We start from the raw sequence: 144,179 nt of genomic DNA, 5'->3' as shown, positions 1-144,179 counted from the left end.
AACAAAAAGGCGATCTCTCACCCAGGAAACACACAGTCGCAGAAGAGCAGGGGCCACCCTGTAACCATGGCAACCGTAACGCTGCCGCCTGGAACAACGGAACGTAGCTGTCAAACAAAACCCAAACAGTCCTGACCCTGCAACAATATGAAACAGGGAAGTACCACCGTGTAATCCATTTATTTCAACAATGTAACTGTATTCTAAATACCACCTTTTTAAACGGTAACTGTAACGGAATACAGTTACTCATATTTTGTATTTTAAATACGTAACGGCGGTACATGTATTCCGTTTCTCCCCAACACTGCATCCTGATAGCTAACAGTTCTCAGGGTGCCATTGGCTAGTCAGTGGAGTGGAGTCTGAGGTGAACAGTTTGGTCAGAAACATGTGCATTAACTGCTGAAAATAATTTTGTATGGGTCTACCAGTCCTGTTTCTCCCTGCCTGAAGAAACAGAGCTGGTGATAATCCTGGGTTGATGCCCTTCTATGATCATACCCAACTTTCCATATGATTGTGCCCATCTTTTGGATCTTTTGGAGACTACGGTAAGGGACACTCAGGAAGGATAAAAAGAAAGCAGCAGTTGTTAGCCACCACCTGCAAAACCATTTTTGGGAATATCTTATTGTTGCTTCTCCAGTTTACCTGTTATCACTAACATTTGCTACAATACACTTATGCTTGATAACAGGACAACTATCAGTAAACAACGCAAACAGTTTCCAGTATTTATATTTTCATCAGTAATTGGCTGTAGCGCAGGAAGCACAGCAGGTCACCTACTAATCGGAAGGTTGGTGGTTTGATCCCCATCTGCTCCAGTCTGCATGCTGGAGCAGACCTAATATCCTTGTGCAATCTCTGATGTATGACTGTATGAATGCATGAGAATGTTAGATAGAAAAAGCATAGAAAAAAGTGCCTGTATGAATACGTGAATGAGGCAATTTGTGTAAACCGCTCATAGTAGAAAAGCAGTATATAAGAAAAAAATTCTAGTATTGGGAATTAAATAAAAATTACTTTCTAATTAAATTAAGACTGCTTATTGCTGTTGCAAAAAATGTTAGCACTACTTTTTTGGTAATATGAATAACCAGATTCAGTTTTATTCATCAGTGCAGGTGCACAAAAAATGCTTGTCTCTTGTGAATATGTAGCTTTTTCATTACAATGATTGAAGGTGAATCTGTGAAAGTTTATTCTGCAAAATGGCCACAAATTCCTTTTGGGTAATTATGTCAAACTGAGTGAAAGTACCCTGATGTCATTCAGTATCATATAAATTAAAATCTTTTGTACCCAATGTACCCAACAGATTGTAATAAATTTCTTTTATCAATAGTTACAACTAGGACATTTAAGAAAGCAGAGAAGTATGTTGAGGGAAAACATGGGGAAGGAAAAAGAGGAGGTGTATACGAAAGGCGACAAGAAAAGAACAGAGGTTTATATTAAACAGGCTCACATACATAAAAGGAGGCTCCAGGTATCTTGAATAGCAACCATGTCTGTGACGCTGAATTCAGTAACTTAACACCCGTCAGATGCTACTTCCTGAGCCTCTGATTGTCTGTGGCTTATGCTTAAACATGCTGTTGTGTGGAAATAAACATGTGAGGACAGTGTCTTAAATGTCATCTTGATTTCTGTGATTTGGGTGGTGGAAAACCAAAACGTGGTAAAGTGTTAATTGTATCTATATTTTTAAAATTAAAAATATGATTATGATCTACTGAATAATAATAAATTATTTTATTTCTCATGTGTTCAAACATTTTATATCACATGCAATCAAAATACACAGATTAACTTATTTACAGAAATTGTTTGCAACTCATATCCAGTAATCCTACAATCTGATTACCGTTAAAATTAGGTAATTTAAGGGGCAGGTGTAAGTAGTGCAGCAAATGTCTCAGGCAGTAGAAGAAAACAGAAAACTGTAGCATTCAATGGAGTTTTCTACACCTACCTATGCTGGCACTCATTTAATGGGTTAATGCGTACACTGTATATAATAAAAGGAAGATTTTTTTAACCTCCCTTCTCTTTCAACTTTTGTTCGATGTATCTAATCAGTCTTTATTGCCAGATTATTGATCAACAGACATGTATCTGTATTTATTTGTTTGTTGTAGAGCCTTTTTTCACTGATTTTAGAAAATATTCGAATAAAAAGACTCTGGACATCAGATTTGCTTGAGCTATAAGCCACCATCATTCAAATGAAGAACAAAGCTATTTGGGGAATACAACGTGTCCCATCTCGGTATTATGCATGAGAAAAGAAATGTCTTGGTTTGGGATGACCGGTATCTTTTTACAACAACCTACGCAAGACTCAAATGTCTTTTTCTTTATTCATGGCCTGATCAGGCTTTATAAAGAAGTCAGCATAACACAATAGCAAGAAAAACTTGAAGACGACAGATAGAATGGGCATGACTGGTAATGTATCAAAAAAAGCCCCAATTTTTTGTAATTTTCTTTTCTGCTTTTCTTTGTAATTGCATTGATAGAAATGTATAAAATATATATAAATAACATATTTGATATATAAATGCTCATATTTGTTTTTACTTGTTAACGTTTGTTCCATCTGTATATACCATATGCGTCTTCAGTCATCCAGCGAGGTGTGTGGGGTCTACTGCTCTGGCCCTATATTCTTACTGTAAGCATGCCACTAGACTGTACAGAAGAGCCGGGCAGCCTTACTCGCTGCCCCTCCATCTCACAAGAGAAACTTCTTGACAGAGTCATCCATCATGCTGAGCTCATCTACCGTGTCTCAGAAGAATCGTGTTCTTTATTTGTGAGTAACTCCAAAATAAATCTTTGCTCTTTCACTTTTTTAATGTAAAAAACAAACAAACAAGCAAACAAAACAAACAAACAAAAAACCCCAAACTGGTTTTGATTGTTCACCAGTGCTTCTGTATTCACATGCTTGAAAAGAATATTGGCGGAGCCTAGAATGAGTTATAGCTCTAAATCACTTCTCACACTAAGATGACTTAATGCAGAATTATTTTGTCACTAGAAAGAGACTGTAATCTGAGAAAATACCCCCCCCCCCTCTTTCTCTCTCTCATATATATATATATATGAGAGAGAGAGAGATGAATGCAAAATAAGCACTTTGAAAAGCAGTGCTATAAAAACATAGCCCTAGGCAAAGGCCACAGTGATAGCAATGCAATGTTTTTTTTTTCATTTGAAAAGAAGTTTGCTATTACTTTTTATACAGAACATAAGTGCAATAAAACTAAGACATCAAGGTGGGAATGATACTATTTATTTGCATGTCAGAGGTAAAAAGCCATTGCTCACCAGTAAACATCTTAGTCCTTTAAATCTACATTTTTTAATAATTTGGTAAATGTGAAGCTTTGAACTTTGTTGGCTGTTTGACGATAATGCCAGACCTGTGAAACTTTTAGATACTGAGTATTGGTTGCATGACCATTCCCACACTGCCAGTGTTCAGAGCAATCTTCTCTCTCTTCTGAGTAAAAGATATATTTAACTGAAGAAGCAGGTCTACACTGGGGTAATATGTCTGTGATAATGATATACTGCAACAGTAAAAGCACAGGTTTGGCAGTCTGTTAAATATCCTTCACTTTGTGGCTGCACAGTCAAAATGATCTTTGAAATGAGACTTTTCTAAAAAATATGCTGCACAGGATCTACAGCGAAGAGTTTGCTAGAGAACAAAATGTCTCTGTGGGGTTTTCTCTTGTGGTAAAGATTTTGTCATTGCTTTCCTGATTGATCTTTTTATATAAATGGTTGAATATCTGTTACCCCTTCTTCTGTAGACAGTAGTTCTTAGGGGTTAGGATTAGGCCGTAACTATTTTGTCATACTGGCTGAAAACAAACCGAATTCATAAGCAAATATAGAAGGTAATACTGGTGTGTATGCCTATCATTTTAAATTTGAAAATTAAACAGTGCCTCTCTTTCTTTCTTTCTTTTTTACCACCATTTCTGCACGGGCTACAGGAAGAGATGTTCATCCCACTCCCTTTGCGACTTCAGAGTAACCAGGCTGGCTTTGCATGTATCACCAAAACATTACCAATCCCCAGCTCCAAAAGTGAAATTGAACAGATATCTGTAAGCACACTATGGCTGAATACCACTGTTGTTTCTTTTTTTTTTCTTTGCTAACATCATAATGTGTAAAAACTGCTTTTATTTGCTTGTTCACGCCTTTGCTTTTATGTATTGATGCATATATATTACGTGCTTATAGAGGCGCTTGCATGTTTTTGTGGATTTGAATGGATTCAACAATCTGTCTGCTTCTCGCACATATGTGAGTGAGAGTGTGGAGGATTTGGAGTGTTGTTAATGCATTATTAGTGTTGTTGCACATGCACATCCTTGAGCTCAGTTAAGCCTCCCCTTCTTTTGCAGTTTGATACATTATGTGATGTTTGCAGTAATTGCATTACAAGAGGTTTTGACTGCTGTCTAGCTACCTATTTAAGACAAATACCAGCTTGGTCAGTAGGGTGGAAACTAGACTGAGCTGCTTAGCAGGCCTGTGAAGGGTGAATTGGCTGTTCTGCAATAATCACCCTTCAACTAACAAAGGCCATAGTATATAGCAGCAATTTCTTCACAGGATCATTTTTAGCAATATTGAAACTGCTGGTTAAAAGTTATGTCATCACATAACAGTAAATGTGATCTTTGAAACAGCATATACTGCAACCTCCCATTTTATGAGTAATTTATCCTCTGCTCTTTCTGTTGGAATATTGCCTGCTCTGCCATTTAATGGCCATTTGTATGGTGGTCATTTGCACATACTTTAGACTCTCTTCTGCTTAGGGAGATTTAAGGAGGCTCACATGCCATTTCAGGCTACTTTTGTTGCTGAATGGTTTGTAGTTAATGATCCATTTCTTAAAAGAAGTACTATATATATATATATATATATATATATATAGACACACACACACACACACACACACACACACACACACACATATATATATATATTCTTTGAGGCAGACTGTAAAGCATTTCTGTCCTGCAGGATAAATGGTTGCTCCACTCTGTGCTGATGCTGGTTCAGTCATGGATCGAGCCCTTGGTCTACCTGCAGACGACACTGGATCACTACGATCATGCTCCTGAAATGCTGGTCAACAAGACAAAATGGGTTTCTGAGAAACTGGTCAGTCTGGAGCAAGGGGTGGTTGCCCTCATTAAGAAGGTGGGTCAAATCACATATCACTCACACACAAGGTTATGTTTTTAATCCCTGAGGAATTTCTATAGGGATTAATAAATATATAGATAAATAAAGATATATATGCTGGGGTCTATGCTCTATGCAAAGATTCCCCTGAGACAATCCAGTACATAACAGCAGGGTGCAAGATTGCGTTATGCCATAACCAAGCTGCTGGCGTAATCCACATTAACATCATGCAGAGTACGGCCTGGAAGTCCCAAGGTAAGAATAACCAAGCTAAGAAGGAATGACACCTACGATTTCTGTCCAGAAGAGCGCAATCTTCAAAACAATCATTTTCTTATATCCTTTTGTTTGTCTTTTTCTGACTATTTCTATATGCTTGCTACACAGATGTTGGATGAGGGGACATTTACCACAACCTACAATGAACAAGGCCTATTTCAGTATGATACTCTGCCAGATATGCTGGAATCTGTTATGAGAGACTATACCTTACTCAGCTGCTTTAAAAAGGATGCTCATAAGATGGAGACTTTCCTCAAGCTTCTTAAGTGTCGTCAAGCTGACAAATACAACTGTGCATAAAATATAAACTGCAGCTAATAAATAATACAGTGCTTAGCTTTAAATTAATTCTTAAGGTTGGTAGTGTGCACTTCAAGATATGACCATGCCTTAGGCGAATCAACCTTGCTTGTAATGCAGTGCATTCCTTATTGATTGTTTTGGAACACCTTCACACAAAAGTAGATGTAATGCTTTGCCCTTTCTTCAACATACTGCATTTTATATTCTTTCCCTGCTTAGTTGGTATTTTAACCTTGCAAAGGAAGGAGAGAGCAAACTCCCAAAAGATTATTTGTGTGTCGAGTTGTCAAAAAAATCTGCATATCCTGCCATTGATTTCCATTTCCTTTGTTCCTGACTGGGGTTTCTATTCCTTGCTGGGTCTCGCAGTGTTGTGACTATTCTCACAGCCCCTAGAGTACTGAGTGAAACTCTCGTTTTTTTAATGGAGCTGGTTTTACTTCTGCGTTAGAGAAATGAAACACTTTCACCAAAAATGGGAGTCAAACAGAGAGCAATCACTATTAAAAAAAGAGAGAGAGATTTTTGATTAGCAAAAGAGCGGATGAGACGGAGACAAAATAAATAACAGTCGAATTGAAAGCTGGCGCTCTTGAAGGAGACAGGAATTATTCTGTGCCTAAATGTGTATAATTTAACATGGATCTAACATATATAAAGAAATGTGCCTTATTCACTTCAATTGTTCTGGGAATAAAACATTGAAATCTATATTCTTAGATGTTATGAATCCAGAGAATAAAGATTACCTTTCTCTTGTGAACAAAATAACCCAATAGTGTACTGTCACAGCTTTTCTTCTGTTCATTTAAGAAACCAATAAAGCAAGACAAAAAGCATAAAAAAAACATTGTTTTTAATGTGGTCGTTTGTGTGCTATTTTTTTGAGAGAGTGCATTAGACGTGGATGTGTGGCTCATTGGTTTTTACAGTCAATTCCCTGTTATGCGTCGCTTTCTGTCTTAACCCGATGGCCACGCTTCAGCATGTAAAACTCAGTCATTCACTGGTGAGGCATCAGTGTAGCGTGCTCGTTCTAGCTGGGTCCAAATGTAAAACTGCACCACAAAACTCAAAAATACATTGCACGTGCCATTTCCTCCGCATAAAATGGTACTCAAGAAGGAAGATTTGTACCTCGTATATTTCCATCTGTGTGCATTGAGGAAAAGTCAAGTCAGAATTTATGGAGGAAAAAAAATAGATCATACAGAGCATAAAACAAATTGATTTGGTCCCTTCTTTATTTAAAACATTTTGTTAATTGTCGGCTTAAATAGCTACTGTTGCATGTGATGCTGTAGAACTGGTGAAATTTATTTCAGCCTGTTAATAACGCAGCTGACATATCATTTTCCATCTGTGAATCTTTGTCTCGTTCCTGATTGCAACCAATTCCAGCCAAAGCCTGTGTGGCCCAAAATAGACAGTGCTCATCCCTTGTATCCTTGAATAAGAAGCAGTGGAGGGCAGCAGAGGAGATAAACCTCTTGTTGTTGCTCTCATCCTTTCCTTTCTTTCTTTTTTGCCCCTTTTTTATTTTACCCCTGCCTGTTACCTTTGCTTTTAATTTAAAATCTTGCATGACCTCTTTCTTTTTTCCATTTAGTCTTTCTGTTTTTTGTTCTGTTCTTGATTGCAGAACAGATACTAACTCACTGCCTTTTATCAACTTCTCAGATTGTTTCAGGCCATCAGAGTCTCTGGATTCCAGAATGCTGTTATATTAATTTCTATGATTAACAACTTGTGGTGCAAAACACATTTTATGTGCAAACGGTAATTAATGCTAATGAGCATTAAATATCCATCCGTGGCTAAAGAGAAGAGTTGAGTCAAACTACTTTAGACATATGTGACAAAATGAGCATGTACGTTTCCACCTTTGTGCCAGTATAAACCATTTTAGCCATGAATGTGCACTGATGCTGCCGGCTGTTTGGTTTCAGTACATAACTTTCGCTGCTTGAGTTTGATTGAAAATGGACACTTTGTCTGGGTGCACTGTGTATGGAACTCAAGGCTGCCTTGAGATGGCAAGCGTCAAAGGTATGTCATCCAATCAGTAGTTTCTCCATTTGAATCCCATTTAGTTGAAATTAACAGTTGGAGCTCAACTCATTCAAATCTTAATCGCATCTTTATCAACATTTGATGAGTTCCAACTTATTCATGTGGCATTTAGAACATTGAAGAATGTTTAGATCCCTTTTTCTGTGGCCAGTATGTGTAGCTCATTTCTGAAATCAAGTTTCTGCATCATGCCAACAGTCCAGATTTATGAAGAAATAAAATGATTAAAAAAGTATAATTTCTAAATGCCTGTTGCAAGACTTTTAAACCCTTTGAGTATAACCAAAACTATTTTCTTCAGAATGCTTTTGGTTCGTTTCAAATCTGTTGTGATGGTGTACACAAGAAAAACTGCACACTATGCCCTGTCCAAATATTTATGGGCCTGCCTGCTTGTGTATGCTATTAGTAGACACAGCCAAGTAGAGTTCAGATTACTAGCCAGAATTCATTCTGGACAGCAAAAAAAAATATTAATAATAAATAAATAAAATTTAATCCAAACCACATTTGGAGGTCGTTTGAAATGCAATTCTAAGGCTGTTTCTTGGCCTGTTTCAACCACTCAGACTTCAGTGTGTCTTTTTTTATCACTCTCAATGAGACATGCAATAGCAATGTTAAATGTAGATTTTTTTTAAAGTCCTTAGCAGAGTCTAAGATGCTTCTAGTAGTGGACTATGTAAAACAATCTGGAGAATAATAAGCAGTAGACGGAGAGATAACTTACAAAAGCCAGTTTCCAATAGACACTTGCACTAGACTGTGCCCCAGACTGCTGCTCAATATATAAATGTAATTTACACCTTTTCTGACTTGAGTAACAAAACTGTGAAATATGTCTTTTCCCCACTCAGTTCTACAAAATTCATTATGGAATAATTCATTTTTTATTGTTTCGATCAAATCCAAATTTCAAAATCTAGACTAATTTCAATAAGGAAAGCTTGCTTGGAAGAACTGAAAACGATTTCTTGACTTACAGGATTTAATTAATAACCTTTTTGGTAATAAGACTCCAATGAACCATCATAGCGATGGCAATGAGAGCAATGACAGGGATTAGGATGTGGTTTCGGCAGTCTATGTGGATGCTGGTAGTTGTGAAGATGAAGGTTGAGGGTAAGGCAGTGATGGGGAGGAAGAGGTGGGTTGCACGAACTGTCTGAAAGGCAGCATGAAAGAAGAGCACTGAGATTTGCAGCACACAAAACAGAGGCTGATTGGGTCATAGAAGGCAGGCAAGAAAATGACTGGACAGAGTAATAATGTCAGTATTGAGTTTCACAATGTGGGGAAGAGGAAATGATTCAATCTTCCGTTTCAGATACAGTGTTCACTTCAATTCAGAGAATGTTATGTGAAGAATAGACAGATGAGCGATTACAGAATTTCCTTATAGAACTATTTCAGCTTCATTTCATTTCAGTTTAAAAAAAAGATTAAAATATACTATTCACAATATAAACTGCAGCTACATTTCCTCGAGGCAGCCCTGGTTTCGATTGAGTGGCTGTAGTCTTTGCAAAAGCTGTGTGCTTGTATTTTTCAAATGAAGGTGTGGACTATTTTGCAGAATGATTGGCTGTTAGCAACATACTGGAAAAGACTGTAGAATTGACTTATCTGGACAAAAGTGTTCTGAAATATTCTGAAACATTTTCTTGCTCTTCCATAGCCTTTTCCACGGCAAAAAGGCAGGCTGTAACTAAAAAATGATATTGATTTGTTTGAAAGCTGGTGGTTCTGCTGAGTAAGGCTCATCTGTTCCATCACCACCATCTGTGGGGGTATATGGCATGGAGAGTACCAAGTGAGCCTTGGTGATGTGCGTAAGGCACGTGAACAGCTTGTGCATGACCAAAAACTAGATCCTGAGCCGCCAACTCTTTTCATATTGCAGTACCAGCAGACATTACATTTGTTTCTCAGCTAATTCTTCAGCTTATATTATGATGTGCTGCTTTTATTTATTTATTGTTTTTTTTTTTCTTGGAGGGCCCTCAGAAAAGAGTTGACAGTAAAAGCTCATGCACCTGCACGCAGAAAACTGACATGTCATATGTAATAACATCTAGAAGTTGAAACATCCATCAGTTAATATTGCTGCAATGCATCACAAGCCCTCCCCCCATTTTTATTATGTATTTATTTATTGTGTGGGTGTGTGCATGCCCTCACCTGTATGTACATTTGTGAAGATACGTAGGTGATCTTTCTAATATTCACACCCCTAAAAGGCCTGGACAATGCACCACTATGAGACCCAAAAACCAAACATTTAACCAAGGATGAATATGCAAGCACAGACAACACCAGGCAGTGTGGTGGACTCTGCTGTGAGGAGACATCCACTCCCATCAAAACCACCCAAATCTGAGTTCAAATTTCCCAACGAAGAGTCCTGATGAGGTGATTCTTGTTATTCCTGATATTACATTAATCCTACTTAATCGACCATCCTTATTATAAGGATTTTTTTTTATTAAAAAACAAATCAAACACACATTTTATAAAGTGTACATGAAAATATAAGCATATACATATAAGCAGAAGTTACTAATCTTGAGCAAAATCCATACATTTATCACACTCTCATTATATTACACAAACCAGCTCAGTTTTCCACCATCGAGATTAAGACAACAAAACAAGTGTAATTTCCATATTTTTATATTGTTGATTCTGTCTTTTCCACTCCAAAACACTAGAGGGCAGTAGTGCTCTGTCATAGACGTTTTCTTAGTCAGTAGATTTACGTTTTGAGCGACTGTGCATTTTATGGTATTGAGCATTATATGCAAATTCAGACAAGGAAAAAAATAAACTAATTAAAATCCCCACTTTATTTGGGACCATGGCAACCAAAGTAACAACGTTTACTGCTTTTAAGTAATCACTGTTTGTTCTTTTTTTTTCACAAGATAGCAAAGAAACCAGCCTTACATTCTTCCAGGTAAGATTCTTTACATTTAAGTGTAAAAACTGTTTTGTTTGTTTGTTTGCTTGTTTAAATCTGAGATGAGGATTTTTCCACAAGCATTTTCTTTTCTTTTTTAAACTCGTCTCAGGTTTTCTCTTAACACTTTCGTGTCTTCTAATATAATGCCTGCTTTTCCATCCTCTGTGACCATATCAGAAGATGTAAATCAGTCGGTGGCTGCCAATAGTGAATCAGGTGTCAGCATAGAGAGGTGGTGTCATGCCGTGTGGGTGGATGTCAAAGCAGGATGTGGTAAAGGGGGCCTAGTGTCAGCAATGTCAGGTTCAGCTTCCTGTGGCCTAATCACTTCAGCATGGGGGCTGAGAGGAGATTGGGTAGACCCTGTTCTCCTCTCCAGGACCGAGTCCAAAGCCTCACCTTGTTTGGCTCCCGACAACACCCAAGTAATCATGGGCGAGGAAAAACCTTGTGGCCCCCACCTACTTCTCAAGATCTGAGGCCATAAATATTTAGGATTGGCTGTAAGTAGTAAGAGAAGGTAGGGAGAGAAAGATGTTAGTGAAGGGGAAAGAAGGGCATAGGGATGAAGGGAGGGGTGTTGTGCTGGGGTGATTTCACAGTCTAACTATTATAACCTGAGGAAAGGAAATCTAGACTGCTGGGATGCATAAGTGGAGCAGAGGAGACAGAAAAGGAGAGACGACGAAAGGAGCCTGAAATGTAAAAAAAAATAATACTGCAAGCAGGTAAAGAGAGGAAAAAGAGGCAGTCTATCTGAAATTTGTCAACCACATAGAAAAGGAAAGTGTAAGAGAAATGAGAGGGAATATACAATCGAAATGACCAGGATGTGAGAGCAGCTCTTAAGTGTGACATGCAGGAAAGTAGGTTGAATCTAGAGAGAAAATGAATGACTGGAAGGCAGGTACACGGCTGGAGGAGTTAAGGCTGAGAAGTTGTGTTGGCTTGATATGAAACCGAGACTTGAAGTATGAAATCCTTGAGCCTCGAATGGCTCAGCTGGCTCCCACACTGTTGTTCTACTTTCATTTATGGCTCAAAATGACGGCTTGGAGAGACCTAAAACAGTCTCACAGCCACTGTATGATCTCCATGTAGTAACAGCTCAGTGCTTCTCCGCCGTTCTCATTTTCTCTGCTGTAATAGTGTTCCTAGGCGGTAACTTAAACTTGTCACTAAAATGGTCTGCTTTTTCATTTATACAAAAACAGGGAAAACAGAAAGAAGAGGAGGAATGTCTTCCCTTTGCATCTTCCCTTTGCATCTCAGCTGCTCAAGATGAGTACAGATCTTAAGCAGGAATGATACTTTGGATGTTGTACACAAGTACAAGTGCCTTTAAATTACAAAATTTGAGTTAATGTCTACAAATGTTCACACCACAGAAAACTAATGGGAATTGGTCCTCAAACAAAACAGGCAGGCTACTGATCCTGAGCTCAGTACGCCTATAGGTTGTGTATATGCAGTTTAAAAAAGGAAAAGTTTAAATTATATATACATTATTCCATAACAAAACTTAGAGGAAGCACATCCATAGAAAAGTGAATCAACCTTTTGTTTTTATTTGCTCAAGCATTAAATCAGTGCATCATTATGCATTATGCTTCCTTGTGCAGACACAAAGGGAGAAGCTGGCAGATATTACACCATGAGGAAATTAGCTGAATACTTTGGAGACTGTTCAGAGACAGGCTGATGCTATGTGAGCTCTGTGGGGAAGCGCCCATCAGTCGTCCCAAACTCGTCTCTCCGCTGAAGCAGAGAATCACAGATCTGTTGTCCTACTGAGCTTTCCAAAGTTGTGAAGACATGGAGAAAATGTGTGCTAAAAATAAAAAAAAGCTCCGGACAAAAAGCTAAAAAGTTCACTTTTACACTAAACTTTGTCACAAGTGCTATTGGAGGTAATTAGTGCGTGCTGCTATAAGATGCAAAGTTTTGGTTGTCCATCTGCTGCAGAAAATTGCTCCTGAGATTCACTGAATAGTCTTACGTGGGCAAGGAATCGACATCATGTAGACTCTGTACTAAAGATAGTTGATCCGGGTGCATCAAACAGATTTTATTTTCACGTTCACCTCAGTTAGGCGTCGCATTAATCTGGAGTTATGTTTTTTATCTTAGTGGCATAAATAACTCAGATTTTGACTCTCTTTAGCTGGGCTTTTGTTCTCAATAAATCCTAAGGGAAAATCCTAGCACTTTAGCTCCACTGTGCTCACTGTCTGTTTGGTGTAGCGCAGGTAGTGCAAAGAAGATTATTAGAAGTTTTTCACAGAAAAAAAAAAACTTCAATGAGCCTGCTGAGGACACAGTCAGGAAATGGCTCTCATACAGTGAAGAGAATATAACTACACACCTCTTTTCAGGTAATCAGGTTTACGTGGTTTAATATTCCAGTTCTTCATCTTCACTGTTCTCGCCTTTGTATACTTAATTCTAAGAATGAAGGCGGCAGTTCTGTTCAGGCTTCAGCACAGAAAAGCTGATTGTAATTGAAGTTCACAGTTTCTGTTATAAAGGCACTGCGATGCTCCGAGTCACTTCCACTCATCAGCTTACCGTGGATATAATGAGAGACGAAGGGAAAACATCTGAGAGGACTGCATCTAGACCAGCGGCTGTGGAACAAACACCCTCACTTTCAGAAAAATGAAGAAGGCAGACAGATGCCAAAAGAAGCTGAGCTTAAATCAGTGCAATTTCCTCCCTTCATGTCTCTGGCCAAAAGGACCTTTGAGAGTTTTCTACCTCTTTTCCTTTTTTTCCCTTTTTTTTTTTGGAAAAAGAAAAAAAAATCTGCTTTGAGATATACTGTAAATCACAATGCACAGGGAGGGGCTGAGCTAGTAAGAGAAAAGGGAGGCCTGTGGAAACACATTTATTATTTTCCTGCCAGTGTGCGTCTGCTTATGTTTTTCTTAGATCAAGACAGAGTCCTAAAAAATCTGGTGCATTTCCTTCACTTCAGGAAGCACTTTCATAACTTCAAATATAATAATTTCCTTTTTGGAAAGACGCAGAGGATTATCCGTGTGTATTTGGATTTCATTTATCCGTTTTCTTACCCTGAAAGAAAAGGATTGAAGAAAAAAGGGGGCGCTCCCATACAGTTAATGGTTGGACCTCTGGCCTCTGATCCTAAATGGGTTTTGATAGGTGTGGTGAATTCAGTTTCAGCTCAGGGATTATGATTTACCGCCTCTCTGGTTTGGCTCCAGGAAAGCAGCACTCACATCCTCTGCCTATTTTCCTGTTTGTTTTGCCTCCCCGTGATGGCAGAAATAGTGAATATAAATGGCGTGCCGAAGAAATCCCTCCCTTCTCTGACATATGGCACTATAAAGAAGAAAGACTGAATTTTATTTGAAATGGAAGTGCAATCCATTTCAAATACACTAAAGTGCATTGATGAAAATCTAAAAGATTTGTATGGCATGCCGAAAACTCGAAGAGTTGAACACTGAAGTGTCCTTAAGATTATTCGTGTTTCTCTATCAGAAGTGTTGGAACAAGGCTGGCTGGTAAAGACGCTTTGTTTGATCACATGGATTGTTTTAATTCTACATAGCAAGCTTAAATGTTTTGCTAACTTTGTAGCTTTTATGTTTGTTCATTAGCAGATTTGGACTCTACTTTTAGCATTTTATATAGTCCTCATATTTGCCCTTCATGTACCTGCTTCAGACCCTGTCAGAAGAATCGGCTACCAGGTGAATTAATGACACCGTGTGTTTGAAACACTGATGTGATTTTTATTTAAATAAGGAAATAAACCTACCAAAACCACAAAAATAAACCATATTTATAATTATTATGATTTCCCTTACTTCAATAATGACACAAAGTGTCTTGTTTACAGGGAAATGTGTTTTTAGTTTTAGTTTGGAATCTCCTCAGTTATGAAGTACAGCCAAAATATGTGCAACAAGAATAACTTTTGCCAATCCATCCAAGACGTCTTGAATTACAATGTTCACTTATCATGCCCCCACCACCCAGTACTTTCTCACATTTGAGGCTTTCCCCCATAATCTCTGTAGCTGGTCAACTATTTATGCAGTTTTGGATCAACAGACCAAGAGAGTGTTTTTATTTTCATGCGACAGACTTGAGGTCAGATACTTTTTGAGAATAATAGCAGAGTGAAATGAAAGGGCCCGTTTTATGAATAGAGGCATTACACCAGCTTATGCATCAGAAGCATTTGGCTGTTGTGAAACAAACGTTTGAGATAGCATAAGGTAAGAGAAGATCTGAATGGAGGCAGAATGAAGTAAGGACAAATTTACTTAGAAAAGTGCAAAACAGGACGAACAACCTTGGAAATGTATGTGGTGTATATCCAATTCAATTCAATGGTATTTCTATAGTCCCAAATCACAACAACAGTTGCCTCAATGTGCTTTACATTGTAAAGACCCTACAATAATACAAAGAAAAAAAGAGAAAACTCCAACAGTCACATGACCCCCTATGAGCAAGCGCATTCGTGACCTGTGGGCCAGAAAAACTAACTTTTAACAATATATATGCCCTGCTGAACTGAGGACAAGGCTCACACAAGTATGTGCAGAACGATGCTTATTTATGTTTGCTTATTTATACTTATTGTTTGCAGATTTGACATTTGACACTCCTGTCTCCGATAAGCTGACAATAAGCCAGCTAAACTACAACAACAGCTGATCATAACCTAACATTATGCCAGCTAATGTTAGGCTCCAGAGGCCCCAAAATCACACTTTCACTCTGAAAAACACTGTTTTTATTCATTTTAAGTGCCTGTGTCCAGTAATGTTAGAGCCGCCTCAATGATGGTTCACTGTTTTAACTAACAGTGGCTAACAGCAACTAACTAACAGTGGCAAAAATAGCAGTACTTGCAAACAGAAACATTCAGAATATCCTTAACAACTCGCCCTACATATTCACAGCTGAGAATAAGAATGGACTGACAACCTACTACAAACATTACACATAAAAGATGGCCAGGGTGTTTGTCCCACCCCAGCCACCGTACCTAAGATTATGCACTTCAGTCTACACATTGTTACTTTAAAGAAATCAATATTCAGTGCTAAAATCATTAAATACACCTGCTAGTGTTTCCATTTAGTTCCTGCAATATTTTTACTTTTGTATGAAAAAATGCTGTTATTTCTGAAGCACAAGACACTACATTTTTAACACAAAACAATAATTGGAATTTCTGAGTCTATCTTGCAAGTTTGTCTTGAAGCCAGAGAAGTTTTCTCTCTAATAACACACTTATTTCCTCGCCATTCTCCCCACAGAGAAAACTTGATGAGAAATAAGTCGAGTGTAGTATTACAGCCTCATCTAATGGAAACATTATTGGGATGTGATACAGCAGAAACAGCAGCATTCAGCAGCATTTCCAAGAATCCATTTCAAAGCTCAGTTTACTCCTAATCTAGAGATAATCCTTGTCAGTCAAGAGGCGCCCCATTCACCGAATGAGAGCATGACCAGTCATTGTTAATTTTTACAGCTTTATCATCTATTTATTGGAGAAGTCATGAGAATATTGTGACAATGATGAATAAAAAATCACAACTGAAGTCATATATTATGAACTAAGTCGAGTAGCTAAACTCATGACTTAGGGTAACAAGGCTAAACAAATATAAACACCTCCTAAAGGCTGCATGCTGGAAATGCATTTGCAGTAATAATTCCCATAGAAAATATTTAACAAGAAGTTATTGAATAATGGTAAAACTGTCAAGCAGCTCTTCTTCACTGCTCCTTGTGTCTCCTTAAAAACATTTAAAATAAGCATAGCATTACTGTAGACTGGATTTTTATATGCTGCATATTTGTAAATCATCCTAGCTGGAATAAGAGAGAGGTTGACAAAATGAAACAGGACTGTAGAAAGGTGGGGCATTGTGATTTTGAAAGTGTTTGTGTGGACGTGGACAGGATGTGAACAAAGTTACCCACAGTGTGTTCATGTGCATGTGCCTGCCTCCATGTCTGACTGTAAATCAGAGATGGAGTGATGGCAAATTGTGCAGCCACACCATATGCAAGTTTAGCAGCTTCTGCTTCAGTATAGCGTACTGTTTAGTATACATCTATAGCTGTCAACAGACATGCACATATACTGTACACAATTTGACATCTAAAATTCTTCAGTGGCATGTCAGAACTATGGACATATACAGTAAGTGTCCAGTATATTTGATCCTATACAGCTTTAAAGCTGTATAAAAATTAAACTTCTGCTTCAACGGATTTTGAAGCTCACCAGTGGAAGTTATGGTTTCATGCTCCTCTATTCTTTATACCTACAAACAACAATCAAACAAAGAAAAAAATGCCAGCTTTGTGCAGTGGCAAATGCCACAGCTGATTCTATTAGATCATTAGCAACACATCCTATAGTTTTTAGGAACTCCAAAGCAGTGCGATTACAAAATTACATGGAGCTCATGCATTTACATTGCATTTATGGTTCAAGGTAAAGTTGACAATAACCTATTATCAAAATGAGACATAATAAAATATTATTTAAATCTGCAAAGAAATTAAATGAAATATAAAAATCTCCACTTTGAACTGGCGCAGCTTGCGACCTTGCTCGGGCCAGGCAAAGCTGCCATGGTCCCTCACTTGTTTTTCTTGTCTGCTATTTTTTTTTCTTTCTTTTTTATCCCAAATGTTATCCCTCTGCCCTGTCCTATTGTTCCAGCGACACAGTGTGAACACAGGTTCTTGGATTCCCATTCAGTGAGGCGAAGGACAGCATTCCAACTCCTTGCCAAGACACCTTATCTGTGCCTGGCAGCCTGCAGACAGGAAAGAGCAGTAAGTGTGAGGGAGGGGGGGGGTGGCTGGGGAGGGCAAAGGCTAGAGGACACAAATGGAAAAATACAAAAAAATACTTGGTGGAAGATGCACAGTACAGGTGAAAAATATAAAAAGAAAATATAAAGTTATATGCAGAACACCATGTTTGAATATTTGGACTGGTTTATTCAGCTTTGTTGCATTTGTTGCTGGATAAAATTAGACAGCAGATTACACATTAATGAAGCAAAGTGGAAGAAAAGATGAACAACATGTGCTGGCACAATGGCAAAGTATGGAGTAAGGGTGCAAAATACTGAGCTGAAACTTACACAGTTGTGAGGCAGCATACACACATACATGTACTGCACTATAAGCAAAACAGCTGTCCCAGTGTCCTGTTCCACACTGCTTACATTAAAATCAATGACAATTGTACGTGTTCTGTAAGCTGGTGGACTGAACTAAAAGCACCATTCTTTAGGTTTGCCCTTGCTTTGGCAATTTCAAAACAATGTTGCTGCCAAGTGGTGACTTTTAAAAGGTAAATATCTTATTATAGGTACAAAAACAAGCTCTTGTTTGGCACTGGCATGATTCACTGGTTCCCTCTGTTTAAAAGTGATAGGGGGGATTTATTTGACTTTCCAATTCTATGCTGATGTCTTCCTCTTGTTTGTTTTTCTTCGCTTTGTTGCTGAAGCATAACTTGACTTTAAATTGATTTTTAGGTGAGAACATTGAAAGTTCACAATTTTGCTTTAGCGCGAGCTTCGAATTGTTTAATTGTGTGTGTGTGCGTGTGTGTGTACATAGGTAACAAAGGACAAAAAAAGGCAAAATCTTATTATTTTTGAATGAGTTTTCCATGAATTAAGGGGACCAGCTTTATGGATCACATGAAATAATTCAGATTCAATTTCCACATTAATATTTTATTTTTTATTGGAATTGCTGAAACTATCTGAAATTACCTGATGCAACTCACTACCAATTCTGGTTTTGATTTGCTCTCTGTTTGTTGTGCTGTGAGTAGTGAATTATGGATACCAATCTGTGGCATCAAGACAAATCGTTTATTGCAAATCACACACCGGCTTACTGCATAATACTGTATACATTACTGTCTTGAGCCACCGATTTCTTTAATTTTGTTTCCAGGGAGCCAGACCTTCTTATCATTTTTAAGGTGGCCCTGAAAATCAGTTCTCCAGGGTTTCTGAAGCTATTCCAGTGTGTTTTTTTTTTAATATTGGCTGCTTTTTTCATTCAGAACTTTGAGGAATGTGTTTTTATTTGTTTGTTAACCCACTTAACTCTGACCTAGGATTCATTTAAGCAGAGAAAATGAACTAAGGGATGATGACATAAAAGATAGGAGAAAAAAAAAAGCTATTTTAAATTGCATCTTTAGGTTTTTGTTAATAGCAGTTTGTCGCAAAAATACAGTTTGTTTTTTCGAACATACGAAAAAAAGATGAAACAATTTGACAGAAAAGAGCACATACTGGACAAGCATAACAGCTACAGCAAATGAAGAGTGTATGTAAGTCACGTCCTTAAAAAACAGGAAATAAATCCAGCAAAAACCTGACACGGGACCTAAGAGATGCATCTGGCCCTTCAGTTGATCCATCTACTGTTCACTGAAGCCTCATCAGAAATGGTCTCAGTGGAAGGTTGGCTGTCAAGAAGCCATTCTTAAGAAAGGGAAACATGCCAGATTACACAAGAACTGGACTCAAAATCAGTGGCAACATGTCTGATAGAGGGATATATCCAATTTTGTAATTTTTGGTCAATGTGTGCCGAGGAAGCCGTGAGAGAGCTCCAACACTGTGTGTCTACAGCCATCTGTAACACACTGGAGTTTCTCTAATGGTTTTGGGGTACATTTGAGCCAAATTGATGGAATTATGAACACAGAAAAAAATATTGTCAGATTTTGATCCACCATGCCCTACCATCTGGAAAGTGTCTAATTGGCAACAGCTTAATGTTTCTGCATGACAATGATCCCAAACACACTGTCAATGCAGCAAAACATACCTGAATAGACAACACTACCGGTCAAGACTGGATTCTCCAGAGCAAGAATCTCAATGCGACTGAATCAGTGTGAGATCATCTTAACAGAAAATGGAACAGAAGGCAGCAAACATCCAAAGATTTGCTTTGGATGTCCTTCAGGAAGAATGAAGAACTATTCCTGAAGACTCTGAAGAAATTTTGCCTAAGAGAGTTCAAAAGGTCCCTTTTGTAAGACTTATTTGTAAGACCTACTTTATACTGGTACACATTCTGAACCACATGTCCAAATCATGGTTGAGGTGTAAAACTTCATGTATTTGAAAAAAAAAAAGAAAGAAAATAAAGTATGAAATACAGTTACCTACAGAAGCTTGACTGCTTCATCTAGTGTATCATCCTAAGTGCAAAACTTCAATTAATGTCAGCGGACTGAGCTCTAGTTGCTCGATTGACATACTGTTCCTATTCCACTGTATGCTGTAGGCACACAGTTTAGAGAAGCACTGCAGGAAACTATCCACAGTTTGAGTCACAGATATTACTGTATATGAACATCAAGGGCAGGAAGGCCATCAAAAGGCCTTAAGTAACCCCAGTGTTTCCCACTTGACAGTGGCTATTCTGACTCAAATCCCTTCCCACACTAATGTGAACCACATCCTCAGGAAATGTTTCAGTAATAATAAAAAAAATGAAGTGAAACAACGTAAATAGCATATTTTGTTTTGTTTTTGCTTTGTTTTCTCTGGAGTAAGCTGAAAGACATAATCTGGAACGACACTGTAGTGTTTTTTTCTTCCCCTGTGATTTTTCAGGTGTTCCATTTATCCATCTATTGATGATTACCTATTAAGTTTTCCATGCCACCCGAGCACAGGGATGGTGTGTTGCAAAAACTCTGAAGTTAATATACTGAGTCAAAAACTAGAACTGTCATATGAGATTTATCATTCATATTTATATGTTAGTGATTAACAACACTGCAGTTAGAGCTGCAATCATTATTACTTTTTTATTTATGTGTTCATGTGCATGTGTTAAATTCATAAAGGGAAAAAACAGAGTGAGAAGAGAGAAAGAAAACAGGTTTGAGAATCATTAAAGAGCCAGAGAGTGTGATGGTGAAATCTAGTATCCAGCTGGTTTTGCACCATCTGCTGTGCTAATGCACTGATACATCATCATGCAAGTGCGAAGAAAATAATTATGAACCTCAAACACTCAATTTGTAGTTACTGCAAACGTCCACTAGATGACAGTCATGTTCCTTTAATGCTCTCTGCTTCAAAGAAAAAAAATGACTTGAAAGATGGGCTGAAAAGAAAAACTGTGTGTGTGTGTGTGTGTGTGTGTGTGTGTGTGTGTGTGTGTGTGTGTGTGTGTGTGTGTGACAGAGAGAGAGGGAGACTGTTTTAGATGGTCCTGCAGTATGGTATGTTGATTGCACATGGCTCTTTAAAAATTTCAGTTTATTGCTGTTTAATTTCTTCTCGTAGTTTTTTTTTTTCCTGTTGTTGTTGTTTCATTGTTTTTTTCCGTTAGATTGGAGTTTCACCAAACAGTATCAAAGACCTGAGCTCTGAATAACACATAAACACTACTGTTTGAACCCAGTCTGCTTAAGCTCTGGTTCTTGTGTAACAGAGGTGTCCAACTCCAGTCCTTGGGAGCTACTGTCCTGCAGCTTTTAGATGCATCCCTACTCCGAGACAGCTGAATCAAATGGTTGGATTACCTCTTCAGCATGCCATCAAGTTTGGGAAGAGCCTGATAACAAACCATTCATTTGATTCAGGTTTGTCGGAACAAGATGCATCTAAAAGCTGAAGGACAGTAGCTCTCGAGGATTGGAGTTTGACACCCCTGATGTATAAGATTACTAGCAGTTTGCCCAACAGTGTGACACTACTGGTAACAAGTTTTATTTGTTTTGTTTTTTTGCTTAAAACTCTGAGGCTCTAAAGGCACTTGTGCTCAAATTAAATTGTGCAATCTTTAACTCTGTAATTACTCAACTTACTTAAGGTATTACAGGGAAATAAGTTAGATTTTTAAATCACCTTTTAGAATGACTTTATTCAATCAGTTCATCTGACAACAGAGCTCAGTACAGGTAGAAGGGGCATCCAGCCAGCAGACTGCAAACGTGCTCTCTCTGCTCAACCATAAGTTCCGTTATAGGAGTAACTGTGGTTCAGCGGTGGTACCATGCTGGCAGTCCATGAGCAGCTATGTGTCAAAAAGATGTGGTACAGTCAGTCTGTGGGACACAGACTCATACTCGTGCTGTCGTTGGCCTATTAGCCAGCCATTTGTTGTAAAATTTAAAGAAAAGAAGAGAAACCTTACATTAGAAACAATGAAGTATCCACTGCAGCCAATGTTCATGCTGTATATATTTATTTTTGATGGGTTTTTTTTCACACTTCTCCCATTCCCAGTAAACTCTGCTGTCGCTTCCTTTCCTGGTTTGGCCCACTAGTCGACCAATCACAGTTTACATTATTTTGGCATCGTGCAATTTGCATTTGGAATTTTGGAGGACTCCACGGGAGCGTATTTGTGCTGGTTGAAAACTCTTCGCTGTATGCAAACACATATGCACATTTATGAATGAAGAATTACATGAAAACTGTGAATGGATCAAAGAGAAACATGTTGGAAAGCACTCTGTAGAACACTGAAGGTTAGAAAGTCTGATAGAATTATTCTTTCTTATCAGACAGGATGGGTTAAGATCAGATAGGTTTTAGGAAAGTAGGGGTCAATGCTGCATATTTGCCATTTCCTTTGCTTCCCTCTGTCCTTCCTTCCTTCCTTCCTTCCTTCCTTCCTTCTTTCCTTCCTTCCTTCCTTCCTTCCTTTCACACTTTCTCTTACCCTGCTGCTCTTTCTCTCAGTGGGACCTCGTGCAGACTCTACCCAAACACTGCCCCGTTGTTTAGGGCTGGGCAAGCTCTCTGCCTGACCACTCCCTGGACCTAATCGCCTCAGAGTTCTTTCCAAATTGCAATTACTGATAAACAGAGTTGGCTGATGGGGACAAGTGATTGTGCAGGCCATAGCTGGCAGTATCTGGCATCAGCCTAATTGTCACAAACAATTTGTCTCATTTCTTTACTCTTGCTAGTATGATTCCACTGAGCACACTTGGGGAGCAAACCAGTTATGAGTATGCTCATTTGGGACTACTTTGAAGTGTTCTCTAGTGTTTCTCAAGAATACCCCCCACCCCCCACCCACCCTGCCCAATCTTAGCAGTCTGCATTTTGGGATTGTGTTTAAACAGAGTCCATTTAGAGTTATTTTGATTCATCATCGGAGATGGAGGGGAAAATATTTAGTGAGCAAGACACAAAATGTAATGTCTGCTCTTGTTTCCCTTGGATTCTGCATGCAAACTCTTTTCATTTCACTAAATAAATAAGTTTCATTTATGCATTTTCATCATGGAAAAAGAAATTTACATTCCTGCCGGTGAATGACTGCACATCTGGGAACTCAGTGAAACTTTATCCTATTATACGCTCTCACCCATCCCTGATCAGGTAAGTTCCTTGCTAAAGGGTAAATGCCAACGGGTACATTGCCATGACTCAAGAATTTTTCCTACTGCCAGGCTAAACCGACAACATTCAGTCACAAACCCGTTGTTCAGCCTTTTAAACTGCCATGATCCTCTATTTAGAATTATATGAGCCCCGCAGTTTCACAAGGCCCTGTTTTCCCCAGATGTGAATTTAAACAAGTATGCAACATGAGAGTTAAATGTGGCTTTCAGAGTTAGTACTGGTGCACATATTCTTGAGGTAAATGTTTTTTTAAAAAGGGAACAAAAACCTTTCAGCATGTCTTTCTAGGTATGTTGTGGGTGGGTGCATATGTGTAAGTGAGTGATGGGCTGAAGATGATTAAAGGGAGGAAGTCATGACCTTGTTTGCTCCTCTTCCCTCCTGAGTTATAACCTCAGCCAAGCCCAAATCATCCCTGTGCAGAAAAGAAAGAGGAAATGACCCAACTCAAAAAGGAAGTGCTGCAAGGTGACCAGTAGCAGTCTACGGGGAGGTGGGGATGGTATGCTCTCATTGTTGTGTGTGTGCGCACATGTGGCAGAGAGCCCTTGATTTGTGTTGGCCCACCTTTGGTTCTGCTAAACCACTGTTTCAGCAGTTTGGGGCAGGAAACAGCTGTGGAGAGTGAGGCTAAGGTAACAGTCTGCACACAGCCGTTTGAGGGTTTTCAGTGCACTGCTCGCCAATATCAATCAAATTGCATGAAGCTTAGCTTTTACTGAGCTGGAAACCCACAGAATTTTAGCACATTCACACAGACACAGGCTTCAGCACACTGTCAGTAATGCTAGAGTATAAGATGATGGTTGAATTATTTTTTTTTTTTGGAAAGTCATCGTTTTCATCTTAGCGAGTGAAAAATTGGCACTGATGTTTTATTTATGTATTCATGTCATGTTTTGAAGTTGAGAGCCTCCTGAACGAGCACCCAAGCATCCATATCGAGCAGACGAAGAGTAAAAGTAACATGAGGATAAATGCAGAGTTTAGTGACACAAGGACAGAGTCATCGGAATATTTTGAGCTTCACAGCTTGCGAGGAAGACGTGTCACTTTATGGGTAAATTAGTCACACCCCTCGCACAGCCAGCCACATCACCACAATCAACTGGGTGGCTTTTCTGTGGAATTTTGGCCTTGACAGTTAACATGTCTGCCACTAATGAAAACCATAATTTTGTACTGCTGTGTGTGTGCGCATATATATATATGCATATGGATCTGTATGAAATGGATGTAGACAATATAGACATTTGCCATTTTCTCCTGAAGCATAGCCTGAAGCAATTTTCATTTGTATGCCCATGTATTTCTACCTGTAGCTAGTCCCTGCCAAAACAGTGGCATTTAGGGTATGCAAGTCCCCAGAGCTTGCTGTCAGCTCTGTCAGGTTAGGGTGAAATGCGAGACTTGAATCAAGCCTGTAGGCAGCTCAAGCATTCACAGATGGTCTAGTAACAAAATAATCAAAACAGGCTCAGCTGTCTTGGTCCAGTGTTATTCTGAATGATTAAATGATATTAAAGTGAGAGATTCTTTTTGCTGCAATGTACTTTATGGATTCTAATTACATTTTCAAAGCCCTTGCCTGTCATTGACCTTCTGTATACAGGAGTTGCACAAACGCAGCATTTTGGGATCCAACTTGATAAAAAGCAGTGACACAGTTAGACGCAAACAAAACGTTAGAGAATCTCATTCAAACACTAGGTGGCTTTAATGCCTTCCTGACAAATTTGCAAAAAATTAAAGCTTGTTAGAAAAATAAAAACTTTAATTTTAGCCTTATAATCAGAATCAGATTAATAATTGATTTAATAATCCCAGAGGAAATTATGTGGTCACAGTTGCTTCAAGATAATAAAACCAGTCACCAACTTCACAAATTTAAATATTACAACATATTACAATATTACAAAATATAAAAACATGCTCTAGTAAATACAAATAACTCTAATTATAAATATCCCAGTATACTGCACAAAATTAAAATACATATAGTTGGAACTAATGATATGAAAAGAGGGACATCTTTTCATATCATATTATATAAGCTGAATCCATGTACGTTTGCCTCTATCAATAAATCACTGCACCCATTTCCCATTTTTCAAACAAAAGAAAAGGAAACCAATGGTGGTTGAAGACGTTTACACAGTACTATATGTCTTATGCATCTAATATGAGTGACCTCGCAGTCAAGCAAGATCGTGCACTTGCTCATAAGCTCACAACTCAGGTCAAGTGAGTTGCTGTCCTGCTGGTTATGACCAGCAGCAGGACGTGGTTAACCACATGAATGCATTTTCAGTCATAATGTGCCTCTCATGAGGTGCAGCCTCTTCAGATGTAGAAACACTATATGTAATTTAGCCAATATCATTTCAGAAATCACTGACGATCCATCTGTTCTGTTCTTTACGTATTACGATGTGTTTTGTTTTTTAAAAGTGTGTTCAACCCAAAGACTGGTTGACTTGGCATCTTTCCCCATGTCCATGACCTCCATGTAGTCCTTGTAAAGCTGGTGCAACAAAAAGGAGACTCATGACCCCATGAAGCAACCAGGCAAAAAACTTCATAATCCCTTTGAAATCCATTAACTCAGACTTGCTTTGTGTTCCAGTATTCCTTCAACACTCTATTTACATGTGTATAAAAAGACATTTTCCTATTAACTTCATTATGAGTTCTTTTCTTGAGCTCAACATACATACATAACTGTGCAGCTACTTTTCATCTCCCCGAGCAAAGCCGAGCAGAGACCTCCGCTGCTTGTCATCTGGATGGGTGGCATCTTGTCTTCTGAAGATCTGAAAGTTATGTTAGAAAGATTGGATTTGACAGAGCGATGCCTCATTCATGGTTCAGCTCAAATAAAATGATGATTTAATCTCTAACAAAGAGATTTTAAATAAATATTTTGCTCATTTTTACATTACCTCCATTATTGATCAAGTGTCAGTTCAAGCACAGTTTGAGACTTAAAAAATAAGTTAAACCTTTAAAATAAAAACATGAATAACACAGCAGCTCCCTATTTATGATGACTCCTTTTTTGTCACAAACCATTTGTTTTACCAAGCTGAAGGACAGAAACAGAGGAAATAACTTCAGTTTTTGCACGTTAAAAAGGAAGAGGTGTCATTTCCCAAGTTTTGTTACCATGTGGCTGTTTGTTGTTGTTTGTAGCTTTTGTTTTTTCAGAGAAAAGGGGCACTGTTCCTCAAAATCTGTTAACAAACAGTTCATCTGTAGCATTTTTAATAATCATCTGACTTTAACTTAAAGCAGCTGTAAGTGGTATTTATAGAATGATCTAAAATTTCATTGTATCTGTTATGCAGCTGCTGGGAGTACATCTGGCAAGCAGCCTGCTATACCTTGGAAGCATAATTCTCTCTCTCTCTCTCTCTCACACACACACACACACACACACACACACACACACACACACACACACTGGCTCTCTTCATGTTTCTCTGTCCTTTGTTTTTCCAAAAAAACAAAGTTTTCCCTGAATGTAACCTGGAAACAAAGTAAAGTATATGGCAACGATAATTCCAGAACTTGCAAACTCATCTGGAATATGAAGCTAGAGTAAAAAGCTTTCTGAAGGAAAAAAAAAATCATAGGAGTGAAACTTTGAAATCTATCCAGAAATAGCAGAAAACGACAAGCAACTAGCACTTTTAATGGTGCGGCACAGCCTTCTGTTCAGTAGTCTTACTTTAACTATTCTTAATGTTTATATTTTATACATTGATCAGCCACAACATTAAAGCAACAAAAAATAGCATACCGAAGAACAGTGCTATTGATCAACTTGTGACCATGCAGTGTTTCATTGCGAAATATTTGCATTTACATGAAATTCACCCTGACCCTATCCCCTAAACACCCACCCACAAAAGGACCCTACAACAGGCTTCTATATGGCTTGTGGAGAGTCTCAGGTGTTGACTCAGCCTTCAAAAACGCCCTAGATTAACATCTCCCTAAGCATCCATGGGATGCACCAGAACAAGACTCATCCATGGAGGCCATACCCTGAAACCCACACGACCCAAACAATCCACTGCCAACATCCCGATGCCAGGGCTACAAGACACCCTCAAACCTCCTATGGCCATAGTCTGACGGGTCAGAGTTGTGTTTGCCGAAAGATGAGGACCTACTGTACAGCATATTAGGCAAGTGGTTTCAATACTGTAGCTAATCGGTATGACCTGTTATTTAGTTCATAGCAAGAACATACTGAGTACATTTAAATCCTTGTATATGTCCTGTCATGAGAGCAGACACTCTAAAGAGCTTTTTCAAAAAAGTGTGTCCAAGTTGTAAATTATATGGCTGGGCTTGGTTTCTAAACTCTCCTGTGGGCCTCTATCACATTTTTATGGATTACAGTTCCTTAAAGTGAAATTCCATGCAAAGCAGAATTCAGACCAGCCATGGTAGACAATTCAGCCTTGAATGGTAGATAATGTGAAAATATAGGCGGACATAACAAATAAGCGATTCCCCTGGGCTTTAGGCTGAATATGTAAACGTCAATCATTGCAGTTATAGTCGTTTTTATTTTTTGAAAATAGTCTTTTGAGAATTTCTGTGTGTGCTTTTCATCCAAACCTAAATCCGAGGTCGACCACAGTACAACCACCCGATATTGTCTGCTTCCAGTGTCTTGTTCAATGGTCCTTCTGCAGGGTGAATGTTTGCTGTCTTAAATCCCACACAGTGTTTGTGGATTCAGTCTTTTACTGTTGATTACATAGTTTATTGAAGTTATCACAGATTTTTTTTTTTTTTGGGGGGGGGGGGGGGTTGTAAGTCTTACTTTTATCTTCCTGTGGAAGATGTGTTATCTTTGATTGAGCTCGATTTTCTCATTTCGCCAGCTATAAACAAGGTAAAGATAAAACAAACATAAGTGCTTTCTGGGGTGGGGTGTATATCACACACATACCAACATATACTCATATCGGTGTATAGAGAAAGTCTACACAGCCATTCTGTTCTCTATAGTCTAAAGTGATAAAAAAAAAAAAGAAAAAAGAAAAGAAAAAACAGTGCCTGGACACTCATAAATAACAACAACAGCAACAACACACACATATGGAAACACAGCATACCAAATAGGTCTGATTTTACAGTCTGTTGTGTGTTTAGTGAAGAGTATTTGGTTGAATCCCCATAAAGTCACGCTACACCCTGCTCTGTGGGATGCCACTCCCTCTAATAGGGCTCCCTCTGGACAAAACCATTACAGAAGAGCCTCAGACACATTTATATAATGAATGTATATTAATCGGCAAATGGGGGTGGGGGGTGTTCAGGATGTAAAATTCTTCCACTTTATTTCAATTCAAATAATAATAATTCAAATAACTCAAAATCTTTATCCTCTTGGTGGTGTGTGCAGAGCAGTGTAACATGGTCCTCGTGTGAGGCTCATTGACAGTGTGGTTTAGGCTTTGGCTTTCTGTTATTCAAGCAATAGTTTCAGTTTTGTTGTGAGGTTTTAGTGACTCTTTTGACTCAATTTGCTTTGGTAACAGACGTTTATGTTTGCGTCGCTTTGAATCTCTGTTAAACATTTCCTTTTTTGTTAATTAGGCAGTTATTTTTGTCAGACACCCTCTGATTCATTGTCGACTTATCTGCAGAGGGCTGTGACAGAGCTTCTGAAGAATGTACCCTGAATTTTTGAACACGTGGCCCTGTCTGACTTTGTTGAGTGTTAGCATGGCATGTTCCAGTGACTTGCACATTTGGACCTCGCTGGATCGCAGTCTGTTTCTGTTGGAGGACTGGGCCACATATTTGAGCCACATGTGTGTTTGAGACAGAAACCCAAATGAAATACACATTGGGACGCAGAAGTGCTGCGCATGCAGTTGCATTCCTGGAAGCCGGCTCGCAGGCTGACAAAGGAGGGGATGACTGTCACAGCTGAAACGGTATACCAGGAATTATCTGATGGACACTTTATTGTTATCGTTTTATTCCCTTTTAAAGGGTTTGGAACATTTGCTACTGTGTCTGTTTTTCATGTCTTGCTGCAGTAACCCTTATTTTTTGACAGAGGGCAGCAGTAAGCCATTAAAAAAACAGAAGAAGAAGTAAAAGTGCTTCTCTTTGGTCTGTTACCAGAGCCGCATGCCAAAGACAAGCCATGAACTTAAGCTGATCACACTCTTCCTAATTTGTCCAATTTAAGCTTGTTTGATTCATTGTTGAAAACTGTCTGTCTAAGGGGAGCCAAACCACCATTTGCTCCATCTCCAAAGCATAGTTGAAAGTCTGCCAGCCATATTTGGTGGTTGCCTGCACATTACTGCATTGAAACAATATGTCAGTTTGGAGCATGACTTAATTTGAGCAATAAGCAAATATGCCGGGTAAACCATCCTGATGTTGTGCAACAAAGTGCATGACAAGGGGAGTATCAGGGAGTTAAAAGTCACCATCAACTTCTTGTCATAACGTTTTTTTCTCTCTAATCTTTGGGACTGTTGTGTTGGCCTTTTGAGAATTTTTTTATTACTTCAGCATTCCATATAAGAGATTCTAATGGTCCTTATGTGTCCCATTAAGACTTTACACCATCCCATAGAACCAAACTGGGAAAGTAATTTTCTCTGTGACAACCTGCAGTAGAAGTTCTTAGGTTTCCTTCTCTTAAACTCATGAAAACGCATTAACTCACAGCTTGACTTATAGTTCATGTCATGCACTCTTGATTCAAAATGCTCCGGCTGCTGTCAGTTAAAAAAACCTTCAAACTCGAACAGTTTCAGTTTTAGTGGAAGCTTGGGCAAGTATGAAAGCGCTTGTGCGTGGAGTGTAATTGAACTCCGTGGAAATTTTTCTGGGTTTTTGCAAAATCTGAAGAGAAAAAAAAAAATCAAGATAACACATAAGTAGATAGCGGGACACTACTATGGTATGTGTTACAGTGCGGTCTAATGGAAAAATGTTTTATCTCAACATTTCATTCTGAGCTCAGCGTCCTTGCTGACCTGCTGTGTAACTAATAATGTTTTTGATCAAGATGAATATTGTTTGCCTTGTTGGGTAAGACAGAGGGAGGGCAGAACATTAAAATACTGACCGTACTTGATGGTGTCCCCCAAGGCTCCTTTGAGAAGCATAGCTTGTCTTCATAAACAGAGGTTACTGTGGCACAAAGGGGGGTTTCATTCCTACAAGGGTTCATGTACTTGAGCTTGGCATTTTTTCATATTTACATTGGTTGATAGTCTCAGTAGATCTGTTTATGATATTTCCCCCCTCGCTGTTTGTTTGTACTTCTTTCTTCTTTCTTCTCAGCTTTTGCGATCTCTCTCTCCTCCATGTCCCTCCCTCTTTCACATTCTCTTTTTATCTCTTTCTTCTCTCAGTGTTATATCCTGAATAGTGGGTTTCTATTTTTTTTCTTTCTAAAAGGCTTGCGTCATTGTTCTCTGTCATTTAACTACATTTCACATGATATTCATAGTCTAAAACTTGATTTGTGTTGCCCTATCAGGACACATTTGTATTCCAGGTCTACAGAAGAGGGCTCTGTACAGAAAATATGGAAAAAAAAGAGGCTATCTGTTTTGACAGCAGTTCAGATATGTGGCAAACACGTAGCTGGTGAACTGAGCAGCGACAAAAACCAGACTGTTTGTGATTGCCGCAGCAAATCCATTTCTCCTGGAAAGCCTAGTAGAGAAAAAAAATGGGCCACAAAATTTTGAAGCACAACCGTTTTCACTGCACTCAGTTTACTTTTAACTGTTTCACGCCGTCTGTCTCACACCTGGTTGCTGGGCACGGCACTGAACAGAGCGCGCTCTGTTCTGCCGCTAGAAAAAAATCTGCCGAGCCATACGGAAAATAAATCAGCTCCACGTTCATTAAACAAAAAAGCTGTGGGCAGATTTATTTCATTATTGAGACACTCTCAGTTTAGTCCCCCCTCCCCGTGTACAGCAATTTAACTCTCAAAGGTATTCCTCCACCTCATTCCTTTTGGCTCCTTGTGGAGCTACTGGCAATGTCCACGCTACTCTGGTGGATCCTCTTCAAAGTAAACCAGTGTATTGGTTATGGGTCTCCACCCTTGTTGCTATCTCTTAAGCTGTGGTTTGTGAGGTGCTGTAAAAAAGGGGAAAAAAATACTAGCCCAGACACCCAAATTGCTGCATAATGAACCCGTGAAATATCCCCCACCGGGAGAGCCTAGGCTCTCTGAAACAACACAGACAAACCTGCACAAATATGCTGCTCTGTTTATGGAGAGGCAAAGCGCTCATGGAAATAATCGGCCTATTAGGGTCAGATATTTCAAAGTGTGCTATCTGTTTTCCCTCTTTACCCTCAGCTATGATCTTTGATGCAATTCCCACACCCAGTCTTAGAGTCGTTTGTGATAAAAATCCATCACTAGCTAATTTTCTGCCTATCTCTCTTTTCTTTTTTTTTCTTTCCTTCTGCCTATCTCTCCTGCATGTGGAACAGGTATCTAAAGTGTTTATTTGTTATCATTCTGACTTCGCAATGCTGGTGCACACTGAGGTCACAGAGCAGGGAAACTGTGAAACCACAGCGCCCAAATCTGACATTCATGCGAAAATAAACATGGTGGCATGTCGGTTTCATTTAAGGTCTTGTGAGATTATGCTGATTTTGATTTTCACTCCCTTTCCTTTTTGAAACTTTTAGATAATAGCGTGCAGCTAGTAAGTCATGAAAGCAGCAATTAAGAGCAGTAAATAGCAGAAGTAGGTTGGCTCATTGTTGTTACAGGAATATAACTGTGGTCTCTGAAAAGAATCACCTGCTTTATGCACATGAAAAGGTGCCCTGCACGACCTTCCAGCTAAAAAAAGAAAAAAGAAAAAAAAAATCTTAGCCACTACCAGCTCCATCCTCTCAGGATCCACTGAGGAAGGAAGCATGTCAGGCTACCTTAGTGCCCCATGAGCTATGCAGCACCATCTCCTGCAGGGACATTGGTTATTTTTGGACTGAAGGCGGATCGTGTTACGACTACGAGAAGACCCCTCAGACAGGAAATCACCCAGCACGCCACCTAGCTGCTCCCACATTCTTGGCCGTCAGCCTGACTGAATGGTGCTTCAGCATGCAGATGGTGATGAGAGAGGAAAACCCATAAGAGCAAGAGAGCCATCTTCTTTTCAGCTACAAATGACCTCTTGCTCACTCAAGTCTCAGCCCTGTATGATAAAAATGTATATCGCCACACCCAGTTTGCTAAGGGCGTGCAATGCTTTAGTACCTTTCTAGATGGTATATTGTAGAAATGCAGAAATGATGCCATTATCATACAATTTTTGCATTTCTGAGTCCAGCAAGAGGAAAAGACAACATGGCGCATGGTTACTAATCAGCTTACATCTGGTTATTTAAATTTGGCATTTGAATCAGTATTTTTTTTCTTGTGTATTTTTGTTATTCATATGTGGCCTAATATGTGGCCTCCATAATATGACAGGTGGTATAAGTAGCATTATGCTAATCCGTTTTTGCTTACATAGCATCATAGATAAGCATGGCTAATGTTTCAGCAGTTTTCTGAGGCAGGCTTATGCTTACGCAAACTCTCTTTTAATCCCACAATGGTTTACAAAGGTGAAAGCAAGATTAGATCAAGCTTCTACACTGTTGAAATATTTCTTGCATCATTATCATAACCAAGCAAAAGCCTGCGCAACGAAGTCATGCGTTGTGCTATTTGTTTCATATGAACATTCCTGGGGTTAGCTGAAAAACCACCAAGTTATTATGTGGGAAATATCAAAGGCTGTGTGGCCACCAAGGCTGAAGTGAAGAGCGTGGGAGGTTTGTGACATACCCCCTGATTTCTTTCCATCTGCCCACCAAAAACATTTGTGTACTGCATTTGTGTGCGTGTGAGTGTAGTTAGTATGCATGGTGTGTGTCTAATGAGACTGTTTGCCTGCTCTGCTGTGGACTTCCACTTAATTTCAATGAAGCCAAAAGAAATGGAAAAAAAAAACAACTCATCTCCTCCAGGACAGTTGTTAACAGTCATGTAAATTTTATGAAACTTGTGCCTATGCTAAAATTTACTCTTGAAAGTGGCCACATTGTCATTTTTTTCATACAACATAATGTTTACCCGACTCACACCCTAAGACTGTACATGAATGATGGTCATAGCCACCGTAATAACACCCACTGGTTCATTTGCTGTCATCTTGGTGTGTTTCTTGAGCCAGACATGGCCATATTTGGAGAAGAAGATAATGTGAGTTATGAGTTCATGCTAACATTAGCAAGCTGCAACTAAAGACTGTATGGGTGCATTGCATATACACAGTTACCTGCTAATTAGTCCTCATCAAGATGCAAATAAAGAACAAATGTTAATGCCTGAAATTCTAGAGTCCACAGAGTTAACCAGCCTCAAGTGAACAGACAGAGCATGAAAAAGGCAGGACGACGTGGCTAACACAACTTCAGCCCCTATTAAACATCTGCAAAGACAGCATGCTAGCACAAAGCTAGCCAACCCTAGTCGAGAAGCCAGAGAACAAAAGCAGTGAAGAGCAGTCAGGCTTGCAGCTACAGTGCTGCAAGCCACCATTTCTATCTGCGCATGTTTCTACAGTAGAATAACTTGCTTTGAAGTCTTGATCTGTGTCAGTGTGTGAGACTGTACCCTCCAGTCTATATACTAACACTTATTTGCAGATTATTTGAATTGGATATCATAAGCAAATAAGTACAGATATTAGAACTTTCAATCATTTCTCTCTCTGAGATCGCTAATATGAAATAAATAACAGAGGCCAAAGAGCAGAGTCCTGTGGGACACCACGCCGCAGGGGAATCTGACACCTAGCCTCCATCATAGAAAATGAAACTTATATGTGTAAGAAATGATTTGAACCATTTTAGGGCTGCACCTCAAACACCCACACAGTGTGACGCCAAGGCGTCAAGCTCAGAGCGGAAATTACCTACAAAGAGCAAAAATTCTTATGAAACATACAGCACATATTTGGTTATGTTTCCTTACAGTGACTTAAGTATCATTATGCCAAATCACACTGGACTAGCACTGTTTACTATCTAATATATCATGCTAATCTTATTATTGCACTATATAAAGTGGGACTATTTAAACTATTGAAATTTGGCCATACTGTGTAACCAAAACCAGACAGCTTCTTTCCATATTTCCCCCCCAAAACCTTTCAGTAATAATAATTTTTTGGGATACAGACATCAGATGGTTACACTTTTGGTTTAGAATAGCTCTTTTGTTTATCTGTGCATTTTACAATGGAATGTGTGCCAGTGCCCGGTTTATTGGTGTTCACGTCAGCCTGACCTCAGGGTGTAAAAGGGCTGTTTCTTCACAGTTACTTCACCGGCTCAGGTTACGCACCATCAATCGAGCCTGAGAAAAACCAAGATGGAGGTGACCATTCCTTGAAACAACTTTGTTTTCTCGTATGCAAATGAAGAAATGTGTCAAATCTCCACAGCACCACATAGCATTTGGCATTCATTATGGATTTGGATGTATAGGCAAATAAAAGATCCCAAAATGCACCCATCGTGTAAGGTTTCCATCACACATAGAATGATCCGTAATCTGTAATCTTAAGATCTCAATAGTGTCTCAATAGCGAACACTGATTACTGTGTATTTATGGATTGTGTTTGTGAAGCTCATCATTGCATCCACATCACTTGAATGAAATGTGCTACCTCAAAGACTTACACAAACTCAACAATACCTTCAATTACAATAACTTCCTTTATATGTGGGCTGCAAAGCATGCCTTTAAAAGTGTGACTCAGTTTGAGTTATTTTTTTAGTATATTTGGTGCTTTTTATAAAAATTTAAAGTGAGTAGAAACTATTCTCAATTTCCAGTCTCAGCTTTTTGTCCAAACATACTAGTGTTCATTCACTCTGTGCAGGTTGCAGCAGCTAAGTTTGAATGACTGGGCTAAAGGTGAACCTCTCACCTACTCAAGCTTGAGTACAGTACATTCCCTGCCTGGAAGGTGGAGAGCATGAGGAAGAAGGAGTAGACCGTCTGCCCTCTTTCATCATTTCCCCTCCACGCTGCTGCTGCCCCTGAACCCACCTTCATTAAAACTCACTAGAGGGTTATGAATGGGCCTGTCTGGCCTACTGCGCGGCCTTGAAAGCCCAGCTGGTTCCTATTACAGACTCTTACAATACACGCGTGTGTGCATGGTTTGGTGGGTGTGGGTGAGAGAAAGAGAGACAGAGCTCATTCATCTGACACAGAGGGGTAACAGGTTCTAGTTAATCCCTGGCAGGTAGCCCTGATGAGACCCAGTATTCAGGTGCTGCCAGAATTGAGCACCATTTGGAAGGGTGGGAGGGGCACAAACATCTTTCAGTGGAAGTAAAGGTGGAGAACAGCGACGTGACCCCTGCGTTTTCAAGCCGCAGTCAATGCTGTTTCCCCATGAAACTCTGAGACGCTTATCTTTCTCCTCCTGATCCCATCATCCTCAGCATCCTTGTACACAGCTTCCTTTAAAAAAAAAAAAATCATCTTCATCCTGCTTCCACTTTCCATGTGCTCATCACTCAGCTCTTTCAGTGTTTATGCTGTTCTTCTTTCACCTGCCTACCCTCTGTAATTTATAATAATACATTTCAAGAAAAAAAGGTGCCCTTTTTATGATAAGACATTATTTTCCTGGATGTTGTCCAAACACAAGGATGGGATTTCAGGCCCTGAGCCAGACATTTTGGTTCCACTTTTATGAAAGTATATAAATCTGACTGAGCCACAGAGGAGATGTATATAAGCTCAGTCCCATGGCCTTTTGTTCTCATGTTGGTCTCTTATTGCAGCAACAAGCGGGGGGGGGGGGTGACGACTGAAATAAAACTGCTTAGTTGAAGAGTCCGTGCTACAGTAGCTTCATGTATCATCCAAACATGGGTCTTTCAAGCTGGAAGCATTTCCACTCAATTTGTTAAGGAGAAGAACGGGAGTTACGAGGCGACTGCCATTATGAATCATAATTACTGCACAAATCCACGTTATCCTATCCAACTTTGAATTATATTCCCTTGTACCTTTAATGCTGCCGGACTGTGATTAAAAGCAAACCCAAAAGCACGAAGGGTGCACTTGTGCTATCGGAGCCATCTGCATACTGACAAATGTCAGGCTGCTCTGAGTGACAGACGCTGTACATCACTGTGGTATTGGCGAGAAAGGGAAGCAAAAAAAAAAGAAAAAAAGGAAGACACGGAAAGAAGACATGTCTTATTTATGATAGCAATGTGGTTTAAATTGAACCCACTCACACTAACCCCCCAACTCCACCCCCGCATTGAATTCCCAGGCTTGAGTAAATCGCCTCACTTACGTCGGAGTTTATATTCTCATGCCCTCCCAACCGCCAGGCCTTCGCTCCCACCCCCCACAAACAGATTTTTTCCCCCCTCTTGTGTTTTTCTCTCTCCCATCACTAACACCCTCATTCACAGCAGCACCCTACACCCCCCACCCACCTCCCAAACCATCCTAAACTCCTGCACAGGGCAACACATGTGCTTCCAATTAAGTTTTCTTTTGTGAAGAAGCTGCCTCCTTCTTGCGTTCATGAGAAGAGATATATATGTATAAAAGGCATGTGTATAATGGTAAATTGCCCTCATTAGCAATCTGTAAAAAATATTTTTCCCATCCCATTTGCATATTTGAATTGGATTTAAGTTATATAGGTTTCATGCACATGTATTTACCTTTATTGCTTTTCTCAGACAATGCTATCAGGTGTAAATACAACATGCCTATTGCACGCCTGTCTCCGTTGCAAACGGCCTAAACAGGCAATCAAAAAATGTGCTTTTCTCATTGAGACACAATGTGGATGCTAAAACGCATCAACTTCCTGAAGGTTTTGCTTGCGACCACTAGAGGAGCTCCTACAACACATGAACACAGCAGCCCACTCGGTCAGAGTCTGAGTAGTTGCCGTCTGTGGCTGGGAAGCTTTTTATCGTAACACTTCAATGAAATTCTTGCAATCATGTTTCAGCCACTAATGGTAGCGTGATTTCCTTTTACCCTCAAAGAGTGGAGAGGTTTGGCAGATGTCTCAGAGGGTCACATATCATTCAGTGTTAGGCTGTACATCCACTTTCATGAAATAAAGGAATTGGCTAAACATGCATGCACATATGTTTATTCATTGTTTACAGGTGACTCACATAGCAGCGATGTTTAAATGGGGTTGTTTTCGAGGCTGCTTGCTGCAGCTTGTGATTGAAATTACCGTTGCTAGGGAGACGCTCTAATTTGGCTTCATTGTAGACGTTGTGGTTTGAGCAACAGGTGCCTGTTATTTTTGGTTGCTTTGTTGCAGGGCTCTGCGTGTTTAAGTACGCTGTGTTTGCATGTGTGTGTGTGCGTGTGTTTCTTCTGCAAGGGTGTATGCACAAAAGTGTGTGTACTGATGTGTGTCCTACCATGCTACCTTTGCATCTTCAGAAGGACAGAAATACACAGCCGCAAGCTGAGACAAGCAGGAGCAAATAAGGCTCTGCGGTTCGCCGAGCTCCACACCCATGGGATGCTTAGCATTTGTTTACCAACCCTCTTGAAGGTGTGAGATTTTTTTTTAAGGGTTATTTAAACCTCACTTCAATTCACACAAGCAAATCAGGTAAGAGGGGGAAAAAAATCAGGTTACCAAAGTTGTGTGAATTGAATCAACCGCCGCTCAACTTGACCTTTAAATTTTTCCATTCCTCTGTTTAACTAAACTGATACACAAGGGTTTGAGCTGACAGACTACGAGGATAAAGTGATTAGACTTTGCATACTCTGATCCTCGTTCTGTGATGTGAAACCGAAAGCGTGTGTTTATTATGAATTTAAATGACAACTTGCGCTAAAGTAGCCTGCATACATTGCAACCGCTTCATAATCCACCTTATGTTGACATAAAAATGAAGCAACATATCCGTGAAACGGACCCATTTTTAAAGTAAGTCTGATGGTTCATTTTTATTCTGAAACAGTAATATTTCCATTGACTTAGCTGTCCCTGATGTCCACTGATAGTGACATAATGCGTGTTAAATATAATTGGGGGTTTTGGTAGCACTTTATAGTTCTGTAGTACTAAAACATTAATGGGGTAATAGGTCAATAAACAAGCGTGAATCGTGCCAGCCAGTTTTCTCTGGTAACACCTGTCTGGCTAAATGTTTTTACCTTTTTTCTGCTAATGTGAGCATAAGTTAGCTGACCTGAATTGCAAGCTATGGTGGCTCAGCTTATTTGTCCTGAGAGCTGAGTCGCCGGTAAATTATTCAGCCTGCTCTTTTCAAAACTAACAGTTGAATGCAAGCTGCAAATAACACAGCCAAGTTAAACCTAGTTGTTTTGTCTAATGTTACTACAAATATTACCATGCATAGAACCTTTATCAGCTAACACGATACTAGATTATTTATTATGTTAAACAACTTGGAATTTAGCTAACAAATTTGTAAATAAAGATTGCCTACTAGCAAAGATGAGGTGTGGTGTGGTAGTTAGTTGTTAACAAGGGTGCAATTCGGTAGAAACCTCTGGTCTACATGTTCCTACTTATGCCTCAAAAGGCTGATTCTGTTCATCTGGACGTAACGTTTTCAATGGCAGAAATGTTTCGTCACTCACCCAAGTCACTTCTTCTGAAGAAGCACGTTTCATGAGTGATGATATAATATAACATCTTGGACACGTCTTCGTGACACAATTGAAAACTCTTCTTTCAAAGTGATACGTTTTAGCTATGCAAGGGGCTGCTTTCTGTAAGGAAATTAAGTGCATGGTTTGTTGGCTTTGGAACTGATGGTGCAATGCAGAGGTCTCAAACTTAAATGAGCTGTGGCCCACTGCTGTCATCTCTTTGGAGGGACACTTTAGTGTTCAAGTAGTACAAAAGAAACCACCAAACAAGAAAATGTAGTGTTTGTTTGGTTTTTTTTTTTAAAAATTCAAATAAACTGCAAATGTGAACACAATTGTTTTTCTGAAGCCTTCGTTTTCATTGAACTACCAACTAAACAAATTGTTACTCTCCTTCTTGCCAAACACGTGGCAGCACTTCTGCTGTCATTTTGTTCGTATTTAACAAAACAAAAATGCAGACATAAGTGTGCACATTAGTTTTTGACTGCTAGTGAAAATTGTTTTCTTTACAGACAACTCTCTCACTAAACTAACACAACCAATCCCTCAACATGTTTGTACTCTCTGCTCATATTAAATAATTTTTTGCTTTTTAAAGAACTTATTATAACGTTGCACTCAACAACAAACAAATCCTCCCTAACAAAAAAAGTAAGCTCAGGGGCCTAATTGCATTATAATTCTCCACGGCAATATCGGGGTGACATGGGCCATAAGTGGCTCCCGGGCGAGTTTGAGACCCCTGGTGAGCACATTGCAAAGTCTGAAATTCTCAAACTGAGTAAATCAACAGGTTCACCTCATTCCTGTTAGAGCCCAGAGAATTGCAGATGTGCTGCACGAAACAAAATCAAAACTTTTTTTAAATCTATTTATTAAATCTGTTCTGTAGGAAAATACCTGTATGGAAAAAACTTGAGATTTGAGATTATTTCATATTAAATATTGAGGTTAAATGGTGCAGCTGGCCAAATATAAAAGTGGGATTTAATCAGAAGCTAAAATTGAATCACCTGTGTCTGAAGAAGAAAACATGAGACTGAGCATATTGTGTGTAATAATTGTAACAACTGAAGAAATTAGTTACAATGCATATACGGTGACACAAAAATGCACTTCACTGCAAATATCACCAATGCACTTGCTGCTTTTTTCCTTCCACACCTTCAAGGCTTTCAGTGATAAATGTGTTAAGACTAAGGAAGCCACTGTGTCCACCCACCACCAGCCCCAGCAGGCCACCTCTTTCTAACCTTATGCAAAACTGATCTAAGTTTCAGAGAGTCAAAAAGAGTGAGAAAAGGAGAGATGGAGTGAAGCAGCAAAAAAGAAAAAAGTTTTACCCTGCGACCTCTCTCCAGGCCCCGAGCAGGGAGTAGGACTGAGCCCACCACATCACTGCATGGTGCTTGCCCCCTCTGTTATTCCAACTCTCTGGTTACGGTCCTAAACCCAAGGGGGTCTTTAACTCAGGCCTTGGGATCACAGGCCTGACTGTTAACAGCTCCAAGGTGAAAGGCCTTGGACATTGCCCTCCATGTTACATACTCCCCTGGCTTAGCCAAGTCCTTGGAGACTTCATCCTCCTCCTTGGTGTGTAAGGACTAGTTTGTGCTTAGGTCTTGGCACGCCAAGGTGTTGTATTACCGCTTTTTCACATTGTGAAGATGGTGTTCACCTTTTGTGTCAACATATAATTAAACACACAACTTTTCAAGGATTCATTTGAATGCACAAATGGTAATTCGGTATTTTATACGCTACCGATAATTCAACGTTTGCCTCCTCCCTTCTCACTGCCACACACCAGCTCAGTATTTTTTAATCAATTATTTCAGCCATTAGCAGTGATTAGTTTGAATCTCACATGTCAGATAAACATTGTAATCTCACCTAAAAATGATGGATTGCAGTAAAGAAAGTAAGCTAATAATAATTTAAATATATGCATGCTTGTCAACTAATATTCCTCTTTTGCTTAAGCCCCTTTCATGACCTGGCAATTTATCTTTTTGACAGTATGGCAGTGTTCAGACCAGTTAAATTTCCATTATCTCCCAAACCATTACCTGCTTATGTACCACATTTAAACCTGTCAAAATCTATCCAAATATAGTAATTGATGTGTGATCCATTGCAGGCCTAAAGACCCTGTGCTCTTTTTTTGTCAAAATTACACTTGTCATTTTTTATCTGAGGACTTGCCTCTCAAGATAAGAGTTGTTCTTCACCCACAGGTATGATTTGTCTCCTCTGTCAGCGGCATTTGTCTCCTCAGCCCCCCGCCCCCCCAGAGTTAATTACATTTCTGCAAAAAACATGTATTGCATGCAAAGTACCGTGAAAACATGAGTGACTGAAGTAAGAATGTTTGAACCTTAAACGGTTCTATTTAGCAATTACGAAAATAAAAACTCACATGACTCATATAGCCATAGAATAAATATGCATATGTACACACATACTGACTCAGTCTGTCAAAAAACAGAGGCAGATGGTACATTGTGATAATAATTATATTGTTGTGTCTGGCCTGGCAAAGGATTTCCTCTGGGAAGTGTCTGGCTGCTGCTGTGATGATGCTTCATTGAAACTGGGTGGAGGTCCATCGCTTAACAGCTGAACAGTCTGCTTTATGTGAAAACAGGGTGTCTTTTTTTCCCCCTCTGTCACACGCATAGCATACAGTTGAACATATATGTATTTTTATATACATACAAATACACACAGAGACATAACAGAATGAAAAAAAATAACGGAGCCAACTGAATGTTTGGCCAAAGGTCAGTTAAAGGTTTTACTGCATTTCTCATATACTTTATATACTTGAGCAAAAAGATTGAGGAGTTGTGAACTCTGTACTTCAGCACTGGGGTTTGAATTATCATGCGCTTCATTGTTGTTTTGCCACTGCTTTGCTCGTGTCTCCATTGACCCTTGACGTTCTACTATCTCAGCCACACAGACACAACACACCTACGCTGGTCAGCCAGCGGCCTTGTTCCCCTATTGTCTTCCATTCCACTAGTCATGACCCTGAACAGCACACTGCAGGGGTCTGTTCCTTTTTATAATGGAAGGGTTTCCTCCTCTTGCATTGTTGCTGTTTGCCAGCGCTTCCTCCTTTCATTCACTGACCTCTTCTCTACTTCCTGTTTGTGTGGTGTACCAGTGGTCATCACGGGGTGGTTTGGCTCTTAATTATCGTGGGTAAAAGGGTGTGATTGAGACAGTGTGAAGCAGAGAAACTTGCATCTTGTGTCTGTTTGTGATACGCTAATGCCAGATGTTTGTGCAGATTGGTGCTATAGCACATTACATTTTATTGATGCTTCTGTCCAAAAGAAAAAAAAGAAATCATATACTGTAGACTTAATGCACATTGGTTACTATTTGGGGTTTGTTGTTTTACTCAAGGGCCCTTGAATCTCAACATGATGATTTCATCAGCCATTATTAGTGATTAATGAATTTACCAACTGAGCTCCAGCTCCTGGCAATGAACAAGCAAGAAATGAACACGCAGACATTTGGTAACATGTTTTGTATTATTGTAAGGTCTTTACCTTACAATGTAAAGCGCCTTGAGGCAACTATTGTTGTGATTTGGTGCTATATAAGTAAAACTGAGTTGAATTGAATGAGTTAAGACAGATAGACACTAAAATGCCAAGTTTAACCTGATCCTTAATAGAAAGGATTGTACAGTTTTTCACTACAGTATTTTGTTTTTGGTGGGAGTTTAGTGATGCTGATTGATATCAAGTTCTTTTGAACATGTTAACAAGTCTGAGAACTTTATAAGACAATAAATATCAGGTATATGAGTCGATATTTCAGTCCTGAAAGAAACAAAAGGGTCGTTAGGTAATTTTCATATCTTCACATTTATGGGCAATTCCAGTGTTTTTGTAACTGCTGTTGAAATGAGCACATGAAATCAGACTTTTACTTTTGAGACAAAGTAGCTTTTCATCTCTAACTTTATAAATGTTTGATTGACTGTTAAAAGAAATACTTGGTAACTTTTTACCTGGTACTTTCTTTAAATCATATATTCATAACCTTTCCCTGACTAACTTTTAAATAACTTTTCCATGTCACCAAGGACCCGTTATTTATCAGTTTATGAAGATCCAGGCTGGTGGTGTGCAGTCGCCTCTGATTGCAGAACAATCTGTGAGTTCCACTTCAGCTCTTATGTCCCAAGAGAGTCCTTTTTATAGTTTAACAGGAACCAAACCTCCCCTGTGACTTCTACTCATCTGTGCGAATGACATAGTTTTCTTCATAATTTATCTGTTATTTTTTCCCTCTCTGTTTTATGTTCCTCACGCAAAGTAATCAACAGTGATAAGGAGGATGCGAATATGTTTTTGTGATGGCGGAAAGGCAAAGGGTTAAAAACTGGAGCACAATGATACACTTTCAAATTGAATTTACATTCACACGCATGCATGGTTCTGCTAGTTTCTTGCCAATTTTTTTTTTACTTTTATGTTTTTCATAAACTATGGCCTCAAGTGTTTAGATGAGCAATTGAAAATAAACAATACAGTTGACACTAGAATTCAAATCAAACAATCCGCAGCACAACAATGAAGCTCAAGTGTTGGCATTACAAGTCAATGGCTAACTATTCATGCATACTTTGTTGCCCAGCCGATGTTAAAACTATAGCAGGAAATGATGTAAATGGTGACCCGGGGAGGCAAAAACATTGTATAAAGGGAGTCTCATGAGAGTCTGGCTGACAATGGATCAAAATGAGACTATAAGAACAATGGAACACAAGTTACTGACAACATTCACAGCCCGACCAGATGCTAGTGTGAGAAAAAAGAAAGAAAGAAAAAAACCCTGCAGTTTGATTATTTGGACCTTTGAGCTGTTGGAGTCACTGCTACAGCCCACCTGGATATTACAAAGCCTCATCATACAGAGATGGGAGGCTGAACTCTAAGTCATGGGCTCTTATCTCATTCCGACATCTGTTTGCACTGGGTCTTCCAGATGTTTCCTGCTTGGCTTCTGCTGATTCTTAGTAGGGCCAAGGGCCTGCACACTTGCCTGTCCTCTCAGCCTAATGCTGGTGCTAGACCTTTGGGTCCTATCAAATGTGTTTACCTAAGGCCCCACATTGATACTAACTTGGCGACAAGGCTAAATCATGTTCCAAATGTCATCATCTGTTAGTGGGAGAGGCAAGTTATTTTTGATACAGGGCAAGTGCTTTGGCCTTCATATAGGGCAAACGGGAGGATTTTCTTTTCTTTTTTTTTGCTGATTATCTTCTTATTCAGACGACATGTATTTGTATTGTATCAAGGTGCAGCTAACTGAATCAGACAACTGAAGTTAAGTCACTGAGGCCTACGTGACAACAATCACTGCTTATTTCGTTAAATAATGGTGTCCTTTGTTTGCTTAAGATACAGTTTGGAAGACAGCCAATGGGAGTCGTGCTAATTTAGACTTCGATGTGGAAAATGACTTCATCATTAGTTTAATATCTGATGTGATATTTGACAAACACTTCAGAGCTTAGACACGTACACAACCTTGTTAATGGAGATTCAGTTAACAATAAATTAAACAAAAACAACAAAAATATCTTAATACAACAGTGTGAAGTAGGACTGACTTTGGAATGTATGCAAGTATTCTAGTGTACACCGGAAACAAAGCTAAAACAACATTTATAGAGCTGACAAGTTCTGTATGTCTACGTTTCAGTTCTCATGCCTCCAGCGCCTGATGCATGTTCCCTTTACAGATTATTAGCATGTTCGAAAACAAACAGCAAAATTGACGATTCAGTAAAAAACTGCAATACTGTGATGGCATCAAGTTATTTGTAATATCAAAATAGATATTAGATGGGATAATAAAATCTTTAATTTCACATACAGTGACCAGTGACCATGACCAGCTTTAACCTTTGCACTTTAACTTTATTATATGTTGACTTCTGACTTCTTCTAGAAATTCTTCTGAAGAAGAATTTATTCTGAAGAAGAATTTATTCTGAAGAAGAATTTAAACAAAAAAGAAAAGCTCATAAAAATAACAAGTGGCAAGGTTAAACCGAATATAGGGCCATAGGGAGTCTTCTGATTGTTGGGATTTTCTCTGTTTTATTGTAGGGTCTTTAGCTTATAATATAAAGTACCTTTTTGCGATTTAGTGCTATATAAATAAAATTAAACTGCATAGGATTTTAATTGATCAAATGTATAGTTAGGGTTGGATCATGTGAATCCACCCTGAGTTATTTATGAATAAGCCTAGGCTGCCTTTCAACTTGAGAAGGATTATAAGGCCATTTGTAAAAAAGTTGAAGTCCATTATTCCACAGTGAGAAAAAAATATTCTTAAAGATAGTGGAAGTGTTGCCAGGAGAAAGCCTCATCTGTCTATCAGGCTGTGCTGCCATGATCCTTTTATTTTGATAATTATAATGATAATTTTTTTTCAAACAGCCGCGTTTGCTGGACAATGGTAAAGTTATCATTAAGTTTTTAGTAATTTTTTTGTTTTACCTGCACTCTCTACTCACTACTTATGGTTAATGTTTAAAGGCATCCCCGTGGACTGGGGCCTAGCTATATTCTACCACTTCATTTGCAGAAGGGAAAGAAAAAGCGAAATACCGTGTTTGTATCTAAGCCATGCAGAGATCAGTGTTTTACTGCACCTTGATAAAAGTCAGAGACAGGCTCTTACGAGATGCCGAGTTGGTCTATCATCTCTGACAGCCATGGAGACTGCTTGCCTATCTCCTGTCTCATCCTCCTATTCCTGATATACTTCTTTACACAACTGTCCAACCAGCCATCCTCCCTCTTAAATCCCCTTCGAACTCAACGTAACCTCATTCCTGCTATCCTTCCTCTCATGTCTCTTTTTGCCGTTTATTCTTGTCCATTTATCCTGATTCTGCTTGTCTACTGATGGTGATACCAATACAGAAGTGGCAGGCTGTAATAAAGTTGGTATGGATGGAAACTGATAAGAAGTTTGCAACTCTGATTTCATTATCGATATCACTTAGATATCACTTAGGGTTAGAGAAAAAAGTGTAGTACAAATTGATTTGTTTTGCATTACATGTTTAATGTAAAGTATCTACAAACATTTTGCATTTGATTAGAACTGGCATGAAAAAATAAGAATAGTTGACTCGACTTGACTCGGTTTCCGTTACAGCTGAGTACTACCTCAGTGTGTAGGGGGTGATTATAGCAACATGTCCAAAGGTTTGTGATGTCATTGTATATAAATGAGTCCTTTGTTAGTGGATCACCTGCAGACCATTCTGCCCCCATCACTGGATTTTTGTTATTGCGTCTTCATGCCAAGCTCAAACTGTAAAAGCTAAAATTGAGATCACTGTTAGAACCACATTCTTCTTACAGCCACTGAGCTTTATTCACATAGACTGCCGAGGATAACCGGCCTTCTCCTATTCTTTCAGTTAAAGGCTAAAGACAGAGGATGTTGTGTTCTAAGTTCCACTTTTAGAGTCACCAACATCGTTAGGCAGTGTATCAAAGACATTACATTCGTGCAAATTGCTTACATGCTTTGGGGAGAAATGTTTGTCCATGTTTTCATTCGTCACGCTGTCTTTGCTTGTGAAATAGAACTATGCTTTAGAGCACTTCTGCCTCAGCTCCATGTTGGATATGTTCTGAACCAAAATACGGACCACATCATCATGTAAATGCATCCTGACATTAGTGGAACTCATAACTGGAATTGACTAACATTGCAAGGAACTGAACAACTGGCAACCAACCACTTCTTTACAAGAACTGGTTCTCTATTTCCATTCCTAGAAGTTAGATTTTTCCATTGTTTTTTTGATGAATTATTTTTCCTAATTTTTCATTATTAATATAATTGTTATTTTTAGCAGCAGTAGCACTAATAGCAGTAGTACTTCATCTGCCTTCAGAATAGCATTCACTCGATTTCTGTGATTTACAAAAAAAGAAAATCTACCACAGCACAACGTCTCTGTTGTTCGAGGTGCTATACGACAAGGTGGGGGAGAAGACGCACATGTTTCGTCATGAAAGTGAAGTGTCTGAAAGCTTCAGACAGATTACAGGAGACACTGTTTGATGGTTTGGCAAATGTATGTCACCCACACACACACACAAAAAACCCCAGGACCGTACACACGGTAGTTTATGCAGATTTTTTAAACCCCAAAGCAAACTGCAAAAACTTTAAGATGTGAACTTTAACAGAGGCATGTGTGTTAAGAGGAACACTTGGGGCGAGGAATGGGGGGTGTTCATTGCCCTTTTGCAGCCATACAACATTGGTAGGTAATCATTCTAGCGCACAAAAACACCTACTGTAGAAATCCACTGGGTCCTATGTCTTTCACTGCTCTGCTGTGTTTGTGGCTTTCTATTCCTGCATCACTATGATGCTGAAGTTATGTCATTTTCCTGCTTATTCATTTGAAAGCATTTTCACAGAAAAGAAACTCTCTTCAATAAATGGAGAAGTATGAACATGTATCAGTTTGTTGCGAAATAGATCTGAGACACAATATAAGACTGCAGCTGGTCTAAAGCCATCTTTGTTATTAGTTTTGAGTTATTTCTAATAAGCACCTATTCTTGATTCTTGTGTATTAAAACCACTGGCACTAATATGCAAGAGGCTTTGAGGCAAGAGGATCTATTTAATATCCTCCTACATTTCATTTGAATTATAAGGATCAGAGTTTATTTATAGAGTGTACTGCCAAGATGTGTGATTCTTTCCAGACCGTTTGGCACAAAGCTTTGCAGAGTGCCCAGCAGATGGTTCTTTTATTCACCTTATCTGGCTCTTTTTTTTTTGGACTGTTTTTTTTTTTTTATCATTTTTCTTTTATAGAATGCTCTGGCTCAGTTCTTTTGGAGAGGAAATCCATCAGATCTGCAGTGGTGCACTGTACCTCTCGGCTCATAAATTGTACATGCCTGAAAGTAGCAGGAAGTAGAGGCCTAATAGGGTGTATCCTCCAGGTTTCCTGTTAGGTTAACCCACTGGGCCTGGGGTATTCTACCCTGCCAGTGGTTCATAAGACATGACCCCCTGTTGCCCTAGCACTTAAAATGAATGGGCCTATAATGTGGTCAAGCTGCAATATCATCACTGAGCAGTTTCTTTTTCTTTTCTTTTTTTTTTGGTATAGGATTGTATCATATTCTGTTTTCATACAAAAATATAAACCTCCACCCCCAAGCTATTTTAATGCCACAGTTACCTCTGTTGTCAGTCATAAAGAGCAGGTGATCTGCAAGACGGATTGGGGAGCTCTCATTCCAAACAAGCAATGTTAGCAGCTAACATCTTGTGCACATTGCAAGGAAAAAAAAAAGGATCAAGAAATTACAGTTGTTGTTTGGTTATATGATTTCCAAATCATTACAGGGCTCACACTCTTCAGATGCACGCATGCAGCTGTTTTTTCACTGTTTGATTGAATTTCCAGCTCAGCCTCATCGAGTTTCCAGGGAATCAGGCATAAGCAGGCACTGAAAGGGTTAGGCTTGAGCACGGAAACTCTTGCTCAAAGCAAATACGCACACACACACACACACACACACACACACACACCACACATTCTCGAAAGAGAAAGAGAAAGAAAAAGGTGATCAGGTGCCACATCTACATCCAGTCCCACCTGGACACAGATATATATAGAAACAAGGCGAGGGCCATAGGTTCACAAGTCCTTCTTCTTAAAAGGGGGAGGAGTATGTCCTTGGTGTTGACCCATGCGCTTCTTTTAATTTTAATGAGAGCCGTCTGAAGGGTTGCAGGTGCTGGGAATCAGGTTTTGCGATACTTCTGAGTCTTGGCAGCTGTTGAAGTTGTTTAGGTTTCTGAGGAGTTTAGGTTTAGGTTCCTTGATTTTTTCATCACTGAATTGAGCTGGGCCTTTGAACCACCGGTGTGACACCACTAGCACTACCCCCAGGCCTCTTTTTACAGATGAAATGCTCAGGTAGAACATGTTGAAAGGATATGTTTTCAATTTGACTCATGCCACCCTTATCCCCCCCCCCCCCCCCACACACACACACACACACACACACACACACACACACATCATCATCATCATTCTTACTATCTCCCTCACTCTGTCTACCTCCCTGTCTGCTTTGGTGGATGTGTCAGACGAGTGATTAATTCTCCACAGGAGAGGAGGGGAATGAAAGAGCGTAGAACACAAGAGGTGACTTGATAAATCAGCTCTTTATTCATTCATAGGTAAATAAAAAAACACAACTTGGGTCAGAAATACATAGATTCACCCCTTGACTTGCACAGATGCTGTGCATTAATACCTTCCTGGCTTCAATGTAATACAATCATTTATAAACTGCCTCTAGATGTTCACCCCTGGAATTCATTCTTATTTCTGCAGCAGTTGTACAGCTAGAATTTGCCATGCATCTGAATTTCCTGCATACGGTTTAAGAGTAATGAGTACTAAGATACATTTATAAACGTATATGATTTGGTAGATGGCCAAAGAGCTTTAACAAAGATCCTAGTCAAATATAATTTGTAAAAAGCTGATAGACATCTTTCAAGATATACTCAGAATAGCAGGAGCATTAGTACAACACATTTGTCTTTCGTGTGCTGTATTTCCAGTTGCACAGTTCTTTATCAGCACTAACACAGACATTCATTTCTGACAAAGCCTGCCGATGACATCTACTCATGATGAAAAAGAAACTTTTTATTTTAGAAATTGCCATTGCTCGCACAGCCCCGAGTCCCAGCCGCACAAGCGTTTACACTCTTTCCAACCCGAAAGCCCCATTTTTACAACCACTATCAACACTGCGATTATTATTCATCACTCTTTTGTAAACATTAACTTCTGCACTGTGACGAATGCACATTGTGCGGATTTCTTCATGTAAACGTTGTTCTAAATATGTTTAACAAGGTATGAAAAATGCAGCAATGTGAGAAAACCCCGAGCGGTTTGGGAGTTTCCTTTCGAACAATGCTGATCTGTCTTTTTTTCCTCACTCGCTAGTTACATATAGTAACGTACCTGCATGCAAGTTTGCATATGAATTTTATGGCAACTTCACTTATATTGGCAAGATCGCCCAGTTTCCAGCATTAAGCAACAATGTTACCACATCATTTATTTAGTGAGGTCTTGTCAGAGTGATAAATAATTCTAAATTCTGTTGACATTTTGGATGCTTGGCTTGACTATCTTACCAGAAGCTGTTTGGTAGAGGTTATAGTATAAACGTCATTTCTGTGAGCTCTGTCCTGATGAAAATGTATTGGCTTTGAGGTTCTGGAGGTAGACAGAGGTAGTGAGTCGCTGTCAAAACAGGTTTTATTTTTTGTTTTTTTAATGACATCTGAAAGTTTGAGGAACTATATTAATACTTCTACTTATTATGTTACACTACACTGCTTCAGTTCCCCCCCCCCCCACAGAATTTTAATTAAAATGTTTTGTTTTTTTTCTTTTTTCTTAGAAATGGTTGTTTGGAGAGCTTTGTGGTGCAGGGCCGTCACAATGCTCATATTTTAGCTCGAGCTGGTTAAAGGCGTTCATCTTTGCGGGTGCAGAAAAAAAAAGTCATATGACTTCCTGTATGTGCTTCTTTTAGTGAGAAAGTGTGTGCGTTTGTCGAACACGGAGAGAGGGAGGGAGAGACAGCAGTTCTAACTAAATAAAAAGTAGAGTTTGTGCAATCAGCAGAATATATCCTCTTGGTCATTCCTGTGTGTGCGTTTGCGACTTTGTGTGTGTTTGTGTGTGTCTATAAATAGAGGTACATGTTCATGCTGATATGCATGTGTGACCTCTCCACTGCGAATACATTGTGTTTACAACTTGTATAGCAAGTTGCTAATGGTTGCTTGGTCAATGACCCCAAAACACAGCCCCCTCCACCCTTCTACCCCACCTCCTCCTCCTGCTTACCAGTCCTTATCTGTGCTGCCACTGCCGCTCACTCATTCTCATTCGCAACATGGGAGGTATGACCACGTTTGCAGAAACTGAAAGTGCCGTAGCGGCTTTAGGTAAACACATCAATTTCTACTTCATTACTTCAAGGGTGAGCAAGATGGCACTCCTGTGTGTCAGTTTTCTGAAGGATTTTATGCAGCATACTGAACTTCATTTTTTAACACTCAGTCACATTGTAAACCACGAAGATTCACTCAGGATATCACCTCAGGCTTTTAAAAGTCACGAGCAGTAAAATTTACATTTTGTCATGATCCTCAATAGATACTTTTCCAAATCAAGCTGAACTTAATGCTCATGCCCACTCACAAACTGACTGCCGCAGTTGCCTAAAACCACTGTTTCCATTCACTGCACTCTGCTGACATACAGCTGACAAGTTTATGAGTGAAAGGTGAACTTTAAATCATAGCTTGTCGAACAGAAGGTATGTTTTGTTTTGTTTGTTTTTTCTGTCTTGCTTGTTTGTCTCATAGTTAGCACGCAATCTGACTTATGTCATACTATATGACAAATAAGACAAAAGTACAGTGACGTGCAAAAATCTTGAGCCAATACTGGTTTCTTTAGCAATAGCATTATGCAAACTCTGTTTCTTGCACTTTGTACTTCAATAAATTGCTCCACCTATTTCCCATTTTCCTAACAAACTATAAAGACATGCGAAGTGGATTAAAGCTTTTACACAGGGTTTTTGTTTTAGTTTCTTTGTTACTGTACTCTGTAAAACTGTAATTAGATCTGGGCAAAATTTGATTTTGTAGCTTCCCACTGATCACAACAGGGATCAGTGTTTGCTTATTTATCATTAAAAAGCCATTTAGAAATAAAAATAAATAGAATAAGAGTAATTTGGGAGTGATTTAATGCTCATATTTCAGCATGTAATAGTTACAGATGAGTGCAAATCTAACTTTTGTCCTGTCTCCCTCCCCTCACCTCCAACCAATCGCAACAGATGGCTGCCTCTCTCTGAGCCTGTTCAAACGGAGTTTTTCTTTACTGCTTTCGCCAAGTGCTTGCTTATACGGGTCAGGGTTTTCTGTTATTATATATTATTATTATATACATTTTGTCATTACAACATAAAGTGCCTTGATGCATCAGTTGTTGGGATTCGGCCCTACATAAATAAAACTGAATTCAATTGAATAAAACTGATCAATAAATGCAGGCACTAATTCAGCCAGGGTTATGGACAAGCAGATAAACTGATGTATCCTTGGCAAAACAAAACAATGAACGCAATGCTCTCATGCCAAATAGGCTCAAGTCAAACTAATTAAATGCTATGCAGTGAATCAAGCAACACTTCTGTCTGGACACTGAATACATACTAAAATGTAAGCAGGAGGCTCACATGTTGCGTAGGCACGCTGAGTTGATAATATTATGCAGTTGTCTGGTGAGTCATTCACTTCGGCTTGGAAACAGACGTACACAAAAACGTCTGTGACAGAGAGACATTGACGTTAATCCAATTGAGCAAATATCCCTCCAAGTTCTCAATAAACATTTACCCCAAAATCACGAGCAGTGTCACTTGTCATCTCTAACTCCGCTCCCGCCCGCCCCCCCTCTTGTTCACTCTCTCCTGGGTTAGTTGCTACAGGGGGACATGGTGAGAACAGTGGGCCGTAGCGTTTCCCAGCCACAGCCCGAAAAGATTGCTGCAGAGCAAGGAGCCCACCTCTCGCCTCAGCACAACCGCACCACCCCCACCTCCCCTTCCCCGGCCCCCAGTGATGTGGGAAAAGCCGGGGAGGGTGTCCCACTGAGTGTGCTCAGGCAGACGTCCCGGGCTTAAAACCTATCACTGGAGCCCTCTCAGCTGCAGCATCAAGCAGGCCAGGCTGTGCTCGTTACAGAAGGCTCACTTCATGATTGTTTTCTTTACCATGTTGTTTCACCGTGGCTCAGACCAAACACAAACTGCCACACAAGTTGCAGTGGGAATGAGTAAGGCTGCATTGCATCAGTGACTCGTGATTTTGTGTTACTACTTAAAAAGCTCTCCATACACTCTGCATCTGTTTGGCTTCAGAGTTGTTTTCCCGGGCCGGACCTGCAGTTTTTGAAACCCATATCGTTTCTTGCCTTCTTACCGCTTTTGTAACAAGCCACTGCTATAATCATTACTGTTAACAACCGCTTCAAGTGTAATGACTCTTCTCCAGCTGCGTGGCTAACATTTGAAAGTTACACAACCTCCATGGCAAGCGTGAGGGACTGCATGGTGGCTCAGTGAGTAATCTCGGGCTTGTTCCCTTGTAATGCTGACAAAGAGCAGGAGCGTCTGTGCAGTGTCAAATGCAATAACAAGCCAAACACACGCAAATGCGCACACAATGACGGATAAATCGACTTTGCATCAGCAGAGAGGATAAGAACGCCAAAACATGAGGAAAAAGAAAAAGAGATCATTGACCTTCATCTAGGCTTTGAAAGCATTATAATTTTAAGGCTTTTGCATGTTTTCACAAGAAATTCTTGCCATAGGAATGGGAATATTTTTCCACAGCTTGCACCTTCTGTGTCACAATGTGTTTATGTGTTTATGAGAGTAGATCAAGTTTTTATTATTATTATTATTATTATTATTATTTGTGCAGATAATTAGGAATCAGACGTCATGATTGCTATATGTTCACATACAGACCCCCTCTCTCAGCTGAGAGAGGGGCACTGATTCACAGTCCATATGTGAGGGAGCAAATCTTTGTATGGGAAACTCTGTGACCTGAGGCGTGGCTTTCCCCTCCACGCCATGTGAAAAACTCCCCCTCCACACTCTCCACAGCTTTATGCTATCTTTGACTTTCATTGTCTCAGTGAAAGAGTGACCAGTTGGCACCAGATCGCCAAGTGTCTGCTTTACATTAGTTCTGAGTCACAAGGAGAGTCATGCTTGCGCTGTCAAAGAGAAGGATTCTTGGGAAAACAGTTTATTTACTCAGGTTTCTTGGATTTTTCGAGATACATGCAATGTCATAGCCTTGGGGGAAGCAGCGTAAGCAAGGATTGCCCCCTGTATCTGTGTGTGATTGCGAGTTGGGGCGTGGGGATTGGTTTGTGGTTATCTGAACAAGAGCTTTTTGGCACATTGTCATATGACTCTCACACACTGTGAGAAAGGGGAGGATGTGAGCACACCACCAGTATTATTGTTAAAAAAATAAGACTATTTTTGCAGATTTGCAGTAAACACATGATTATATAGCAACCACAGAGAGTTTTTTAGCATCTCCATGTATATACAGGCAAGATGTTGCTGACTGTGGGTTTCAAGGGTATTTGTAGTTCATTAAAAATGACTAATGTTCTTTGGTTACAGTTAAAGGAGAAATAGTCACGTATATTTATAACTGATGTCACTTACTGTACACCTGAAAACAAGGAAGTTAGTCATTGTTTTCCTTATATTTGTTTAGACTTTAATGTTGAAATTACGTTTCATTTTAAACTTTCACAAATATTTTAAACTGTCACCATGACCCTGATAAAGACAAGTGGAAGAGAATGGATGGATGATTTTGCAGGTATTTGCTGACTTTTGGCGACACAACTAAAAATAAAGCTTGGAAGTCGAGAGGAGAATCATGGGACTTTGTCTACTCCTAAAAGTTCTCCTAAAACGTCTTCTAAAGCGGATAATCGACATGATGCATTTACTCCAACTGAGTTATAGAGATTTTATAATTGTTTTACTGGAACACGATCAGACAGTCTGCTTTGGCAAGATAGAAATAATTTAGCTTAGACATTATCGGCCCGGGAAAGTTGCTTTTTTCGGTTCAGCGAAGATCCAAGTTGCTAAATGTCTCTATTATTATAATTACATAAAGCATCGCAGACCAAACATCTACAGTAATGGCTCTCCGAGACTACTTGGCACAGTGGTGTTTTGAGCATGCTTTGTAGAACATGGTTACAGTAGCAATGCAAACAAAGAGGGTGGGGTTTTTTTGTTGTCGTTGTTTTTACCATATTCACAATCTTAGTTTAGCATGCTAGCATGCTAAAATTGCTAACTGCCATAAATTACAAAGTATAGCTGAGATCGATGCTATATAACATCAGGAAGGAATTTAGTGGAATCTTTAATGTTCTCATTAACTTCATTTTCTTTTAAATTCATTAACTAGGACCTGGCACATTTTGGGTTGTCTAGACCAAAATACTAAATTTTGCTCTGCAAGGGCCTGATATCCACTTATGAGGAAATTATATATTGTTCTATCGAAATTTAAAACGAATGTCCGCATACGTGGTTTTCATTTTCTCAGAAAAAAAAAAAAATCAGGTTAAAAAAAAAAGATAATTCTTTGTTTTTACATTCATTAGGTCCCAATCAGCCCAAATAGCAAAGAGAAATTAAAAATGCATGCCATGAAAGAGTTCGGGTCTTAGGAGGTTAATATATTTTCTGTTGACCAAATTATAGCTGACTGTATCAACATAATGCTGTGATGATCCATATACATATCTGATTAGGAGTCCTCTTCCTATGTAATAGTTACTTGTAGCTTTTTAGTGCTTGCACTCTTCCTCTGTTTAGTGCTGTTATAACACTGATACTTAAAAAAAACACATATATTTAACAATGTTATCACAGCACAGATATTTGACACATGTTGTATATACTTGCTTTCACACAATTCTTGGGTGTTTCTGTCCTTTCACACAAAGCTCTAAATTCTCAAGAGCCAAAGGTTAAACAGTGTGCTTCAGTCATTTTTGTAGATGCATAAGGGTGTATGCTAAAATCGATCAGTTCTCTAGTTATTTTAACTTTTTTTTTGCTTTTCAGGCTGCTCAGTAAATAATATATTTGGATCATAATGCTATTATTCCCTCATTGTCATTCTTGCTTAATGCCAATCTAATTTATCTTTTCAGAAAAATCATATGCTGGGCTCATCCACACGAGACAGTTTCTCAGACCCGTTGTCCAGAGGGTAAGCCAAAACAGAGCCTGAGACATCTCATGAAACACGTCATATGCCAGTTCTCATGACTCACTACAAACTGCAGATCAGCAGGTGCTGTGAAACTTGGTTTCTCCTTTATTCTTTACATATCACTTTGGTGTATTTACACTGACCATGTTTTTAAAGACAACCTCAAAATATCTCATTTAAACAGAAATGCTTTCACTGATTATTTACAGCTTACCATCAAATGAGCAGCTGAGTGCTAAACCAATAATTGCTTCTAATCAGCTGTCAATCCCCTTTACCTCCTTTAAAAGGAAGCTATGAAAAAAAAAGCTGGATAAAGAATAGATAAAAGACCCTCATGAAAACCATCAATTAGGAAGTAAATACATTTGTAAAAATCCACTAAACACTGATGTTATCAAACCTTTTCAACAGGAAATAAAGCACAAGAAATGCTACATTGGAGCATGGTGAATATGTATTGCTTGGCAACCTTTAAGAAATGGTTCAATTTTTGGTTCAGATTCTGCCTTCCCCTCGGTAAAGGGACCTACGAGATGGAAAAGATTCTATTTGTGCAAATCATGTGTGCAAAGCCCAAATAAAGCATGAAAATTACACATCTTCACTTGATCAACCTGCTTTGTTTTTTGAAATGCAAAGGGAGGTTTCTGTGGGAACTGGTTTAAATTGAATTCAAAGTGTACACCTTTCCTTTTACGCTTCCTCAGCTTACCCTTAGCCATTTTTTCTTTTTTAATCCATTCTTCCGCCATCATCAGCCTCTCTTTCTTTCGGCATTCATCTGTGAAATGCCTGGCATGGGCAAAGGTAATTGGAAGTGACTTTTTTGTCATTCAAACTAAGGAGAGATTGACAGCAATATAAAGGCTCTGTTAAAAAAAAAACATTGGTAATTGGTATGATTATACACTTCTGTAGAGCAAGAAGTCAGCAGAGATATGAATTCTCCTTTTCCACAATGCTTACTACTTTTGATTGGCATTTTCTTCTCTCCAAATGCTTTGCATTGCAGAATTATACATACGTTTATTAAGTCTCATGTAAACTTTCAAACCTCCACACTTAACCACCTGTAGTTTCATTTTAACACAGACATGTAACTCATTGTAACATGTTCCGAAGTATAAACCCAGTGTTATGTGTTGCAGGTAGGATATTTAAATGCTGTAACAGTCATATAAAGAGGCTATATGAAATTAAGAAATTATGATTAAAAAATGTAAACTTTAAGGAAACGATTACAAAAATACCAACAAAAGTTGCACACTTCAGATTTATTAGCTCAGTCTGACCCAGGATTACATTCAAAGACCAAGTAACTACTGCGCTGTAAATCAAGCTGTGCCCAGCAGGAGCAGGATCACAAAGTCAATAGCCTTCAGGGTCAAGGGTCATTGGGAGGAAGCTCAAAATCAGGCAGCTGCTAGTTATATCTTTATCTACACTAAATGACACAGTTGTTATACTAACAATTGTTTACAATGTAATTTCAGACAATACCAAAAAGTAAATATAATGGCATTCAAGCATGTTTGAATCATCTTTCAATCTCAGTACTGTGTATTTCATCAAAGGTAACATAAGTAAGCATTTATTTACCTGTTTAAAATGCTTAGATTTGTAGCTGGGCTGGCCTTTACAGTTTGCTCCAGCTGCTCCAAAAAACTGTCTGCAAGAACTAAATTTCACTTGACCAGCCTTATAACTTCCAAGTTATTTCTCCCATGGTTGTATAGCCAAGGGGGCCAAAGCCTATTAAGTAGTTTGCTGGCAGAAATAACACAGGCAGCCTTACTAATGGGGAGGTATTGCTAAGAACTGAAGGAACTGCTGCTTACACTGTGTGTTTCTCTTTGGATACAGTGAATCACTATGGTTATTTCTGAATATCTGTGGAAAGTACCTGCTATAATAAGCAGGGTTTTCTGGAGTTTGTTGACTTGCAGTCAAAAGTGATACAATAGAAGCAACAGCAATGACCACACAGGAGGGCAGAGCTGTGACTCAAAGATAGAAAGTAAGAAGCAGTAGCAAAACACATAAAACTTGCGGTAGGAAGCTGAACTTTAGTACTAATCATGAAAAAGACAGGACGCTGTGCTGAGGACAGCAGTTGCAAGGATGTTCAACATGTGTTCGAGTGTGTACATTTTGAAAATGTTACCAATTTATACAATGTTTGCTCTCACTCAATTCATTGAGATCTATTTCATGAACAGAATAATGATGTATCATGGCTATCTATCAAATAACAGCATAAAATTGTCTGTGTAAAGATAGTAAAATACTATACTGGTATAATTAAATAAACTTGACCAAGAAGTATCTTTAATGTTGCCAAAAACATAAAATTTCCTCTATGTTAACAAATAAGAATGCAGATGACTGAGAAGAGTGCATATGTGTATGTGTCTGTGTATATATGTCCATGTGTGTGCACCCCAGACAGCAGGGAGAAAGAAAAGCGGCCTTTTTACTAACGTTGATTGGAAACAGATGTTGGCGAAAGCCAAGACAGCAAAGAAAATGTTTCGGAAAATTCTCAGGGCTCAGCCTTCCCTTTCTGGGCCCTGGCCCAGGCAACCAATCATTGCAGAGCACCCTCTGGTCTTTGGGGTGAACTAAGCACTTCTATTGGATGAAGACGTGAACGTGGGCGTTGGGAGCAGATGTCCTGGGAAAGTTGCTGAATCCCACTCAACTCACAGTAAAAGAAAGCGAAAACATTTGCTTGGTTAACTGGACAGTGACCAAAGCATGTTTTAATCCAGATGAACTCTCAGTGCATGTACAAGCTGACAGTGAATACATTAGCACTGTGTTACAGATTTATACATTTGAAATATATTGCTTTTCAAGTTGTTATTCATTCAACTGCCTCACAAAAAGAAACTTTAGAAGAATAGTCTGTAAGAAAAATGTCTTTAGGACCTCTAATTCTTTTCTGTCATCTAGTCGGCTCAAATGAATGCGAATGAGAGTTTCCTCGCACTATCATCTCCCCATCCCTTCACACTTCTAAACCTTCAACTGCTCCTTTGCTCCTTTTCACCTCCTAACCTTCACCCTCCTGCATTCAACTTTTTCTATTCCATCTCTCATCTCTCTGTTCGTCTCTGCCCCCAGCCCCCTCTCACTCCATCTTCAGCACCCAGATTCAGTCACAGTCTAGTTCACATATGGCCTCACCTGCACACAAAGCTCCATCTCACTCTTTTATTGTGCCAGTCTATTGCCTATTCACAGCAACGGCACAGCACAAATCAATCATCTTTCCTAATGGAAAGTCCACATTAACATGAGAAGACACTCAATTTCCGTCTCAGAATGCCAGGTCGACTGGTACCTGAGCTCCGGTCGATGAAGATCCAGGGCCCTGCAGGCGCTTTCATTTCGGGTGGGATAGCGAGGTGATGCCGTCAGGTCCAGGGGTGGCACCGGGAGTCAATGGTGTATTAACTGAGGATGTGACAATGGCAATAAAAATGCAAATTGCCATCCAAAGCAGGGGATGGCCTGGATCTGCCCTTCATAAGCCTGCATAATACAGTCAGCACACACCTGCTAAGACATGCGGTTCAACACTTCTCAAACATAACAATACAGTGAGTGAGAGGAAGGGAGCGTGTGCGTCTATCCTCGAGACCATAACACCGGTAAATAAAAGAGTTTTCTTATCACTGTCACTTCTCATTGATTTGTCTAGAAGTCCCCATTATGTACAATTTGTATTGGGTAAGAAAAAAAAAGTTAATATGCTATTGAACAGCACTGGTCTCTACAAACCTTTTACCATTCTTCAAGTTATTTTTTGTTCTCATGAAAACGACTTCAACATGGTTTAACACCTATTTGACATTTTGAAACCAACATGCTAGACAGCACTCGCCACAATCAAAATAACACCAAAAGAGGAAATGTTTTTTAAAAGACTGATGGGTGATATTTCTAGTAGCTCCAGAGACTTGGGCAGTTCATACCAGGGTGCAGTGAAGCTATTCTGGTGTTATTAGAAAATCTGTTGTATCCTCATTGTTGTTAACTTTGGGCAAATTAATCCATTATGTTTTGTCTGATATATTCCATACTAAGGTTAAAGGCCAAGTGTGTAGGATTCAGCATGATTTACTAGCAAAAACTGTATCTCTGAGTCCAGTTCATTACACACACCCTCAATCATGGGAAGACTCTGATCTGACAGCTGTCCAGATGATAGTTATCAACAGCCTCCACAAGAAGGTTAAGCCATAAAAATGATAGCTGAAAAGGCTGGCTGGTGGTAGAGTGCTGTACTGAAGTATATTAATGGAAAGTTTAGTGGACAGGAAAGTGTGGTAGCAAAAGGTACACATTGTCTCAAAAAGTTATTTCAAAAATTTGGGAGAGCTTCACAAAGAGTGCACTAAGCTGGTTTGAGTACATCAAGGCTACTCTTGCATTCCTAATGTTAAGCCACTCCTCAACCAAAGCCACGAGAAGTGTCTCTTTCCACATAAAGATAAAGTTTGCATTTCATAATTTGGAAATCAAGGCCATACAGTCTAGAAGAGGAGAGGAAAGTCACAGAATCCAAGGTGTTTGAAGTCCAGTGTGAAGTTGCTGCATTCTGTGGTGAATTGCATTGCAATGACCTGCGGTGTCAGTTTGCAGTGTTTTATCATGTCCAAAGTCAACATTGTCATCTACAAGTAGATTTTAGATTAACTCGTGCTTCCATCTGCTGACAAGCTTTACGGAGATGCAGATTTCCTTTTTTAGCATTGTTTTGTTAACCATGTTATTACTGTGTTTGACCCAACTAACCTGGCCTGAACTGTCAAGAGGTAGATGAAAGCCACTATGAAAGCAACTTCAGTAACACCTTAGCAGTAACACCTCCATAACACACCACACTGATGCAGTAATTTGTTGTAAAGGAGCATCAATAAATCAATGCATAAATCAACACACCTTTTCACAAGGTAAACATTTCTGTATAAAACTTTGTTGCTTGATTTTGGAAAATATTTGAGATATATGTATTAAAAAAAAAAACAATAACTTGAAGTGTAATTAAAAATCACCTTCACTTTTCCATGATAGTCTATTTTAGTAGTCAGTAGTCTCTATGAAATGGCAAACCTCCATAATCGTTTAGCAGGGTCTTTTTTAGACAATGGTTTTATGTCTGTTTATGTTAGTGCCTGCATGCTATAGTAACACAAGACAGCACAACTTTGAAGGGCAATAGGACATGAATTTGTCCTCTGATAACAGTTTTTTTTTTCTTTTGGGCCATAAGGACCCACAGGGACACATTGGTTGTATTTCAAAGCTGCGTAATGGAACCACTGAGCTGTTGTCTCGTGCGTCACAGGGATTCTGTTTCAACGAAGGGGATATAATGTTGGGCAGTGAAGATAGATGTAGTTATGTTCTATCCACAGCAGAATTTTAGGTCATTAACATTAAAGATTGAGCTACAGAAGAAATTAAAAGTTGGAAAAGATTTTGGAGTTCAGTTTACAATAACAATCAGTTTAAGGCACTTTATATTTTGAGATAAAGACCCTACAATAATATGTTGAGTGACATATTATATATTCCATATTATATGACATATAATAACATGTAGACACACGCTTTGCCTTCCAGTGTTGGATTTATGGTTGTTCCAGTTCTACTGCTTTCTTCACAGTTCATTTAGATGTTCTAACTGTGTATTCATGTAGTCTAATACGAAAAACTGATAGAGTACAAATACTATAGCGTCACCACAACTTGTTCTAGTTCCATTCACAAACTCTGAGGAGTTTGACTGATTAAATGAGCCAAAGGGTGATTTACTTAATCTATTAAAAATTACTATGTTACTTAGGGACCAGACAACATTGCAACATCTGTCACATGCTTGTTATTTAGGATTTGTTGAAATTGATTCTGTAATCTGGCGCAGCAACTATTCTGCCTGTAATTACATTTAGATGCTATGCTGCTCCTTGATCCAAGGCAAAGGGCACATTGTGTGTATGTATTTAAATTTCCATGTATAAGTGTCACATATGTCTCTGCAAGTAATCCTAAAATATTTTAGAAAATACTGAATATGGCTATTGATGAGTAAGTAAGCCCTTTAACTGTCTAATCTCTCACTGTTTTGTGTGTGTGTGTGTCTTGCATTTAGATGTGTACTACTTTAAATCAAACACAAATCTTGTAATTTAACCAGTTGGCATGTTACAGATTTTAGATAATACATACATTGCATTTGCATATATTGCAGTCGTTATTATTCATACATTTGTAAATGTAATGATGAAGCAATAGCCTTCGTCTGAACACAAAATGGCTCGACAATTAATTGCAAGTTACTTTAGAACCTCAAAAAATGGAGAAATGATCTAATATTCTTCCGAGACTGACAGGTGTTACACTTCTCACTTTGAAGACAGGTCGCCTCTTCCTTTTCTGTCTCAGTTTTCTGTTTCTCACCTTGAGACACTGCTTAAATCAGTGGAAGGTTTCTTTGAATACGGCACAAAAGGGGAGAAAGAAGAGTACCGTGTCTGCGTGAGCCAGCTTTGTGTCTCTGGATGAGGAAGAGGTGGGTATGAGTAGTATCATAATGATTTGGATTTCGTTCCAGGTCTCTTGGAACATGCACTGTCTGGTGAAGTATTTTAAAAAGCTGCCTCGTGAATGTGTCTGCTTTGGATCACCAGCCCAGTCAGAGAGAGGGAGGTGGAAGAAGAGAAGACCCACCTGCGTAACCTCAGCTTGTCCTCTGCCAAGAACACAAAACACTGATCCAAGAGAAGAATATGGGTCTAATTTTGTCAGAAGACAGCTCTATCATATCATGAATCTTATCACTTTACTTTTTTTTTTTTTTACATGGCAGTCTATTGTAAGGAGTACAACTGTCAATATAAAATATACTTGTCTAAATAAATACATTTAAACTCCCTGAAATAATAAAAATAACAATAATGATTATTTTTGTAACTTTAGCTTGTTATAGTGGAGCCAAACAGCTGTGGGCAGCAGGCAACAGCTTTGCATGTTTTTTATCTAGAGTGGAATTTATTAGAAGGGTTGAATGAGCCTCAGTGTGTTGGTTTCATTTTTATGTCACCTCATCAGTGTGCACGAAGCACAATTGTTAAAACTCAGACACACTATGGACGGAATGTATTTCAAAGGGAAACGATACGCCTCCTTTGAAGCACCACAGCAATATGTACAAAGGATGAATGTGTTTGACAAATTTGTACCACTATGACCTTGAGGTTATTACAGAATCAGGTCTTTACTCAAGCAATTTTTCTGCGCATCTTTTTTGTTTGTCTTCATTAGTAAATCAAAACTATACATTAATAAACACATCAGACATACGCTTTTTGGAGACTTCGATACCCCTATTTGCCTTCAGAACTGGCTGAACTCTTCATGGCATAGATTCAACAAAGTGCTGGAGACATCCCTCAGAGACTTTGGTCCATATTGATATGATAGCATCACACAGCTGTGGATTTGTTGGCTGCACATCCATGATGTGAATCCCCTGTTCTACTACATCCCAGAGGTGCTCTACTGGATTGATTGGATGATTGTGTTGGCCATTTGAATGCAGTGAACTCACTGTCATCTTAAAAGAAAGCAGTTTGAGATTATTTAAGCTTTGTGAGATACCATGAAGCAGCCACCAGAAAATGAGCAAAATGTGGTCATAAAGGGATAGACATGCTCAGCAGCAACACTCAGGTAGGTTGAGGTGTTTAAATAATGCTCAGCTGGTGCCTAAAGTGTGCCAGGAAAATATCCCCCATACCATTACACTGCCAGCACCCTGAACATTTGAGGTGAGATTGATCCACATTATTATGCTGTTAATGCCAAGTTGTGATGCTACCATACAAATGTCGCAGCAGGAATAAATTCATCAGAACAGCCGACGCTTTTCCAGTCTTCTACTGTGTGCTATTTTATTGAGCTTATGTGAGTTGTAACCTTAGTTTCTTGTTCTTATTTGACACAAGTGGCACCCAGTGTGGTCTTCTGCTGCTCTAGCTCATATGCTTCAAGTTACAGTATATTATGCATTGAAAGATATTCTTCTGCATGCCTTGGTTATAAACAGTGGTTATTTGATGTTTTCTGAACAATTTGAAGGATTCATTTTCACCGTTCTTTAGAAAAGCCCTGAGATGGTTGTGCAGGGAAAACCCCAGCAGATCAGCATTTTCTGAAAACTTAGACCAGTCCGCCTGTTACATGTTTCATTCAAAGTCACTTAAATCACCTTTCTTCTCCATTCTGATGCTCAGTTGGAACTTCAGCAGGTCATCTTGACCATTTCTACACGCCTGAATACACTGAGTTGCTGCAATGTGATTGGTTAATTAGATGTTCACTTTAACAAGCAGTTCAATAATTGTACTTGATAAAGTGTGTGGGGTATGTACTTTGACATGATTAATAGTTTCTCTTAATTTCACTTCATATTTTACAAAGTGATCTGCAGATGAGTGAAAACTCTAAACTAGGGCTGTTATTTTACTGCCCAGTTATTGTGCTGTATTATCACAGTGACAATAGCACAATATCTGGAAATGCAAACAGCAATATTAATAACACTATGATTAAATTTCATCATTTAGTTGTTGTTTGCTGTTCAAGAACAGTATTGAAGCCAAACTATGAATATAGGGAGCTGTAAAGAGACTCTGCAAATCAAAGCACGTTACTTATATACATACAATATTTCCATATATTTTATTTTCAATAATGGCATGTAATCCCTACATTTCCCATCGATACTCTCATTGAACTGTGACCAAAATCTATATTTAAACTATATAGAAAAGTGAAGAAAATCACTAGGTAGGCAGATGGTTAACCTTTCATGTGAACTTTCACAATAAAAACACCACACGCAGTGATAAAATCTTTCTTCACATATATTTTATAACATTTTGAAGTACATTAAGTACATTTTGGAAATAGAAGCTACAGTTTATAAAACCTTTCCAGCAGAAATCATTGATGGGCCAGCATCAGCCTTTTTTACCTCTAGCAGACAGGTCTATTTTCTATATAAAAAATGAATTCAAAAACAAAAACAAAAAGAAATTAGCTACATTATTTTGTCCTGCGCTACCTTTAAATTCCCATGAAAGCACCAGCTGTCTGCATCTCGTCTTTTATAAAATATAAATTATTGAAAAATATTCAAATGCTTGTGAACTAAATACAATAAAAATGATCTCATAACAAAAATACAAAGACACTATAAAATATACAAAAAAACAACATCCAAAATAACAAGTTTTCCTTCTGAATCCATTCCGAGATATGCATATGCCACAAAATATTGTTAGGTGTACACTTGCCTGACTAGGTTTCATTAATACATAAGACCTGCAGTAGACTGTAGACTCTGACATTTAACAACAGTATAATTTCCTGACAAAGTAAATGTCAAAATATTAACATTTTAGGTAACAGAAATGTTTTCTCCGAGCACATTGATCTTATGAAGCCAACCATACTAACATTATGACGTTTGTGTTGGGAGGAAAAAAGAAAACATTTTTTTAATACAAACAGATAAAAAATAAGTCTTTTAAGCTCACTTTAATACAGAACACTGACATCAGAAAAATACCTGAACAATACCAAAGAAAAAAGAAAAAAAAGAGAGAAAGAAGATTTTCAAAACACTGGCGTCAACATATGCAATAAAGGAATGAACATACAGTGCAGCTTATTACTGACCCAACTGTTTAACTTCCAATTCTTTATCTTGGATAAGGAAACACTAAGCCAGTGCTGAATAACAATGGACAAGCTTGTTACCAGTTACACAGTATGAACGTATACATCATCTCTTACCTAAACTCAGCCGGTATCCAAAATCAAAAATTAAAAAAAAAAAAAAAAAAAAAAACATCAGCAAAGACGTTACTCTTTGTCCTTAAGCTGTGTGCTTTCTGACATATTAACAAAAGATAAAAGACGACATTTCACGAATACGTGAGAGGTTTCTGGTCCCCATCTTCTAACGTTGTGGGTGCACCGTGGCCAAAGACCTCACATGGGCTTTGGTTATTATTCCTGCTTTGTCTTTTGCTTATTTGTGTAATCTGGGTCTCAGTAAAGCATTATGAAACAGAATCTGTACAAATAGACATCTCAGAAGCTATTTTCATCCATATGGGTAACTTTCAGCTACTGTAAACAATAACATTGTATTCTAATATAATACTCAACTTTGGCATTTCCCATAAGGCTAGTGTACAGCCACTGTTCCCACTGTTTGGGAGGAAACTGTTGCCAATTTGCTTGTAACCAGTCATTCATTTCTGAACTGAATGTAGATAAGTTGCAAAAGAATGTAAAATTGAAATGGAAGCCTCTGCCATCCGTCCTATATTTCTCAAGCAAGTTAACTTGCATCACTTGTATCAACCTGTCTTCATCAGACATCACGAGAGATCACCTACATTATCCACATCACCCATCACCTTCATCTATCCTCTAAAGTTTCAGATTCTCTATAGTCAACATTTATAGTCAGTTTTCCTATTACCTGACCTGCTTTCCTACACTGCACCTTCACACTATACTACCCTTCCTTATGGCCAAAACGTACAACACATTTGAAAGAGAATTATGCAAGATAACATCAGCAAACCAACTTGCAATTTTACTCTCTAGGCAATTAATATGAAAGCGTGTCTAAAAGTAAGCTTACATGGGCAGTGAAATGAAATTATGCATCTAATCTGCACATGAAACAGCTCCTCTTACTCCTGAATTTCCCCATATAAGATTGTCTACAGTTTGCTAATACTGGTGGTATATGCAAAAAAAAAAAAAAAAATGCACGACTTTCAGTCACAATATGCGTCTCTAACGAGGTGGCAAACATGTACATAAAGGTGAACGTGTCAGTTTCAAAAGCAACGGCTACTTTCAGTTGTCTTTCAGACACTCTTGCTATGAGTAACCTCACCAGGTCTTCACACTCTACAAAGCAAGGGGCCAGTGTCTATAGTGTTGTCTGATAACGCATCAGCACATTTCAGTTGCAAGCTCCTTGAGAACAGACGAGTAAAACTTGGCATCTAATGTTTGGTTCCACTGTAATACCGTCACTGAGAACAATGTGAAAAAATACCCTTTACAACACTTATCCGGAAGATGTACAGCGACTGTTTTGAGAAATCGGCATTAGTATGGTGGCACAAGCGTAAACAGCAATTTATACCAGACACTTTTTTTTTCCTTTTGTTTTTTTTTTTGGTCCTAGCTGAAAAAAGTCTGTCACTGCCAAAGAGAAAAACAGTAAGCATGTATGCAAGTATGAGATTATACCTTCCTCAGTTCAGTTCAGGTTTTTTTGGCAACCGTTTTCTTAGCAGGAACTTTCCGCTTCGTTTAGCCCAACATTTTTATTGTCTCTCTCTCTCTCTCTCTCAGTTCTCCCCCACTTTGCTACTTAGTCAGAACAGAACCTGAAATCTACCCGGTAACGCTTTGTCTGCTTTGAGCTGCTAAATGACACCAGTATAAGTCACTCATACACACATACACACATGCGTGCACACACACGCACCTCAAATGCAACAGGGTAAGAATACAGGTTTTAGGCTTCTGCCTTCGGTTTTAAAATTATGGTCTGAGAGACAGGAGCTCAAAGTTGACATAGACCACAGTTATTCATTTAAAAAAAACAGCAAAAAAAACCCAAAAACCAAAACAAAACATTTTTGGTCCCCAAAATAATTGGTTTACCAATTCTATTAAACAGTTAAGACCACTTTATGAGCCTCAGTCCAAGTGGCTCCTTAACTTTTTGTCTTCACTTCCTTTTTTTTCTTTCATATCTGATTCACTCGTCCGTATCAGGCTTTACATCCAACATTGCATGCAGCTCCTCGGGAGTGTACCCCAGCAGGCTTTTCAAGTCACAGACAAAGCGGTAGACATAGCGTTTCCCAGATGTCTTGTGGATGATATTCTTGTCATAGTAGTAACGCAGGCCACGGCTCAGCTTCTCATAATTCATCTTAGGCTTGTTTTTTCTTTTGCCCCACCTTCGAGCAACCTGAAAAAGCACAGTGAACAAGCCTGTCAAGATGTGCCAGAAACATTAGAATACATACTTTTGTTGAAACTTGCAATTAATTGAGCTACATGGAACAAGCAGCCATCTTGTTCATCTGGCTAACTACTTAAGACCTCCCAGCACGTGTGCTAGATGACCAGTGGGGTCGCAACCTCTCACCTCATCTGGGTCAGAAAGCTTGAACTCCCAGCCGTCGCCTGTCCAGCTGATGAAGGACTGGCAAGACTTGTCGGTCAGTAGCTCCAGAAGAAACTGCCACAGCTGGATGGGGCCACTGCCTGCAGAGCAGATGGGGGTGGAAGGGGAGAAGGTGTTCGTTTAAGAAGAAGAGCTACATACACTGAGAGGACACATTGTTGTTTGTGCAGATGCCAGTTGCTGTGGGGATTGATTGAGGTGAGGCTAAGTTCAGAGCAAAAGATCTCCTGTTGTTGGAAAATGCTCCCAAGTCCCATAGTCTGCTTAACATTTTATCGAATTAAACTAGTATATTTCACATAACAATACGCCGAATCTAGGAGATATATTCCCGTCAGTGCATGTGCTATGCAGAATGCGTTGAGGAACAGCGCTGTCTGTACAATGTCTTGTCTGTGATAAAAGTCACGGCCAGAAGAAGCACTAAGTACTTATGCTATATATGAAAAGTGTTACATATTCATGCAAATTATTCACTTAATTTGAAAAGAGGAACAAAGTAAAGCTTCTAATCTGGGTCAGACTGAAGTACAGCAGTGGAACTAAATGTCGTCCCAAGCACAGAAGTCCCATTCATCATGTATTCCCTTGTCTGCCAGTTGCCCTGTGCAGTATGTGAATTTAGAGTGAGAGTCTGTGTCTGCAAGAGTTCCACACTGATGAAATCACTATTTTAAAAATAAGAAGGGCTGCATTTAGGCTTCAGCAGCACATCTACTGTACTTGAATAGAGTCTGTTTTAAGAAAGAGAGCAGTTGCCAAGTTCAATGCAAAGTTAAGAGGGTGCATTTTTCCAAGAGTAACATTAAATGAATAAACTAATAAAACATCATTTCAATGTCAGAGCAAAAAGTTTATTAGAGTTCATGGAAAAAAAAAAGGAGGGAAAGCAGAACAAAGGCGATAAAAAAAAAAAGCCTGGTTTTGTCTCTGAACTAGATTCACTGCAGTGCACTTTGATCGTGTGGTTTTTTTTTTTTGTTTGTTTTTTTTTCAGCATACACATGAACCCACCCACTTTTGAGGCTTGCGTGTTGAAATCACACCTGCCAGTGCAGCACACCGCCTAAGCAAAACTGGAGCTAAGCAAAAGTCACCTCTCTCGAGTGCCTCAGAAAACCAAACGTAGCCTTTTTGTAACAAAAACAAAAGCGTTCAGGGAAACAGACGTGTGGGTTGAACAACTCGAAATTTAGAGCCCTCTAAGGCCTCGCAGGGACTGAAGAAGAAGGTGCATGACAGCAGCCATTCCGAGTTTGGAAAATAAATGGCTCTGCAACATCGGGTGTCACTCATACAGAAAGCTTTGACTCGTGTTCCTGCTGCAGTAACTGTGAGCCCACATAAGGGTAATACCAGAACCTCGTGCTTTCACGCCACAGTGTAGGCAACCCTTTTTAAAATATGTTAAAATCTTTTCACGATGGGCCTCACTGAACAAGCATAAGGTTGGGGCTCGTCTTCATAACGTTAAGTACTGAATCCATGGCAATATGAGTCTAAAACCTATATGGCTATTTAAAGGACGATAATTCAAAGGTGTGGATAAAAATTTTTAAAGGCGAGACCGGCTAATATTGACTGGCAAATTACTATTTTTTACAACTTTGCAATGCAAAAGCCCTCTGTGTGTACGAGCAAATACATGCAATAGTGAGACAGAGAGCGAAATATCATGAGCCAAAATGAGAGTTCGCTATGTTGTAAGGTGGCCTGATGTTATTGCAGACAGAGGTGTAAATGATGAATTGTCGCAGGAAACCACGCAGATGGCAACTGGAGCCTTATCTCCCTGCAGCCTTATCAGGTCCCCTGTCCTCGTTACAAGTGTCACCTGTCACCCCGTGACTTAAACAGGAAGTCGAGCAAGAGCAAGCTGTCGAGCTGTCATAAACACTGTTTTGGAATTGTACAAGAGGTTGTTTCTTTATTTTGAGGGATTTCTTTTTTCCAGATAGAGGTCTCTTTCTCTCTCTTGCTCCCCCGATCCTTTTTTTTCCTTCTTCTGTTTTTATTCACCCACCCACACATGCACATGGGCAAACACAAAAATGCTTCCATCTTTGAAAGACCACAACTCTCTTTGCACTACTCTTTAAAATAGCAGGGTCCAGAGCGGCAGTTAGAAGTTTTTGGTTGTTGTTGTTTTTTGTCTTAAAAACTGGAGTGTTGTGGCATTATTACCTTCATGGTTATAGTTTCATAGTCAAAACAAGTCTCTTCTCACATTAGGCTGAAAGCAGCTGCCATGCTTTCCTTACAAGTACACAATTTGGAGTTGAAACATGCAGTACATAAAAAGACGGATTATGAAACTATGCAACTATGACTCGTTTATAATATGTTTACGCCGTGACTGCTTGCAGCCAGTTTGCGTTGCCTCTGCTGGTTTAGCGTGCAGGGAGAAAACAGATTTAGATCATTCTAGAGATGCTCTGTGCCTTGGTCTAATCCATTTGGTTATAAATTCATAACTATATCGTTCCAACATTTCATAAATGACTTATTGTTCTAAAAGTGGCTCTTGAACTAATGACCATACAGCTGACCAATTAACTTGTGCATACCAACTTTGGGGCACTCTGCAGAGATCTGATGTATGCATTGTTTGTGACGTTGGAAAATATGCTTGGATTTCCCCCTTTTTCCAATACTGGCAGTCTTACTGCCATGTGACTGTAATTTAAACAAGACCGAAAAAGTCCCAAACACTCTGTGAAGAGTCGATTCAGCATCAGCGTTCAACTGTGTCAGTGTTCAGCTGTGTTTACAGTTCAGCTTTAAACTAGAATAACTTGAATTAAACCCCTTTGCAGGGATTTGACTTTTCTCTTCGTATGTTTGTATGGCAATTGACATTAAAAGACAGCTAACTTGAGGCCAAAAAAACAGAGCTATTTATGTCATCTTTCTTGATTCATATTAACTTAAAAGTTGTATTTATGGCTCAGTGCCGATAAACGGTTAAGAAGTAGCAACAGCAGCAGTTGGGTTTCTTTTTTTTGCACCCTTTTGAAACCAAAAGTCATGCCAGATGCTAAAATAGTGCATTTGCTGCACAAGAGCCTTTAAAATATCTCTCCATCTTACTGAACTTGAAGAACATACATAAAGCAGCTTTTTCAGCATGCACGAGTGAGAAGATGCCTCATGAGATGAAGAGATAATTTTACTCTGCTCTGGTGTTATGTGCAGGGGCAGGCATAATTTCTAAGTTTCACGAGCGTTGCTAGGACGACCTGGAAAAAATAGGTTGAGATGCGGGCTGCCGATAAGAAGAAGGTAGATGAGAAGACAGAAAAGAAGAAGAGAAAAAAAAAGCGAGAGAAAAAGAAGTGAAGTAAAAGGAGGCGTGAGTAAAATCTGTTTTATTTCCTGTGATGTGCATAACTTGGGTTGCCTGGGTAAAAGGTGTGCTTTTTTTCCCTTCTTTGGTCTAAAAGTGTTGCATTCAGGCACCACAAGATTTGGCACTTTTGCAGAGCATCAACAAGTTTGTTACACCACATTATACACTGCATTTTGTGCCCTACAGAAGTGTTTATATTAAAATTATATTCACAGAAATCAGCAATCGGACTGGTTTTCCATAAACGTCTACCGTTTGCATGCACGCGATCAGAAAAAATACATATAGACCAATATTACTCTTTTACTGTAATGACTGCATATAAATATAAAGTGTGATTTCTAGACATCTTACCTGTGTATCCTGCCAGTGCTGCTGCTGGGATGACGGGTTTGTCCTTGCTGAGGTCTGAGCGCTCCCTCACATAGTCTTTAAAGGTGCCCTTGGGCTTGTGGCCATGCAAGGCAGCGGGGTAGTCTTCTGAGTCAAAGCTGTCATAAGACGGTACCCGCTGCAGGCTGCTAAATGAAGACTGGCTGCTCCAGGACTGGGTCAGTCGGTCGCAGCTCTCATAGCTTTCAATGCTCTCAAACGAGTCCTGGCCACCAAGCTTACCTGGAAGGGAAAGTGCGAAAAAAAAAATTAAAAATTGGCAAGAAAGCCATTGTTATGTAGGTAAAAACTCTAAACTCACATTACTGTGATTTCAAACTCTGACACTGTTTGTGGACAAGCTATATGATATTAAAATTGTAGTTTGATGATGGCAAAAATCTTAAGATGATTCCCATCAATGTTGCATTGATGTTGGCATTGCACATTAATGATTACTCAGTTTTATAGCATCATTCAATTTGTCACAGTCACACACAGGCTATGTTTTTTTAGTCATCCCAAGATGAACCAAGTCTACCACAGCCTGATGGAAAGTGACTTTGGACTTTCGGTAAGAGCCAAAGTTGAACCGATGGAAAAGAAATAAGTGCACTCGCTATATGACACAGATAGATTCTATGACAAATCACTACTACCTCCAAAACTGTCGGATGGCGAAACTTGAACAATAGCAAATAACTCTGAATTAATTGCGAAAACCTCGCTGAGATTTGACAAAAGGGACATTAGCCACACCTTAGAAGTAAATTGTTTTGCTCCTCACTAAGCTATAGCTTATTGCTCTGTACAGTGCCACGTCCCTCCATTTCACACCTCATTTCACTTTCACAACCAGCATTTGGGTTTGATTTTAAATGGAAGACATTCACAGAAATTGCCCCGCTATTTTTGGCCTTGATGACGATAAGAGGAGTCTTTCAGTGGTAAGCCATTAACAAATGACAGATAATGCCATGCCGCTATTGATGCTGAAATCTTCAACTGGTAAAATTGGAGCCACATGTGGATATCAATTGTGCTGCAAGATACTTTCCCACGTCGGGAGAGCACAGTTCAATGCGCAAACACTTGGTATGTGTGATGCATGGGGATTGGATCTCAAGCCTTGCAGGCAAATGCTTAAAGCACTGGATGGAGGACTCGTATGGTTTACATGGCACTTGCTAATAATTTATACAGCTGGGGATTTGGGAGAAGAAAAACCCTAGCTTTATGGGTAACAGTCTAAATCATACCGCTAATTCCTCTGTAAACTATTGCTGGGAGAGAAAACAAGCTCGAGCATTCAGAAAAGCAAACAGTTTCATGAGAAAACCCCACGCTTGCTAACTGAGGATGACACCTCTATCTCCTTACCCAGAACCCTAAGGTTGCGCCGAAGAAAGGAGGCCAAGAAAAACAAGAAAGAGAAAAAAAATACCTTTTTTTTTTTGAAGGTTACACCACTTGAACTGTTTTACATAAGGGACATGCGGCAAGAACAGAACACATTGTGGCTTTGGTTCGTGTATTGCTCTGACAAAAACAATAGAGTTTTTTTTTCCCCAACCCAGTCTAGAGTGTACAAGTCGGGTTTGCTTGAACCACAAGCCAACCAGAAGGCCTGCTTTTCTTCTCTTCTAATACTTGCACACTGATGTGGCATGACAAGATTCTGGTAGCTTCAGCACAATCACACGCAGGCAGACACCCATAGAAACCTTCAACTTTTACATGCATTCAGACAAACTCCAGCAAGTGCATGTGGTAAGCAGGTAATTAGAGCAAACCTTCTGAGTAAAATGTAAATGCACCACATTTTCACTGCAAAGCTAGTCCCACATTCTTTAATGTCTCCTCAAATCTCAGCCACGTACTTATGCATTGTACGATCGCTCACCTCTGCTGAGGCGTCCCACGCACATGTTGTCAGGTGACACCACCTCTTGCTTGACAGAAAAGTAGTCTCCCGGCATGCCGTTGAGGGCCGTGTCCCGCAGGATGACCGCAGCAGGGTATTCACTCTCATATTTGAGGGTCAGCAGTTCTTCTGAGCTGATGGGATGAAGTGTCTGGTAGGACTCTGTGATGAAGCCGGGCTCTGAGTATTCAGAAGGAGGGACACACTGAGCGTGCTCAACACCATAGCCTGGAGCAAACAAAGGGAAATGAGTGTAGATAGAAAGCAGAGAAGGAAGGCAAGCAAGGAGCAACACAGAGGAGGAAGATCGATCTTAAAAGGAGTGGAGTCATTATCCCTCTTGTGCTGAGCCGCCACCAAAGTTCTCGGCACGTGAATAGTCCAAAAGAAAATATAGCCCTGAGCACACGGGAACAATCTTGTAGATTTTCAGCAAGACATATTGATTGGAGCTAAACTCAGCAAAAAATTCACAGTGATGCCACTGTACATGTGGTCACTATTCATCTACAGCTGCAAAGATGTACTGAGGATCTATATCTAGGAAATAAATCCAAGAAAAAAAATGTGCGTGGGGGGATTATTTGCTAACGCTAACCTACTTACCACACTGAACCACCTTATCTACTTCCTCTATTTGGATTCCCTTTCATATTTTAATATTTGTTTTCTTATGCTATTAGATTGACTGTGATGAATACTTACTGACAAAGTAGTCTGAGGTAAAGCGGGATTCCTGGAAGTTAGAGTTGAGTCCATTCATGGGGTAATGCTTTGTATCCTCTTCATGAAAAATAGATGGAGAATGAGAATCAGTGACCTCATCATTGATTTTATGTATCGTGTAACTGCATCCTGCTCTATCAAAAATTAATGACCTGAGCTAAATCGTGTCTTCCTGTTTGGCTCCTGTTACAAGAGCAAATACCAACAGTCCTAAACTGGAGTAAGCAGTGATGTCAGCCTGTGTGGTGAGAGCTTTCTTATTGACTCGCATCACAAAACTGAGACTTTTAAATCTCTTAAACTCATCTGATAATCAGAGGATAACCATCTTACGCCGTTACCTTTTTGAAGCATTTCCAAATGCTCCCAAAGGATGTCGCCCACAAAGTCAGGCGCCAAGTCCAAGAATCGCTCCTTCCCCATCGCACACAGGCTGGCTCCGTTGATGCCAAACTTGTCGAAATCGACGTTCTTCAGACTGAATTCGTTCACGGTCCACGTTAGCCACTCAGCCACGTGCTTTTCTGTCCACAGTCTAGGATCTGCACAGGATTGCAAAGAGTGGCAGTTACTGTTAAACGTCGACAACACCATCCAGACACATTTACTCAAATATTCAGGTCAGCTTGTGAATGATACGACAGGACAGATTCTCATTTTTTGCAGTCTGAGCTGGAGCCAACTTTCACTTAATAACCAACAGCAAAGTGGGAAGCTGAAGTGACTGTAAACCACAGTTGTAATGAAAAGCTAAAAAAATCATAATTTGCAGATCACATGGGTTGCTGTAATTGCTTCAGTTTTCAATGCCATCTCTTTGCTGTCTGTCTCTGTGTCTCAATTCTTGGGATGTTGCAGTCAGTCAGTCTGCCTGGACTGAATATATATAATGCAACGCCATTTCTGGAACAACTGGGCGTTTCCTTTTCAGTCAGTCTTTCTAAGAGGTGCTTTCTCAGAATCCTCTGAAGAAAGCCGAAATGTGAAAGAACTGCAGATGTGTGCGCCTGATATGTGACACACTGAGGTATTCTTAGAGGGCTGGTGCTGCAATTTGAGTTTTCAAATGAAAACATTAACAGGAACTAATGACAGCAAAAAGCAGCTGGCAGTCTTACCTTTGGGAATACCCAGTCGCTGCTGTTCCTTTGTGAAGCCACTAAAGGTAGCCTTCAAAGCCTGGGACATCATCTCTTTACTTCCTGGAGTTAGCAGGGGGACATCTCCACACTCGGGATCTGCAAATCACAAAGAAGAATATTTATTTTGAGTAACACCAGCATCTGTTAGACTTGAAATCCAAATGACTAATATTACATGCTCCTTTCACTCCTATTGACAACTGAGGCTGCGGCAGTGCATCCTGTATTACATTTCATGCCGATAAAGCTCGCTGAATGGAAAATTTAATTGAGACAAAGAGGCGGCGGGAAGAGTCCTGTGAATGTGCGCTTCGGTTAGACATTGACACAGTTACGTGCGCGTGCATCCACGTCCACACAAACAAAGCAAACATTTATATCTACCGTGATCAACAACATGGTTCAACAATTACATTCCGTCTAGACAGACACTGTCTCCATATCGGCTCCAATCTATTGAAACAAGGACTGTCACAGCTTTGGCTCGCACCGGTTTAAAAAGTAAGGGAGAGCCATGTCACTGTGTGTATACTGTGTTGGTAAACCCCACATTTATTATCTTCTACCTGTACATCCTGGGTGGGAGAGTGGTCAGTGGCCAGTGCTGCCCATCAGCGACACTATGACCTCTGCTAGCCCTCCTACCACGTCGCCCCGACACAGTGGGCCTACTGTCACAGGACCCAGCACGGGGTCAAGCATTCTCACAGGTCAAGGGTCAAGGGATGAGGTGATGATGTCACCGCGGCTGCTGGCGAGTGACTTGGAAAGTCGGGGGTGGCCCGTCTCGAGGGGATTCAGTTACACACTAGGGTTACTGTTCTCGGCTCACAGCCAGTGGGCAACCAGTGGGACACAGAGCTCCCTTTGATGGCTTTAAACAGTGCCTGATGACTCGCACTCATCTAATTAGATTTACTGGGCTGCAGAAGTATGGCGATAGGGGGGCAAAACAGAGGATATGATGAGGAGGAGAGAAGGGGAAAGACCCTCTGGCCTCTAATATAAAAACAGACTAGTTAAAAAAAAAAAAAAAAAAAAAAAAAAAAAACAGCAACCTAGGCTCAACAAATAACTTGTAAACAGCCACAAAAAAAGAACCTAGAGTTTCAGTTAGGGCATATCTTATCGTTTAAATCTCCAAACCGTCCACACACATTTGCACAGCACACAATTACATCTGTTATTATCTGTTACTGTGCAGTAAAGCTTAATGTCACTATCTTGTGTAATCAACTTTGGGGGGGGCAACGTGCATACGGCAAAACTTAAAAACACAACAGGTCAGCTCAGGTCTCAAGTAGGTTAACATGCAAACACGTAAAAAAATCAAAGAGTCAGCCAGGTCTTGATTTCACCGGTGAGTCTATTTCTTTAGATCATTTTTTTCTTTGTCCATTACATGCAATTTCAAATCATTAATCCTAGATCACAGAAAGGCTTCTCTTCAGGGCAAACAAGCTGTGAGGAGTGGGTGTGTCACACTTGCAGCACCGCCATGTGTCAAACCCAGATGTTCTGGCATCTCCACCGGCTGGTGGTTTTATCTGCCAGCAGTATACTAGAGCAACATACAGTTCATGCTTGTTTTCACCACTGACGTCGCGACCTTGTCTGGAATGCACAGCAGCTTACCCCCCCCCATCCCTACTTCGCCCATGTAACCAATGTCTGTCTGGCTGTTTGTAAAATTAGGTTTCCCAGTTTCTGTTTTTTCGGTCTTTAGGTCGTTTTTTTTCCCCCTTTTCTTCCCCCTCTCAAGCTTTTTTTGCAGCAGACTGGAGAAAGAAGACAGAGGAGCTCTTTGCTTCTTCCTGTGATTCAATTTGGGCTGTAATAATATAGTCTGAACAAACAGAATGTAACCATTTCAGTCAGAAGTGAAGGTAAAAGGTTGAAGAGTTGAGAACAGCCATTGTTTTACAGTCTCACACAAAAACCCTGTTTAACTACTGTCAGACATGGCTCACACATCAAAATAAAGCTGGTTTCTCTATTTGACAAAAAAAAAAAAAGACTGCAAGGTTGTCTAAGTTTCTACTGAGCTCGTTTTGCTTTTAAGTAGTGTTGGTAATGCAGAGAGGTACATGTTGCAAATGGCTGCAAACTGAGATGTGACCGGGGCTCAGACAGTCTGTGCTTTGATGTGAAAGCAAAGGCAAAATGTGGCAGTTTATTTAAGCTGGCTCAAGTGGAGTTTGTCTGCACTTTCAAACCGCTTACACCCCTCCCTCCACACCGCTTTTATCAACCCATCCGCAGCGCGTACTTGCCCACACAGACTTGAACCCACTTTAGCACTAAATCTTCCATCAAAGACACTTAACACTACAGTGCATGAGAACTAACATTAGACACTAGAGAGAGTAAAAAGAAAAATGTGAACCCCGTCTACAAAGCATATCATTTTGGGTTGTTTTAATACTTCTTGAAATCCTGCTCAGGCTCTAATTCAAACCACAAACACAATTTAAAAAAAAGAAGAAGGTTGACTGTCAGGTGACAGTCAAATAGTGTGTTTTGTGTACATACACTCCTTTGTTGTAAATTTTTCTTTTTGATCTGAGCTGATCTCCTAAAAACATGATGCAGAATGTTCAGCAAGGCTGAAAGGAGAACGCTAAACGTAACAGTGAAGTGATAATAGAGAAGTCTCCATGGTGAATGATCCATATGAAAGTTATCTGCGGCAGTGCTAATGTACAATGTGCATCCATTAGCGAGAGAGGCGAGCTTGGATCTAGACAGTCTCGAGTAAATGATGAAGTCCTGATACGATTTCAATGCCTGCGAGCCCCATTAGATAGAGAACGGTCAGTATGTACTGAGAGCTAGAGCATCCACTAGTCATCACTTTCCACATTAGACTGTGTGGGTCTGTCCGCAAAATGAGTCCCATCCACTTAGCTCGTGAAATGTGGGAATGGATGTAAATCACAGGCAACATTATGGCATTTCACTGACAAGTATCTGACTTAAAAGAAGAGAAAAAAGAAAAAGAGCTTCTGCAGCAAAAAGTACAAAATGAAACCAATTTTACTAATGAGGTAAAAACCATATTAAGTTCATCTATGCTAAGAATCACTGACGAATTGAGACTGATGTTTAGTCTAGATTACAGTAAAAGGTATTGATTAGCCACTCTCCTCTTGCCATGAAATGAGTAATGGACAAGCTGCTGAGTGCGACGACGATATTTCCCCCAGGGGTTCTCGCCGAGGCTGTTCCACCTTTACTGCTCTGCCCTTGTGAGCAAGGCCCAACCCAACTTTAGACAGAGGTACTTCTTTGGCACCTTAGGCTGTTAAAGTGACTCACATAAACACACATATACACATACACACCAAATTAGTGGCCGTCTTTGCCTGTGCGCCAGAGCGTGGGTGTGAAATTGGGATTTTCACAGCCAGGGCCAAAGTCTATTGGGCTGGAATAGGCACGGATGGGCAGGGCGGGACAGGGCTGGGGAAGATAGCAAGAAAGCATCTTGGGTGGGTGATGGGTGACTGAGTTGGGTGAGGGGTGGGCAAAAAAAAAAAAAAAAAAAAAAAGAGCGAGAGAGAGCGAAACCAATGAATGGGAGGTTTCATAAAGCTCCCTCTCTTCTCCTTGTCTGTGGCATGACATCACAGTGGGATCGGTGCCATCTCCCAGCCTCTGGCGGAGAGTCAGTTCATTCATAAAGCCTGGACTGCTGCCTCTGCTCCGAATGATGCAATGATACAACAGAGCAGGCAACCAGACCCAACAAATAAGGGACAATATGCTTTCTATCATGCGATTGAGCTATAAATAGGCCTATAGTTTATGAGTGGGTGTGTGTTGGTGTGAGGAAGCAAGATTGGACTGTGAATAAAAAAATAAGGACAAGATCTGAAAGGGTAAATCAAAGCTGGGCTTTTGATAGCCTTTGTCAATAGTAAGGAGCCAGTACTTAGGACTGCATAGCCGTTTATTTATATCAGATTGTGGCAATTTGGGTATCCCGCTATGCGCACATCTTAGCACATTGGGGGGGGGGGACGTCTTTATAAAGATCTGCATAAGTCCATTTCCTGTGGCTGAGTTGCCACTTCCTGTGGGAGGTGAGGTGAATTGAGGGTTCGGGTGAGGGTTAAAACATTTCATAACAACCACTATGGGCTTATACCCTTCTTGATTATCCCTACATGCACCACACGTACATATTAAACAGGATTACGGCAAGCTGTGAGGGAAAAAAAAACAGGAGCTCCTGGTTAATAGTTAAGAGCTTATAATTAGTTCTTCAAGGCAGACCAGCCCACAGCTGACCAGAGGTGACAGCGGTATCTGAGAACGCCTTTGATGGAGATACATATCTAGACCCTCGGTCTGCAAAAGCAGGGTCATAAACTCGGCTGGTATGAAGGGGACCCATTCAGCACCACAGAGTGATAAAGTGGTGACTGAAGGCTGCAGTGGAGCAAAAGGAGAAGAACGGGGTGGCGGTCTGGTTTTAAGAGGGCTGCTTGTTCAGTCAGCCAGACTGTTTAAATTTCCATCTCAATGCCAAGAAACCAGGAATTGAAGTGTATGCAAGGCGATGAAGCCGGCCAGACCGGCAGCAGACCTTAGCATGCTTCGAAGCAGGACAACGTCAGGCTGAAGTCCTCCCACGCGCAAACCAGTACAATCCCACCATCACAGGCAGCAGTGCTGAATAACTAGTTTTATTCTTAGATCTTCACCACTGCCTTCTGGCTGCCCTCCTGAAACACAAGCCTGTGGTGGTGTAAAGCTGCTGTACGGGACAAGCCTAGTATTGCTGACATCTGTCTTTGGCCATGAAAATAGAGTTGCCCAGGATCATCACCACCACAGACACACTGGCTACTGAAGCAGACAATAAGTCAGACTAATACCCCATAGCTGCCTTTCTGTCTTTCTTTCCTCCACTCCCTCCTTCTCTGAAATCATATTAGCCCATGATGTGAAAGTGCATTAACGCTACTGTTTATGCTATGGCCTCGGTGCTTGATATGACATTCACTTTGATCCACGCCATCACCAAGAGACACTTAACATTATTTTTCTTTTTTTCTTTTTTTTTTGCTAAAAGCTTGTTAGAAATTCTGTCCTAGAAAAATAAAAATAAAAAAATAAAGAGCTTTCAGCAGGATTTGGCTCCTTGCTGCAACTTTAACTGACTAAAAGCTGCACTGGTCTGTCTTTAACAGTGTGAAAAGGTCTGTTTTTACTTACTTAGTCCAATAAGATCAGTTCATCTTGTTTTATGCATCAGTGCATAGTGGGGAGAAAAAGGGGGGGTTGACAGGGAAGTGCTACAGTCCAGAGTGCAGGTGGCGCTAGCCTAGCCATGTCCAGGCTCCATTGCTGTTATAAACAGACATGGGATGCTCTGGAGGAACTGTTTAGGCGTTAAACCAAACACACGACATATCTGACAAACAGTTTACTTTCTGTGTTGCATTTTTTCCACAAAACATGGTGCCTGCCCCATTTTTAGTCCAAACTGATACATTCCGCAATCGGGTTCCTGATACATGCACGATTCATGTGGGACAGTATAAAGATGCACGTTCACACACTTGGATGGAGCCGTCTGCAACACAACCATGCTTACGGTTTGCAACATGTATGCTTGTAACGGTTGGGTCCAATTAGACATCATACATATACACATATAAAAAGACTGTTGCTTGTTAGACGGCGAACTTTGGGTGGCAGATGGATACTTCATAAATAAATTCTCCCAAGACCGCCATGTTTTCATGTTGCATGCCTCGCATTCCACCTCTGTTTTACAATCGCCAATGTGCTTCTCACAGCTTTCTTGTTTTCCTCTAATGCGACCAAAAATGACTCGCGGTCTGAGTGGCAAAATGGTCTCAGCTCAAGAAGATGAATCGCTCTTCTATTTTGGGCTCCGTGTCAGCTCCACAGCTAATAGGAGCGTAAAACATCTGGCCACATCTTTCTTCCTTTATCTTTTTTATAAAGATATGCACGCTTTTCACGATGCTGTGAAACTTCTCAGGTTTGGCTGACTGTACTGATTGAAAGATTTAAACTAGGATTTTGATAGCTGGAAAATTACAACTCAGGGTTTTGCAATACGAGATGGAAGTGATTTCAAAAAACATGAGACTAACGTTGCAGTTGTGTAAACTGGTGCTCAAAATGTCTTATCTCACTCTCTTTAGTTCTCTCTCTTAAACACACACTCACATAGACAAGCATACATAGACAGGGTGTGACTCATTTAGTCAAAGGATGACTGGACGTACGGGGATATCGTGCTGCTTCATTTGACAATGTGACTGGTCATGATTAAAGCAATGACCAGATCTTGTAAAATTCCTGCTGGTGATTCAAAATGTGGTCACAGTTACCTTGAAACCACACATAACACAAATACACGTTGCAGAGCAACAAAGAAGTGTCTGCAATAAGAACTTACGTGAAGCAAAAATAACAATGGTCTACACTCCCAATTTCTATGACAGAATGATGGTGATGAAATGTTTAATACAAAAAAAAGTACTCTAACTAACACAGCCCATAAAACACACACTCTGGACATATGTCTTCCATTTGACTGTGTCGCTCATTACAGGCATCGCAGAATCAAACTTAAACGCCAAGCAAACACCACCCTTCTCTGTCATCTGTTGCTTTGGCGGGCTGGTCGATCTACATACATCTGACGCTGTGGGTCTGATACGGGCACACTCGGTGGCTGTGCCCCATTTGCTCACCTGATTACAAAAGCAGCATGCTATGCACACCAACTCCGAAAACAGGTGTTGTAAAAGAAAGCATAGACAAAAGAGAAGAAAGTGAGCACAATGTGGAGCACACGCTGAGCAAAATAAGTTATCCGACTTCATTGTGGACAGCCGAACATCTGCACTGAAACAAACCGACTACCTTTAAAGACAGTGGACTGATCCCCAAAGCAGGCGTGTTCCTAAACCGGCCAAGTTTCCATTTTATTATAGGAAACACAGCTACTAAATGTGGAAATATAAAACAGAAACTCTGTGAAAAAAAAAGATTTTCACGACAATGTAGAGATCCGTGGGCAGTTGTTGAAGGCCTTTCTGGACACTGAAAAGCTAGTCAGGGTTCCTCGTCATACTAGTAATGAGGGGCAGAGGACTGTGATAGCTGTAAGCTAATCAACACCGGCGCATAGCCAGTGGCGTGTGGTGTAGCAGGCGTCTAGTCCCATGACTCAGGGATTACAAACTAGGAATGACTGGGGATGGGACAAAGTGCATTCACCGGGAACTCACTACAGTATATACCACATCAAGGGCATGAGAGAAACTCATGTGGCCAACAGAAAGACATGGAAACAGAGGGAGAAAGGGAAAGGAGGGGGGAAGAATGCTAGTGGAGGAATTGAGTCAGTGGGTGGGTGAATGACTGAAAAGAGTAACAAAAAATGCTTGTTAATGCTTTCTGTTCCTCTCACCTTTGCTTTGGTTGTCGGTGTTTTTATGTAATGCAAATAAAATGAGAAGCTGCGAGAAAGGCATTCTAGCCTTTGTGATCTCTTTTGCTTTTATAGCCATTTACTGTAGCCTCATTGGCCACACCTTGGTAGCTCCTCAACCCCTTACTCACCATATGCTTATTATTTAGTCGACTGCTGTCTGTGGAGCTAGCACGCCTTTTTTATGACTAAGCTTTATAAGCAAATATTAAGGTGTGTAGTCACGAGGGAAGCATCAAGAAAGACCCACGCACAATAACGGTTTTATGTTTCTATGGGCAACGCAACAGATGTAGGAACCAGTGAATGGTTGGCTGACTGGATGCGGGAATAACCCATTTAATGAAACAAAGTGGCACCACTGTGCAACACTGGAAAGAAAGAAAGAAAGAAAGAAAGAAAGAAAGAAAGAAAAGAAAGAAAGAAAGAAAGAGTCATTGTGAAAGCCAAATTGTCACAGGGAGTCCCATTGAGCAAACTGGTATCTGTTGCCCTCTAGGGACAGTCGAATCCCATTCAAATGAAACCTCATGTTAAGTAGGTGAGATTGGACTAAAGTTTTGATCTCACAAACTAGATTGTTCGACACGCCAGACATCAGAAGAAAAACTGACCCGTTTGCTCTGTTTGGCCCAGTTCATTGACAGACCACATCAAGAGAAGCACAGATCACCCAAACAGTGTTTGTACAGCTGCTAGCCAGCCACGCACACTCAAACACTGGCATATATTACACTGTGCTACTCAAGCAGTGCTGTCACAAACGCACTAAAGAAAGAAAAAAAAACTTATGTAACTCCCTCTTTCCTGACTCAAGCTACTACTCCTCTCCACAGTGCACCAACATGAGAGGAACCATGAAAGAGAAAGTAGGTGAAGTCCTTCTATGAGTCTACTGTTTTTGCCATGGCCTGTATGTGCTTGTGCGTCTGCTGCCTTTTTTAAAGTGTGGATTTGGATGCCATATAAGGTCTCTCGGAAGAAACGTCAGAACTGCCAGTTACAACAAAGTGCAGCATTTTTGATCAGATAAACCTGAACCTTGCCAAAGCTATTTCTATGCTTCTATGCATACCACCCAGCAGGGCATATTCACAAAACATTCCTGTCTTTCACTGAACCTCGACCTTCAGGCCTGGCAGAGACATAAACAAAACAGGGACTGCTCATTCAGGTCTAAAAACTGTATTGTAAATAATTAACTCTGTTGAATATTAAATCCATCACTGGGCAGCCATAATAAATGTTTCTCAAATGTACTACAATACGCCTGGTGAGGTAATGTTCTACACTATCTTTCAAATTAGTCTCTGTAGAAGTTTCCTCCTGGCTAGAGAGTGCTTTCAGCAACAACAACCCCACCGGCTGGGTCACAACAAAGTAAGCTTGGGGTGCTTCGAAGTGAATCCCGTAACAGTGAAGTAAGCAGTGTTATTTTGGGTTTACCTCTGCGCGAATGACTTTTAAAGAGTTACCTCTGCTGTCACTTCCGTCAAAAAAAGAAAACAAACAAAAGAGCAAGGTGGGCTAGAAACCACTTAAGACTGTTAGCAGGGTGTGCATGCATGTGCAGTGTGTGACTGCAGGTGTTATTCAAAACAATGCCATAGACCTGACGGGGCTAAAGCTGAGCTGCCATCACCACTTGCTGCAGAGGTGCTTCTCACAGTAACAGTCCAAGAACTTGACCTGTGTGGACTACTTTCTTTCAGTAAGCTGTAAGCAAAGGGCGAGTGCAACTTGGTCATGCCTTTAAATTTGTTATTTCTTATCAGGCTGAAGAACAGCCTTGGGCATTGGTAGTACATCTATCTTGCAACTATGGTAACACCAAGAAGTAAACAAGAACAGTGTGCGTGAGTGTGTGCGTGTATGCATGCGAGAGGGAGGTGAAGAAAGGATGTGTTTGTGTGAAGTTGTGAACTGCTCCTTGGCAGGCTTGGCTTGACCTGAGTGCACCCAACTTAGCGTAAGTAGGAGCGAGAGTTGCGAAATGCTTTTGCAAGATTGTGCTACGCTTTGGCAACAATTCTGCAGCTGTCAGCAGAATTTGCGACTTTTGTGTGATGTGCATGTATGAATCTATGCTCTGCAGGTATTGACAGCAGGGAGAAGGCGGTTAATGTGGTGAGTCACAGCCCCTTAGTGGGTCAGCACTAGCAATTAGTATCAGATTTCCATGATGCATCACTGCTGCTTGCTACTCTGCTAATAGGTTCTCTGCACCTGAACTGCAAAAGCACAGGGGGATTGGTTAATGTAAAAAGCTGCTGAATGCAAATCCTGCAAACGTGCCACCATATGCTATGAAAAAAAAAGATAAAGAGAGAAGTGAAACCACGCAAAGGTTTAAACCCCAACACGAAAACAGCTTACAGTTGCGGCCTCCCCTGCCTGCGCCCTGGACTACCCCTGGAGCGATCCAAAGGGTTCTGGGCAGTGGAGTTAAGAGAGAGGCAAGCCTCAGCACTGCAGATTCATCACCTCAGCCTGCCTCTCCTGATTTCTGGAAAGTCAGTTTCAGCCACTAAAGGAGGAGGTGGTGGGGAGGGAGGCAGAGAAGAAAGGGAGAAAGAGGAGGCAGTTTGGTTGGTGGGTGAGGGGAGGGGGTTATTAGGCACCACTGCCTGTCTCCCATGCCGGCTGGGCAATATGCCTTGGATTTCTCCAGCATGGCATGGAATATATGGGTCAGTGTTAGGTGAGATCAAAGCAGGATTAGAGAGATAGGGTTACCATCTGTACAAAAAGAGGAAATGTGGCAAAACTTAACTCGGATAGCTGTTCATGCTTGAGATCATCAGAGAACTGTCATAAAACATACAGCGTGTCTTAAAGTGGCAGCTACACACATACATAAACAGTAAAAGTCACACTGCTGTTTGCATGTACTAGTAAAAATTGCCAATGCTATGTAAAGCAGCATGCTTTGTGATGACTGATCACAAATGTAAAAAGTCCAGTGTCCTAACTTTTTTTTCATATTAGCACATCATCACATCTGAAACAGTCACACCTGTCAGAGCCGGATTTCTAGCAATACGGAGCACACACACACACGCACGCATGCATGTATGCATACAGTACAGTCTATTGCAAGACTCTAGACCCTCAGGCACGATTTCATCTTTCTCAAGTCTTGCCTGTATAGTCCAATATTGAGCAACCAGCAGCGCCTTCATCAAAGAAATATGTTCAGGACGTCATGTCCCTCTCTCAGCTCATCTACTTGTTCTCGAGAATTAACAGCGTGCTTTACTGTGAGCGTAATCCGGAGACAGCCGCTTGTGTTACAAGGAAACATTGAGGAGTAATGTACAGTAAGTCTCGTGTTAGCTGTCAAAGCGCTCAGAAGAGTTGAGATTACTCACCGTCCATTTTTTCAGCCTTTATGATTGTTAACGTCGGTTTCATATCGACAGCTGCCGTCATGATCATCAGATCAGCGTGAATTAATAACGCCGCCTCCCTCTTTAATTCTAACACCTCCAAAAGCGCAATATATTTCAAAGGAAAAAAAAATCTTCTCCTCCTCCTCTGGCGTCCCGATCAGTTCTTGATTTTGTAAAAAAATATATATTTATATATATATATATAATATTCTCCTCTCACACTAAAAAAAGAAAGGGAAAAGAAAAGAAAGAAACGATTCAGATTCTTTTACTTCTAACTTATCTTTCTCCCTCTCCGGTACACACACTCCCTCTTTTCCTCGTTCTTTCTTACTCACTCACTCACACACTCACTCACTTACTCCCTCCTCTGTATCTGTGGCTATGGGCGTTGCATTTGTGAAGAACCAGAGTGCGACGACAGAGAAGGGGGCGGTGACTGGGAATAACTTGCTAGCTGATTCACAATTCAATTACAAGGACCCCCCACCCCCACCCCCACCCCACACACCCCTCTTCCCTCTAGACACACACACCCCCACACACACACCAGCTCATGTGAAAGCTGTTACCTGTGACCCCGAGCAGCCTACATACGTCATCGCACGCACTTGGCGCCTTGCTCTTGATGTTGAGAAACACGCTGGTGATTTGATGATGAACATTTTAAATATGTATACACATATTTTTAAGAGAGACTAACGGAAAAAAACGTCTTTATCACCTAATTTAGCATGCCAAAACATTAGGAGTGAATTAATGTTGATCTATAAATCAGAGTCTGAGTTATTAAATCAGAGTTATTAAATAACTGTGTGGAAATAGTATTTCTACTAAAATCTCAAAACAAATAAGCTATATAGCTGAGATGAAGTTACTAAGAGCTAAAAGAACCTGGACTGTCTCTGTCCTATATATTCTGTGGGTCCAGGCATCCTCATAACTTGTAACTCACCCTCATAAACACCTCAGAGTATTTCCTGTTCAGGTTGCAGAGATCAATAAAAGTCAGCCACGTCTGTGTTCTTTATGCTGCTGCAGCACAGTCATAACAAAGTTTGTCTTTACAAACAGTTGCCCTATTAACCTTTATTGAAAATGAAGATATAAAAATAAAATAAAAATAAGGCACAAAAGTAATGAGAGTTTTAGTTGTCTGGATGTTTAAATCGATCTGCGTTACCGAGACCGTCAATGAAAATCTAGTTTGGGAAATGCAAACTGCTTTTTCTTTAGTTTTCTGCTTGCTTTTTTTTTTTTTATCTGCCAATAATCAGGAACAATGACCATGCCTCACTGGAAATTGAATCATGTATTTGTTCTGCTGCTGAAAAAGAATAAAGACAAAAGAAAGACTGGGCTTTTTGCCACAGTAGGACTCCACTCTTCACAAGCTACTACCATCAAGGAGCACCTCCCATGGCAACAGAAGCTGTAATAACAGATGATTCATTTTTAACCAGGTTTTGTAAGAAATTTAAAATGTAAATAATTTTCTTTAGAGCACATATCCCACAGCCAGCCCCATCTTAAGAAACCTAGTTAGAATGAATCAATGGTACATCCTATGATGCACATCCACACGATACATCTGCATGTCTCGTACACTTGTACGTCTAAATGGGACGATCTGGGAGGAGGCTGGGGAGCCAGGGATATTGATCACGCATGGATTTTTTTCAACTGGTGGTACTTCACCGACTCCATTAGCAGCCCTGGATCGGGTTTCATTGCCCTGATAGGAGCCTCATCTGTGAGGAGTGCTGGTGGGTTCTGCGGTGAGAAAAGCTGCCTCACCAGGGAGGGAGGGGGGCTTTAAAGTAAAGGGGGTGCTGGAGGAGAAGAATGGAGGAAGAAACAGTAGCTCTCCAGCAGTCAGCACGTCGGTCTCTCAAACGCTCTGACTGAACCTCTTTGTCTTCTGTTAATGAACTCCCTTGTATCTGCTCTTAAAAGGACAGCCTGGGTCCTTTTGTGCCTAAGGGCAGCCATTTAGAGTTTAATGGTGTTGCTGACTAATATCTGGGCTGGTGACACTCTGGATGATTTTCACTTTGTTCCTGTCCATCTCTATTGGTTTACATATTTTGTTAACATTTCATTTGATTTTAGTGATGAAACGTGCATACTAATTGGTAAACTAATATCTTAATAATAATCCTGTTAAAAAGTGATTACAAAAGCTCTTGAAATTCTTGGCTCCGCTATGCATCTGAATATATTTATATTATGTTAGTACATTGTTGAGCTGTTTCTCAGAGCAGTGGCCATTGCCTTAGATAGTCTGGTGTACAATGACCCTTAAAAGCAAGGCGAACAGCACTCTGACATGAGGAAAGGTTAAATGCTAAACAATCAGCTTGTCATAATCAGTGGTACAAGCTTATTATAACACAGTTTTGAACAATCAGAATTCCATAAGCAACTGCTAAAACAATCGTGTCATTTTCTTTTTAGCAATAAACATGAAACAATCGTCTCATGCATGTACAGTACCCCCAGGACACATGTCCTAGATCAAACAAGTTTTGGTTGCAGTGTCTCTTTTTCTTCACCTGGCAAATGCTGTTTCCATGGTTTTGACAGTTAGCTGCCTTCACTCATTTGTGTTGCTGTATAGCACCCCTGGCAAAAACAGCCTTCTCTCTCTCTCCTCGCTGCTGCTTGCTGTCAGTCTCTTACTGGCACATCTGTGCTTTCTGCCTGTCTATAATCCTCAGATGTAACCGTTGCACCTGCTACTTTTCACAGAGTTAACTGAAAGGTTATTTGATTTAGAGCAATCCATACAGCTGTCAAGTGATATTTGTCTTTGATGGCGGCACCCTCGCAGTAGTTGTAGGAGCCTTGGATGCTCTGAGGCTTTCGATGTTTGGCGTGTGCATTCTCACACATTTACAAACGCGAAGCCTTAAAAGATGACTGGGATAAAATCCCAAAGTCCCAGAGAATGTCTATGATCTGATGGGTATGGTATGTTGCGTGAATAGAAGCCATTTAGCATGTAATCAGTCAGTCATTTATTTACAGCCACTCGAGCACACACACACACACACATGGGACACGCACACACACACACACACACACACACACACACACACACACACACACACACACACACACACACACACACACACACAGGGCAGACAGTCAAACAGTAAAACAGTGGGGTCCTTGTGGCTTCTGTCTAACAGCTCAGTCTCAGCTCTATCTGTGGTGGATGCTGTCTGAAGGTGCCACAGGCTGGATGCACTCCTGCTGAGATCAGAGGGTTAGCTGGGACAGGAGTGCTGTGTCCCTGTATGTGTGAGTCTGTCTCTGCTCATAGATGTCTACTGTGCTTGTGCACATCTCTTTCTTATGCCTCGCATTCCAAAATCTTTTTCTTCCCGAATGTGTTTGTGCGCGTGCATGTGTTTTTGTGTGTATGTGTGTGCGCACACGCCGCTAAATTGTGTGGATGTAAAGTGCACTGGGAAAGTAGCAGGGCCTCCCTGAACAAAGGCTCAGCTCTTTTCTGAACAATTAGCTCCGCTAAAAAGGACATCTCTTCCTCCATTAGCGGCACCACGTGCCCCCCATCACTCCATTGTGCAGATAATTCAATTATCCCCACCCCCCTCCGCGTCTCTTTGCCTCCCAGACCTCCCTTTACTTGTCTTGCGTTCTTCTCCCTCCCTCCCTCCTCTCCGTTATTAGCACAGTCTCGCAGTCTGCTAGTCCTCACAGCTAAAGGGATCATACATCAGTGTTACTCTATGTTTCATATGAAAAATGAAGGTTGTGTATCATAGTAAATAGCAACGCCCAAAGGAATGATCCAGTCAGTTAAGAAACAAGCAGTTGTTGGATTCTTTTTTTTCTTCCTTTGGTTAATTGTTGTATAAATTCAGTTTAAAGTGAGCAACTGACCATTAACTATTACAAAGAGGACTTGACTCAACAACCAACGCAAATTACGGGATACAGTTAGAGGAATTCACTTTTACTGCTACTGGTAAAGTACGCTCATTGTTATTAAAAGCTCTGCATATTGCTATGCTCACGACATAAACATTAAAACAATGGGAGGTCTATCACAGGATTCATTAAAGCACCACCTTTCCTGGTGAGCTGGCATCTGTTGCATCATCACCCCCGTCAGTGATTGCATGTCTTTCAGAACTGCATGTTCTCCTACTGAAGTGGTTTGTAATTAGTCACTGCGCTATCAAGAGGAACTTACCACACGAACACTTCCTAGAAATATGGCCTGTAGAACTCTGGGAAAGGGAAGTTTAAAAAATGATTGGTACTTAAAAGCAGAGCGTTTCCAAAAAGAGAATAAATAAATAAAATTAAAACACTAACAGAGAAGAAAGCAATCATTTTTCGATCAGGGTACAATGCCAAAAGCTGTAGGTGAAAAGGAGAAAAATGCATTTCTGACGATCTCAAGTGATATTTTAAAAAAGCATTGGAGAAAATGGCTCATCAAAGGAGAAGAAGCGAAAAAATAATTTCAAGATTTCAGTTAACCAAAGCAGAACTTTGAATTATGGGATAGAGATTCCAGAGTGGCTCTATTGTAAACCGTGTCTCAGAAGCCTAATGTGGAAACTCATTCAAACGGTTCAGACATCTAAAAATAAAACTACAAATGTGCAGTGTAGTAGAAGCAGATGAACTCTTCACTATTTTTATTGACTTGCATTTCTTGCTTTAGCTCTATCACCATGCCATGCGCTTCAAATGTGCACAGTCGTGTAGCCCATTCCCCCGCAGTTGTCTGCCGCTTTTCCGTGTTTCCACTCTTGTTTTGTTTTATTGTTAGAGGGGGAAGTGTGCGCTGGCCTGATTAGTATCAATGTTTCCTCCTTTCCCATAACCCTCCAGACCCCCGCAGGCTGCCTGTTTACTTTTAGAAAATAAAAAATGGGCCTTCGCCCGTGAGGACGTGCCCCTCATCAGAGGCGAACCCCCCCCCAACTCCACTCAAGGCCCCACATCTTAGATCCTCCTCCCCTCATCTCTTCTCCTCCCACCACTGCAGTCCCACTTCTGTGACTTCTCTTTTTCCCTATCCATATTCTCTCCTAAAATTGTACTCCACCCCCCCACCCCCAATTCCCCTCCTCTTGCAACTGTCCAGCTGTCAAATCACATCATATAAAACACAGGCCAATGGTCTCTGAGTGCCAGATCACAGCTGTGTCTGCGTGTACTAAATGGGAGTGCATGTTTAAATGTACAGTGAACTCAGGAGAGCCTGGGAGTGAATGTATGTGTGTGTGCGCCTCCCTGTATGTGTGTGTGTGTGTGCCTGTTTCACTGAATGGAAGGATGCTGTAATACAATACACACAAGAGTGCAGGGTGTGAATTTAATGAATGAATACGCGAGTGTGTATCACTCCAGGATGTTGGTGGAGCGTGTTTGCATGTGTGTGATTTCTGTGCCTGGATTTTGGTGAGATTGTGCAGAAATGCACGCTCACTCTTTTATTAGCACACACACACGCACACACACACACACAAACACACACACACACACACACACATACTTAACTCACACATGCACATAAAGTGAATTTCCTCAGTGGGCGTTTGCAACAGATCCTTTGGTGTGAGTGTTGGAGAGTATAGAGTAGAGCTGGGTTAGTGTAAACATTACCATGTCATGGCTGTTGTCAGGAAGCAGTGTGTGTGACATTGGGCTCAGGGCCAAGCATGTAACATCCAAAATCCCTGCCTCACATCTGCTCTGTACTCTTTTCTTTCTCACAGTAACACGTTTCATTTTAAACACACCCGGTCCATTCACAAGGGGAAAAATAGTGACTTCAGTTGCAAAATCAGGCTCCAACCACCTTAAAAGACACACAAAATATTTCATCCCAAATATCCAAGACAGACATGACATGTTTGCGTTTATATTTATAGCGCCAATGGATTTGTTACATGAATATACATAAAGAGGGGGGTTTACAGATGTGAAAAAAATAACAGAATTTAAAACTGGCAAAACCTCAGTGGTCTGAAAAAGAACAAGTATGCCTTCAAATACGAGAAATCTCCAAAGCTCTGCTTGCACAGCACCAGAAACTTAAAATTGTTTGCACCTGTATTTCTAAGTCTACACAAATCGTTTGCGGGTATTCAGAATTTGCAAATGTGAAATTATTAAGAGAAGTTTCTCTTTGTTTTTTTTTTCAGTTTGAAAGAAATGAGTCAAATCAACGGCTCGGGGTGTGGAGACTGTGTCAGAGGTTATTGAGCAGCTTTTTGAGGTTAACGGCAACTCATAACAGCGTATGGTGGTAGGACAGAAACCAAAGCAGTTCTTATGACATTGCTGTTAAGAGCTAAATGACTCTAACCGCATCTCCAGGTGGCTCAAATGCTCTGAGACCTGCGGTCTCCATGGATTTTGGAGACGAGAACGAGAAAAGAAAAAAAAAAAAGAAGGTCAGCACTCGGTCATTTTTTTCCACTTAGCAATGTTTATGTCAATGGTTTAGCGCTGGGAGGAATGAAGTGAGTGCTCCAAAAGAGTGTGTCTCTGTAACAAACATCAGCAAATCCCATCAAATCCTGACTCCCTCTTGTACTGGCGTATGCAAGCATATGCACACACACACACGTACACACACACACACATACTCTCTCTCTCACTCTCCCTCACACACACACACACACACACACACACACACACACACACACACACACACACACACACACACACACAAGCACTTAGCCCCCCTCCACCTCTCCAGAGACCAAACCAGAGGCTTGGGAAAAAGATGGCCGCCCTTTGGCCCCCTGTCTTGCCCCTGCATCCAGCTCAGGGAGGTGACGGAAGAAAGCCTGTGCCCCCCAGCACCCCTATCTTACTCCCGTGGCGTGTGTCCCAGTCCAACAGCATCAATCACTTTTGAGAAGTAGAAGAGGCCAGAGTCAAACGCAGGCAAATGCACTGGGAGGAATGTTCCAGTTTAAAATAAAACTAATTTGAAAAACAATGAACGAAAAAAAAACCTAGAAAGAGAGGGCTGTTAGAAGAAAAATGAAGAGCATTTGCCCCCAGAAACAGAGTGGGAGGAAGATAGAGAACGTAAGAGAGGGGGGTATGAGGGTATCTGGTAAAGGCATTGCCCTCAGGGTCAGCATCACCAACATCCCCCGTGCAGCAGACGCAGAACAACAGGCCAAGTTGAGACTCTGCACGCGTGCATGTGTGTGTGTGTGTGTGTGTGTCCTTAAATGTGTGCAATACTGAAGTTGTGGAAACATAAATCTGCTCCACTTTGGGGTCTCTATTAATAGGAGCAACGCATGTCCACAGTGTAAATCATCACATTTTACTTTTGAAAGCTTGGTTTAAGGTTAGGTTGCGGGTTAGGGAAGATGACAATCAGGTTAGACCCTTGTCCTGAGCTCCCCTTTTTCCCATCTAGCATACAGCAGGGACTTTTTTCACATAACTGGAAATACTCAGTTTTATTTAAGCATTGATGCCTCCTTCATAGAGCCTATGCAGGCAGCTAAGCACATGATGCCCACTCAGCTTGGTGTGAATTTTCCAGACAATTACTTTCACTATTCTGTACCTGGAAGATGATAAGTTAAAGGCTGTCAGCTCTGACTGAAACAGGCATCGGGGTTTGACATTCATGGTGACAATACATGTGTTAAAATAGCTTTATTGTGTTATAACAACAAAATGAGCAAGATTTGGTGTGCCATGATCGAAGAGATGAATCCATTTAGCATACAAACTCTTTTGGTTGCTCTTTGTTGTTGTAGTGCCGAATCACATACAGGAAGGAATAAAAAGGAGGCAAATTGTAATCTCTATTTTCTTACAGATTACCACTTCTGCATCTTGTGGTTTCATACAAGCTATGACAATGTTTCTATCAAGCAACTAAGGGTCTATTAGGAACATTAACATTTGATTGTAAAAGGTTAACTTGATCAAAACGCTATCACAATTAAAAATTGTTAAATTATGGGTCCTGGTTGAGAATCAGTTCATAAATACTACATACATTTGACATCAGACTGATGATTTCTTACCTGTAGGGCACATTTCACGTCCGTCCGGAACCTCCTGCAGGGGTATATCGTGAGGGTAAAGGGGCTGTGATGGGTAATACTGCTGATGAGGGTGAACCACACCTGGGTGCTGGGTCTGTGGGCCCATTGCCACACCTCCACTCTGCCTCTGGAGACAAAATGCACAATGGAGACAAAATTTAATTTGTAATCATTTATCCACAAGATGACAAACAGAATGTGCAGTTGCATGCATTCTCTGCATGCAACTGCACATTCTTTCTTAAAAGAAATCTTTTTAAAAATCACCCAAACTTCTAAAACGAGGGATGGGGACTTTTTATTTGATAAACATTAAATAAATCAGTTAGCAACACAAAATGTGGTATGGGCTTAGTTTATGCCTCTAACATTAAGTTATACAGTCTTCCTAATTGGGATTTTGGTTATAGTGAGCCTTGAGGCGACTTTTGTTGTGATTTGGCGCTATATAAATAAAATTGAATTGAATTGAATCGAATTGAATAGCTAGCATAGCTAATGAGGATGTATGTGGAAAATGCTACTTTTAAAACTTCTGTAGTGTGTGAGTGTTAGAATAAAAGATATGGTCAGGGTTTAAAATCACCCAAAATCACTTGAACCCTTGAAGAACAAGAGGAAAAGCCTGTTGTTTACTGTGCCTTTCCATGGAATAATTATGCAGCTAAATTTGATGTGTTAACCAATGAAAAATGTTAACGTATGAGCTTATCAATGTAGCTGTCCGGTGGCTTTGTCCCAGAGTGTAACCTTGTATTTTGGAAACATTTTTTCATTGTACTCACATACAGATAACCCCTGCAGCTAAATTTGACTCATTCAGTTTATCTTTGCTCTGTTGTTTTATCCTGCTTATCGCAGAACTGTTCACGTAAGAGGCTGCACTGGGGGGAAGTCTAAAGTCAGCACTTGGCAGCAGAGCTAAAGAGATATAAAATTCTTTGAGGAAACAAGAGACAGTGGCGAAGAAGATAGCCATTTTTTAGTAAATCAAAATCTAACTTTGACCACTCATGAAACACATCAGGAAATAGCATTCTTTAAAACTGGCGTTTTTCTCACAGGCACATGACGGCTTATATAACTGGATATATAATTGGATATAACTATCCAATTCATACAGCCTAGAATGAGCTTACATCAATGTCTTATAAATACTGATATACAGTGTTTAGCCTGTTGATGCTGGAGTAATACATTCTCAGCATTCACGCTACAACATGCAATTTATCTTGAAATGAAATTATGTTGATTTCATAGATGTCTCGCTCACGGTGTCATTCAGTACAAGACAGTTGACTTTGTAGCACAAGGAAAGAGACTGAGAGCTACAGCATCCTATGATTTATGTCACATGTGTAAGTGACAGCCCCAGCAGACAGAGTGACTGGCAATCTGATAAGCAGCTCCTGTTTAAGCACTGCACCATTTATCAGTAGCTATCTAGTTTTATGGATGGCTAACATGACCAAAGAATCGAGGAGGCCAGTTTACAAGGTTCTTGAGAGATTTGCATTTTCTATCAAGTCAGTCAGCAAAGGAGGGAAAGTTAGATAGGGAAGAAGGGAGCCACATGGAGGATTTATGGAGTAGACAGGCTGTCGCAGATACCAATGCAGATACCATCGACACCATAATATTCAGCTCATTCAGCTCATGTAGAACAACTTTAAATGTCGGGGTCAGCCTATATTTGGAGGAGCCTGCCTTTATAATGCATGCTTTTATATGGCCTACCTGTTATTTTAGGGACTAAAGTATTGGGAAATCTAATAGAAGTTTAGGGTCAAGTAATTTCTCAGGGGGACGACTACTGTCGACTACTGTAAATGAAAATTCATATATTTTGGATGTGGGGCTTGCAATGCTCACCATTTTTGAGTATGAGTATTAGCAGCATCCTATTTGTTTTAATAATCTATGTGAAGCACATTGAGTTTATGTGTAGTGGAATGTGTGAAAATTACTTTTTTTTTTTCAAAACATTATACCTATCAATCAGTGAGAGCATGACATGCTTACTGTTGTTGCAGAACTGAATAGTCTTTGGTGTATAGGACTTCAGCATTCTTATATAGCATGTATGTGACGCAGTTAGATGTATTTTTGTGTTTGGCCTCACTCCAGTAATCCAGTTAGACCATTCCATGTACAGAAAGGCATAACTTTAGAATATTGCAACATATTTTGCAATATGGTGAAGAAATCTTACAGTGCACATGTAAAAACAACTAAAACGCCCACTGTTACAAGACGCTACATCTGTGTCACAATCAAACATATGCGCACAAACACATACTCAATTACCACCGAGTGGTTTTAAGAGGAAAGCCCTTGTCTATTGCTAGCAAACCAGGCAGATTTAATTAAACATACCTTTGTGTTACTTGAAATGTGGTCTATAAGGGTTCTTAATATACTTAATACAAATGATGTGTTGTTAACAGGTTATAATTTTTTGCACTTTTGCTTTTCTGCAAAGACAAAATGTAAAGTTCCAAAAATAGCCATGTCTGAAATCATACATCCATAGGTCCACGCAAACAACTTGGAGTGCAACAAAAGTGAGTTGCAAATTTAGATCCAAAATCTAAATTTGCAACTCACTTTTGAGTAAAACAATGAGTTTTCTTCATATATTGTGGAGGTAATGAGTGATTCTGGGCACAGCCCTTGCAACCTGCTGCTGTTCACTTCATCCTTCATGTCTGGGGTTCTTTCATTGTGTTCATTATTTGTGTGAAAAAGATATGTAAAGAAAAGGACTAATTCAATGCATTACAAAAGGTAAGGTTACAAATGAAACTATTTGCATTTGTATCCATTTCATTTTCAACAAGCTGTGTGATTCTTTGAGTTTTTCTTTTTCTTTTTGCAGCTGTTTTCTGAATACTGCCTTTGTGAAATACATAGAACTTAGATATTGTCTTAAAGAGAGAAAAAAATATCAGAGCCTTTGCTTTTTGCTGATAATTTATGTAAATTCAAGAGAATAAAGCTACCGAGGTGACATGGGATCACCTTTTGACCAAGCTGCCCTTGTATACAGTAGTCTCAATTTCAAAGGCAAGCCCCACCACCTGAGCCAATTAGGAAACAGGGAGAGGCATCATTCTGTGTTTTGTATTAGAACGGGGTGGGGTTGCCATTTGCATGTAACCTCAGTCTATTATCCTAATGTGCTGGCGCTCTGCATACAAATGGAGCCATTTATTTTGCAGCACACTGGCCTTCACCCTTCAAATGCTCACCTGACAGGAATCCCAATGTTCCCAGCAACTGTCTCTGACTTTGTATTCAGCGCTACCATTTGGAAAGTGTTAAGGGTTCTTGCAAACACACTGCTGCAAAGCACAGTGCGGGTGGCTCAGCTGAGAAAAGTGCTGGTCTGCTGGGGTTGCCTGACTCCAGTTTGATTGGTTAGTGCCAAGGCTGGAGGCCTAGGTCTCATTATTTACAATATTACTTGCTAAAGAGAAGTACACGGTGCAGGCTTGTTGTGCAACACAGAGGAGCTCGAAAGGGCAATTTCACAGCCGTGTAGAGAATTGTCTTGTTCAACAGCTCTGTTTCCTAACTTTTGATGAAATCATGAGGAACAGCATGTACAGATACAGGCGCTTTTACTGCAAACCCTGGTGGAGTGAACTGAAAAAGAAATAGAGTATCCTCCTGTAAGGTGATGGAATCCAGAGTTGCTAATACACTGACAAGAACACCACTCTAATGCTCCTGCACACATTCCTGCACTGAGCAGTTTGCACACACACACAAACGCTCATTCGCTCACACTCGTGGACGGCTGTGTGGTAGGTAGCCGAGGCAGTCTTAACACAGAGATAATTTACGAGGGAGGTCTTACCAGTGTGCCCAGACGGTCACAGGGGTGAAGGGCTGGGTAGGAAGAAACTGGATCCATGTAGTAACTCATCACGGACACTGTGGACAGGAGAAGCAGGGCCTGCTGAAGGGATCAACGTACAAACAGTGCAGGCAGAGAGAGGCAGCCTATCCGTCACACGCTGTTTACACTTTGTGTGTGCAGGTCCGTGGTATATGTGCATGTATGCATAGGTGTGTGAGAGAGGAAAAGCTGGGAGAGGGAAGGGGGTCAAGAAGGAGACAAGATAATACGGGGAAATAGAAATTTGAGCTGTTTTTTTTTAAATACAACATCCTGTTTTCATGCCATTTTTTACATTTGTTTTTGATTTACAATATATATTTGCGTTACTTTATTTCTATTGACACGTAGTCAATCAATCAACATCTCACATTGCGCTACTTCATGGTTTAAGTCTGACAGGATGTTATTTTTTTAAGAAAATCTTGGTATGTTCTCAACAAAAATGGATTTCAGCTGATGTAAATCCATCCACTAAGGAACATTTCCACCACTTCTTCCACTGTCTTCCTCCCTCCCATTACACCAGTCTGCCTCCTCCTTTCATCTACCTCGCTTCTTCCTCCTCTTCTCCTTCACCCTCCTTCCTCCTCCTCTCCTTGCCGCCCTCCTCCAGGCTTCTGCTTATCACTTAACATTGTTTACTCAAAGCAGCACCAACAAAAGAGACTGAAAAGTGAACTGAAGGACTGCATTAGAGGTGGGTTGTGATATGGGCAGTGTTGTGTTTCATACAGGTCTCATCTTCGTCACATTCATATGTTAAGCAATTTGGCATTTCTAGTCTGTGGCAGCTGCTGACAGAAAGATGTGCAGCCGCTCAATGCTTGCAGATGTTCGGCATATCAAAAATAAATAAATAAATAAATTTAAAAAAAGATTCAAATGCTTTTATTCCCGTAGAAAGAAAAAAAATAGCACAAAGTGAATAATTACTTCTGTCAATCAAACGCATGCCTTACTTTTAGCCGTTCAAGTCTCTCTGATTTATTGAGAAAAAGGCAAAAAATCAATAAAAAAAATCAATAAATCACTGCTAGATAAAACATTCATATAGGTCTAACTCCACATTTAGTCATATGAAGAGATGCTATTTATATATGAAGCTACATTTCGGAGCTCTGTTAGAAGTCAGTTTAAAGCCCGTTAATTGAAGGCAATTAGCAATCCTGAAATTTCTCTTGTTCAGAGAAAATAAAATAAAACAAAAACGTGACGGCAACTTTTTATGCGCAAAATAAGTAAAGGTCGAACAGGTCGGAAACAACGCGTCACGCATTCGGAAGAATTCCTGACGGGAAAAAACTAAAACTTTAAAGCCAACACTTTCCCTCTCGTGGATCAAAGGAGCGACGAGCGCAGATAATAACAGCGTCTTCTTATTCTACCACTGACCTGTAAGAAGATGCAGAAAGAAAAGAAGAAGAAAAAAACAACAACTTTGCACTTACCGACTGCGGTGTTTAAAAGTTTCCTGTGAGCGCTGGACAGCTGAGTGTGACAGCTGAGCGGTGGACTGCAGAGATGCTGTACCTGCCTCGCAGCGAATCCCACGGAGGAAGAAATGATATGCACACTTTTAGTCCCTCCCTCAGTCCTACGGTGATCCTCTCCAAATCCAATTTTTCCTCTGTATGTAGTCTTTGGACTTCACATGTGGTTCACATGCAGCCACAGTAGGTGTAAACTTGTAGAGAACCTGTGCTGCCATGTGTAGCTTTTCCTCTATTTTCAGTCAGCTTGTGTTTCAAAAGCTTATAATATCTATATTCTCTTTCAGTAAATATAATAGTGTCATTTTTTTTTAGATAAATTAGATTTAGGTTTGTTTATTTCCTTTTTTTTTGGTTTGTTTGTTCCTCTTCCTCCATCAGAGTCATGACAGGGAGGAAACAGCAGGGAGGCAAAAAACAAAGGTTTTGACTATCATTGCAACTGTTGACTTTCCTGTGATGTTGTCCTCTGACACCGTTGTTTGTCTGACAAATGCAATTTTTTCTCTCTCTCTCTCTTTAAAACAAGGATCTCAGATGTCTGAGCATGTGTGTCAAGCAGCAATTTTACATTCTTGTATTATCGTAACCTGGCACAGTATCCCAGACTTCTTAGATCTGGCAACGGCTGAAATGACCTTTTAAAGGAAACTGTGGCTGTTAGATCAGTTTGTCTTAGCAGAAAGCACCTGCATATTTATTTACTGTACATCACTGACCATCATATCATCCTCCAACCTTTAACTGCAAGCGTCGGCCGGTGCATGCGGGACACTGATTAAAGCAGTGGTAGGAACACTGACTGCTCTTCTGCGAAATGAGAAGCCCCCCCACTACAAGGCAAATCTACATCCACGTGTTCTGATAGAGGATAGTGATAAGTAATCGAGATTGGGCAGTGTTATCTGTCTATTTGCTTATTCATTGCTGCATTTGTTTGCTTATTTCCACGCTGAAAACTCACAAGCTTTCCACAGCATTGCTCCCTAACAGCATGAAGCGCCAGCTCTCTCCCCCCCCCCCCCCCCCCCCCCCCCACACACACACACACACTGCTTCTTCTCCCCTCTTCTCTCTCTCTATCAGCTCAGCACTCAACACTTGCGAGGCATCTGAAACACCTTGTGGCTCCATGATAATAGCGTGACCTCAGTGCCGCATTTGTTTGAATTAGAAAGTGCACGGTCCAAACCTCCTGACAACCACTGCTCTTACCAGTAAATCTTAAGTCTGGGGGGTAAAGAGGTGTGTGTGTGTGTGTGTGTGTCTGTGTATGAGTGAGTGAAGAGCTGTGGGGATGTGGGGTGGGGGTCAAGTCCAAGGTGAGAGGCGTGAAAAAGTACCATAAGGGGCTTTCTCAAGACCTCATCTGAATCCCTTGGCGTTCTCAGGGCCTCAGCACTCTGGGCCCCCAGGGGACACAGATGGGCAACACGTCGAGGGCAAAAGGCGAGGGTATGACTTATTGCCATGTGGAGAGAAAAAGCACGAGACGCGCCCCTGTGATGAAACCAAATTGAATAAAAGCGGGGGTGAATGAGATCCAGATCTTCAGCCGATGCCCTGGCAATGCTGTTTCAATTAGCCGGCTCACCAGTTCAAAGGCGAGGCCCCAGATACACTTCTGCTCTGCATGAAGCTACTATCATCGCTTTGCCCCTTGCCTTTCACCTCCCCATTACGGTGCCATCTTTTTCCGCTCAGAGCCTCAGCCCGTCTGCTGGCTTTGCTCATGTTTTACATTAAACAGATAGTGAACGCCTTGCCATCGCAGTCGGTGAAAACCATCAGTCAAACAACCTGCAGGATTTTACGACCTTTACAATCACTCTCTTGGTTTGAACTGCATCTGCATCAGCTCTGAATTAAACTTATGTTGGGTTATTTTTACCAGAAGAACAACATTTAATACATTTTTTAATTTTTTTTATTTTATCTAAAACCATGTGAACTTAAGGTCATGACAGCATTATGCACAGCCCATATTGAAACACAACCCCTTATATAAAATTTGCTAATATTTATACTGAAATTACACAGTTCTCAAGCATCACTTTAAACTATGTTTTGCCTTTTAGTTACGATACATAGGAATATTCATCATCCTTCTTGTTTTCTTGATGGTTTACTGTCAGCTCACTGCTCAAGCGCTGCAGCCGTTTGTCCTCCACTGGTATCCCACATCTTGTTGAGCAGCTCCAGACTGAATCCTTTTGTCTCATTTTCTCGTTTTGGATCTTCCAAAGATAGCACTGACAGGTGATATTAATGGTCTTTTATTAGCATCGTCCTGATTGCTACAGATTTTTTGGAAGCGCAAGATAAAAAGAGCGAGGGAGGAGAACAAAAAAAGAAGGAGAGAGACAGACAGAGAGGGAGAATATGGAAGTCCTCCACCCACCACTTCTCACAGGAGATCGCCTCTCTTTGATAGCCTGCCCGAATCTGTTCCCCCCATAGAAACTGCCCTGCAGATGTTGTTGCTGTATGTCGACTACAAAGAAGGAGCCCTTTATAAGAGGAACATCTATTTTGGGCCTCAGCGTTTCCGAGCTGTGGTGCTCAGCGAGAGAAGTGCAGGCCTAATCTTTCTGCTGTTGAAAACTCTGTTTTATTCTCTGCCCATGATATTTTTAGATCAAAGCGCAGTTCTAATGAATAAAGCAAGAATGTAATGTTTTATGACAGTATCAATATGCCATCACTGTGGTGGACTTGGGCCTAGAACAGCCTACGTTGCTATTGGCATCAGCAGACAGAAAAAGGGATGGGGTGGAGGGGAGGGGCACATGGGACAGTAACCTCAGTGAAATCACGAATGTGGAGAAGCCTTTGTTTCGGGCCTGACTATACTCGTTTAGAAGTGCTTGTGGCTCAGATTTTCATCTTCAGCCACAGAACCGTGACTTTGTTGCACTGTTGACTGCGAGGCAAAGGTCTCGGGGGCAATATTAGCTCTTGATATTATTTTTAATTAAGGCACCAATCCTTCAGCCAAGTTGTCCAAACAGTTCTAAATAGGCTCTGTAAATCAGACAAACATCCTCAATATTTGATGGGTTGAGAGTGTGCACTATAGCCTCCAGATGGTTTGTGTTTCTCAAGCGTTTCACGAGGGATGGTACGGGACAGCAATCTTCTGTTCGAGTGTGCCTCTTGACAGAGCAAGTTCCTCCAAATCACATGCTGAGTCGCTGGACTTCTGCCTAGGTCTTCTCTCTCTCTCCCTCTCATGCTCTCTTTCCCCGCTGGTCTTCTGACTCCACTGTGTGTGGATTTATCAGTAAGCTATGTGTGTGCACGAACTGTAGCTCTTGCTTTTTTGCCAGTCAATACTTTGTTTAATTAATTCCATGACAAACTGATTCGTGCTGAAGCTAACACTATGCATTTGGGCTTTTACCCCCCCCCCAAAAAAAAGGCCAGCACAGCTCACGATATCAGGATATCGAGCAGTTGTGTGTGTCATAGTCAAAGCTGTTCAAAGCTAATGCATTCTTTGATAAGTGTAAATGTAATGGTGCTTAGGAAAAACAAATCAAAACACTGATGTTTTATACTAAAAGAAAAAAAAAGATGGGAGTAGAGTAAGATGAAAGGCAAGCAGTCTGAAGATGTAGGGAGAGGACTAGATGCACAGTCCAACTTTCACTGGTTGATAAGCTGCTGGCCTGGCGCCAAAATCCCCATCCCCACACCCCTGAAACACACACATACTCACACACGCATGTTCAAACACCCCACCCAGTGGTGAGCACTGACCCTCACCACCCTCACAACCACCACACCAACACACACACACATACACGCAGCACCATCACTCCAGTGGCGTCTCCAGCTCGCTATCCCTCTTCATTAGTGTCCCAGAACGAGATGCTTGTCATGTAATTAACAGAGGTTTTCTGAATGCCTGCGTAACGCACGCTCTCATTAGGAAAGCGGGAAAAAAAAGGCTGGAGCGAGAGAGGAGAGGTGGAGAGGCAGGCCTGGGAGGCACGTAGAGGGAGAGCAATCGGGGAGACAGATGGGGGGAGAGACGGACAGAAGGACAGGGAGAACATGGGAGAGGGGGGGAGAAAAAATAACGTGCTTAGAGCAGCAAGAAAAACAGTGACTTACATGTCGAGGGGCAAGGTTTCTGACTTTCCGCGTGCCAGCTAGGGACACAACTGACAATTACTGGGGTCTGGACTAAATTATAACGACTTACCTCAGTCAACTGCTATTCTCGTTAATATTCAAAAAGTCTTCTAGAGGTCGTTTAAGCCAAGCCCTCCTCCGTTTTCTCTCAGGGTCATCGTATTTAAATGTGATGTAAAACAAAACAGATAAGTCAAGTATGAATAATGAGTATAAGTGTAAAGGGAAAGTTACCTTAGCTGTTGAAAATATGTAATTGTGCTTATGTTTGAATGACTATTGGCCCTGGTGACCTGTCCTCGGTCTCTATGATAGCTAAGATAGGCTCCAGCCCACTTATTAGTCAAAGGAAACAGATGAATACTGCTGTATATTTCTCAGCACCTAATTTAGCAGAAGTCTGGAGAAAGTCTCTAAAGTATAAAATGTTATGATTCTTGTTGAAGCCATATCAGGTATGAAGCAAAATTGTACATGTGTCATCCGGAACATTTGTTTCTCTGGTGGATAATGTACCTGTGTGACCTGGGTTTTCTTAATCTGACACAGGTGGAGCCAGCTTAGAGGCCTAATGTATACGCTTAGGCTGGCATCACAGTACTTAAGCACAATTATAGTTCATGGAAGGCTAGGCCCTCAAATTTGGAATAAGGAAAACACACAATACAACCTACTAATCCGTAACTGGATTAGAGCAACACCTTTTAGCATGTGCACAAAAGCATCTTCTTTAAGTGTCCAGCACACTTAAAATGTAGTGATCACATGAAAGTTCATGGAGATGCCCAGTATGGTGTTCCATGAAACATTTCCTTCACTCATATTCCTCTGAGGAGCGCTTTGTGTAAGGATAAAAGTTTTGCAGAGTGCATAAGGATGCCCTATGGGTGCCCTGATAGCATCACACAGTCGATGAGAGAAACACTGTTTTTACAGACATTTGTGTCACGTAATAAATGATAATAAGACAACATAAGTGGGGGTGAGCACTAATAAAACACATATTCATCCTCTTTTAGCCTCATTCAATGCTACAATTCAAAGCCTTTTGAAAAAGAGTTTGGCTATCTTGAAGAAGGGTTTTAATCCTCAGTAAGAGAGGTAAACCCCACGTAGGTGACCAGAAACAACTGGTCTGTTTTGTGAGCTGCTTCTAAATACGAATAAGAGGCAAGCAATTAGCAAAACACCAGCAAAGACAATTACAGCCTGCTAAACAAAGCAGTGGAACATCATTGCACATGTTCATGGAGACCAATAACCAGCAGTCTGTTGTGAGGCAAATGTTCTTAAAATTTGTTCAAATTTGTTCTCATTTTTTATTAACTCTGCCTGGGACTCGGGGGGTGTACTGAACATAAATGAAGGAAAGGAACTGTTTGTGAAACCTGAGACAAGGTCTGACAAGTATTTTCAGCAGCTGTAGCTATGTTCACTGGTGCCATGATTTTTGTCTCTTCATGCTACAACAATGGAGTTAATACTATGCCAATTGCAATTACAGTTATTAAATGTATGTCTGTGAGAATAAAAGGGATTTGAGTATGTTTTTGAATAGACTCAGTTGTAACTGACCTCAGGTCAGCAGACAGCTTATTTCAAAGAACAGGACCACAGTAACCCTCAGCACACTCAGATATATTTCTGGGTACAGACCTGGCCAGAGAGGCTTATACACTGAACCATTCAGAGATATACTGAAGGGCCAAATCACTGAGACCTTTATGAACTAATCAAAGGATTTTAAAGGTAATTCTCTATTGAACTGGGAGCCAATAAAATGTCCTCAGTACTGGGGTAATATGTTCAAATTTCCATGTATGACTGACTCTGCTTCATTCTAAATATGCCAGCAATCCATGGACCAAGAACCAGGCTGAGAAAAGAATGCTCTAACTTTTGACACATATTTTTCTAAGTGACAAAAAGCTGTTCTGGTGACTTTATTAACATGATCATCAAAACAAAAATCACCGCCCATGCTTCCTTACTGTTTTAGAAATAATTGTGATATATATGAAAAAATATTTCTGTCTTGGCTAAAGGTCTAAAACGTTTCTAGTCATCCAGCAGTTAGTGTCATCAGCGGAGTTTATAGATCTTGAGAGTAAAATAATAGGTACAACTGTATATCATCTGCATAAGAGTGAAAGGAGATGTTTTTATATATTACAGTACCAAGCAATAGCTTGTAAAAGTTAAAGAGCAATGAACGAAGAGAAGACCCTTGAGGAACACCTGTTTTATTTGCGCAGTTCTAAAACTACTTATTGAAACATAAAAACCGCTGCCCTTTAGGTATGAAAGCGGTCGAGAACCTGACTGAATCATGAAGCCTTTGAATTAAAATGTCAAGATCAGCAGAGTCGAAGGCAACGGTGAGATCAAGCAGAAGTCAGAATGAAACTCTGTGAATCACTGTTGCTCTTCAGGTCACTGATGACTTTGGTAAGAGCTGTTCCAGTTCTATGATTTGTTACAAAACCATACTGGTATTTATACATACTGTCAGTTCAAAAATATTTCTTCTATATTTTAAAAACTTTTTCTTTTTTTTAAATTTGGCAGAGGAAATAACGATTAGAAATATATGTAATTATTAATTACCACTGGATCAAAGTGTATGATTACAGCACAGTTACAAGAACCAGGAAAATTGCCTGTCTGTAAAATATTTAATGATAATATTTATTACTAATGTTATTAATGATTATCTTAATATGAGAACGTGGTTTGGAATTTGGTGCTCAGTGCTACCAGAAATAAACACAGAGAGATTACGCGATTTTCTTGAGATTTGCACATTCGTCCTGAGCTGTTTATGAGTGCAACACTATGCATTGCATATTAGTGTATATCAAGGCAAAGCAACCCAATCAGGGATATGGGACCATTAACCAGCTTCCATCTGATTTAAGAGGAAAGCTGTGACATTAGAAGCCTCACATTATGCTGTATCATAGTGCTGTGTTACAATGGGCAAGGCTGTGAAGCCATGTTAAGGGTCATGATGGCTCTGAAATGTTGTCTCTGAAATGCTGTTTTACGTGTGTGACTAAGCACACGTAAAACAGCATGGGCTTAGTCACCAAAGGAAATGTCATGTTGTAGATAACCACTTTGCTAATCTGCTTCCATCTTAGGTAACTGAGGGCTTGAGTCTGCAAATCTACCTTTGTATTTTGTGGCCACTTTTTGACCACAAAATGCTCATTAGAGTCTTAATACTGATAATAATGCAGCCACTAGTAGCATTGCTGTTCAGCATATATTTAGCCAGTGATGGGCTGTGGAGTAACCTGCAGAGGAGGGGTTATCAGGGTGATGAGAGCAAAGAAAGAGCTGCTTTTCAGTGGCTCGTTTTCAAGGGGTTCTGTGCTGTTTTCAGTCCTTCCCTGAATGTGTGATGTAAATCAGAAACACAGGTGTCATTAATTCTCTCAGTTAAAACAAAACCGGAAAAAACTTGCTAATTGCACCAAGTTCCTTGTATGCCACAGGTAAGCAATGGTTTGATCCCAGCCAATTTCACTTGACTATTTCCAGAACCAAAGAGAGTTTTACAGGGAAGTCTTTCATCTCAATCGGGGTCGTCTCTCATCCACTTTCACTCTTTCAGTCCTGCACACTTAGTCTCTCTCTCTATCTGAGGCCTCTTATTCTCTGACCCACTGCTTTTCACAGCTGTCTTGCAGGTTGGTGTTTCTTTGTTTCTACCATTTCCAACTGCCAGACGCCACCGCTCACCCTCACCTCACTCATTCCTACTCCTACTCCCACTTCCAACTCTTACTGTGCAGAAAAAGGGGGCTATTTTTAGAGCACCGTTGACGGTTTAAGGATTTCCATATTGTGCCCTGGATTTTAAGTGAGGAAACAGGCTGTTTCTCTTTTTGCCCCCCCTCACTTCCATTCATTTCCTTCTCTGCATCCTCTCTTTCCATCCCAGTTACCCCTCTCTGCAAAACGCCCTTGAACCAACAATACTTTCTTTTTCTCTCGCCCTCTCTGTAACCGATTGTCAACATTAACACCATTACCGCTCTCTCACCTCTCTCCTCACACCTACACCGTTCTCTCGTTTTCTCGTCTTGGTTTGTGCTCTTCCTAGCAGTGAGCTTTTTTTTTCCTCTGCATGTAAACTGGGCCTGCCATCTTCAGACTTCTCAAGCCACTCTGCTGTCTGTATGTTGAGTGAAGACACTTTCAGAATTATTACTAGCTTCTTGTATGTACCAGTTTTGCCACGTTTTGAAGGATTTTAGCTAAAACTACAAACTAGATACAAGAATACACCTCAGTTCACCTACCTAGAAACCTCTGGAAAGTATAATTCTCTGTGTAACATCAGGGACTAGCATGGCAGTGCTAGCAAGGCAGAAATACTGGTTGTGTAGTTGACCTTCTGGTATTTTTATTTTTATTTATTTATTATATTTTTGGCAATGCTTAAATCAAATCTTTGTGATTGATACAGAAAAAATTTCAAACACAAGCCTGCCTCTGCTCGTGTGTGGAGCTCTCCTCTCCTCGCACTTGTTTCACGGCTCAACTCTGCCCTCTGTAGTGTCTCCGAAATGTAGCCACAGTAACCTGTGTTTTTGTCCCCTTTTTCTTTTTTAGCTGTAGCAAGACACAAGCCACAAGTCTGTTTGGATTTCAATCAAAAAGAAAAAAAAAGAGTCCAATTTTAGTGAAACTAATGTGAAATTTTAAAAAATGCATAAATCTGCACTTTCTCAGAGATTACCTGACACCCAACTTGAATGCCATCTTAGTGCTGGCATAGCCACCTACTGATTCTGCGCCTCTCACCAGCTGTCTCAAATAGCCCTCTCCATATGTTAACGCTTTACGCCCCAGATACCCACGATGACAGCGTCGCTCTGTCTCTTTAAGACTTACATGGAATGCTGTGGTTTTGCCTAGGCGTTTGGGGTAGTGCCCTCACCGACACGTAAACACAACCCTGAAAGTAGCTCTGACTCATTCTCCATGCGTCCCATTTCATTCTTAGATGCTTCTTCTGGCTTTTCTGTCAGTGTGAGGATTTTCCCCGTGCCTTCACTCTGCTTCTCTCCTAATATTTAGAATGAAACGACCTGGAAACGACATTATCGATACATAATATACTCATGGGTTATTTTATTTATTTTTGATTCTACGTAGTTGTTTGTGTCATGGCTGGAAAAGGAGGAGACTGTTGTTATCTTTGGACTCAATAACCCCACAAGTTCTGTTTTTTAAGCTTCAAATAGTCCAGAACAGGAATGTCTTATCTTGCAGATGTCAATATCTCTTTTTTTTACCTGTGCTAACACATTTATATAAAATACTGCCTTTAGATAAAAGACATTTAAAAGAAAATCAATATGAAAAAAGTTATTAAGACAGGAATAGATGTTGTTTTAATAACAAATCACATCAGTTTACTTAGAAGATTTTACCCTTCCTATCTCCTATGATGAGCAACTGTACCAGAGTGATCAAGAAGCCGTCACAAACTTGAGCTACAGAGCCCCCAAGTGGTAAGAGTTTGCACTGCCGTCCCTTGTAAATAGGATCAATAGGCAGGCTCCCTTTATTAGATCCAGATTTGACCGTCTGAAGCCACAGATGAATGATTTTTGTAGTCTGGTGAGCAGCCCACATCGAGTTCAGCCTGTCAGACATGTCTGGGGGGACGTGGGGGAGGAACGAGAGAGACTTGGGCCTCAAAGCATTGAGAATGAGGGACAGGGGTAAACCCTAAACCTGAGAGCTCAGCTCGGACTAGCAGCCTTCCAGGGAACAACACTTTTCTTATTGAGCTAGTGGGCCAGACCCAAATGAGAGGTGACAGCATATTCATTTCACTCAGTGTTTTTCTTTAAGGGGTTTTTAAAATGCTGCTGAATGATGAGTGGTCACAGGATTTATAGTTCAGGGGATGATTTAGGCTTTCTAAATGGCACTGCTTTCCTCCTGCTCTCACTCTCCCAACTGTTTTTTTTTTTTTTCCACAGGAGCAGTCATTTTCTGGGGCTTTATTTCAGCCTCTTGTTGTTCGTGTAGGGATGACTCCCCCCTTGGCAAGTGAGACTGATTTAAAATGTAAAGCGAGCACCTTGGTTTCCCATGTCCTGTCTGGACTATAGAGGCAGGGTGTGCCAACACTTACGGCTGAACTGGCATGGGATAGGTGGTCTGGAAGACCAGTGTGTATGAGGTTGTGAATTCAGACCAATTTGTGGTGTTGGGAAAGCAATTATGTGGACAAGGTGTCTCACAAAAAGACACCGACCACTCTTCCTTTGATTAAACACATACCAGAACACACTGTGTGAAGTGGCAGCGTGCGTTTTGTCTCAACACCACTCCCAAGCTCTGGTCTCAGCATTATTCCCGGGAGCGAAAATACCAAGACTGAACAGGTGGGGGTCAAATAGTTGAAGTATCAGTGCTTTTCTCCGGACCCGACGAAGGGGAAACACATTAAGAGACATCGGGAGGTCGTTAATTTATAGGGACGCTATTACCTTCATAAATGCTTGGCTCATAAAATGACTGCTTTGCTTTAATTTAATACTTCCCCTCTCTAATTATCACTACACACACGTGCGCAGAAGTGGGCTGCTGTCTGCTATGGACCTACAGAATGCAGCTTTGTGATTGTTTCTTTGTTGTTTTCACTCCACACTCTGGTGCTGGTTTAGTGTCTTTGCCCTTGCAAGCAGCTGAAAAGAAACTTTTACTTTCTCCTTCCTTCAGCTTGTTTTATTCGAGAATTCCGAGAGGGTAGATGGTTGAAGTCTTCCCGAAAGAACCTCATCTGTCACTTTTCACATTTTGCCATCTCCTTGCTGTTGTTCAGCGTACTCACACACACACGCAGGCATACACACACATACACAAGATACATATAGTGGCTTTCACTCTTTTGAACATGAGCCCAGTGCAAAAGCACCGTTCCACGTCTGGATCATAAGTGCCTGGGAGCTTGCGTGAAAACATTTGAGGTTCTGCCCTGCCTTCCCTGGTGCCACACTGCCATTTTCTCTCTCCCCCAGGAGCTACAAAAGAAAGGTTTGGATTGGACCAATAATCTCCATCTTCAGATCATCTCTCAGTAGCCTCTTCAGCTAAATAAATAACTCATTACAGTTCAGAGCGAGGAGCTTCATTTACTCTGAGCGATGCAATCACAGATGTCTGCAGGTTTGCCCGCATCATCTCAAATAAAAGTGTTTCTGTTGTGAATCCCAAGAGAAGAGGCGCTCTCAAATGTTAACATACCAGTGCAGAGCGAGGACTAGCAGTCGACTGCTTGTGGCAAAACTGCTGATGGCAGATTGCTCGGCACCGGCGGCAGAGAGGGGTTACGTCTGCTTGCTTAAGCACACAATGAGATTCTGTTTGCAACATTAGGGCTTAGATGCTAAACAATATTAAAACAAGACACATAAAGCTGCCAGCATGTTTGCCTGGACCATTAGCAGGAGGCATAATGAGCCACATTACACATTTACTATCAGTCTCAGGGAAACCCTCCCAAAAAAACAACAACAGTGAAAAGTGCAAGATAGCGCAACACTATAGGTGTAAAACTGTCCCCCAGTGTTAATATATGACAACTTCTGTTTCCTGTTGTTCACAAAAATTAGATTTCAGTAAATATGGGAGCCATTCAGTGGTGATTTGAGAGTGAACAAAATAAATAAAAGCCTGGGCTTTCTTTGGACTGAGACAGCTGGATGTTAATAAAACCCTGCACTGTGCAGCATATAGATGCACATATACTCTGTCTTTGTTGTTGTTGTTGTTGTTTTTTGTCTATTTCTTTTGTAAAACTGCAGTAGCTGCTGTTCAAATGTGTTAGAAAAGTCTTCTGCTGTACCCTGAGGAAGGCAACAAAGCAGGCGCATGAATGCCATTTTTCAGTAAAAAGGATGTTGGGATTTCCGCCAATTGTTTCGTGCTGGGAACACTATTATCAGCGTTGTTGTTCTTAATCACTGCATTAGGAAACGGTGCAACAAACAGAAGGTCTAGCCGGTGATGAAAGACGACCTTTTTACCAGATGACCCCATCACTGTAAAAGAATGAGTGAAGGCGCTCGGTAGGCCATATCTTAGCGTTTTAAGACTGTTTTCGGACGCCTGTCATTAAAGGCATGTGTCAGAAAAAACACATAAATGTATTTATTTTCTTGGCCTCGTTTTATAGCCTGAAGCAATTCCATCACAAAAGTAGGCTATGGAGGCTATGCGGATATTACAGCTCTGCTCTGACAAGTATGTAAGTATGTTACAAAGTATGAGAGGTCTTAAAAAAGCCGCATCAGATCCAACATTTCACACTCATTTTAAGCATATCTTATAGGCTCTCGCACGCAACAAGTTACAACCAACTTCTCTGTTTCACTTTGGTTGCCCTGCGTGAAATAGCAACCTTGATGAGGCTATAAAATGCTATGGTTGGCCGACTTTCCTCACCGTGAATTGCCCCCACACCCTTTGGAGGACTACGGGTCGAAGATGAGGGCAGAGACGTGAAGGAAATGAATTTAGTGAAGCGAGTGGGGTCAGATGCAGGAAAAGGAACTCGTTTTGCTGTTTTATTCCTGCGGGGACTGTCACCGTGAGGACAGAGAGGAACAAGAACGGAAAAGCTACTCCTGAGAGATAATTGATTATTAATATTAGCATCAGTATTAATAACTGGAGGGGGTGCTTGTTTGCGTGGCAGAGGGAGATTTCCTCACTAAGTCAGTTTCTTGTGGATAACACTTTTAGGCTTGCTCAGTATCTGTCATATAAATTGCTTTATGTTTTAATTCCACCCACGAACGAACTTTGTTTACAACTTTATTCTGGATAGGTAACAACAAGTTTGTTGAACACAAAAGGTGGCTCTGGTTTCTTTTTGAAGTTTGCCCAATGTGCCATCTGTCTGATATTTGCCTGCTCGTTGTAATAAATAATAAAGCTGCTCAAAATATCTTTTTTTTTTTCACTTAAAAAATATATCGACACTTTCTTTCAACAAAAGGGTTTATAAATCAGCTTTATGACGCTCTTTCCCTCTCTCTGCTTCTCCCTTATTTCATGGTTCAGTGGCCTCACACCGCCGGTCGAGGGGAGGTTTTTCTCTCTCTGCTCATTGGTCGCGGCTTTTCAATCTCTCTAACATTTCCATTCATACAGCCGGCGCTCCTTTTTGCCCCTTTCAAAATAACTCACTGTCATCATCATTCGGAAAACGGTTTTGCCTGGACGGGACTAATTATTTAAAATTGGGGGAGTGATTAGCTGCAATCGGAAAAAGGAAAGCAAGAAAGAGAGATCAAGCGTCTGGCACAACAACGACAGGTGAGTGAGGAAAAATAATCCTCAAAATACGGAGTCGTGTAAACTGTGCACAGCGTGGGTGAGAATGCGGGAGGATAATAAATCACTTCTGCTTGTTTTATTGCTTTTATTGATGCCCAGTCACGTCGTAAACGGATGTAGAGTTTGCACCTCGAGCGAGAGTGGACGTTTCGGAATGACTCCAAAAGTGAAATGAAACTGCAGCAGCTACATCTTAATAGTTGCGCTAATCTTCGTGTATCGTTGCATCAGACTTTTATTTTTCCCACTTAAGGGTCGAATTATATCGAAAAGCAATAACCTGATAATCTTTTGTCAAGCCACTTCTTCACAGTCTAACTTTGGGGAAGGTAAGACAAACAAAATGGAATGCGTATTAGCCGAAAATCAGTTGGCTCTCGTTTGTGATGGATAACAGCAAGGTAAGATGCTTAAAATGTAACACTAGAGGGGTCCCGGCCCACGGGGCTGTCTCGGAGGAAGGTTCACGCCGTTATTCACCAGTCCTCCTCTGCCTAATTGGCTGCAGATGCGGTATCCTATGGTCTTTTTACCGCGTAGAAATTGGATGCATTTGGGGAACTTTATGAGGCGAGCTCTGCTTTTGCCCGAAGGAATCGAAAGAAAAAAAACAAACTTCAAAATAAAGGGATTTAAAACCGTGCCACGTTCATGTATAATGCACTCTTCCTTGGTCAATTTATCACGAGGCACGAAAAAGAGACTCGAAATTGCGCTGCACATAGAGAGAGCTTGTGTTGCTGTGACTCTCTGGTATAAACATGTTTTGTTTTTTTTCTTGGATTTTTTGACAGGTGTTTTCTACAAGATGCCAAAGGCTCGTGGTCTGGAGTCAGCATCAAAAATAAAAATGTGTACAGCAGGGGAGAAAAATCGATTATCAAAATATGGCCACGACTGCATGCTTCTAATCATGACACATCGCAGCATAGCTGCTGAACAGGACGACGATGTCCCGTACGCCTTGTTAAAATATGTTAAGCTTTAATGGTGCGTCCTGCAAGTCCATATACATTTATTTGCTTTATCACGTAGCACAAGAGCCATTTCTGGTGCCGTGTGCCGTTGCCTTCCTAATAATTGCAGAGGGAGGGAATGGACTAAAAAACACCGTCCTCTAAGTGCCCTTTCACCCTAGACTTTGTAAGCTGCACTTATTAAAGCGAAAAGTGTTTCAATATGTGGTAAGCTTTAGGGGGAAAACGTGATGGGGGTTGGGATGGGGCCCTCCTTTTTCTTTTTTTCTTTTTCTGCCCAACTCCTATTGGGCGACATGAAGTAATTCATCCATGTTAGCAGTAGGTCAGTGGTGTAATTTCCGTCTAATGGTGTTTCTGAATGTCAGCTATGGACAGCGGTAATTAAAAGGTACCCGTATCTAATACCGCTGACCACTGGTGAAAAAAAAATGAGAGCTTTATGAATGAATCCAGCCATTATGCGTGGAGTCTGACGTGCACGGGGGCCATTAAGCAAATTTGACTTTCTCTTTATTTTGGTGGAAGTGGTAACCCATGTGTGCACTACGCCGGACTTCTTAAAACACGTGAAAACACGCGGTACTCTGTGGATGTTTGCAGTTCAGCAAGTGTAAATAACGTTTAAATGAAATAATAAAATCAATAAATAATGGTGAAAGAAATCTCGATAATTGTTTGTCTTCTTTTCCTTTTTCTCAGGGCCCATTGGACACTGAGCACCCTTGGGCCTGTCTCTGTCAAGTAGACATGTTTCAAACTGTCCCTGACACGTCGTCTTACGTCAAGGTAAGACACCACCGTCTCTTGGATCAGGTAATGTTTGAGGGACAATTTGGGGTCCTTTCATTGAAGACTGCGCACAGTGAAATGATACTGAATGTTAAAACCTTTAGCAAACCACTGTCTTTATTTGTATTTAAAACCAGTGTTTCTACCCCCGCCTGTTGCCAAAATGGGCTTTTTTATGCTGATTTTATGCGCCTGTTGAAATTTTTAAATGCTACTTATTTTTTGTATTATTTTCTAAGTCTGACACCTGTAGCCTGAGTACCTACCGGGGGGCATTTTATTTTTCTTCGCGTGGAAAAAGCCTAGATGTTTACACTGTCAAGTCAGTGCTGAAGTGTGGATCTGTGGTCTGTGTGATTTACCAAACTCGACTCAACTTTTTTTCCCTCTTTACTCCAAAAATGCTGCTATTACGGGTCATAAACATGTCTGACGTCACGAACTTCTCTCTCCCTCTCTCTCTGAGTCTCTCTTTCTCTTGGTCCTAAAAATGTAAATAAAGCAAACAGCGCACATCTGGTTTTCACATAAACCTGCATCACGTCACACATGGCTCGGCGTGACTACCTGCAACTGCTACAGCCGCATGTCTGTGGCTGAAACCATTAAGTGTTTCTCTTTATTGCAACGTGTGTGTGTGTGTGTGTGTGTGTGTGTGTGTGTGTGTGTGTGTGTGTGTGTGTGTGTGTGTGTGTGTGTGTGTAAGACTAGAAGATGTCAACAAGTGTAAGTAAACTTGGGTGGCTGCGTGACGTTCACTCCCAAATCCATCAAAATAATCTGCACGGGTCTGATTGCCTGGATTGCGCCTCATTAAAATAAGTCATTGTGCAGCAGCAAAATTGCTGTATCTTCATAATCAAGGTATTTTTTTCCCACGGGCTTCTTGTTAATGTTTTGAAGACCCGTTCCCTTTTGAATAAGGGCTCCTTTCATCCAGGCACGGCGTTTGTGCCACTGCTGAGAGATCCTGCGTTTCGGGGCTCAGAACAATTCCGGATTTGTTGTGAAAGAGTTAAATAGCAGGGAATGTTTAAGGAGAAAATACGCATTTAAAAGAGTCTTTCTGCTCCCTTAGAAAAAATAAAAAATAAAAAAAATTATATATATATAGAAGAGGGAGTGAGACAGAGGAGATCAGTGAGGGAGAAAAGTTGATATCGGGAGTTAACTTTCAATTTTGCTCGCCTCTTATAGTTTGCAGCCCGGGTTGCTTACGTTTGCTTTAATCCCATTCTTTGTTGAATGACAGTTACTATTCTCCTGTTTGGGTTTAGGGTTAGCCTGTGCCTTTTTTTTCTTTTTTTCTTTTTTTTTGCGTGCAAGTCCAGCATTCACTGGCTCACTCGCACTCAAAGAGATGTTGGTCTGAATGTGGCACGCCTCAATAGAAAATTTAAAAAGAAATATTCCCCATTCAAGCGGATCCACGGCCAAGCATTTGGTTTTGTTTGGTTAAGGCCAGGCGAGACTGGAACTCTCCAATAAAAATAAATCTCAAATTAATTATGGCCTAGAGCGAGGGGCCAGACAGTTCGTGCTTATATGTGCTGCAGACTCCACTTTTTGCCCTCAGTATTTTGACTCGAGCTGTCTTTTAGCCCCAGAGAAGGAATGATCTGAATACAAGTCTGCATTCTAATAAGCAGCAACCCCAACAGACTCGCATGGACCGGGACTATTTCTTCGCTGAAATAACACTCTGAGAACAGTTGTGTTTCTCACAACACTCAGTGGCCCGCTTTACGTATTTCCCACTTCAAGAATAGCCAAATGGGGTTTCCAGGTGCACACCATTGGGCAAAGAATGTGTTTAAAAATTGTTAAAAATAGTTAATCTTCATATATATATATATATATATATATATATATATATATATATATATATATATATATATATATATATATATATATATATATAATGGAGTGATATATATTTATCACTCCTTTCACAGACTGTTTGTCTTCGCTCCAAAACCATATTACTCAATTGAACTCATTAACTAACTATAAATCAGATTTACATAAGACAAATCTCAGCAGATCCTTCTATAAGCTAAAGAAAAAGGATGGGCCTAACAATTGAAAAGCTGCAGAACATAAACTCACCATAGTGTCCGCCCACCTCTGGCTCGTTGCCCCAGCGGAGAGACAGAGGAGCTACTGGCTCGTGGTGTAAGAAGAAATGTCTGGCTGTCTAGTTCCAGCGTCAAGCCAGATGTTCTGTGGTTCGCTGTGTAAACCAACTTGCATTTGTTTATTGGCCTTCCAAAATGTTTGTTACCACAGTATTCATTATGATCTATGTAGATTCTGCCACCACCAACCCCCCCAGTCTTCTTGATAAATCAGAGTGGCAGGTAGGTTATGGCCTTGAATCAGAAGGACATGTTGTTAACTTCCAAAATCACATATTTTCTTTTCTTTAAGCAGGAGGGGGGGGGGGGGGGGGGGGGTTGCGTCATTTGATAATGTCCTGGAAATTTGCAGCTCTGTTTCCAAAGATATTTCGTTTATTTATGATACCTAAACTGATTTTGGCACCACAGCGGGATGAGTGTATTTTTATTAATGGAAAGTGACATAAATCCAAAGATGCACATCACACACTGGTGGGATGGAGTGTTTCAAGAGATCTGTTCCTTTATTGCTGATCATAAAACCTTATAGTAAGTCACTTGCTCAAGGTCGCAGCTTAAGTACTTCTTTAATTTCCCCCCTTTATCACCAGTCTCCCAACAACAAAAAATTGAAAACCTTAGACTTTGGAATGTATAAGAATAACAAAAAACAACCCAAGCCAGTCACTGAAGAGTTAAACAAGGTGTCTCCCTTAATTACACGAGTCTGAACTGGCCTCAGGCAGGAGAAGCCTTGACCCTTAGCAGGATCCAGATGTGGTGGTCCCAAGGGTGGGGGCCCACAGCTTCACCAGACCCCCAAGCCGAGAGCAGACAGGCCGGCCCTGCTGCCAGTCTTCGCTGGCAGCAGCTCCCAGCTTCTTTTTTGTGCACACTGAGGCCGATCCTCAAAGCGAAACCACCCCTCAAAATCACAAGAATATTCATAATCATTATTATCTTAATTACACTGTAACCAGGTGCATTCAGTTTAGCAAAGAAAGTCTCTCATTTTATTTTATTTTGTACTCAGACTCCTGCAATTGCGCAACCTTGGTTAAGGTGAACATTTTAAAGGCTTCTAAAGTTAGTTACCCGTTTTGTTGGATGTAAATGTGTCCCGTCTTTCAGAATTACCAAATGTAGTGTTATTAGTCTGGTCATATTCAGACCTGGTTACTCGTCTAGCATGTGCCTGAAATTGGGTCTAAATTGATGAGGAGGAATTTCGTGGGGTAAAAGAAGAGGAAATATATGTGGGGGTGGGGATCTGGGGTTTCTTTTTTAGACTTAAGCAAACATGGAGTAAAACAGAAAGTTTGAAGTTTAAAAAGCTATGATTAAAATGACAAAAACGTAAATATATCGAATAATAATAATAATCCTTTTTTAGTGGGCTTATGTTGATACATTCTGAGCTTCATCCTTTTAGCCCTGTGCTGAACAGCAGACGCACACGTGTAGCCCAGACCCTTAGATTATAGTGCGGTTGGAGCTAAATGCTTGGATTTTATTAATGGTGTCTCAGGGAAAAAAATCCACAAAAGGCTTCATAGAAAAAAAATGAGTTTACAACAATTCCTGTCAGAGGTGTTCAGGTTGCTCTCCTTATTTGATTTAGAGCTACATCGAACCTAGTCAGATGTGTCCAACATCTGTCTAGGTTCAAAGACAATGTTTATTTAATGTATCACTTTAACTATGTATATAATAAACATTATTTTATTTTATTTATTTTTTTGAAGAGAGAATAGGCTGATTTATAGAGAATCGGAGGTAGTGGCCAGATGTAAGTCTGAAGTGTAGGCGTTAACCAAAAGCGCTCTAAAACATGCAATCGCATAACTTAGATTGTCCGGCGACAGTAAAACCTCTTTCCACAAAATCTCAGTCAAATATGAGCAGGAATAATTCATAAGCCGGAGAAATAGTAAACCATTCCACACCATCTGTGGCATTACTGGGAAAGCAAAACACACAACACAATTTTACTGCAGGCTACACAGCAATGGCTGTGCACAACGCAGGCAGCCATCCTGTAAATATTTCCGACCAGAAAAACATAACAGCGGAGCGAACACTCAATTGTTTTCCCTGCTTATCTCTCTGGGACAGTATCCTGCTTTTTTGAAGGCAGGGCTTTCGGTGACACACAGCTTCCTTCTCAACCTTCTCAACAGTGGTGACTTCACTTCCCAAATTTAGAGGAAAGAAAAAACGCAATCCGTTAAAAGTGTCTCTTTCTCTCCGCCACATACCGGGGACTGGAATTAATTCAGGAGCGTGTCATGTTTGGGGTATCGTCCGGGTCCGCTGAAAATTGCGCAAAATGGACGGAACTATTAAGGTAAGGGTGGAGAACGGGGTGTATGAGTTTGTGGGAGACTGCTTTTTTTCGAAGTTGCGCCTCCTTTTTTTAAGCAATGGTTTGAAATACTCCTCTGTGTCGTCTGTGAGCTGGGATCTCCAGTCAGGCAAAGATGAGCGGCTTTTTTCTGTCGGTCTGAAAGCGGGTAACCCGATTTCCTTCTTCTTTCTTTGAAAGTATCCTTCTCGCTTTTTGTATATACATATATATATATATATATTATCTGACTGGTTGCGAGGGCACTGCTGTGGTGTGGATTCGAGGCTAAATCAGAGATCACCCTTTGGATTTGGGGGACCGAGCGCATAATTACGCGCGTCTGGAAAGGCACAAAGGAGCGATGAATTGTTTCATACAAACCCATGTAGACTGTACTTTCCTGTAGTCATAAGTAATACTTGTGTTCAGCGATTTGGTTTAGTCTGGGCAGCGGGGGCTGAGCAATAGCCATGACTGGATGTACCGCTGGATAGATGTGTCGAGCTGCGCAACAGTGGTGTGGCACATCGCCCGGCTCGGTACGAAGATCTCGTCTAGGTTAAAAACTCTGACGGCTTAGAATTTACCACAAAAGAAGAAGAATCACATTCCTCCCTGTATTTCTGTTGGTTGTTGTTTCTGTTATCCCCTCCGCTGCCGGACAGGGAGATTTGTGAAAGTGTAAGGAAGGCTGTCATACGGTTACTTCACACAGTAACTGCACGGTTTGCGACACTTTAAACCGCAAACCTTCACAACGATACCTTGGCTTGCTCCTCGTGCAGTTACACAACTATTTTGAAATGGTGCTGCTGCTGGTTGAGCGCTGGTCTACATTAACACTGGCTACCGGCCCCCCCAACAGTCAAATTCCAGATGCATTATGGCTGAAGCCACCAGATGTTGAATGGCAAAGTCCCTATTAAGTTCACCCTGCAACGCGTTTAGTTAACAAGTGTGAGCTGGGAAGAATGAAGCATCTGTATTCACTCTTATTGTTGCAAGAAAACCTAATGCTATTTATTTTCTTTCGGAAATTTAAAGTAGCTAGTTTGTGGCGGCTGGGTGTGGTGTGAGTTTTGGAAGAGTGTAAACGTTGGCCAGACAAAAAAAAATGTCAGTCTACATATAGCCTTAAATCGCTCATCGCTCACAGCGCTGTGATTGTTTTGTAGCGCACTTGAAGTAAATTACCCCCCACGGCTGCAAGAGGACATGACTATATCAGCCTGGGTTTTCTAACAAAGTAAGAAGCTGCATTACAATTAATGCAATCATAATTGAATCCTTTTGGTGTAAACGACTGGCTGCTACTTGCATTCATGCTCGCTAAAGAAAGGAAGGACTCTCTAGCCATGAGAGCTTCCTGTTCTACACAATCTTTTCCTGACAGGTTTCCTCTTCCTCCTTAAACAAAAGACAGGAATGCCCCCCCTCCCTCTCCGTGGGTGGCTCCTGGTAGATGGTTGTGTGTGAACGCCAAACAGATACACGTGTAGTCTGGATGTGGAGTTATTCTACGCAGTATCCAGCTAGCTCCCAGACACGTAGTGACGCATTTGCGGAGATAGACTTGGCTGATGTAAACAGAACAGAGGTTGCTCCCAGCAGGTGTCACACTCACACAATGGTCATAATGGTGCGTGCTGATCCACAACTGAGCTATGATTTATTTGATGTTTTCCCCCTTTGTCTGGTTACTGCGGAGAGCTATAGTGAAAAAAGCAGAAAGCATGCTTTGGGGAATTGACTTTAAAGGATTAATTATAAAAAAATCTTTAAATTTCAGGAAGTTTCTGGAGATTTGTGTGTGTGTGTGTGTGTGTGTGTGTGTGTGTGTGTGTGTGTGTGTGTGTGATTATAATTTTTCAGGAAAAGTTCCTCTTTGGTGCTTAACACATTTTCGACTTATCTTAGGACGATTTCAGGCAGACAAAGAGTGTGTAATCGGCTGCCTGTAGCTCTCACTGGTAGTATCTGTGTGTTCCTAATTGGCTCTGTTCTCTCATCCTTTCAGCTTCTTCTGCGAGAGTGCTGTACCCCTATCTAAAACAAAACAAAACAAATAAAAATAAAGAGTACTCCAATCCTGATGGGCACACACCACTTGCCAATCATTGCTCCAATTGTGCAGCCTGATATGTCATTGTAAATATAACGTGCAACAGTCATAGTAGTTAACAAACCCTTTATCAGGCTGCAATGAGACATTCCCTCACTCTCTTACACTTTATCATCCACAAACTAGCTGCTGTGCTCTGCTCAGATAATGTGTCTTGCTGCCAGTGTTCAGACTATGACAGATCCACTGATGAAAATCGCTGGAAAGTCTAATTCTGGCAGACGGTTACGAGGGTCAGCTTTTCCTTTTTTTTCTTCTTCTTCTTCTTTTTTTAATCCACCCATTAACCTGAAGAGTCGTATATTACAAAATCCCTAGTTTGGTCTACAGTTGCCATAGCCCGTAGACCTGACGTTTCCTCAGCGTTTAAAGGAACACCATCATTGAGGCTTGCTAATCCAAATCATCACAGCGTTAAACACAAAACTATATATTCCAGTTTGCGAAAAGCCCGTAAAGCTTATTTGCCACAATGGTCTCCATGCACCGTAAATCGTTTTTATCCATGTTTTGCATCCAGTTCTGTAAACACAACCAACACAGAGGCAACAGATGGTGCTAAATGGCACATACAAATGTTAACATTTTTTTCCACTGCAGTGAGTATCAGACACTATCAAACATCTCTTCTGATCATTGGATAAGTTTTATGTAACATATCATTTTTCACTGCAGTAATAAGAAAAGCACCAATACAACAGACACCCCGATTGTTATTACTGAAGTTCTAGAGAAGGTTGGGACATTAGGTCCCTTATTAAGCTCTCAAACTGTAGCTGATGAGAGAGTCTTCTCACCTTTTTTCTCTTTTTTTCATTGTTGTATTTAACCTCCTAGAACCTGGCGTCCACATATGTGGACATCACATTTTGGGTTGTCTAGACCAAAATCCTACATTCTGATATCCACTCACGAGGACATTTTACTGCCTCTGTTTTATCAAAATTCAAAACGAATGTCTTCATATGTGGCTCTCATTTTTCTTAGAAACAAAAATCAGGTATACAAAAAAAATCTGGTGATTCTTTATCAGGTCCCAATCGTCCAAATAGCGAAGAGAAATTAAAAATGCATGCCATGAAAGAGTTCGGGTCTTAGGAGGTTAATGCATGTGCATACATGCATTTTATATATTAGTTAGTTATGCCATTGCACCAAGAGAAATGTGTCCTACAAAAAGAAAGTGCACTGAAATGAGGGCAAGTGAAAACTTTCCACTCGCATGAAATGCCTTAGAAGTGAATAGTAGTGAAGTTATGTGAGATCTTGAGGATTTCACTTTCATAAAAGCAACATTTTTGAGAATGCAATGGCTGCATGTTGGAAATATTGATCAATGAATATCAAGTAGCATTTTTCCCCCCGAGGCAGATATCTGGCATGTTGGAATGAAATAATTCAGTCCTTGGGGATTAGACACGTCTCAGTCTAAGCTGTGCCATCACATCCTATCAGATCCAGATGCGCATCAGACCTAGGCCTGATCCTTAGAGGCATATGGCTGTAATGATTTCACTTTAAACTTTAGTTTTATTGTTTTGTTTTTCTTTCATTGTATTTGTTTGTTTTATTCTTGTCCACAAAGATAAATGGAAAAACTAATATAAAACTCATTCCATTCCTGTTAACATGTATACACATTCTGAGCACAGATCTGACTTGGTGACGTTGTCTTTCTCTGCTCCCTGTCAGACACAAACCGGTGACATCTTCATGTTAAAATGTGACCAGCAAACTCCATAATCCAGTCTTTACTTCCAAGACATTACATGAGGAGCATGTTGAAGCCGCATAGCGTTTCAGAGTTTGTTTTCTTTAATAAACTTACATTGCTCCAGCTGAGTCAAAGTAGAGGGGGGTCACTGGAGCCGTGACCCAAATGCTTCTGTTGAGTCTTCTGCTGTGGGGAGAAGCCCAGCACCAGACAGGGTAGCCACACCAGGGCCTGACAGGGGGAATTTCAGGGTGCAGTGAAATTACAAAGATGGCGATAAGAAAAAAATAATTACAGCCCAGGAATAAGGATTATTAGATTAGGATGCTGTTAACTGTTAGTTAGAAGACCTTTTTTTTTTTTTTTTTTTGTCGTTTTATATGGGAGCCACTAGGTGACCGCTGCTGGCCGTGTGTTTTGATTAATATTATTGTCATTATTGATGTTACTACACCAGAAGGCCCTGTGGCATCCTATCTGCATCTCCCCTACTCCACTGTGGGCATGATTGAAGTCATCGTAACATCAACAGGAAGCTACAGCCACTACTCCTGTAAACACAAACCGCCGAGGATGCCAGACAGCGATATGACCTATAACTGCACATAATTACTGTAAACAAAAAATACACTAGAGATTCAAAATTTGACATCACAAGTTTCTGGATAGTGTCAATTAAGAAATTTGAGTTGTATTTGTTCATGTCAAGCATTCGCTTTGATGCATGTGAAGCCAGAAGAGAAAGATATTTAGTATAGTGCAAAATTGGGACGCTAGAAAGAATAAACCCTACTATAACACCTCTACAGCTCACAAGCATTAAAGAGTTTTGAAAGAAATACCAAGGATTTGTTATTTTCACCTCCAGGAGGCGCTATCAGTGGTGAGTGAAGACCAGTCCTTATTTGAGCCTCCCTACGCTGCTGCTGCCCCTCTACCCAAAACAGATATGACTGCATCTGGCACACAGGACTACGGCCAGACCCACAAAATCAACCCCTTACCCCCACAACAGGAGTGGATCAACCAGCCAGTGAGGGTCAACGTCAAAAGAGAATATGAGCACATGAACGGATCCAGGTAATGACATGACAGCCACACCCTGTGACATGCATTGTTTAGTAGAGATGAGTTTTTATGCACTTTTATCAGACATGCAAGCGGGTGATGAATTAAAAAGCAAAATCGACACAATGAGTTTCAGTTAGGCGTGGCTTTGGCTTTCATTCTCCAAGTCTCTCAAGCTCTCCTGGTAAGATGCAGTACCATTCACTGTTAGGTGTTTTTTAACTGTGTTGAGATGTGGTGAGTGCATTTCCTCAAACCATCCAGTAACTCCTTGCTCCAGATGGCCAGGGCTATTGTCATCGTAGAAGAGACCCCTCCCTTCATAATAGAAATGTTTCGGCGTAGGATAAACATGATCTCTCAGATAAACGCTGTATTTATTTTCAGTGCCCCTTCCCTCTAATGGTACATGTGGACCCAAACCATGGCACATTATGCTGCTATGTGGATCAAACAGATCCACACTCATTGCAGATTTTCAGGTTTTGCTTCTAATTTGTCACCCATTTGTATGACACTTCTGCTGCTGTTGTCATTTGTCATTCAGCGGGCCGTTTCTTTACCACAGCTAACCTTCACGTTTCACATCTAAGCTTTGATATGCTTGGCTCAGAATATCTCGTGCCAAAGTCAATGGCTGGAAAGGAAATTCAACAACACCCAGTTTATCTGCTGATAATATTTTTACAACTTACTTGGTGTGCATGTGTGTGTGTGTGTGCATGCATGTTTGTGCAGCAGGGAGTCTCCAGTGGACTGCAGTGTGGGTAAATGTAATAAGCTGGTGGGGGGTAATGATACATCTCAGATGAACTATGGAAACTACATGGATGAGAAGAACGCCCCTCCCCCCAACATGACCACCAATGAACGGAGAGTCATTGTACCTGCAGGTAAGAACAGATGTGTATAGTTAGGAAAAATTAATCAGGACATGAGAACAAAATTGATTACTATTGTTAGATGGCAGTCACTTGCCTGTTCTGGTATGATGTCACTAATGCTGAGGCACAATCTAATGAACCTAAGTAGATATTTATTTTTTTTACTATACCCTTTGTTTGAACACTTAGTTTAAGAAATTTGTCTTTCACTCAAAGTCCAAACAAAAGGCGTTTCAGTACATTTCAGAATGGCAAACAGTGTGCCAAAAAACGAGAACATCCAGATTATTTAATTAAAACTGAATGCAGACTTGGTAAATTATTCATTTTTTAGTGTTTAGCTGATGCCAAAGGCCACTCATCTATTAACCTAATAGGAGCTCACTTGGATGCCACTCCTTAACCACAAAGTGGCAAGTTTGGGGTTTGGTTTCCAAATTGGCTGTGCTGTGTATCAGGCATGGGTCAAGTAACATTTGCAAATACTGAGTTTTCTTTGGTATCACAAAGTTCGGTCAATTTAATGATGAGATTCAAAAACGAATACTATTCTACGATAGGTGACTGAACTAGGAATCTGCTCTGTTTTCATTTTATTTAATAAAGTAAAAGCAATATTTAGTATTCTGTCTAAACCACACAAACTGAAGTCTGTTCACCTCAGCATTATTATATGAAGCTAAATCACAGCAACAGTTGCCTGAAGGCACTTTATATTGTGAGGTAAAGAGCCTGCAATAATACAAAGAAAATAGAAACTGCCTTCAGTTTGTTTATTACTCCTCCTCCCTTTAACTTAGAGATATGTCTTTCCTGAGGTCTGCCCACAACAGTCAGTAAAACCAGTCTCCTTTCCTTCTGTCGTCCTGCAGACCCATCACTGTGGTCCCAGGACCATGTGCGCCAGTGGCTAGAGTGGGCCATCAAGGAGTATGGCTTGTTAGAGATTGATACGGCAATGTTTCAAAACACGGACGGCAAAGAGCTCTGCAAGATGAGCAAGGATGACTTTCTACGGCTCACCACCATGTACAACGCAGAAGTGCTTCTCTCTCATCTCAATTATCTCAGGGAAAGTAAGTAAACTTTGGTAATTACTTGACGGGTCTCTGGAACAAATATAGGAGTGCAACAAAAAGTGTTTAACAGTTGAAAACAGAAGATAAAAAATAAATCAGAAAGTATTAAACACAGTGAAAAGTCAGCAATGCCATGCTGCACTTCGTTTTCATTACTTTCCTTGTTTGTGCCTAAACCTGCATCACCATCCACGTTTGCCAAAGGGTGAAAGTCATTTAGTTTTTTTTCTTCTTGTTTTTGATTCAAAGTGTGAATGAAAATGACCTCGTTTGCTCAGCATGAAAGAAAAAAAGGAATGTCACCTTTTTTCATTCGCACTATGCTTGCATTACTAAATAAACAATGAAATTACTAATTTCTCTACGATAGCTAACACGTCTAAAGCACAGCATAGAAACCCAAAGGGTTTCTTTTCCCCTCTCCAGATAACCATCATCAACCTCCCCCACTACACTTTTATACCGCATGGCCCACAGAAAGATGAAGCCCAGGTGCATTGCCTCAGGAATCACGCTAGGCTTGTATGTCCAGAGCAAAGAAAAGAAAGTTGATCTGCAATTTGCAATGGTGGCAGCTAAATTTGAGCCCCTTACCTTTGAAGAATATCTCGCCGTAATCCCCGCTTCATATGTTTCTGTGAGGAAGCGAAGCCAATTTTCTGATGCGGTATGCAAATGACATTTTAATATAAAATGTAACATCTGGTGAGGCTCTGGCTTGAATACATGCAGCGTGGTGTCGAGTTCGCATGCTAAATATCAGCCGTGTGCTATAAAAATTAGCAAACGAGTGGCGCGATTGATGCACGTGTAGGGAACGGTCTGTCCCCATCTTTAAAAAGTTTGGATACTGTAGAATAGTTAGAGCTGCTTGTGACGTGGCTGCAGAATATCACGCGCAGCACACTGGGTGGAGTGACTGATGGCTTGACTAAATTTAACATTACTCTCAAAAAATTGCGATGGGCCTCAATGTGATGTAATGGGAACTGTATTTTGTGGGTGTCAACAGTTTTCTCTATGCACTGCGTCTGGGCAGAGAGAGATGCTTGTCATGAGTATAACAGCCTCATTGTGCAGCGGTGCAGCGGGTGGATCTGTCTGACCGCCACTGGGCACACTTCGCAGAGCAGTTTTCATTATGGCCAATGGCTGTGGGACTTAGCCACGGCTTAGGCGTGCTGCATCACGATTTTGCCCCATTTTTCTTTCTTTCTTTCTTTCTTTTGTGTGCTTTGGAGACAGAAAAGATGTCTTGGGAATCCTCTCCACTTGCCAGCTGAAATTGCTTTGTATTAATTCCTAACAATCAGTGAAATGGACGCTCCCTTTCCTGAGCTGAGTAACCCGTTTTAGGGCAGCTCGCGGACGATGCAAGCGGGGTGAAGTGCTGATACTGTACCTGCATTACACATACAAAATTTTCTGTCTATTACAAATGTGATACAAATATCCAAAGCAGATCAGGCACTGAACACACTTTAGCCTACCAGCTTTCTGTTGCAAAGCGCCTGCCATGTCCTATTGCACAGTTTTTCATCTTATGTGGGACTTGCACAGATTTTACAGCTAGTGCTGCCTAAATCAAAAAGAGTATTTCCAGTTGTGAGACCATCTCCTGCCACGTGCCACGTATGAAAACATCAGATGGCATCCTGATTCTCTTGATACTGTCCGGAGCTCAAGTGTGAAAACAGTTTGTGAGCAAAGGAAAGGGGTCAAGGCTTTATGACGACCCTCACGGGGTGATAATTTAGAAATGAAAGGCTTTCTCTCGTCTCCCCCCACAGCACAAACAAACACAATCAGAGACTAGGAGTAACCCTGTCCAGAAAATAGACCTCTGTTTTCACTCACAAGAGCTGGAGCTGGGACTAGTTTCCAGGAGGCAGAGAAACAAAGAGAAAAGGGGAAAGGCTCAAGCAAGCCCTGGAAGTATTAGTGATTACAGGTCATGTGATCTGATTCACTGAATCTTTTAATTATCACCCCCCATCCTACACCCAAAAAAAAATAAAAAATAAAAAATAGATGGTCCAGAGGGATACTGCAATCATTTCGTACACATCTGTGTGCACCATATGTGTGATTGGTTCTGTTTATTGAACCTCTGATTAACATTCCTCAGAGTCATTAGACCCTGTATGTACACTTGGTGAAGGGCGGGAGACGCACTTCCACACCCTACAGCCATACCATAACAAAACATTCCTGCCACGTCACACACACAGAAATACCGCTCAGACATCCATACTGGCGCAACCGCTGGCACAACCTGAACATCTGTCTGGCTTCCCAGCTGCTTACAGTAACAAGGGTAGTTGCCCGTGCATTATTTTGGCCTCGTTGTTGGTCACTTATCCAGATTTTCATAAGTGATGGCCGCCCACACCCCAATGTGCTTTCAATTTGGGGCGCAATTTGAGAATTTGTTCAAATTAGTCTGTCAGGGAGGGGACTGCTGACTGTTTGCTTTATCGCACCCATGTAGGTCGGTTTGATACCACATGTGCTGGAAACGGAGCAGAGCAGCAAACCTCAGACAAGGAGAGACTGTATCTTCTGACACATAGAGATGCGAGGCGGAGAGAGAAGGGAGGAAGAGGGGGGAGAATTCAAAAACGAGCAGAGGGACTGGGGAGACAGAACAATCCAAAGAAGCATGTGAAGGAACATAATAGTAGGAGTTAAGAAATATGTCACTGACAGATTGGGTTGTTGCTTCAGGACAAAAACAGGAGTGTGTGTAAGCAAGAAAGGCAGTTATAGAAAGGGAGTGCGAAATTTAAAAAAAGAAGAAAGAAAAAAATTTGGTGGCTGAACTATTCCTTTTTGTTTTTTTGCGAAGAGTGTGGAAATGGTCCGAGATGGTCATGATTGAGTGCCATTGGAGAATAGCAATAGTTCTGTTTCCCAGCTGTCGCCGTTGCTTGTGTGTCTGGATGGATTTACAGCGAGGGAGTCCAGAAGGAGAGAGAGAGAGCGAAAGAGAGGAGAGAGAGAGAGTGATAAGTCTGGGCTTCTGCACTGCTGCTGCTCGCTCGAGAGTGGGGGACATTCTCGAGCCCTCAATAGTTTATACAGACCATAAACATCTGGGCTCGCAGGCTGAGTAGGGAAAAAGGAGGTCTGGAGAACTCTCTCTCTCTCACACACACACACACTCTCTCTCTCTCTGTCTTTCACTCCTCTTTCTCCCCTCACAACATTTTTATTGAGCTCCCCTTGCATTAGTTCTTTCTATTGGCAGATTATCACTGGTGCAGAGGGGCTCAGCAGGCTGGCTCTGCGCCTTTTGCCGTTTGCTGTCTGCTGTTAGCCACCATTACAGTGCAGTCTGCGGCTGCTCACTCAACTGCTGGGGTTCGGCCACTTATGAGCTTCGCAGGAATTTATGTCTATATCACATTAGCATAAGTGGAAGTGGATAATAAGCAGTTGCTATTCGTGTAAACACTGAGATGAGCCTAGCTGTAATTGAAGCGAGATGTAGATAATAATTGTAAGTTTCCAGTTAAGAATACTGATGTCAGCCAGTTCTGCATATCTCGTTTTATAGTCCTGTTTTTAACATTAATGCTAATTGTTTTAAGTGATTTATATTTTTCCCATCATATCTTGGACTGGTAACTGCATGATTGCAGTTAGGAACAGCATATAAACTGTGGTCAGGATATTGTTAAAGCTAAGAATAGTGATTAAACATTTCTGAACATTTCACCTCTCACTTGTCCAATCAGATAGGAGAGCACTGGATCCAGATCTCTCTAACGTTTCTAAATGGATAATTTGATGTTTGCGCCCATTTCACGCAACAAACTATCAGATATGTGAAGGTGTGTGGAGGGAGACAGGGTTGGATTGATATGTTATAGCTATTTTTGGCCCTTTTTATGACTATAAATACCTTCAAGCGGAGTCTGTCCAAAAGTGTTGACCATTAACCAATAAACACTTTCACGTTAATACATAATGGAACATTTATAACCATTCTCTGGATCATTGGCAGGATGGGATGTAATCTTGGTGTCAACTTCACATAGTTTGACCTTTTTTCCACCAACAAGTCTAATCTAGTACTAGTCCCAATTATTTTCACTCAAAAAGGACTGATGCTGCTCGGCCCAAAGCTGAACACCCTGATTTCAGTGGCTGCGGGCAAGAATTTCAGTTTGTAGATACAACCCAAAGATTGCATCCACCATGATCTTCTAATGGAAAACATTTAACATTTTGCTATTTGGCTCTGAAAGGGCATCACTGCAGAACTGGCTCCACATGAGCACTGGGACCAGAACTGGAACTATGTTGATGGAAAAGAGGCACTTGTCAGTCTATCAATTCATAACAGCCTCCACATAAAAAAAAACCTTTGTCTGTACAACAATACTTGTGCATTTGATACTACCTGTTTTACCAGGGGTTTAATAAAGAACCTGTATAACTCTTCAGTTGGCAGACTGGTTTGGTAGCTTGAGGCGGTCTCGAAGTGTGGGCAGGAACTTCAATCTGTGCCCAACACAAATGTAATTTAATGAGAAGAGTGTTTTCTTTTTCTTTCAGTTACTTGCGAACAGTGCCATCTTGAAATGAGGGTCATAAGTTAAAAAAACAATTCCAATACTTTGTAGTGGAAGACTCGGAAATGCCTCATATGAAATATGAAGCCAAGCAGCAGCGTTATCCAGTACAACTAAATGGGTTTGCCTAAACTTATGTGCCCCCCTTTATGTGGCAAGGTGCCTAAAACAGGGTGACTGGGGACCCTGAGTTTGTTGACAAAGCTTAGACCACATGTTGAGGCAATGGTATCGTATAGCTATACAGAATAAACAGCACAGGGGGCTTGCCAGAGGTCCTACACGGCGCTGTACAAGGCTTTAGAAATATCGATCAATGTTACGTGCACGTCAGGCGGCGCTTTCGTGAAACCAAACAGTCATACGAAGGAGAGAAAAGAAAACTGTTTGCGGGTGTTATGTAATCTTACAGAGTCTGAAGCAGATGTGATTGGAAAGGGAGAGCAAGAGAATGAGGGTCTCAAAGCTTGAACACTGGCCAGTCCTCCCACTGCGCTGTCAGATTACTGGGATGTGTTTGTTTTCGAAGAGAGGAAGAGGCCATCCAAATAAATAGGCAGCCCAGCCAAGGCTCCCTTCACCAAAACCGTCAGCTGTGGTGTTTCTCTAGCTCGCTCTCACTCGCTCACTCAACCCTCCACTCGCTCTCACTCTCTCCCATACAGCAGTCCCAAATTTCTCTGTGGGATGGTTTGAGGTTTTCTTAGCAATGCTGCCTGTTTGCCTGTCTGGGTCAGACCACATATGTGGCACACAGTAGGAAAGGGGTTAACAACCCCTTCCTCCTTCCTCCATCCCCTCTCTGTTCCTCGTTCTCTTACACCCTCTCCCTCATTCCAGAAGTCGGTGCTTCGGAGGCTCGTTTGCCCCTGTGAGCTTACGCTCTGCGTGTGGAATTATTTTTGTATGGGGGAGCTGCGTTTGATTGCCATGCAGGGACCCTTCCTCATACAATGGCTCCCCTGTTCTGAGTCCCCCATCCTTCTAAACTAGACCCAGAGCCTTGGGGGTGCCGTGGAGTATAGGTGGAACTGGGAGGGGTGGGGACATTTGGAGGGTTAGAATACATTTGTGGAGCACCCCACATTACCCCACAGCCACCACTCTCCCCCCTTAAAAAAACAGACCCCTAGTCTGCCACTATGAGGCCCCAACCCACCACCAGCAGCACAGCACGTTAGTCGAGGACCTTGCATCGAAACTTAAGATCACAGACTTTCTGGATTTTTCTTTTTCCATTTGTACTTTAGCTCATTTCTCAGATTTCTCTGCACCACCCCACCAGAAAAGGTACGGTCCCTACTCAGCAACTTGCTGTTGCTGGCTCAGTGCTATATCTTGTCTACACTCTCCATGTAGTAACTGCTCTCGTGTTTTCTCTGTGCATTTTTGGGTCTGTTTTTCCACTCACTGATTTATGCCTGGGGGCAGCTAAAATTAAGAGAGCATTTTGGTGCCGCCCAGGGTGCCTGTGTAAGTGGAGGAATGCAGTGCAGAGTTCTGCTCCATAAGGTGAAATGAACAGGCAGCCATACAAGGACTCTTAACTCACTGTCTTGCTTTATTCAGGGGCAGTGGTTCCAGTTAAAATGTTGACATACTACAGGGCTTCCCCACCACTATTCAAAGGACAGACTGTGTGCTGGGTTTGCTTTATTTGAGAATAGAGTTCTTTGTCATTAATTAGCTTTCCTCTTAAAAAAAATAATAATTTAAGAGCAAAAGGTACAGAAGTGATCCAATGAAAATGGCTTCAGTGGCATGCCATAGGTATCGAGCTGAACCTTCTACTGCCACCTGCTGGGAGTATTAGAAATTTGAGCTTTTTGTCACTCATACAAAAAACCTCTCATAGCAAATGCAGCAAATTTCAGTTCAAATGAAATATATTCTGCATGTATTCCTCAAGATACTTTATTCTAAAGTAAACACTTTATAAAGCAATGAAGACTCTTTAATTGTTTAAAAAATCCAACAAAAATAATCTCACCATGCTCTCTTCTGTCTCATTGCAGGTAGCTCATCATTATCCTACAATACAACATCTCACACAGATCCATCACCACGCCTGGCTGCCAAAGAGGGTAGGGAAGTTTAGAAATTTTCTGTGCATTTCTCTCCACATATTTAGAGTTGTTTTAAATGCTGTATACAGACTGAACAAGGTGGGAATGGTGCAACCAAAGCTAAAGGTGATCGTGTAAGGCAAAAATATAAAATACCCAAACCTGCAGGCTTCGCATGAAGAAAAGCACACACTTGTGAGAACAAACGCCACTTAACAAAAAGGAAGCACAATGCAGTCACCAATTGTTTTTGATGAAGCTCTGGGCAAGTACACCTTCTGTTTTGAGTCAGGCTGCTATTGCTATTCGGGACTACTACCTGAACCCAAAGAATAAAGGCATGTTAACAATAAAACAAAAGCAGAGTGCTGATGAGTTCTTTCCATACCAGCGGGAGCATGAACAGACTGTAAATGTAGTAATTATGGAAAGAATCTATGTGACTGAAGCTGTTTACTGGAAGGACGGGCAGCACAGACAGGTGCCCGAGCAACAATGTGCTTGGTAAACATGACAGAAAGGGGCTGATTGGCTGCTTTAGAATAGACTAGAGGGGAAATAGGGGTTACATGTGTGAGTCTCTGATGAGTGAAATAGTGGCAGAAATCATGATAAGAGGTTAAGGGGACACTACACATAAAATATGCTATTGTAAGACAGTGTCCAGCAGCACTGAGACCCTTTGACTAATATATGTAGATATATATAAATATATATATAGCTTTTAATGAAAATCAAATGATAGTAGCCATTTTCAGCTATTTTATGTAAATCGTAGGCTTTAACATAAACTGTTAGCTGGTTTTATTAAGAGATTTAATGTTTAAGGAACCAATGTCTGATTAAAAACAATAGTGAAAATGGCTTTTCAAAAAAAATGTTACCATACAAGCAGTTTGGTGTTCTCCACATCTTAATCTGGCCAAAATTTAAAGGACACAATGAACTAATTGAATTAGCGATACATTTTTAATAAAGCAGAAGAGGAGCGGTCAGAGGGACCAGTTCTAGTGTGCTAAGCCAAGAACAATGCCCCAAGCAGCTCAGGATGACGGTCCTTTTCCTCCCGATACCTTTTTCACCCTACAAACACTGGTGTGCTGACACGGTTCAGACAGGCGATAGCTTTGTATCTGTTTAGAAAAAAAAGAAAAAACTACACATCCTTCACATAGGCTATATGGTGTCACCACCAGAGTCGAGAGAAAAGACTGCAATAACAATGATAGCCTTGCTAACAGGATGAGAGGCCCTATCAAGGCAGCAGCAGAGGAAATGCTAGGTCTGATAAGTGTCAGAGAATGCTCTCTGCCTCTCGCTCTATCTGCCCCATTGGTGAGAATTCCAGGCCACGTAGTGGTTCTCGCCCAGCTTCATACTAATAGGCCATTGGGCAGGCCAGATAAGATTCTGCTCGGTCACCCCCCGACCTTGGTCTTCCTGATTCTCAGCTCCAGGTATTTGGACTGGCAGGAATAGAGGGTCACTCCCATCAGCAGCATTTCCCTTTCTCAAGAGGTGATTTCTATTAAGTGCTCCTGTAACACTGCCTTCCTCTAACTGTGGCCTAAAACTAGCGCCTTGAGGCGACTTATGTTGTGATTTGGCGCTATATAAATAAAATTGAATTGAATTGAATTGAATTAAAACTCTGGCCTTAAGTAGAACACTTGTAGCATTTAAAACATGCTAACTTTTCCAAATTAAAGAAATACGACAGTATTTTTGCTCGCACAAGTGTTACTTTCGTGCAGAGTTTCTGCTTCGGCAATAAAAGATGCGTTGCTTCAGGAGAAGCCTTTATCAGCGTTTGCTCAGATCAGCACTGCCAGATGTTCCACTTCATATTGCCTTTCGAGAGCAGTCAAATACCATACAGGCTCTTTGGGGTAGAGTAAGCACGAGCATACAGCAGGAGACAACCCTTAATCTGCCCCAGACTCTGCGGTGTAAAATGCAATGTTATGAATAAAAGAGAGCATATAAAACACGGAATGCAGCAGCTATGAAAGGACTCGTGCGCGCCGATGTGTGTGTGTGGCTCTCTCAAAGTCTGCGTCTGCTATGTGCCTGCTGATCGGCTTGTAAGTATGGGTTTCCTGCATACCTTACTAGTGTATATATATATATATATATATATACATATATATATATATATACAAATATTATACTATGCCTTTGCATATCTTTTGGACGTGGACTGCATTATTCATGAGTGTAAGAGTTATGGGGCGTTGCTGGGAATTAGACATCATGTGGTTGTTACAAGTAAACACCTACACTTCTAGTTGTAAACTACTTTTTTTCCCCAGATTGATTTTTTTGTTTTTGTTTTTTTTTCTCTTTTGTGGTTTCTGATCTATTAGCACAGCAATAAAATGTCGAAATGTTCTAAAAGCATTCATATCCTCCCCTGCCATATTGAGGAAAGATGATTCACCTTTTGAAAAGCATTTCCTCTGGTGCCAAGTCAAAGGCAAAAACAGCTTGAAATGCTTCATTACGTACACAAACCATCTCAGATTTGTGTTTTTTCAAATGCTCACCTTGCTCTGTGCTAAATATAATGTAAGATAAACTGCGGACTTGGAAGTGAAAACGTTTAATGTTAAGAGTGTTGCGAAGATGTTCCCCCCTTTTTTTTTTCTTTGATGGTTTTCTGTTCCAGTGCACCCACTGTCTCCTCGCTGTGTCTAACTCCTGTACTTTGCCATCATTCTCCTCCTCTTATGGCTCCTTGCTCACACAGATGGCTTTTAAAGCACCTGTATTATGGGTATTAAAAAAGTTTACCCTGTCTGGGTTTCTCTCCTTGGCTCGGACCCTGGGTTAAAAACAGTCCACAGCTCCACTCTCTCTTTTTCTCCACTCATTCTCTATCCCGCTCCCGTTGCTCAGTTGCTCTTTCTCTCCCAGCCTACTTGCTGTCTTTCTTCTTCCCTCTGTGTCTGTCTCTCTTTCTCTCTCTCTCTCTCTCTCTCTCTCTGTCTAGCACTCGGGCCTTGTTTTGACTAACTGGTCCTGCAGTTGAAGTCTCCCAGGAGCGTGCACCACACCCGAGACCAGAGTGGAAACTGGCTCAAGTCGCAGTCAGAGTGAGGCCTGGAAAAATGAAGGCGGGAGGAAGGGGGTGGGTGGTGAGGGGTGAGGCGGTTCTGTGTGTGCACAGTCGAGTCTACGTTTGTGTGGTTGCCCCCCCAAACCGCCGTGCATTGTGATTCTTCCTCCTTCTGCATGTTCACTTTCACTCAATCAATGAAGCTAAAACTTAATGCACAGTAGTGGTGAAAAGTGTATTTTCTGAGGTTTTTCTTTGGCCAGAGAAAATTGTTTTGGTGGCAGATGCTACCAACCACTCAAGGTGTCTTAAGGCAGAAAACACACCCAAATAACACAGCTTCCCCTCTTCTTCTTCCACAGCTAACAGTAGCTGAGTTTGCAGCCATTGTTTTCTTTCCAGATTCCAACATTGTGTTTTGTCTGACTCTTTTTTTCATTATTTTTCTGTCCTCATTTTCTTCTTCACTTCTTTCTCTTCTGTACCTCTTTTGTGCTTTTATACCCTGACCATAATTTGTCTGCTTCTCAGTACGTCTTTCTGCGATTTCCTCACTTCCACTCTCATCTCTCTCGTTCATCTGTGCCTCTCCCCCACCATCTCCTAAACCCCCTCTGCACGTAGATGGAGGTAACCCCGTCGTGTTTTTTCGGGGTGGTGGTGGTGGTGGTGGAGGGACTGGCGGTGAGTAGAGGGGAAAAAAGGGCCAGTAAAACAAAGAGAGGTTGTCTGCAGGCGAAGCAGGCAGGAAACGCAAGTCTCTCAGGACTCTCCCCCAGTCACTGCTCCTTGGCTATCCTGCCAGCCCACACCAGATTGAACCTGACAGCCCCGTTGAGCCACAGCAGCCCGCTTGTTATTTATCCCTCCTCTCCTTCTTTTTGTCTTTCTCTCCTCATATACTGTCTTTTCTTTTATTCATTTGATCGTGTTCCAAATTCTTTTCTCGTTGCGAGCTCATATATGTTTCGCTTCATGCATCTGCCGTTGTTAACTCTGCAGGAGACACAGAGACAGGGACAACCTCTCTTGTTTGCAGATTGTAACGAGTCCTTTGCTGAAGCGTTTAAGGTTAAAAGTTGATATGATAGAACTTAGTGAAGAGAACAAGAGGTTCAACATGAATATAAAATGTGTTTAAAAAGAAAAATAACTAGAACCAGCCAAACTTGGGAAATGTTGTTTTTTTTCGTTCTAGTGAGATTAAGTTGTGCTCAGATGAAATAATCATTTGATGTGGAATGTGTCATCATTATTTATTATAAGGAAAACACCGATGCTAACATATTCTTGTCCACTGGAGGGCAGTGCCGCACAGTGTGTAGAAATGTCTGTCCGTGTAGTGAAGCGGATGATGCACAATTTGATGTCACTGGATGTTTTGTTTCTTGGTTTCGTTTGGTTTTTTCCCACTTGGACGATATGAGGTAATATGGGTCAAGATGCTCTACCCAGAACACATTTTTAAAAAAGCCAGGCACACTTACAGTAATTACTTGATAATGTGTGATTTTTTTCCCATAACTGAAATCTACAGACTTAGAAAAACACAGGAAATTACACTAAAATGAATTTAATAGTTTTATGTTTTTAATGACTGATATCTTGCAAGGATCTGATGAAATGGAAATGGAAGTAAATTTCCCATTACTTGTCACCCAAATCTAAGTCAAAGTTAACGAAGTCACAGTTTAATGTCATCAGCTCTATACAAGCATGAAGAGAGATGAAATTGTGTTCAGTTGTTTTCACTTTAATCAGCATAGGAATCGTCTCAGATCTTTACAAAAAAAAAGCACAGGATAACCTTTCAAACATATCTGGTCTTAAAAAGTATCAATTCAGCATCTGATTTATCAAACAAGACAACTAAAGACTCGTCCCTCACTGATGGGAAATAGAATTGGCTCTTGACCTTCTAGCAGCTTGCTACTTCAAATCCCTTGTCATCGCCATTGCACCATCTCTATCTGCTGCCCTCTGGGAGCAACGCTGCCGACAAAAAAAAGAAAAAAAGAAAAAGTTGGCCGATCACGATAACACCGTTGAGCGCTACTCAGCATAAAGCACGTCTGGCCTCATCATATTTTCCCCTCGTGTTCTGACAATTGTTTGAACTGTTTTACTCCATAATAATACAAACCATCAAGGGTGCTGGCCAGGTGCACTCTGAGTATACAAGGGTGTTCACTGCCAGAGGAACGACACAGCCTCTGTTTTATCTGTTTGTGTCAGAGTGATTGATTGTTACTGGAAGCTGTCCAGCTTCACACTCGGTTAGTTTGAACCACAGACACACACACACAGCAGGTAGAGCCCATGGAAACCGGGCCAGTTTGGCTGTTTGTCAAGGTTTCGTGAAAGCCGCATGTGTGGGAAGAGAGGATGATAGTGGATATCATGCACATGTATTGTCTTTGTGTGTGTCTCTGTTGTACGTTAATTTGCATCAGTCCCTTTCATTTGTGGTCGGGGTGTTGCAAGCTCTTTAACCAACTGTATTCTCTGTAAAAGATTGTGCCATCTACATTTTAACCACCACAGCAAGCCAAACAAAACCACATTTCCATGTCCAGATATCCTGTGAAGAACATTTTAACGATGTTTTGATGGATTTATTAATGCCCTAACTGTTGGCCAGCTGTAATTGTTAGGACTGGCTTGTGCACCGTGGCATTTTATGAATTGTACTTAGCATGTTTAAAAAAACAGTGACTGTTTTCCTATTGAAACTTTGTCTGTCCTTTTGTCTTTGTTGTTGTTAGACCCTTCATATGATGCTGTACGGCGGACAGGCTGGTCCAACAACATGCACAGTGGCAAAGGTGAGGGCACACAAATCATCATTAATGTCTTTAGTTTTTTCACTGAACAGTAATGGTAAGTATGAGTGGAGCAACTTACTGAGCAGGGGCATGATTCGTGACAAACCCAATCATTTGTTATGGGGTGGAGGTTAGATAGTTTTCAGATACCCTTTAATGGTCAAAGGAGCTTGCAAAGAAAAGCGTCTGGACTTCTTTAAGTTACTTGAAGAAGTTTCACCTCTCATCCGAGAAGCTTCTTCAGTTCTAAGGTCAAATGGTGGGGAGTCCCAGATATAAACCTAGTGGGAGTATGACTCTCCACCATTTGACCTTAGAACTGAAGAAGCTTCTCGGATGAGAGGTGAAACTTCTTCAAGTAACTTAAAGAAGTCCAGACGCTTTTCTTTGCAAGCTCCTTTGACTATGATGACCTGGATGACTGAGAACCTTCACAGACAGATACCCTTTAATGCAACTCTGCAGCATGCGAGCAGCCCTTCCAGAATCCACAGAGAGTCTAGACATGTGGGACAGCCTCCTAAAGATTACACTCGGCCAAAAGAAGCCACTCATACCACCAGCTACTGCCTTATTTACTTTGGACCACTGCTGGCATTCCTTTAAGATGTGTATATTGGTTATCTGCAGAGCACCCCTACTGATGTTTTCTGTGTCTCTCTTGTCCCCCACTTATTCCATTTCTCTCTGCAGGCTCGCCAGTGGTTACCCAAAATGTGACCAAGTCCACTGAGCAACCCAGAGCTCAGCCAGGTACTGGCTTACTTGGTGTCTTTCTTGACCTACTTAGTATAAGCACACACTCAAATCCGAGTCATACCAGCTTGTCTGTTGTGCCGCTTGCCTGACAGATCTTTCTTTTAGTCTTTCTGTTGACAGTCGAGACAGTGAAGCACAATCACTTTGTGTTTATCATAGCATTATCTATTCTAAGATCCTGGTATTTTGTGTTTGTTTACTCGACTGATTCTGCTAAAGCTTCTCTTTAAATCCTCCAGCCTTAAGCAATGTGTTTACTGACACTTACCAACAAGTGTAGTTGCTTCTTCTACTTGCTTTATTATTTGACAAACTTCAGCGTGTCATACTAATTTGTTTTGTCAGTGTTGCTGTTAGTTGTGTTTACTTCATTTCAAATGTAATGACATGAAAAGAGCTATAAAAAGTGAAATTGTATTGATTCATCCAAATCCACCTATTTGAATGGTCGATTCATTTGTTATGGATACTAGCATGATAGGATAGATACTTTAGAGTATCTACAGACTAAGTTCAGTGTGTCATGCACTATGACACACTGAACAAGGTGTATTTTATTGTATCAACTAATAATTGTGGAAAGTAAATTGTCATTTGTCATTGAAATGTGTTTAGAATTTGCAAATTAATGATGAATCATTTCATAAATCATGAAACATAATTTATGGTATAGGTAATGGTATCAGCAGTACTGGCCCTGTATTTACTTGGTTTTACTTGATACCAAGTAAATTTGGGAGATAACCCAAAGAATCTGCAGTATCGCACAGCACTAATTGCCATAATACTAGTTGTGATGACTCATAAAGCTCTCCTTTTGCCCACAGACCCTTACCAGGTTCTGGGTCCCACCAGTAGTCGTTTAGCCAACCCAGGTAAGTCTCTCACCATAACCAGGTTTTCAATTCAGCAGCTGTAAAAACACACTTTCTCCAAAACCTTTGAACAGCATTGTTAGTATCCAACTGAGCTTCCAGATGGATGAGAAAGCAACCATGCCTGAACGTTTGGTCTTGTGTTGTCCAATAGGCTCAGGTCAGATCCAGCTGTGGCAGTTCCTCCTGGAGCTCTTGTCTGACAGTGCCAATGCAGGCTGCATCACTTGGGAGGGCACCAATGGCGAGTTCAAGATGACAGATCCAGATGAGGTGGCGCGACGCTGGGGTGAGCGCAAGAGCAAGCCCAACATGAACTACGATAAGCTGAGCCGTGCACTGCGCTACTACTATGACAAAAACATCATGACCAAAGTGCACGGCAAACGCTATGCCTACAAGTTCGACTTCCATGGCATCGCTCAGGCGCTGCAACCGCACCCGACCGAGTCTTCTATGTACAAATACCCCTCGGACCTAGCCTATGTGCCTTCCTACCACACCCACCAGCAGAAGGTCAACTTTGTATCCCCGCACCCTCCATCCATGCCAGTCACCTCCTCCAATTTCTTTGGACCCACTGCTCAGTACTGGAGCTCGCCCACTGCAGGCCTCTACCCCAACCCAAATGTTCCTCGCCATCCTAACACGCATGTGCCATCCCACCTGGGTAGTTATTATTAAAACCACCCTTTCTGATCATTCACCACCCCTTGAACCTCCCCTGGCCCACGCCATTTGCTGACATGCACTCTCAATGACGCCAAACCAATGAAGACTGAACTGACAGAGGTATTTTGTCCTCTGAAGAAATTTGATCCAAAATGAAGGATGATCAAACTAAAGGAAATTTTTTTGTATGATTATATAAACAACTGGATATTAAGGTCCAAAAAATGGAATACTACTTACCTTTAAATGACTACCAAGTTTTTTTTTAATTTTTTATGATTTATGGACATTTATCTGAGTTTCATGTGCCTTTTCCTTCCTCCTGAAAGCTGCACCTACAGTAGCTGCAAGTGGGTGTTCAAGAAGCTTCCTAAACCAAAGCCTGAAGACAGACGATAACCCGCAAGTCTGTCTGCCTCATCTTCCCTTTACAGTACCAGACATGGGCCTATTACTTATGGGTCTCAAAAAGCATCCTTCTCAGTATGTACCTTGTCCTGTAAAGCATCTGCCTTTTCATTCATCTAAAGCCTTGACAGGATTTCTTATTCCCACTACATCTAACCTTCTGTTTTGACTGTCTATGTTTTTTTGTTCTGTTAATCTGCATGTTTTCATGTGTGTGTGAGTGTGCATGTGGAGAGTCTTCTGGAATTCGCTGGACAAGAAGGAGCTCTCATTGAGGTGGACTTTTCTCAGCACTGAATAAAATTTGGCAACTGGAATATGCCATTCACTATGCCATTTAACTTATCCTCCAAACTGGAAGGCTAGAGAAGAGTTGAATGCAGTTAAGAGGGAAGCGCTGTATGTTTTTGCTGATTTGGGTCAATTCAGTTGCTTAAAATGTTTTCTTGTGAGTTGTTTGCGGCGTTTGAGCTAGGCTAAGTGTTGACTCGATTGTGCCAGGAAAGCTGAGTCAAGATATAATTGCAGTAATTTGTTACAATAATTCAACGTAGGTCAGATGTTTTCACTCGGGGCCACACATTAGGCTATTAAATGTTTGCAGAGTCTTCGCATTTTTCAACCGTGCCATTTCCAGATGTGTTGTCGCTCGACCGTGTCAGTATTAATGTGAATGTCTTCTGGTTTGTGAATTTTTTTAAAAAAGGGATACCCTTTGGCAAAAATCTAAATTTGTCAGAAGTATTCATTTTTATTTTTAAACGTTTGATGAAAAAAAAAGTAATTCCTTCACACTTGAGATCATGGATATAGAACACGAACGTGCCTTTTTGCAGATGTGGTCATGTTGACGTGTAGATGTTATCAACTGCCATTTGGTGGCTATTTATTTTCTATCCAAAATTGTCTTAAATGTTCTTCTATTTTGAATATGTGCTGTCCTGAAAATCCTGCCATGCTTTAACTGCTGATTTTGTATTTTTTTTTTTTTTTTTACCATATTTTGTCTATTCATTAAAGATGAGACAGCACTTCATCTTAAAGTGCACGCAATGAATTATCACACCACAAATCTGACAATTTTGGACTTTGAAATGGACTCTGACAGTAAAAGCTGCCGTGGTGTCTCTTTACTCTTTGTAGGCCAGTCACGACCATATAGGTCAGCACAGTAGATGTGGCTATGCATCAAGTCATGTTAATAGACAGTTAAGTTGCATTTTTTTTTTTTCACCAGGGCTGGATCCTAATTTGAGAGTAACATGTGTGTCTGAATGTTAGTTTCTCACTGATCGTAAAGCCCAGCTAAATGCACATGAATCTCAAGTCAGGATTTCATTACCACAATGTAAGAAGACATATCCATCTTCATGTGTTCAAAGCTGTTAATATCGGAAGTATTCCTTTAGCGTAACTGAGAATGGACACTTGAATATAAATTACCTGGGAACTTTATCAAAGAACAAATCCGATAAAGTATGACGAGACGAAGCAAAGAAATCCTCAGATTCGCAAGCGCTGTGCGTTTGTCAGACCTATTTTTTATTATTTTATAAGCATCAGTCAACTAGGCATTAAAGCAACTTACTGTATAAATTATGCAGAGTTATTTTCATATGTGACACAGTATTAAAAAAGTCAAGAAAATTAATACACGAGTTGACCTCGGTCAAAAATGCAAAACTTTTAAGTCCATTTCTGCTAGGTGGTTTGTTAAGCTTTTTAAGCGTTTTTATATCTGTACATTTGGGCAATACATTTTACCTTTTTGTTTTTTTGGTTTCTCTTTATTGTTATTATTTCTCAAGTTAGTTATAAAATCCTAAGTGCCATTAGGTGTAAACTATATTTTTGTGTATTCCCAAAACCATGAATGCCGCTTGAATGATAACCCGATGGCCGGGGATTCCTTTACTATATATGCAACGTGTGATCATGATGCCTTGTTTCCATGGCCAATCACTTTTCTTGCCAAATGACAGAGTTTCAGGTATTTTATGCAAAATAATACTAACAGTATTATTATCCACGATTAATTTCTTTTGACGATTTATAACATTCAGTGAGCAAATTGAAAGGAGAATATGATTTGTAGTATAAAGAAATGTTTCTAATGCACCCTGACTATTCATGTTT

At 40.7% G+C, this 144,179-nt stretch overlaps 3 protein-coding genes and 1 long non-coding RNA gene across 12 annotated transcripts; 3 read left to right on the top strand and 1 right to left on the bottom strand.

Annotated features, from left to right (window-relative positions):
• The first annotated feature begins 2,434 nt into the window (after positions 1-2,434).
• On the top strand, positions 2,435-6,287 carry smtla (somatolactin alpha). The gene is made up of 5 exons (XM_040008578.1): positions 2,435-2,460; positions 2,637-2,827; positions 4,023-4,136; positions 5,068-5,247; positions 5,623-6,287. The coding sequence occupies exons 1-5, from the start codon at positions 2,448-2,450 to the stop codon at positions 5,815-5,817; spliced, it is 693 nt and encodes a 230-aa protein (XP_039864512.1). The 5' UTR covers positions 2,435-2,447; the 3' UTR covers positions 5,818-6,287.
• Positions 6,288-37,636: 31,349 nt separating this feature from the next.
• On the top strand, positions 37,637-58,525 carry LOC120719479. Of its 3 annotated transcripts, XR_005692701.1 has the most exons (3): positions 50,485-51,101; positions 55,948-56,090; positions 56,424-58,525. It is a non-coding gene; the product is annotated as an uncharacterized LOC120719479 (long non-coding RNA). The 3 variants fall into 3 exon arrangements; XR_005692702.1 differs by lacking the exon at positions 50,485-51,101 and adding an exon at positions 37,637-38,322 and having other exon boundaries at positions 55,948-58,525; XR_005692700.1 differs by having other exon boundaries at positions 55,948-58,525.
• A 6,408-nt stretch (positions 58,526-64,933) lies between these two features.
• Positions 64,934-100,228, bottom strand: ets1 (v-ets avian erythroblastosis virus E26 oncogene homolog 1). 3 transcript variants are annotated; one of them, XM_040008666.1, is made up of 10 exons: positions 100,144-100,228; positions 98,651-98,727; positions 94,768-94,915; positions 75,812-75,931; positions 75,035-75,235; positions 74,673-74,750; positions 73,947-74,147; positions 72,026-72,286; positions 68,284-68,402; positions 64,934-68,103 (listed from the first exon to the last, which is right to left on the bottom strand). In XM_040008666.1, exons 2-10 carry the CDS (start codon positions 98,717-98,719, stop codon positions 67,888-67,890), a joined length of 1,413 nt encoding a protein of 470 aa, XP_039864600.1. In that variant the 5' UTR covers positions 98,720-98,727; positions 100,144-100,228; the 3' UTR covers positions 64,934-67,887. The 3 variants fall into 3 exon arrangements, with proteins under 3 accessions (XP_039864600.1, XP_039864599.1, XP_039864601.1); XM_040008665.1 differs by having other exon boundaries at positions 73,947-74,195; positions 100,144-100,222; XM_040008667.1 differs by lacking the exons at positions 94,768-94,915; positions 98,651-98,727; positions 100,144-100,228 and adding an exon at positions 86,690-87,087 and having other exon boundaries at positions 67,888-68,103; positions 73,947-74,195.
• Positions 100,229-113,448: 13,220 nt separating this feature from the next.
• On the top strand, positions 113,449-142,812 carry fli1 (Fli-1 proto-oncogene, ETS transcription factor). 5 transcript variants are annotated; one of them, XM_040008923.1, is made up of 10 exons: positions 113,449-113,676; positions 115,377-115,463; positions 124,638-124,849; positions 125,579-125,730; positions 126,594-126,797; positions 133,396-133,464; positions 139,270-139,329; positions 140,023-140,082; positions 140,916-140,963; positions 141,118-142,812. In XM_040008923.1, exons 2-10 carry the CDS (start codon positions 115,425-115,427, stop codon positions 141,645-141,647), a joined length of 1,374 nt encoding a protein of 457 aa, XP_039864857.1. In that variant the 5' UTR covers positions 113,449-113,676; positions 115,377-115,424; the 3' UTR covers positions 141,648-142,812. The 5 variants fall into 5 exon arrangements, with proteins under 5 accessions (XP_039864857.1, XP_039864856.1, XP_039864859.1 ...); XM_040008922.1 differs by having other exon boundaries at positions 113,451-113,676; positions 125,576-125,730; XM_040008925.1 differs by lacking the exons at positions 113,449-113,676; positions 115,377-115,463 and adding an exon at positions 117,941-119,933.
• Positions 142,813-144,179: the final 1,367 nt, after the last annotated feature.

Source organism: Simochromis diagramma, unplaced genomic scaffold (genome assembly GCF_900408965.1).
Source record: "Simochromis diagramma unplaced genomic scaffold, fSimDia1.1 OVJJ01000344.1, whole genome shotgun sequence".
Classification (NCBI taxonomy): domain Eukaryota; kingdom Metazoa; phylum Chordata; class Actinopteri; order Cichliformes; family Cichlidae; genus Simochromis; species Simochromis diagramma.
Note: the sequence above shows the minus strand (reverse complement) of the source record. Positions and strands in the feature narration are given on the sequence as shown.

Coding starts and splice junctions, on each gene's coding strand:
- smtla (XM_040008578.1), top strand. Junction 2,828..4,022: donor AAGAATCGTGTTCTTTATTT/GTGAGTAACTCC, acceptor CACGGGCTACAG/GAAGAGATGTTCATCCCACT. Junction 5,248..5,622: donor TGGTTGCCCTCATTAAGAAG/GTGGGTCAAATC, acceptor CTTGCTACACAG/ATGTTGGATGAGGGGACATT.
- ets1 (XM_040008665.1), bottom strand. CDS start 98,719: ATGAGTTACTACATGGATCCAGTTTCTTCCTACCCAGCCCTTCACCCC. Junction 68,403..72,025: donor AGCACTGGCAGGATACACAG/GTAAGATGTCTA, acceptor TCTGCTCTGCAG/GCAGTGGCCCCATCCAGCTG. Junction 68,104..68,283: donor AGCTTTCTGACCCAGATGAG/GTGAGAGGTTGC, acceptor GTGCTTTTTCAG/GTTGCTCGAAGGTGGGGCAA.
- fli1 (XM_040008922.1), top strand. CDS start 115,425: ATGTTTCAAACTGTCCCTGACACGTCGTCTTACGTCAAG. Junction 115,464..124,637: donor ACACGTCGTCTTACGTCAAG/GTAAGACACCAC, acceptor TTTCACCTCCAG/GAGGCGCTATCAGTGGTGAG. Junction 133,465..139,269: donor ACGCCTGGCTGCCAAAGAGG/GTAGGGAAGTTT, acceptor TGTTGTTGTTAG/ACCCTTCATATGATGCTGTA.